The sequence below is a fragment of the Brassica napus genome, chromosome C3 (genome assembly GCF_020379485.1).
Source record: "Brassica napus cultivar Da-Ae chromosome C3, Da-Ae, whole genome shotgun sequence".
In the NCBI taxonomy this organism is placed as follows: Eukaryota; Viridiplantae; Streptophyta; class Magnoliopsida; order Brassicales; family Brassicaceae; genus Brassica; species Brassica napus.
The window spans coordinates 33,068,839-33,188,041 of NC_063446.1; the positions used below are offsets into that span (position 1 = coordinate 33,068,839).

Sequence of the window (119,203 nt, forward strand, 5' to 3'; positions counted from 1 at the left end):
ATATTTACTTATTATTTATTTTTTCTTATATGTATATTTACTTTGTAATAATGACACTTGTCATCGTTTAGAAGAATTATTTTTCGCTGATATAGACGTTCTATAAAATTTCATAAAGTCTATTTTATTAGCATAGATTAAAAACTATCATTTACCCTGTAAATTCAATAGAATCAAATACCACATAAAGCTCAATTTACAAAAAAAAATAATTATTTCATCTTTTACGTCGAAGAATCAAATCAAATGTTAGGGTCAGAATGAATTGTCAAACACAGCCCGGTTTTCTATGGTAGCATAGTGAGCCACTGACAGAAATCAAAACGTGAGACTTCTGTAATTTTTATACAAAGTAGGTGTATATGTATTAGCAAGTTCAATTTGTTTATTGTTCAGTATTTCACATTTCAGAGTTCTTATACAAGTTTGAAAATAATCAGTCTTGGTGCTATGCCTCTTCCAATCGTTACTATCTTACAAATTGTAGGAGAAAAAATATTAGTTATTACTGTATTATAGAGTCACGAGACTTGCACCCAAGCTTCTTTCTCAATTTTCATTGTATTGCTACAATTTTGTTTTTGCAGTTTAGTTGTCATGTTTTGTTGTTAATATTATCTTAAAGAAATGACCATGTGTTTTAAATTTCAGATTTAGCAGTTAATGAGAACGAAGAACCACAGTTAAGAAAATGTAGAAAAAGAAAAAGAAATTCTTAATCAGACGTGGATATACTTTTATATAACAATTGATATACCATGGATTTGACCCATTTTCATCCATGGTATATAAGTGTTTTACTATCTATATATTATATATTCTATCCTATTAGGTATGTTTTCAGGTTCAGGAATATCTTGGAGTAAAGTGATGATTATAGAGCATTTAGGAGCTTAAAAGAGATTTCATCCGAGCTGACCATTAGAGGTCGATATGCAGAAGAAGCAATCGATCGCTGCACACCCAGTGCCGTCGATCGATACAGAAGAGAAGCCTCGACAATTAAAGATTATGATCGATCGATGTACATCCTGTACCATCGATGGATGTCGAGACGCGGAACGCGCGACTTGGTTCCAGCCGACTTTAAACCCAAGGCTTCACCAAATTACAAGATTACCCCTGATGATTTTTTAACCTAATAGTTATATACTTGCCTAAGTGTTAGGAGGCAAAGAGAGTTTTTTACCATCATTGTATTATTACTTTCAGCAAGAGAGAGAGATAGAGTTTTAGGAGAGAAGATCATAGAGACATTTGTGATTGGAACTCCATTGATTCATCTATTCTATTCTATGCAGTTTTTATCTATATTTTGTGTCATGAATTGCTTATCTATGTCTGATTAGTTTACTTGTTAGATTCAGGGTTCAAATAGGTTAAAGGGATTAGCCCCAACTATAGAATTGCTTAGTTGTGATATTCATTGATTGATTGTTCTTAATGCTTGTTCTTAATGCTTGTTCTAGCCTTGCTAACTAGAATATTGAACCTAGGAATTTCCATATGTCAAGCATCCTTGATCATCATGTCCTGAATCTAATCTGTCATGCTAGGACTGCTAGAGAGAGCTAACCGCTGTTCTAGGAGACTAGTGAGCATTATCAACCTGCGCCTAGGGCTTAACTAGAAGCTATCGATCGATATTGTCATCTGACAATCGATCGATATTGCGAAAGGTGTATCGATCGATATTTCTATAGGATCATCGATCGACACTTTCTTGTGATCAAAAGACGACAGTTGAGATCCAAGATCTAGTTAGTTAACCAGTGAAACATTGTCATCGCTGATCACTGTGATTAAGGAGTTGAGCTCTAATATATCATGCATGCAGCTGTTAGGCATCTATAGGATTATAATCTCCAACACCTGAATAGAAACCCTGCATCTAATATCTTCAAATAAAGTTACACCCCCAATCATCTTGTTAGTCGAACAATAGCCTTTCTCAATTAGGATTGCTATTTACTTTAAAACCATAAAACAACAAACACTTAGAATTAATAACCTGACTAGATTTAATAGGTTTTCTAACTCCTTGTGGATTCGATCCCTAAGTACTGCAACTGAACCTCTTATTTGAGAGAGTAATTCACTCCTTAGGGTAATTTGAGTGGTATCAACAACCAATTACGGTTTTTTTTGTAGTTTAATGATGAAAATTATTATTAAAATATTTAAGAAAGATCTTACCAAATCTTACCAAATTCCCCTTTTAAATCTCCATCAAAATCTTTGAATTCAACAAAACTCTCTAAATTCCACTACATTTTAAAATCCTCAAAACCTTCTCAAACCCCAACCCCAATAAACCCCCCTAAATTTCTTGTAATCTTATTTTGCTTATGATGTTGGATTAAGCTTGAAACAGTAAGGCTATTGCAAAAACGTTTTCTCATCTTCTTATGTTGCTGTTCCTATGATACCCCGAACTTTATATATGGACTTTGAGCAAAATTTTCATTTTGATGGCCCATACAGTGTAATTGGTTGAATTTATCATCGGACACTTGATTGGAGAGGACTCTCCATCTTCCGAATTTGTCGTTACAAGTTCGTCTCACATTGCTTGGGTTTGTTGTTTAATACACGTCCTCATGGACTTAAACATTCATATCTCGAAGGATACCGTTCATTTCTCGAAGGATACCGTTCATTTCTCGAAGGGTATTTTGGTTTTCTTGCAGATTTCTCGTCAACCTAACTTTGATATTAATTGTTGGGATTTGCCGAGCCCATGTTCAATTCCTTATTATCCGATTAGTACGATATTGTACATTTTGGCCATAAGAGGCTGGCCCGCATGAATTTTCTTTTGGTTTCTTTTCCAAAAGGCTTCGTACTAATTAAAGTTTGACATCTCTTTATATATTAGACACTCTTTATATAAATTTCCAATGTGAGATTTTGCTTGATATCCGGATATGAATCTAAACATGGCAATGTGATGTTGGTTTGGCATTGCTTTCTTTCTCTTCTCTTTGTATTTACAACTATATATGAAGATCCTTTAAAGAGTTTAACAAAAGAAAATCTATATACATATCCACTTTTAAATGAAATATATCTTCAACAGTTTAAAATTCCATCCCTTTTAAATTAGTTATTAAAATTGTGAAATTTCACTCGAATTTAGAATCTACTTAATTATCTTTTTACTTAATTTAAGAAAGTTTCGGTTGGGTTTCTCGTAAAGCTAAGAACCTCACAATTACATACATATATATAATATATACATACACATATATGTGGATTCGATCCCTAAGTACTGCAACTGAACCTCTTATTTGAGAGAGTAATTCACTCCTTAGGGTAATTTGAGTGGTATCAACAACCAATTACGGTTTTTTTGTAGTTTAATGATGAAAATTATTATTAAAATATTTAAGAAAGATCTTACTAAATCTTACCAAATTCCCCTTTTAAATCTCCATCAAAATCTTTGAATTCAAAAAAACTCTCTAAATTCCACTACATTTTAAAATCCTCAAAACCTTCTCAAACCCCAACTCCAATAAGCCCCCCTAAATTTCTTGTAATCTTATTTTGCTTATGATGTTGGATTAAGCTTGAAACAGTAAGGCTATTGCAAAAACGTTTTCTCATCTTCTTCTGTTGCTGTTCCTATGATACCCCGAACTTTATATATGGACTTTGAGCAAAAATTTCATTTTGATGGCCCATACAGTGTAATTTGTTGAATTTATCATCGGCCACTTGATTGAAGAGGACTCTCCATCTTTCGAATTTGTCGTTACAAGTTCATCTCACATTGCTTGGGTTTGTTGTTTAATACACGTCCTCATGGACTTAAACGTTCATATCTCGAAGGATACCGTTCATATCTCAAAGGGTATCATTCATATTCCGAAGGGTATTTTGGTTTTCTTGCAGATTTCTTGTCAACCTAACTTTGATATTATTTGTTGGGATTTGTCGAGTCCATGTTCAATTCCTTATTATCCGATTAGTACGATATTGTATATTTTGGCCATAAGAGACTGGCCCGCATGAATTTTTTTTTGGTTTCATTTCCAAAAGGATTCGTACTGATTAAAGTTTGACATCTCTTAGCTACAGGCAAGAGTGGCGGCGGCGATTTTGGAACGATCAAAATTACCCTCTCTAGGGTTTTTACTGCTTGTGTCCAGTTTAATCCAATTTCTTTTTCAGATTAAATTTTTATATAACCAATAAACCATTTGGCCGGTTTAGAGCGTTTATTAACTAAAAAAGCAATAATAATTAAACTGTGCCATCATATTCACTTCTTAAAAGTCTTTCCATGTTTAAGCTAAAGAAATTTTTAAAAAATCAATATATAACTAAACGTATTTGGTTTGAACAAAAAAAAAAAACCTACACGTATTTAATCTTACCAACAATTGTAATTGATATGATGATATCTTACTAATAATTATTGTCAACACATAATTGATCCAAATGTTTAAAACATACAATATACTGTATATTGCAGTTTATACAAAATACATATCTGTTGCATTGAGCTTTGTTTTGAATTTAACGGGCTTGTATCATTCGGGTTGAAAACCTTTTACCAACCAACAAATTTTTGTTTTAGAGCAAACAGTTGCCTTGTTTTTCCTTTGAGCATTGTTTTATCGTTAAAGCTATCATGTTGATGTGAATGATGGAGAAGATCTTGGAGCAGAATCAAGAGGGCCAAATGAGAAATTCGAAGTTATCACCCGCAAGACTTTGACCAGAGTCAACCTTGCAAGAGGGGCTTCGATTATATCTTTGAATGTCTCAACGATGGAGTCTGCAATGTTCATTTTGGCACATGTGATGATGTGAATGTTTCTAATTATAAAAATAACTATATACTGTATATATAAATTTATGATGGGCAATAATTATTTTATTCCAAATAAATTTTTATAAATGTAATTAGAAATATGTTGTCTATACATACTATTATAAATATATTAAATAATTTAAACTATATATTAATTTAAATCTTATATAAATAATTATAAATTTGTACACTGTTTTGAACCAATTTTTATCCATTTTGACATTTCAAATATATATTTTAAACTATTTTATCCGTTTTATCCACTCTTGTATCCGTAGATACGCTAGATCCACACTTATTCTATTCTAGCCGTTTGGTTTACTAAATCTTCACCATCCGATCCGCTTTTTCTTTCCGGAGCAGTAGTCCACCAAATCTTAACTTCTCAGCTAATTGATTAGTTTTCATATATTTCAGTCAATGGCACCAAGAGTTTCCTCTTTATTTGACCTTTACACACGCATTTTTAAAATTCAAAATGCAAACTGTTTAACTGGAAATCATATATATATATATATGTGTCTGTGTCTTTTCTTAACTAGTAAATTCACAAAAAAGCCACCAGAAAGTAGATATGCTCCATTGCAACATCATTTGCTTTCATTTTTAGTTAAAAATAAACACTAATAGAAAATATAATATATTGTTTGAATTTTAACTAATCTAAACTATACTAAAAAGAAAATAAGCTGCACATAGAGAATGTCCACGTAACCAACCAATAAAAATGCTTTCTACCGCCATGTCATTTCATTTCCATCAGGCTTAAAATTCACAATTTCTCTATTGGACCCTACATCATCCGTGGCCCAGTCATTATCATCCGTGCTGATCACAGTGTAACCGTTTCATTCTCATACAAGTCTGCTCTGTCTGTTCTTGATGACAATACCCTCCCTATCGACGAAGACCGGTTCCGGTTCCATTCACACGACGATTTTGAAGCTAACTGTGACCTCAAAGGTGACCTTTACGGTAAGCCATCTAATATTTCATATCATATTATCTCTGAGTTGTATTGTTTTATGATCGGATGTAGTCTTTAGCTTTTGTTCCTGCATTCAAATAAAGTAATTAGTTCAATACAAAAATCTCGAATGAAAGCAACCGTCTCAAATTTCTTAAATAAAGTAATAAGTTCAACTTTAAAAGTTTGGGTTTCTTTTTATACTGAAAAGGAGCGACCTGTCGATGACTGAATAATGGGTTTGTGAAGTTTAGTATAACAATTTATTAACCTTCGACCTTGGCTTTTGTTGGTGATACAATATTATACTATTTAATTTTTGGCCATCTAACTTATACTTTTGTTGAACCATTTTGTAGATGTTGTTGGCCACATGAAGCTGGTCAATGGACAGACTCTAATTAAGCGTCCCATCCTTGACGAAACAGAAATATCAACCAGTGTTATGGTTCATCTGCAATCACACGAGTATGTGCTTCCTGCTATTAGAATCACAACCTTTCTTTACTGCACTTACCCCGTCAGTAATGATGTTTTAACAGAGGATCTGTTATGAAGCTGTACCTTTGGGACCAGGCTGCAACGGAATTTTTCAAAAAGTTCATGGCCTATGAAAACACTCCAACCGTGCTTTTAGTCACCACAGTGAACCCGAAACGTCTAGGAGGTAATCATCTCCATTTCTTTGGTCTTTAATGTTAAACTTATTTGACCATGGTCTCAAAAATGTCTCTGCTTCTGCTTATGACGTTATCTAGCCTAGGAGAGTTTTTGTATTTCTCTTATTTTCACTTTATAAAGCTCTGACTGCGATATATAGGTTGACTTTTCCATCTCTACATTGTAAATCATCTAACTATTCAAAATAGAGTGTTCTTAGAGCAGCCACTTGATCCACGCTTAATATGTTATGTTGATCGTCATATTGGGTTTGGTTACTCATCTTCGCTTCGTGGTGCTATTGGTAATGACTATACATGTGACAACAGGTACCCTTGCCCTCAGCTCAATGTCATCCTCACGGGGTTTCATGAACTATGATGTTCAACCAACCATTGATTACTTCAACTGGTTAGTCTGTGTTTTGTCAACGGTTATACGTTTGTCAGATTCAAATGATACTTAGACATAGCCTTTCTCCGGAGTGTCTCACAAAGTAAAGTTTTAAATTTTCGCAGGATGGGTTCTAAACCAGAGATTCAGGAGCTGGTTAATGCGGAGGTGGTAACTAAGGCTGAGACAATGACTATTGCGGAAATATACGCCTACATCAAGCATGAATCTGCGAAGGTAAAATCAAAGTTCTATATTTCTCAGACAATAAAAAATGCTACTCTATGTTTTTCAGTCAAAACAAAATGCTTAGTTATTTTGATCACTTGCTTTAACACAACTGCAGGTAGCTTTTTTTTGAGTGCATAGCCACCATTGATGATGTTGGACGTGACTCTGCTTGGTATTATATTGCCTGCAGTGGCTGCCATACTAAGGCCATCAAAGGTCCTACTTCTTTGATGTGTCCTAAATGTGGCAACGATAATGTAGCCGGTGTTCCACAGTATGAGCTCTATCCTCAATACTCACTTAAACCTTGGCTGGAATTAACGTTTTATTTCTCTTAATAACAGGTACCGTGCGAAGATCTCTGTGTACAACAATAACGAGCAGGCTGTTTTCGTCCTACTTGGTGATACTGGTCGTGAGTTAACTGGGAAACATGCAACAAAAGTAGTTGACAGCTACCACTACAGGAAATGTGGATATTAATAGCATCCGATTATAGTGTTTATGACAGTTCTCCTATTGTATATCAACACTTTTTTTTTAATAGTGTTTATCAATTTAAAATGATATATTTGTTATCGCGGGAAAATAAAGTTTTTTAGCCGCGTTAATTTGTTAAGTGTAGACGCAATAATAACATTGCAGATCAAAAATTAAATGCTATGGCAAAATGTAAATATCTTTAATTTTAATTAAAATATTTAAGTTTACACAAAATAGTTTAGTTTTTATTTGTTTCTTTTTTTCTTTCTTCTCCATAGGAAGAAAACCAGAGAAGTCTCAGATTCAACCAGCTTGGCTTCCTCAAATTCTCAGATTTGATCTCTTGCCACCGTCGACTGAAGCTTCACCACCACACTCCTTTTGACACCGTCGCTCTTTACCACCACCACCACCAGCTCGTCACCACCATCGCCATCTCTCTCTGATTAGGGTTCTCAAGGTCGCTCCTGCTCCTCATACGGTTTCTGGGTTGGAGATGGCAGCATTGATGAAGCGGCGGAGGAGGCTTCAGCGCAGAAGAAACGTGTTTCTCTTCAGAGACAAGCCGCCGTTACGGTTGAGGCTGCTGAGGATTACGCTCAGATATTTGAATCTGGTGTCAATGTGGTTAGCTTTCTTTACCAATTGCGTTGACTAGTGTTCATTGTTGATTATATAAAGAATCGGTTTTGTTTGTTTCTTTGTACAGCTTTCCTCTCTAACGATCAGGTTGGTGAGGAGTTGGCTCAGTCCGGCGTGAATGTAATGTGCAAAACGTGCTTCTTGGGAGAAAGCCAAGGAAGTGAGAGAGCAAGGAGGATGCTTTCTAGTAAAAGCTGTGGCAAGAAGTACAATAAGAATTGTGTAAAGTCTTGGGCTCAACATATAGGTGCTTTCATTTGATTCGTTGTTGTGTCCTACTTTCTCTTGCTTGGTAAGGCTTTTGAAGTCTATAAGTGCTGTAAATTGCAGATTTTTTTCATTGGAGTTCATGGAGTTGTCCCTCGTGCCGTGTTTGTGAGGTCAGTTGAGTTCGTTTCCTTCTGTTGCATTTGAATTTTTCTATGCACTGGCAATGTCTAGGAATGTTTGACTAGCTTACACAGAGTCGTCATATTCCTTAGGTCTGCCGTATAACAGGAGATCCTAACAAGTTTGTGTTCTGCAAGAGGTGTGATGCCGCTTACCATTGTCAATCTCTTAACATATACATTTTTTTTTTCAGATTCCAAATGGATTGCTGCAAGATTGCAAGAGTCAGCAAAATCTTTCTCTGCATAACAATCCCATTTCAATGGATGAGTTTCGGCTGGTAAGGAGTTTTATTCTGCAACCTCAAAGAACAAGCTTGTGATTGTGTTGTTGTGTGTAACATAGCAATGGTGTTAATGTATATAGATGGAAGGGCTGGACCTTGAAGACTGTCCTGAAAAAGAGCCTCTTGGTCATGGATTCTATGCAGACTTCACTATGGCAACAAGGATAACAATACCAGATTTCATCACCGAGTTTATCTGTTATATTTTAAAATGAGTTCATGTGTTTCATGTATTTGATTTTGTGTGTTTTGAATCATTTTGGAATCTAAATTTTTTTTAACCCCTAATCCCTAAATATATTTTAACCCCTAAACTCTATATATAATCCTAAAATCTAAATTTTAAACTTTTAAACTTTATTTAAAAAAACAATTCGATATAAATATACTAATTCAAACCGGACCCATCTAGTACTCTAAATCTAATACCCTAAAATTCAAAGTTAAATGATATTCTAAATACTAAATAAAATCTCTAAATAATTTTTTTCAGATTTTAAATCCAAAATTTAAACTTAAACTTTAAATCTAATTAAAAAAAAACTCCATTCAAAATCTTAAATGTAAACCTTAAATCTCCATCAAATTCTATACCCTAAATCCTAACTTCAAACATAAACACATACCACTAAATATAAACTTCCAATATAAATTTTAAAAATTTAACAAACTTCAAATTTAAATCTTAATCACAAACTTTTATATACAACTCTAACTCCTACACTTTCAAAACTTTCAATCCCTAAATCATAATAAATTGATCTTTAATCTACACTTTATATCTAATACCTAATACCCCAAACTTAAACTCTACATACAAATCATAAATACAATATTTACAAACTTATAATAGAAATTTTAAATTAAACTCTGAATATATTCTAAAATTCAAATCATATACTGAATCCTAAATCTTCACCCTAACTCCTAAACCACATATCTCATTTTAACATATATCATAAAACATCAAATCTTCTTTTTTAATAAATTATAATTCTGTAAATAAATTAAAATTTAAAATACAAAATCTAGACTTCAAATTTTCAATTATGATATCAAAGTATTTAAAGCTTAAATCATTTGTATAATAGCTATAAATAAATAAGAAGACAATTTGTATTGTTTTTTTTAACTATTGATTGATTTGAATCAAAGGCCCAAAATCACTCTTGTATCTATCCCCACACTTTCTTCCTATTGTTTTACTTGTTTATGACATGGATCACCATCTGCACCCTTGGATGATATTGAATCAACGCTTGAGATTAATTATTCTTTTTTTCTTTGTTTTTTTAATTATCTTTTCTGATCTACGAGAGAAGAGATGGAGTTCGTAGATGATAAAGGAGAAGTCGCCACGGCCGGTCGTCGCCACCACCACCATCGCTCGTTACCACCACCACCATCGCCATCTCTCCCATCCCCAATTGCTCGTTACCATCACCACAATCATCATCTCTCCCATCCCCAATCGCTCTTCACCACCACCATCGCTTCTCAGATTCGTCTTCACCACCGTCACGCTCGTCATAACCACCACTGTTCACTTCTCTGTCTCTCACTCTATGTCTCTGGTGGAGCATACAGGACCAAGAGGGATGACTCTGCCAAAACTATGTCTCAGCGTTTGCAAGGTATTATTTTAGCTTGTCTGATTTGTTTTCATCATTCTGTAATTTTCATGTGTTTGTTTGCTACATGCTCGTAAGAGACTCAGCTTGATCTTTGAAAGGTGCTCTGCTTGTTTCAATTTTAGTTAGAGACCAATTTGGTTCAATGAAAGACCAAGTTTACATATTCCTACTTCTTTCATCCAATGAAAGCTTATCAGTATTTTTTTTTGTTCCTGGTAAAGGTGGTGGTCGTGACTCGTGAGCAAGAGCTGATGTTCTGCAGAGGAGATGTCTCGAACTCGTCTCCGTCTAGACTCACACGAATGTTGCAGTCTCTCATTGGAATTGCCAAGTGCAGCCTTTGAAGGTATTGTGACAGTAAAGACTGAGACTTTCTTCTTCTCAGAGTTTTGCTTATGTCTGCTGATTCATTGCCTTTGAAGGATTATACAAATAAAACATTGCTCTACGGCAGACTTGAAGACAATATTGCTTAAGTATGGGTGTTGAGATAAGTTATCTTGTTCGTTAATCTTGTACTGATTGGTTCCCATCTTAAGCATAGGTGTATGTCCTCAAATCATTGTATTTAGCAACACTTGTTCTGTGTGCTTTTCAGATACTGGTGAAGCTTGAAGAAGGTGGAAGAGACAGATGAACCTCGAGGAAGGTTGAAGTGAAACAACGAGCTTGAGGAAGGCGGCGGCTTAGGTTTAGTTTTTGGGTTAATGTGTTTTAATTAGTTTTTGTTTTATATGTACTTGTTTAGTTTTGTAAAATTGATTGTATTTGTAAACTGATTTTAGTGAATAAATAAAATTTCATTTTTAATTATACCGATATTATTTGTACTTGACAAAAAGAAAAGAAACTGATATTAATTAATAAACAAATTGCTATATGTTAAATAAAATTAATGAGCTTCAATAACATTTATACCACATTATTATAAATATATTAATAATTGCATACAAACTAACGCTATCGTTTGTAGTTAACTATGACATACAACAGATCCGCTATCAAAAGGGTCGGACCTACGATAACGGGCGCTGTCAGAACGTTTTAAGGAACACTATTAAAACAAACTAATAGCGTTTAACGCCAGCTATTAATACCCACATTTCCCGTAGTGTACTTTGAGGTAACTTGCCATTGCACTATATATCACCCCAAGTTATTTAACCTCACATTCTTTACCCTCGAATGTTAGGCTAATCAAAACCTTGGAGCTGACCATCAGATACCTGTCCCTGAATCTTTAATCAACACTATTGGTCAAACACATAAATTCAGTGTCAAGGTATCGGACCACAACTTAACAGAGAAGACAGAGACTATAACTATCACAAAGATTCCCTCTCCAGTAGTTCTGCCAGCTGGAACAGCCTCAGTCGAAAACCATGTTGCTCTAACATCCGAAGCAGATGGAGATCATGCAAGCGAGCGGAATAAAAGTACCTGTCACAGTGAATAACCAAAGAAAGCAAAGCGTCCAAAACATAACAATTAGAGCTTCCACCACTCATCTCAGAGGTCTCAGGCCTTCGTTGCAGTTTCAGTTTCCCTTTTTCTTTTGAGCATAGACTTAGCTTCCCTTTTACTCACTATTTCAGTGTTTGGTTTTCCTGTGAGAGTAGAGCTTACACCAGTATACTCTGATCATGAACGCCTTTGTTGCAGTTTCAATCACCAGTTATCAGTTTAAACATTCACTAATGCTTCCCTTTCAGTGTTATTTTTAAATCTTTGCAAACAATTTTCTATTTATTTCACCTTTATAAAGGATACGTTTTTAATATCTATACTATTAAAGCAGAATCCTATTGTCTTTTTTACCTTAGCTTGCCATTTCTTTATTAACATTGCATGTTTCATTAAGGGCAATCAAGTAATATTAATAACACATCTATATTGGGCCATTATTTTCGGATCCAGCCCACTATCCACATCAGATCTCTCTTGGGCCATTTGGGCCGATTAAGAAATCAGATCCAATTCTCACATTTTTTTTCCTTTGGGCCATTGAGTCCAAGTTCAAATAATTTTTTTTTTCAACCATTCTTAATTAATTTTTTTTTCTTAATATAATTTAAGCATTCATAAAAAAAATTGATTTTTTCATTGAAAAGTATAAATCTTTATTAAAAGTATATAATTATTTTTATTAAATATATTAACCACATAATAAAATTAATTCATCAGAGTTATACCAACTTAATTCATTAAAAAAATAAAGTTTAATTTTTTAAACATAAATAGTCATTTAAAATGAAACACGATAAAGAAAGATAAAAAGTTTAAGTCTTTTATAAAATAAAACACAAATATATGAAATATGACGCTAAATATTTGTCAATTGAAAAAAAAAGAAAATAAATCCGTGCTTTGAAAGCGCGGATCAAAATCTAGTAAGCTATTATAACAATCATTTGCTCTATACGGAGATCATGATTCTTAGACATCACTCTCCTATATTAATTTGAAAATCCATATTTTAAGGATTAGAGTTCTATCGTAATAGTAGTCAATCTCCAGAAATTGATGATCAGATCCTTAGTCAAATTAACAATAATCAATTAGCTTCCAGCCAACGTGATATACAGCTAATTTTAGTAACGAATGAGTTTAATAGATTTAGATCAAACTAATTTTGACGACAAAATCAAATTCGTCAAACACTTCAAGGGAAGAATAAGACTTAGTAAAAATACATGATTCAAGGAAAACATTTCATCTACAACCAGAGTAAAATCAACTAAATACAATAAAAAAATTATTATTATACATTTGCATCCTGTTCATTGTTAATTTATTTCTAAGCCCTACATTTTATTAAATAAAAGTCTCCTACTCAATTTAATCCTCGATCTATTTATCTGCCTTTTTAGTTCATAAGTTTTTCTCAATGTAATTCATAAAATTTCCAATAATCTTATTAATGGAAGACCTTTTTTTTTTGTGTGAACACAAAACATTGATTAATCTTGAAACCCGTCTACCAAAACTAGGCAAAGGGGGTTGAGTTGCAGAGGTACACTGCTGATTTGGCTGGGCCATCAGCTAAAGAGTTCTGAGCTCTTGGGATAAAATTAAAGACAACATAAGTAAAAGTAGAAGATAGGTACTTGATGTCCCGAATGATTCCGTAGATATCCGCCGGTGATGACCTCGAGTGAATAGCACCAAGAAGTGCCTGTCAATCTGATTTGATACAGATTAATGGAAGACCTAAACACACTTTTAAAAGATTATTTCCAAATTCAAAACACCGTAATGCTGAACAATATTTCAATTACGAAGTAGTTTTACATACAGTAGAACCTCTATAAATTAATAATTTTGAGACTTTGAAATTTTATTAATTTATAGAGATATTAATTTACAAAAAATTTCTTATTTAGATTTCATATTTTAAGATATATTTATATTAAGATAAGGAAATATTTGATTTTAGTGTATAGACAATAATTGTGATTTTAAAAAAAAATTACATTTATATTTATATTAATGTTATTATATTATTTGATGTATATAATATATATTGTATAGAACTTAAATGTGGTTTTAGATATAATATTACTAAATCTCATCAAAAATAATAGGTTCTTATTTATATAAAACATGTTTACAGATAAATTATTAATTTATAATTTTAAAAGGACCATATATTTGCATAGAATTTTCTATAAAAAAATATTATCTTATTATTTTACTGATTTGTGTCAAATTTTAAACCGGCCTAAGTTGGAATCAGCAAAATTTAATAATTTATAGAGATTATTAATTTATCGAGTATTAATTTATAGATCTTTTACTGTTAATTTAATTTCCACTAGGTGTCTTCCTGCACCATGTGCAGTGCAGTAAAAAATTTAAAATATTATTTAACAGATAAATATAAATTATATTTTAAAATAAATTTTTGTTAATATTATAAATTTTCTTTTTTCGTATCAATATTAATTTGATTTAATTCAACATAAAAATTATATTTAAGAATATGCATGTATATATTTGAAATTATAATCTTTGATAGATTTTTCTATCTATTTATTTTAATTAAATATATTAAATAAATTTGTAAAAGTTGCATAATTACCAAAAATTAATATTAAACAATATTTATAAAATTTGTAGATATATAAGAAAATAATGATTTTACTTTTAAATTTGTATAATTTTCTAAAAAAATTGTATACATTTTTGAAAATTTTAGTAATAAAATTGTATAATTTAAAAACATATAATTAAATTATATTTCAAAATTTATAATGTCATATTTGAATATATTTATTTTAATGATGATTTATGAGTTATTCCCATATTCTAAAAAAATTTTCAAAAATATAAATTGACATTAAATGTAATATATGAGTTATTACCATATTTTAAAAATTTTACCAAAAATATAAATTAACATTAAATGCAATTGTCAATGTCATATTAAGCTATAAGACTTGTCATCAATTTCAGTAGCCATGTCATATTTGTTTTGTGAAATTGATTGTATAAATGACATGTGGCAAAATAACTTTACAAATATAGTCTTGGGGATTACTACGGAAAGCCACTATACACAACCAAAAACAGATCCCCTCTACTTTTACATCTTTATCGATTCACTTCCCACTTCATCTGCATAAAAAATGAACAATAAATCTTAAAATACTTAATTTCATATATTCCTTCTTATAATTACTTTAAATCTATTGCAACAACAACCATAAACAGCCACAACTATGGTCATACACAAATTTTAACTTCACACAATATCCGCCCGTAGCGTGGACACGGACCTAGTATTGAGTAATAATAGTAATACTTGATTTTATCTAAAATTCGTGTTTCTGAAAAAAATGAATTATCCAATTTGGTAACGTAATATTGATTCTGTAAATCTTGACCATTATCGATTCCAAGACCAGACTTGCCCGACACACACTATAAATGTATGGAATACATATGGCTAAATAGTATACGAAGCAATCGCAAACTTTGAAACTCTAAACCAACACGTGAAGATGAAGAACGTTTCTCTCAAGCTTCCACTCTTCAATTTCATTTTGGTCATCACATCTAGTAAGTATTCCTTTTGCTTTTTAGAACAGTAGCGTTTGTGTTTCTTTTCACATATATAAATAGAGAAAACAAAACTTTAACCGTTAAACCCCAATTTATTTATGTGAATGATGGAGAAGATTTTGGAGCAGAAGCAAGAGAGTTAACTGAAGTTGAAGTTATGGCCGGAAGTACAAGTGACGCTGCCATAGGCAAGACTCTGGATCCAGCACATCCACCTTGCAAGAGGGACGCCGATTGTAGCTTCGAATGTCCCAATGGAGGATTCTGCAACGATCCCTATGGGTTATGTGATTGTCTCTGATCACTATTCTAATCTAATTTCCATACAAAAAAATGTATCATCATCAATTCTTTAGACTTTAACACACTCATTTTGTATTTCAAGATTAATAATAGTAAATCATATGCTTAAAATTCAATATGCAAACTTGGTTCGATCCAAATAAAACAAAACAGTTATTTCAAGGTCGACCACACTGGAGGCCTCTCCTTGCCAATGACAATCTTGACTTCAAAGAGACTGTTGCTTCTTCCTCTTCTCCTCCACTTTCTTCACTGTCTAAAACAACAATGGATTCAGGCATTGATGCTTCTTCTAAGACCGACTTCTCAAACTCTTCACCCCAACTTTTCGGATCTTGATTCTCATTCATTTCAGTTTGCGCAAGTACCTCTGCTTTGCTAACTTCATTCAACTGTGACTCTCCAAGAGGTCTCAAGAACAGTTTTCCGCTTAGTCTATTGTTGTCACTCTTTGCAGCAGAAGATCGAACACCTGAACATGCCAAGTTATTATTAAGTGATGCTGCATTAACCAATGGCTTCTTTAATCCCAGAGATTGAGGAGGCAATGTGATAGACTTTAGTAGTTTGAAAGATTTGTAAAAGGAAACACTCGTTTATTAATGAAAGATATAGCTTCGAAAGTTCAGATTCAGATCATCATCTCATGACGATAATGATATTCCTTTACGATCTCATAGCGATCGCCTCTAGACTCATAGTGTCTACAATGAACATACAAAGCATAAAAGATTCTCTCTAACGGTCACTTCTTATTTATACTCAAGTCTTCCCTCAACCCTCCAACGGCAAACCCTCTGTTCGCTTTAGAGTCATAGCTTCCTCATCCAACGGCAAACCCTCTGTTTGCATCAGAGTCTCAGCTTTCTTCTCACCACTCGACTTAACCTCCACGTTAACATTCTTCATTGACTTCTTCCTGAAGTAAGCTCTTTGATACTTATCAATACTCACTCCTTTGAAATCAAGCTTGTCCTCAAGCTTGAAATAAGGATAATGCTCCACAAACTCTCCATAAGATACCCATGAATTCTCATGAGAAGGACAATGCACCCACTTCACCAACAACTCCAAATATTCCTCATCATTATATCGCTTCGCTAAGACATCCTCCGGAATCACAATACTGTCAACTTCACTCAGCTTCTCCAATGGTAATGGCTTCACTTCCACACAAGAACCTAAAGCCAACTTCAATTGCGAAACATGAAAGACCGGATGTATCTTTGATGATGCCAGCAATTGAAGCTTATAAGCAGTCTGTCCCACTCTGGCCATCACTTGAAAGGGACCGAAGAACTTCGCCGCTAACTTTTGACACACATGGCGTGCCACCGACTGTTGACGATATGGTTTCAACTTAAGATAAACCATGGCGCCAACTTCAAATTCAACATCTCGACGATGACCATCAGCACTCTTCTTCATTAGTTCTTGTGCACGCAACAAGTTAAACCTGATCTGCTCCAACATCCTATCTCGTTCCCGCAACGAAGCCTCCAACTCAAAGTTCTTAGTGGACCCTTCCTCAAAACGAAGCAACGTTGGTGGATCTCGCCCATAAACTACAGAGAAAGGAGAAGCCTTGAGCGAGGAATGAAAAGATGTATTATACCATAATTCAGCCAACGCCAAGAACTTAAACCAGGTCCGTGGATGAGATGAAGCAAAGCAACGCAAGTAGGTCTCCAAGCAACGGTTCAACACCTCCGTCTGACCATCAGTTTGAGGGTGGAAAGCGGTACTGAATTTGAGTTTTGTACCCGCCAGACGAAAAGCATCAGTCCAGAAAGCACTGAGAAAGATCCTGTCACGATCTGATACGATGCTTTTTGGAAATCCATGTAAACGCACAATCTCAGCTACAAACTTCTCCGCAACATCCAAGGTTGAAAACAGATGCTTCAATCCAATAAAGTGTCCATACTTACTCAATCGATCCACCACAACCAACACCACATTAAAGCCTTGAGAAGTAGGTAATCCTTCAATAAAATCCAACGAGATGTCCTCCCAAACTCTTGTAGGAACTGGCAAGGGTTGTAACAAGCCCGCAGGTGAGAGTGTTGAGTACTTATGAGTTTGACAAACTGTACACTCCGCCACATATATACTGTTGGACCCTCTTCGCAATGCCTTCCCAATAAAAACTCAACTGAATCCTCTTCAACGTTTTGAAAACACCAGAATGACCTCCCAACTTTCTGTCATGACACTTCGCTAGAATCAATGGAATGAAACGAGAAGTTTTAGATAGTACCAAACGCCGTTTATACCACACTCTGCCTTCAATGATCTGATAATGAGCATTCTTGATAGTACCATCCAATACTCTCTGCTTCAATCTTACCACATCCTCGGCTGACTCCAACTCCTTATAAATGTCTTGAATTTGTAAAACATTCAGAATTGTTACCGCCAAGCACAATGAACTCCCCGACCCTTCACTAGCTTCCATACAACGAGGCAACCCATCAGCGGCCTTATTCTCACAACCTGGTTTATAAAATATCTGAAAATCATAGCCAAGTAAGCGAGTTAACCACTTTTGATATTCCATATTGACTTCCTTCTGCTCGAGCAAGAATTTGAGACTGCATTGATCGGTATGAACAATAAACTTGCGTCCCAAAAGGTAATGCTTCCACTTCTGCACCGCCATTACTACTGCCATCAACTCCCTTTCATAAGCCGGTTTCAACTGTTCTCTTGGTGTTAGAGCATGGCTAAAATAAGCGATAGGATTCTTGTCTTGCATTAATACTGCACCGAGACCAAACCCTGATGCACCAGACTCAATGATGAATGGTTTAGAGAAATTCGGTAATGCCAACACTGGGGTAGAAACCATCGCATTCTTCAACTGATCAAATGCCTATCCTGCCTCCTTACTCCAATCAAACTTATCCTTCTGCAACAGAGTTGTCAAAGGTTTAGCCAACACTCCATAGTCTTTGACAAACCTCCTGTAATAGCCAGTTAAGCCCAAAAACCCTCTCAATTGTTTCACTGTCTTCGGAATAGGCCACTGCTTCATCGCTTCTGTCTTGGTCACCTCCGACCATTGCCACACCATTTTCTGATATAATGTGGCCAAGATACTCTACCTGGCTCAAGCCAAACACACATTTCTTCTTATTTGCGAACAATGTTTGCTCCTGAAACACTTGTAAAACCAACTTCAAATGATGGACATGTTCTTCGACTGAAGGGCTATACACTAATATGTCATCAAAGAAAACCAAGACAAACTTCCGCAAGAATGGCTTGAAAACTCGGTTCGTCAATGCCTGAAAAGTAGCTGGAGCATTGGTCAAACCAAAAGGCATGACCAAGAACTCATAATGACTCTCAACCGTGCGAAATGCTGTCTTTGCAATGTCCTTCTCCTCCATTCTTATTTGATGATAACCAGAACGAAAGTCTAACTTGGAGAATATCACTGCTCCATGTAACTCATCAAGCAACTGATCAATGATTGGTATAGGAAATTTGTTTGGCACTGTCACTCGGTTAAGCGCCCTATAATCCACACAAAAACGGTGACTATTGTCCTTCTTCTTGACCAAAAGCACTGGACTGGAGAAAGGGCTATTGCTGGGACGTATAATACCTGATTCCAGCATCTCATTCACCATTTTCTCCATCACAAGCTTCGTGTTATGCGGATGTCGGTATGGTTGAACCGACACTGAAGAAACTCCTGGTAACAGCTCAATAGAATGCTCTGTTCCTCTGAAAAGTGGTAGTTGTGTTGGTAGCTCAAAAACTGCTGCGAACTGCTCCAACAACTGAGAAACTGCCAACGGAATATCTGGTAAGGTTGTCGGTACTTCTGTACTAGCCCCAAGTGCTTCTCTTCCTTTGTAAACCAGTAGAGAAGAATGGATACAATGACTGAAACAAGGGAGGAGCACAATGTAAACTCGGGTCCCCAAACAATGTCACTCTCTTCCCTTGATAAGCAAATGAGATTTCATGTTTCTTCCAGTCAATCTCACATTTACCTAATGTCTCAAGCCATTGTATTCCTAATACCAAATCAACCGCTCCCAATTCCAAAGAGATGAAGTCAGATGTAAAAGTATTAGAGCCAAGGTGAAAAGGTAAAGATTTGCACACGCCTAACCCTTTCACAATCACTCCATTACCCAATAATACATCTAGGCTGCTGTCTGCAAAAACTTTCAATTGCAACCTCTTCACAACTTCAGGGGATATGAAGTTATGAGATGCTCCACTATCAAGCAAAACAATCATCTCTAAATTTCCAATCTTCCCTTGTAACTTCATTGTCTTCGGTGAACTGTATCCCAAGAAAGAGTTAAATGACAAAGTCTTTAACATTGGCATCTCCATTGGAGAGACCATAACTTCATCACCATCTTCATCAGTAACCACCTCGAGCTCAAGTCCATTTATCACTGTCATCACTCTAAGCTCCTTGTTTGGACAAACCGCTGCATGAGCCCTTGACCATTTCGCTCCCCATTTGAAACAAACTCCCTCGTGACGCATGTTATCCAACTCAGCATCACTATACTTCTGACGAGGCCGTTGTGCCAACTTGCTTCCACTTGCCACATCTTTATTCGGCTTAGTATCCAACAACAACTGTTTCTGCTTCTCCTGCGACTGATGATTCGAATGGAACGTAGTAGCAGAAGACTTATGAACCGGTTTAGCACTGTGACTGTGACCACTCGTAGCTGTACCCACCACCTTGCAGAAAGCACTAGATTCCATACGGAGAACCGCAGCAATGTAATTAGACAAGCCCTCTGGATCTTTCATCCTAATAACCTCCTTCATCTCCGGTGTCAAACCATAGTAAAATATCATCTCCAAGTGATGATCAGCTAGATCAGGAACTTGTGCCGATAGGTCCTCAAATTCTGAAACATAATCAGTCACTGAACCAGTTTGTCGAATCGCAAACAATCTCGTTTCAGGTTCATCATAAATTGACTCCGAGAATCGCACAATCATCCTTTGTTTAAAATCATTCCAGCTTCGAAAACCTCCTCTCCTCATCACCCAAGCACACCATTTCTTCACCAGCCCTTGTAAACAAAGAGGAACCATATCCATCTTTGCTTCTTTAGAATAACGTCCCAAATTGAAGAAATATTCCACATCCACAATCCATTCGTAAGATCTCAATCCGTCAAAAGAAGGCATCTCAACTCTGCGCACCATGATATCAAGATTCGCCAGATGAAGATCTTCGTGCCGATAATCTGCTGGATTATCTTCACGGAATCGATCACCACTCGAGTTTCGTACCTGTGATCGTGAAGACGAAAACTCTGAAGCTCAAATCGGAGTCTGCATCGGAGAATCCTCAATCACCGGTTGCTTCCCTAACGCCTTCAACACCGCGTCAAACTTTATGTCAAGCTTCGAATCCATTGAAGAAAGTTTCGTATCCAACGTGTCGACTCTCAACTCCAAAGAATCAAATCTCTTCTCCTTCACATCTGCATCCTTCGACAATCGCTCATACGCTCCCATCAGAAACTTCAATTGACCTTGTACCTTCGACGAAACTTTCGTCGACATCTCAGAATCGTCCGATTTCGCCGTCGTATACATCACCGTAACACCGCGTTTGATCCGATCTCAGTTTCACCGCACCAATGATAGACTTTAGTAGTTTGAAAGAATTGTAAAAGGAAACACTCGTTTATTAATGAAAGATATAGCTTCGAAAGTTCAGATTCAGATCATCATCTCATGACGATAATGATCTTCCTCTACGATCTCATAGCAATCGCCTCTAGACTCATAGCTCTACAATGAACATACAAAGCATAAAAGATTCTCTCTAACGGTCACTTCTTATTTATATTCAAGTCTTCCCTCAATCCTCCAACGGCAAACCCTCTGTTCGCTTTAGAGTCATAGCTTCCTCATCCAACGGAAAACCCTCTCTTTGCATCAGAGTCTCAGCTTTCTTCTCACCACTCGACTTAACATCCACGTTAACATTCTTCATTGACTTCTTCCTGAAGTAATCTCTTTGATACTTATCACAATGCAAGAGATAGCTTCTTCCTGCTCCAGTTGTTACCAGATGTGTTTGCCTCGCAGATACCAACCACTGCTTTTCTTTTCCCATTACCATCCATATGTTGATCAGTGTCACGACTCTCTTAATGTGTTATGCTAAAGGAAGATTCCACTGCTAAGTTCGGCTTAATCCCATCAGGATTTTCGTGATTTCGAGCTAAAACACGAATTCCACTTTCAGAAACCTTCTCATCTCCATGACTCTAACGAGACGAAAAGGAAGCAAAGTTGGAACTTATAGGAACACGCAAAATCAACATTTGCTCACTGAATAAACTAACTAAGCACCTTAACCTCGCCTGCGTTTGGTGTTTCCTGAATTTGGAGGCTGGTGCTGCTTCCATCACCAGCGTTAACCTTTACAGCATACTTCTGGGTCATCTCTCATGCCTTATAATCGAAAGCTTGGCTATTGTATTTGTCCTCCCTGCTCTGAGACAAACAAATCCAGCAAAAGAAATAGTTAAGAAAATTCTCAAAGAGAAAATGACTTTGTGGTAAAGCATTTTTGGCGCATGTATTAAGACTTACAACTTCACACATCAAGTCATCATCCGGATTAGGTTCACTAAGCAACAACCCGATACTCGTCAACACTGTAGAGATGTTCAATGATGGTTGCCAAGCACCCTGTGCTCACAACAAGAAATAAACTAATCACTCTTTATCTTTCTTTTCTAATGAAAAGGCACATTTGCTTCCTAATCACATTGGCACATCTGCTGTACCTTACTCTAGTGCAAATTCAGATCAAGAAAGCCAAGAAACTATTTTTCATTCCGGAACTTATATAAGAATGCATTTCATCACTTGCACTGAGTAGCTTTCATGTATGTATTCTAATACCAAAAACCACCAAAGACAAGATTGGATTCAACAAAAAACTACGGAGCTTCTATTCAACAATGGCTACAACATATCAATCAACAAAAGCGCCTCAAGGAAGAAGGAAGAAACAGAGTGTCACCTATGGCGCTGTTCCAACAGACTCAAGACCTTCAGTAATCTTCAGCTGCTTCAACAGAGTATTAATCCCTAATGTTACCAATCGATCATGCCTTTCCTTGTCAACCACAAAACTCCACTGCTCATTGCAAGGAGATATCCATACCCCCGAACTAATATAGATAAGAACTATGTTTGTGTGGATATAGAGAAGAGTTAGTGAGAAGGATGAAGCAGAATGGATAAACAAAGAAGGAAAGAGAGAAAGATAGCGGGAGAGAAAAAAAGTGGGAAATAAAATATTGTGCGAAATTTTATAAATTAACTTATTTTATAAATTAAAGATTTCCCCAATAATTCAAAATAGATATTAATTTAAATCTTATATAAATAATTATAAATTTATATAATGTTTTAAACCGTTTTTATCTACTTTTACAATTCAAAAATATATATTTTAGATCATTATATATTTTTCATCCACTTTTGTACTGATAGATAAGTTAGATCCACATTTATTATATTCGATCTATTTGGTTCACTAAATCCGCTCAAAAGAGTTTCCTCTTTCGTTGACCCTTAGACAAGCATATTTTAAATTCAAAATGCAAACTGTTTGACTGGAAACAGTTTGCATTTTGAATTTAAAATATGCTTTTCTAAAGGTATATATAGATGTATATACCGTCTGTGTGTATTTTCTTAACTAGTAAATAAATAAAAAAAGCCACCAGAAAGTAGATATGCTCCATTGAAACATCATTTGCTTTCATTTTTGGTTAAAAATAAATACTAATAGAAAATATAATATATTGTTTGAATTTTGACTAGTATTACGTAAAAATAGTAGTACTTGATTTTATCTAAAACTAGATTTTGATTTGTTTGGTTTATAACTTTATATAATTGTTATATACATTCGTTAAAAGTCAGAGATAATATTCATACTTAAACGTTTGCGTTTTGATGATTATACTTGGGAGTTTAGATATTTTACGTATCGTATTTCAGATTAATAAATTTTTATAATATGTTATTAATGTTTTAAAGCGAGATTATGATCCACGATTTAAAATTTACAACGTATTTTATTACAAATTGATAAATTTTATAATGCCGTATGTTTTGGTTTGTTTTTGAAAATTCTTATTTTCAGTTGCTATTTTTAATAAGTTAGCACTGTAATATAAATAAGTTTTAAAAACTAATAGAATTTTCTATATATTTTTGTTTTCTCAAAAATCAATTTAAAATACATCTCATATTTACTAATATAATTAAATTGGCCTTGAATAAAACAAATAAAGATAAATAATGTTTGGCCTTTGTTTACATCCAAAAATTTTAAAGATTGAGTTTTTAACATACAAAACTAAATCACTTTGGTTTTGTTTGGGTTTTGTTTTATTAATTTGAGGAATGACATGGCAATTTAATTATCTTCAAAAAGTAATGGAAGAATCATAAAAAGAGATTTTGTTTTAATAGTATAGATTTGTGTTTCTGAAAAAGGTGATTTATCCAATTTGGTAACGGAATATTGATTCTGTAAATCTTGACCAGTATCGCTACCAAGACCAGACTTGCCCCACACACACTATAAATGTATGGAATACATATGGCTAAATACTCTCGCAAACTTTGAAACTCTAAACCAACACGTGAAGATGAAGAACGTTTCTCTCAAGCTTCCACTCTTGATTTTCATTTTGTTCAACACATCTAGAAAGTATTTCTTTTGCTTTTTAGAACAGTAGCGTTTGTGTTTCTTTCCACAAATATAAATAGAGAAAACAAAACTTAACCGTTAAACCCCATTTATTTATGTGAATGATGGAGAAGATTTTGGAGTAGAAGCAAGAGAGTTAACTGAAGTTGAAGTTATGGCCGGAAGTACAAGTGACGCTGCCATAGGCAAGGCTCTGCATCCAGCACATCCACCTTGCCAGAGGGACGTCGATTGTAGGTTCGAATGTCCCAAGGGAGGATACTGCAACGATCGCTATGGGTTATGTGTTTGTCTCTGATCACTATTCTAATCTAATTTCCATATAAAAAAATGTATCATCATCAAACCTTTAGACTTTAACACCACTCATTTTGTATTTCAAGATTAATAATAATAAATCATATGCTTGAGATTCAATATGCAACCTTGGTTCGATCCAAATAAAACAAAACAGTTATTTCAAGGTCGACCACACTTGAGGCCTCTCCTTGCCAATGACAATCTTGACTTCAAAGAGACTGTTGATTCTTCCTCTTCTCTTCCACTTTCTTCACTCTTTAGAACAACAATGGATTCAGGCATTGATGCACTGGGCCCAATAATTCAAATAGATATTAATTTAATTTTATATAAATAATTATAAATTTATATAATGTTTTGAACCATTTTTATCTTTTTTTTACAATTCAAAAAATATATTTTAAATCATTATAAAAGTTTCATCTACTCTTATACTGATAGATACGTTAGATCCACATTTATTATATTCGATCTATTTGGTTCACTAAATCCGCACCGTTGATTTCGGTGAAAAGAGTTTCCTCTTTCGTTGACCTTTAGACAAGCATATTATAAATTCAAAATACAAACTGTTTGACTGGAAATCATATATATATATATATTCGTATATATTGTCCGTGTTTATTTTTTTAACTAGTAAATCACAAAAAAAAGCCACAGAATTGTAAAGGCTGTAGTTTTAATATTTTTACTATATAATTAATGCTGTAGAATTTTTGTTGTTGATGTAGATTTTTTTGCTACAGATTTTTTATTGTAATTTTTTTGCTGTAGTTTTTTTCCTTTTAAAGCATGATTGGTATAAAATAGCTGTAAATGTTATATACATATTCTAACTCTGATTAAATGAAAATCAAAATCAAATTGATAAATATTAATCCATGTCAAACTATTTTTTAAAGATTTTCACACATTAATAAAACATATTAAATTTTGATTATAAATACATCATTTTATGATTAATTATTTTCCAGAACTTTTCGCCAATAAAAATTTAATAAACACAATTATTGTTTTCAAAGTTTACAACTTATCATTATTATCTAATAAAAATATATTAAAATTTTAGAAATGTGTTTTTGAAACAGTTTCTTTTCTAAAACATGGATCATTTTAAAATAGAGGGAATAGTAATCAGTCACATTTTATGAACTGATTAATTATTATAGAAACATTGTATGTTTCTTTTTTGTAAATGAATATAATTGTTAAGTATCATATATAATCAACATATGTGAGATGTTATTTATACGTATGAAATTTATAGTATATATATTACGTGTATTTTAGAAAGAAAATAAAACGTTTGGTAGGAAAGAGAAAATTATTGTTCAAAGCACTTGACGAAGTGCTCTGGAGAACTTGATCTCTAAAGCCATAAACTGAAATAAAAGCTAGTTATGGCTGTGAGTTTTCAAATGTAAATTAATGTATGATTGCTTTGAATTTTTGGCTGTGGAGAAAATTTGGAACGTGGACAACACTCAGCTCTCACCAATCATCTTCTAGATATGCTCGATTGAAACATCATTTGCTTTCATTTTTGGTTAAAAATAAACACTAATAGAAAATATAATATATTTTTTGAATTTTGACTAGTATTGCATAAAAATAGTAGTACTTGATTTTATCTAAAATTCGTGTTTCTGAAAAAAAGTGATTTATCCAATTTGGTAACGGAATATTGATTCTGTAAATCTTGACCAGCATCGCTACCAAGACCAGACTTGCCCCATACACACTATAAATGTATGGAATACATATGGCTAAATGCCTAAATACTATCGCAAACTTTGAAACTCTAAACCAACACGTGAAGATGAAGAACGTTTCTCTCAAGCTTCCACTCTTGATTTTCATTTTGGTCATCACATCTAGTAAGTATTTCTTTTGCCTTTTAGAACAGTAGCGTTTGTGTTTCTTTTCACAAATATAAATAGAGAAAGCTTAACTGTTGAAACCCATTTTATTTATGTGACATGATGGAGAAGATTTTGGAGCGGAAGCAAGAGAGTTAACTGAAGTTGAACTTATGGCCGGAAGTTCAAGTGACGCTACCATAGCCAATACTCTGGATCCAGCACATCCACCTTGCCAGAGGGACATCGATTGTACCTTCAAATGTCCCAAGGGAGGATTCTGCAACGATCCCCTTGGATTATGTGATTGTTCGTGATCATTATTCTAAATCTATTTTTCACTTTTAAAAGGAAAACGTATTGCCATAAATTCTCTAGGCTTTTATTTTAACACTCACTAGGGTAAGATCTGCGCCTTGCGAGGCACATGGTAAATTTATATGAAAATTATTTAAGAAATATCGTATGAAAAAAATTTATATTATTGATCAAATTAATATATTTGGCTCTTAGACAAATTTTTAAAACTTTTTTGTTAATTACATAATTTGTTTACTAATGAACTGATCACATTTTTAAAAATATTTTAGGTCAAAAAATTATTTATCGCATAACAACCTAACGTTTAGGCCGAAAAATCTCATGCCTACTATTTGTTTACAATGAAACTATGTCAGCTCGGTTTTATATCATGATTTAGCAATTTAAAAGTTAATTATCGTTATGAGAAGTTTACGTTCACGTGCCAATCCTATCTATCTTCGATATTTTTCTCATTTTTGTGTCATTTTAGTTATTGTTCGATATAAATATTGATTTTTGAGTTTATTCTCATTTCTTTCTTTTATTTTGGGCTGACATTTAGAAAATGTTTAAGATTCAAAATTATTAAAGAGATACATACTTATGTTAAGATCTGCGCATTGTGCAGAATAAATAATTTTTTTATATTTTTCTGCATGTTATGAAATAATAAAATAATAATTATATATTAAATAACTAAGAAATCAGTTACTATTATGTAATAAATTGGCTTGCATATATAAATCAAATGACCGCTATTGTTTATTCGCAATCATTTTAGAATAAATAAATCAAAACAATCAATCTTATCTATCGTATATGATATATAATTAAATTTAAACGATATGAAGTATATATATATATATTAACATAAACACCTATTAAAATAGTGTTACAAAAAAAAAGTGTTACAAAAAAACACCTATTAAAATAAAATTATTTATTTATATGATTTTATTATCATTGTATCTTATTATAAAAAAAATTTAAACATTGATCACAAAAGTTTATGTGAGACTTTTAACAGTTTTAGTAATTTATACTCGTTTTGAAAAATTCAAAATACAACATATACAAAAAATTTAATATATGATTAATGTAATTTATTTTAATAGTAAAGAATTAAACAAAAATGATAGAAATCATACAGATTATTAGCAAATCTTCATTATTTAAAATCATTAATTACTTATATATCATAATCACATTAAGTAATTCCGTAGGTTTTATTTAAGGAAATAATATATAATAAATAGCTACATTTTGTACTTAACCCTGAGTTTTTCTCAATAATTACTACCTTATGCAATTGGTATTAAACACAACGTTTTGCTTCTTTACTAAAGCTACGTACGTTTGCCTTATTTGTTTTTTAACACTGTGAATCTTATTGAGCTACATGAACAAAAAATCCAGAGTATTACAAAAAATCAAAGCATAAAACCATACCAATAGGTATGTCAAGGAAACATAAACGCACTTCACACATACGAAGACAATAGTCTCATGATGGTGTGCGTTCGAATAGAAGGCTGCAGGAGAGGCTAGTGCTTCTGCAAAAATTAAGGATTGAAATTATTCACCCTCTCTACAATGGAAACTCATCAAGAGAGCATTGGACAATTTCCAAAATTGATGTCTTCTTGTTTGTTTCTAAACCATGAACTTGAATCCTTTAAACTGTTTGGCTCTTCTTTTATCCACATTAGCGGCTTGAAAAGAGCTTAGCTTATAAAGATTCATCTCAAAGAGGTTAATCCAACCAATTCGTTAACAAAAGAGAATGAAATTCCATAAACGCCAAAGACCACGAAAAACAATCTGATAGTAGACACACTGCTCCAGTAATACTGAAAAACCCAACACTTCCAACTTCAGGACCACCATGAATGGACTCAAACAGGCTGGAAACAGAGCCTTTGCATCATGTGAGATGCACCGTGGCTTAGGATCGAAACATCACCATCTGCTCGAGTAGAGGCCAGAGAAGAACACAGTCTTTAAACTCCATAAACATCCTCTGTTCCAAGCCCCAAGATCTAATTGATACCCGACATAAAACAACAAAAACACTGAGAGAAACAACACAAGCGAGCTCCGATGCAAATACGACACACCGAACACGGCCTAGAAACCAAGATATTGAAACAAGATCTATGATATCAAGTGGACAAGCGGGCTAGCTACTCCGTTGATCAAAAGATCCGGAACCTCCATCATCATATCAGAGAAGTTTATGACCAAGGTAAGAACATTCAACCAAATCGCTCTAATCGTGCCACTCCACAACAACCTTCATCAGACCAGAATAGATGAGACTGACGAGAGCCTCTCCTGGCGATGGCGAGGAGCGCCGACCGCCGGAGAAGCTAGGATCTCGCCAAGAATTTTAACGACGGCTGAAAGGTTTGGGAGAAAAAAAATTAGGTTTTCAGGAAATCAGATGGGTGAAATAACCAAAGCTTCTTAGTTATACTTTTTTTCAAAAGATTCATCGAGATCCTAACTCTATAACTTTTTCTAAAACCGATTAATAATGTTCACAAAATCTTGCAGATTGCAATATTCTTCAAATATTTAAATTTCTAGCTTAGATAAGGTAAACAATAAAATTACGAATCCTAAAATCTCGGTTTCCCTGGATATCTACCTAATATCACACTAGCTTTAAAATAAAAAACTTTTTCCTTTAATCACGTCTTACAAATTTTATTTCCTAAATCAAAAATACATTGAGATTTTAGTTAGCAAAAATATCGGTTGTATTAGCCATATAAGAAACACATCGACTCTTCACATATGCAATACCATCCGAAAATGACTTCGAACAAGAGCATCACATTACTCAAAGACGTTGAACCGTTCAAGAGTTGTTGGTGTGTCCAGGTTAAGTTTCTTCACTCATGGATGGCAACAAACCAGTTATGGTGGACCGTATTTATATTTGTTTATTTTGATATAGTTAACGGTTTTGACACTTTTTGTTGTTTAAGGTTTCAAAATCCACTGTTCATGCAAGAGGTTATGATTTATAGGAAAGAGAAACATAGATCAATGTTAGAGGAACTGGAAGCTCTCCCTAAATATATCCTAAACCGTATAAAGGCTTATAGATATTGGGTTTAGGAACTCTCTTCTGATCTGCTGCACTTGCTCAAGCAAAGAGACAGTAACAACATTTTGTACTTAATTGGAGAAATACATATATAGTGGGTTAAGGAGGAGCTGATTCAGGACTTTTAAAGGTAGCTTATAGTTTTTTATTTGAGTTTCAAAACCTTAGATGTTAATATGTTTTATCTGTTTAGATAGCTGTATAACAAAGAGGAAACATCCTAATTGTTAACAGGAGAGAGTCCATGGAGACCTCATGCAGACTTTTAAGTGAATGGTTGTGGAATGAACCCGCTTGTAGTTAAACTTTATAGTCTAATAAATTGTAAACAATAGCAACAAATCTCATTTTAACTTCTTTTTTTGAACAACTAAAGTCAGTTTATCTATCTACCAAAAATTGTTTAATTTTATATTTTGGTTAATAAATTACGATAAATTGGATTACTTGTCATAATATATTTTTATATTAGATAAGCAGCCAAATTAACTACTTTTACTATTTTTATACGCATTATAATACTTTATATACATACGTAGTTACCGTTAAATTATTATATACTGTACGAATTGTTTTACATGTAAACTAAATTTCTTTAGTCTGATCATTTTCAATTTATTTGACTACTCAGATACAATTTTCAAAATAAATTTATATACATCAAAGTAATTAAAAAATATATAATAAAAATATATTTATGTATAACTTTTACCAATAACAATAAATTTTATTATCTAGATTTTAAATCTGTAAAACAAATTAGTAAATTACCACAGGGTATATTGAAATCAACTTTTCAATATACATTTAGTTCCATAAATGGAATATTCTATATGGAATATACACATATTTTAAAAAATAGATGCTATTAAATAGGAATATCTAACATATAAAAAAGAATATCTAGCATACTTTAAAAATTAAAGCTATTATGTTTAAACTATAAGAATACAATAAATAAAATTTTAATTAAATAGTTTACTCAAGATAGACATAATAGTTGAATTTATTTGACATATAAAAAACCTAGAGACATATAAATACTTTTAAAAGATAACATATTACCCGACACAATATTATATTTTGAAAATATACATTTATTAATAAACACAATCATACTAATTGGTTTGATTTATTATATAAATAAAATAGAAAAAATTAATGTAATATATATTATTAATTGACAAGTATCTCATGTAACATATTATTTTGATAGTAAATGTAACTACTATACGAACAATCAATAAATATACGTACACAGATAAAAAACCGTCAATGAATCAGATAATATTATTTATTTTAAATTGAATAAACATCTGCCGCGGATCAAAGTCTAAAACAAAACTAAATCACTTTGGGTTTTGTTTTATTAATTTGAGGAATGACATGTCAATTTAATTATCTTCAAAAAGTAATGGAAGAATCATAAAAGAGATTTTGTTTTAATAGTATAGCTTCTTGTTTCTGATAAAAGTGATTTATCCAATTTGGTAACGGAATATTGATTCTGTAAGTATTGACCAGTATCGCTACCAAGACCAGACTTGCCCCACACACACTATAAATGTATGGAATACATATGGCTAAATACTATACGAAGCAATCGCAAACTTTGAAACTCTAAACCAACACGTGAAGATGAAGAACGTTTCTCTCAAGCTTCCACTCTTGATTTTCATTTTGGTCATCACATCTAGTAAGTATTTCTTTTGCCTTTTAGAACAGTAGCGTTTGTGTTTCTTTTCACAAATATAAATAGAGAAAACAAAACTTAACCGTTAAACCCCATTTATTTATGTGAATGATGGAGAAGATTTTGGAGTAGAAGCAAGAGAGTTAACTGAAGTTGAAGTTATGTCCGGAAGTACAAGTGACGCTGCCATAGGCAAGGCTCTGGGTCCAGCACATCCACCATGCCAGAGGGACGTCGATTGTAGGTTCGAATGTCCCAAGGGAGGATACTGCAACGATCGCTATGGGTTATGTGTTTGTCTCTGATCACTATTCTAATCTAATTTCCATATAAAAAAAATGTATCGTCATCAATTCTTTAGACTACACTCATTTTGTATTTCAAGGATAAATATAATAAATCCTATGCTTGATATTCAATATGCAATCTTGATTCGATCCAAATAAAACAAAACAGTTTTTTTCAAGGTTTACCACACTTGAGGCTTCCTCTCCTTGCCAGTAATAATCTTGACCTCGAAGCGACTGTTGCTTCTTCCTCTTCTCCTCCACTTTCTTCGCTGTCTAGAACAACAATGGATTCAGGCATTGATGCTTCTTCCAAGGCCGAATTCTCAAACTCTCCTCCCCAACTTGTCACATCTTGATTCTGATTCATTTCAGTTTGCGCAAGTACCTCTGCTTTGCTAACTTCATTCAACTGTGACTCTCTAAGAGGTCTCAAGGACAGTTTTCTGCTTAGTCTATTGTTGTCACTCTTTGCAGCAGAAGATCGAACACCTGAAGAGGCCAAGTTATTATTAAGTGATGCTGCATTAACCAATGGCTTCTTTAACCCCAGAGAAAGCTTTTTTCCAATAGAGTGTGGTTTCTTGTTTTCTTTACAGGCAGCTGAGACTTCATGTGTGAGTTCTTCACCAGACAAGTCTTTCTTTTGAGATCGAGGAGGCAAGGCAAGAGATAGTTTCTTCCTGCTCCCTCCGTTGTTACCGGATGTGTTTGCCTCGCAGAAACCAATCGCTGCTTTTCTTTTCCCATTACCATCCATTTGTTGATCAGTGTTACGACTCTCTTTATATGTCATGCTCAACGAAGATTCCACTGCTAAGTTCGGCTTAATCCCATCAGGCTTTTCGTGATTTCGAGCTAAAACACTAATTCCACTTTCAGAAACCTTGTCATTTCCATGACTCTAACGAAACAAAAAAGGAAGCAAAGTTATAATGAATATACGCAAAATCAACATTTTGCGTATACGAATAAACTAACCTCGGCTGCGATAGGTGTTTCCTGAATTTGGAGGCTGGTGCTGCTTCCATCAACACCAGACTTGTAAACCTTGACAGCATACTTCTCTGTCATCTCCCGGGCCTTATAATCGAAAGCTTGTCTATTGTATTTGTACTCCCTGCTCTGAGACAATCAAACAAGGCCAGCAAAAAAAAAAAAAAAATCAACAATCTCATAGAAAAATGAGTTTGTAACCATGTAAGACTTACAACTTCACACATCAAGCCATCATCAGGATTGGGTTCAGTAAGCAACAATCGAATGCTAGTCAGCACTGTAGAGATGTTCAATGATGGTTGCCAAGCACCCTGTGCTCATAATCAGAAACAAACTAACCATTACTATCAATCTTTTTTTTTCCTAATTAAAAAAAAATCATTTTTGCTTGTTAATCATTTCATTACTAGTGCTGCTGAATAGCTTCATGTATTATTCCTACAGAATCATTCAGAAGCTCCTAGATCAGATTTAAGTCTTACCAGCGAGATTGTCCACACCATGGATACAACAAAGTGCATCTGCTCAGCACATTCTTCAGAGACATTGAGCTGGCATATCAGATGGCTATGGACAAAGCTAGTGAAAGAAAATTCAACACTAGGAATCCATAAGAGGATGTGAGACTTACTGAGAACTTGGCGTCTAGCAATAGCACCAAGAACACTGACTTCAAGAGGAGAAGATCAACATCTGCCATTGGGAAGGAGCAGATGGACGATGTGAAAGCAAAGCTGGACAGTGTTCACAAGCTTCTCAGGAAGCATGTTAGCTTTCCAGAAGATGTAGAAGCTTGTAGATATAGACGACAACAACGAAGTAGAGGAAGATGTGAACTTCATCAGTGGCACTGGATTTCAGAATCAGAAGTCTGGGATTCCCAATATTTAAGTGAACCCTTATCCAAATGGAAGTGAACCTTGCTAATATTAAGCTATCTTCCCGGACGTTCACTGGTTTCAACGGCTCCTCCGAAAGGCTACTCGGCACCATTCGCCTCAACGCGGCAGCAAAAGGGGTCCCAAGAATCATCAAATTCTCGGTCATCGAGACCAACGCACCGTATAACGCAATTCTAAGCACACCATGGATACACTCCATGCAAGCCGCCGCGTCTACATATCACCGACAACTGGCACAACTCTTCAAACGTTTGCACGTCGAGGACAACACCCAATCCGGCAGCCTTGACCAGCAAAGCAACCATCAGCCGAACGGTCCCTCCCATCAACTGTAAGATCGACATATCTCTCCGGCGACGATAAGCGGTCACCAGTTTTGGAATGGGGAGCCACATCTTGGCCTCCTCCCCGAACCACGACTCATATACGCACGCAAAACCTTGGGGAGGCGACTAAGGCCGCATATCCTCCCGCGGGGGGATAAAGACAATCCCCGCCGGAGCGCAGGCATCTTCCAAAATCGAGGCCAGATCCGTCACGCCCGACCACGACGATTGAACGTTCGGCCAATTCTGGTCCTCGACGACAGTCGGATGTAAAAGATCATCCCCCAAAGGAGGCAACACCCTAAAAGCCCTGTCTTCTAGCATATCGAATGGTATGACCAGCTTCAGCGGTCCCGTGACCGGCCCCTTCGGACCCCAGTCCCCTCTTGAAGACTTCTTTTTACGCTTTGCCCCTCCCCTACAACTTTCTTCGGGGCAGCGTGATTAAGCGTTTAAGCACACACCAATTAACCTAATGTGCCAACAATACCACAATCGAATGGTATGTCATTGTATCATTTTAGAATCGAATCCACAAGGAACTTATGATCTATAACACCAAGAATACACAAGCTACTTTAATCTAAGCAAACAAGAATATGGATGATTTTGTAACAAGCTAATGTCCTAGGAATATAAACAATGTGATCTCAAATCCAATCAAGAAATAAGTACAAGAATTCAATCAAATGCTAAGGATGGATCCATGGGCAATGATAATTGATATAAGGTGATCAAGGTTCAATCTAGGATGTTCAAACAAAATAATCAACAAGTTTATAGGTCTAGATCTCATTCAATATAGATTAATCCACTGTCGTGGCAAAAAACCCTATGCTAATCATGAATTAAACATCAACTGTCGTTGGCAAACACAATCAAGCATGCATGAATCACAAGTCTACTAACCACTTAAACATCTCTGACATCAACTGTCGTTGGCCAAGTATGTAAAAGACAATACTAAGTACATTCAAGCATTTTAACAAACACCTTCCGGGTGTAAAATAACTTAGGGTCTAGATGAGAGTGATCAAGTCTAATCTAACATTAAAAACACGTAGCAAGCATAGAACAATGTTAATCAAGCAATAAACATCCTAAATATCCACCTAATCATCCTAATCTATCTAACCCATGAATCACAAGGTCACTACTCACTAATCTCCATGAGAAACCTTAAACCCATGTAAGGATCAAGGCTAACTGTGTTAATGAGCAAGAGAAACACAAATATAAGATGAAGTACTTCCTTAGATTATCAAAAGATTCAAGTTTTACAAGTTTAGACAAAGTCTTGAGAGAAAATGAGATAAGATCCAACTTTGGGAGCTACAAGGTATTTATATGATCCTTTAAAACCCTAATGAGCTCATAAACAAGTCTGAAAAGCCCATAAAAAATCATCAAAATCTCTCAGAAAAGGGTTTGGAGCGGGTAGGTTGACTGGGTCGTCCGGGCCGCTCCGCCCAGGTTCAGTTCATGCGCGCGGGTCAACCAACCCAGGCTGCCTAATCCGCGCTGGGTCAACCGCGGATCGACCAACCCAGGCTGGCCAACCCGCGCTGGGTCGACCGCGGGAAGGAAGGGTAGCTGCACGCGGGTGGTCGAACCCACTGTGATCTGGTCGCGCTGGGGTTGATATGCCTCTAGTAAATCGACCATAACTCCTCCAATACAGCTCCAAATGACTTGAAACCACTTCCATTGGAAAGCTAACTCAATTTACTATGTCTTCCCAAAATATTAGCAACAGAAGATATCTTTAAGACCTCCATCCATGTTCATTTTTCACCCTTTTGCACCACAAATGTCTCTAAATACCTCCAAGAACTCCATAGCACACTCCACCCTGTAATAAAGACTCATGTATGCAAAATGCAACCTAAAAATGACTAAAGTCTAATATATATGATTAAAATGTACAAAAATGAATGGCTAAAATTATGCAAATTCATAAGATATCACCGCGCGACCCAGACCTTCCGAACGAGGCTTCGCGACTAAAACCCCCTTATCGGGAGTTTGCCCTTCATGTCGCCCTGCCGAACGGGTCCCACTCGCCTTCAGAGTCGTCGAACCGCCCTCAATCGCATCCTCTTAACCAGAATTCGGCACGGAGACAGGCAAAACACCATCCCTTTCGCCACCCCCGCCGACGCGAGCACCGTCGGCCGCGGCAGCTACCCCTGAAGCCAATACGGCACCACCATACCTCATGTCCGGATCTTCAGAAGACTTCAGATGTTCTTCACGATGTTGATGCACTAGGGTTTTGCGACGATTCTGTCGGTGCAGCTTCGCCTCACTTTCAGGGTCCTCGACAATATCCTTGCCTTTATCTCGCCCGAATCATCAAGTAACCTTTTTCTTCTCCAAGACGATCGACATCGCTCTCAGCACACTTGCGATTTCGGCAAGAACTAAACCGTCCGCAAACGTCAACATCAAAGAAGCAAGAAAATAAGAAGAAGAACTAAATCGATGAGTCGGCCCATCACCTTTTATAGAGGGCTAACACGGTAAACGAAGTAACGCAATCATTACGCAGACAATTAATGCGGCAATGAACATCTTAAACAAGACGACAACTTGCTAACACGTGTAAAACAGTGTGACCCACGATGGAAACTAGCCTATCGCGAAGAAGAGCAAGCATAATCGCCTTCCTGTATTTATAGAAAAAAAAGTTAACTCATGCACACAAAAGGACCGTAACAACAACAACACCAGACTCGATCTCAAAATCTAATAAAGACCAAACAGCAAAACAACAACAGAGCTTACTGTCTGAGTATGAATCTAGAACTAAATCAACACGTGGGCTTATTGAAAGTCGAGATCTTTCAGGATAAATCAATCACCTAGCGATTCAACGTGGTCAGATCATGACGCTTCCAGAAGATATCAAGCAAGGTCTCAAAGCTACACTCTTCTGGATCGTACTGAACTGAAAATCTCGTACTTATCAACAACTTATTGAAAGATGAACTCACTGGATCCAGGGAAAGAGATATTCACCACCACCGTACTCATCGATATCTTCTATTAACTACATAATTTTCAGAAATCCACACAAAATTAGACTGAGTAGATTGAAACCCAAAGAACATAGATGTGGAAGCTGAAAGCTTTACCTTTGGATATGGAGAGCGTGATTAAGAAGACGAACATTGCGTCCTCTCTTCAGAGGCCGAACGTTCTTTCTGAAAAGCTCCCACTCGTATTCGGACTCTAGCTTCGAAGCAAAAAGAATATATGTTTCTCGCTAAGAGATCTAAACCCTCCCCACCGCCATAGTGTTTGTTTCTTTCTTCTTTGCTAGACTTTTGGGACAATTTTGAAACTGTAATTGTTTCGGAGCCATAGAAACTTAGTGGATGTCAGACCACACATATAGCGAGAGTTGGGTCTAAGAAGATATGAGATGTGGGGATGCTCTTTCTCGATCGATATATATATAGAATCAAAATAATAGAAAAGGTGGGGAAGATGAACCGAAGAACAAATAGTGGGAGGACTTGATTAGAAACCATAATTGAGAAGATTAGCCTCTTGGTCTGAATGTCTAAGGGTTTAGGGGTGTCAATTCGGGCTGGCCCGGCCCAGTCCGGCCCAAACCCGCTAAGTCCGTAAATATTTGGGCCCGGCCCGGCCCGGCCCGAAAATAATTTGGGCATAGAATTCAAAGCCCGGCCCGGCCCTTATAGGGCTACAGGGCTTTTCGGGCTTTTGTGGGCTTTTCGAAAAATAATTTGTCATTGTCACTTCCATCGTTTTAATACATGTGAATTTTCATTAAAAAAAGAGTTTCATTTTTAAAAAATAAAAAAGTATAAAGTGAGTTTAAAATTTTCTTGTCTATCACAAATTTTTTATTTTTTCGTATGTTTTAAAAACATTTTATACACAAACTAAATTTAATAAGATTTAAATAATCAGATATCAATTAAAACAAAAAAATATAAGAGAACAAAATTTATGATAAACATGGTCAAACGTTTTATACTTTATATTTTGAAAATAAAAACATGTTGTATATGAAAGAAGAATGTACTTTTGTAAAATTTAAAATGTAACACTTGTAATGATGAAACAATAAAGTGCATTAAAAACTTTTATATTTGCTTTATTAGAGTTTAGATAAAAATATTAAAATAATATATCAATACTAATAATAGTTTCGATTACAAGAAAGAAAGATAATATTTACGCTAAAATATAAATTTCGGGTTTTCGGGCCGGCCCTAGCCCAAACGGACTTAAGCCCAAAATACCCAAAGCCCAAATGGGCTTAGCCCGAAAGGCCCATTTTTTTGGGCTTATAAAGCTAAGCCCAAGCCCGGTAATTTTTAGGGCTGGGCGGGCTCGGACTACGGGCTTCGGCCCTAATTGACATGTCTAGGTAGCGTTGTAACGGTGGTTTGCACAGTCCGTGATAAATGAACAGACGACGACGACGATGGTGAGATGATGAGACGCAGCGTTTAGTTGAAGATTGACAGGTGTCGAACACGACATTGCCCGAATTGATGATGTGGAATCCTAGGTGGACACATTTGGGCAAAATGCACACAGGATTGGCTCTTTGGTACCTCAAGCAGGACAACCTCCTAAATTCAATCAACTCTACATTGTCGACACAGCCAATGAGGTTCAGAATAGAATTTCAACAGTGAAACGTACAGCCAAAGTTGGTGAGCTAGATCCAAATATTGTGAAAGCGCTGATAGAAACAATGGACACGCACAACTGTCTTACTAAGATTTTCAGAAAAGCTAGAGACATCCATGAAACTGATAGCTGCCAGGAATTTAGCATAAGATTGAAAGGCAAGTCAAAGCGTGATCGTCAATATGATATGCCTCAAACTGATGAAATTGCTGGTCTGATCGTTGGTGACTTTACAGAGGATATGGGCGAGAGAGACATTGTGGTCCGACACAAAGCATCCGGATTGCAACATATAAGTGATATGCACCCACTCTTTATGACCCTGCAATATCCAATACTCTTTCCGTACGGACAGATTGGCTTCAATGAAAACATACATGTCACCAATACGGATGGAAACACAAGGAGAAGGGAATACATCACAAAGAGAGAATACTTTGCCTACCAGATACAAACTCGCTTAGCAGAGGGCATGGTTATTGTGAGGTCCAAAAGGTTGTTTCACCAGTATATCGTGGACGCTTATACATCAATAGAAGAGGAGAGGTTGCGTTGGTTTCGCTTAAACCAGAAGGTCATTAGAGCAGACCTATACAACAGTGTACAAGATGCAGTCATGAAAGGTGACACGGATGCTAAATCAATAGGAAAGAGAGTCATATTACCTGCAAGTTATACAGGGAGCCCGCGGTATATGGCTGAAAGGTACCATGATGCGATGGCAATTTATCGATGGCATGGAAACCCAGACTTATTTATCACTATTACAACCAATCCTAAATGGGAAGAGATATCTGATCACCTCAAAATGTATGGCAACGATGATCCCAACGACCGTCCTGACCTGGAGTCTCGGGTGTTCAAAATGAAGCTTGATGAGTTGATGTCAGATTTCAACAAAGGCATCTTCTTCCCCCGTCCCAAAGCAGGTCTGCAAATAGGTTTTCAGACAAACCAAGCTTAAGATTTTAATATACAAATGATATTCCGTGTTTTTAACGGTTTTAAACTCGTTTTGGAGCAATTAAATGGTCGGTTTTAATTAATGTTTTGGTCTATTTGATGCGTTTTGGTGTTCTTAAGTGTAATATGCAGGTTACTAGATAGCTTGAAAGAAAAGAACGCATTCGGGATTTATTCAGAAGCAAGATGGACCGAACAATGGACCGAATGAAGTATTGATCGCACAGAGCCACAGATCGACCGATCCGGTCCATGTGGATCGACCGATCCACGGTTTCAGCCACAGATCGACCGATCCGGTCTATGTGGATCGACCGATCTCAGGCGCTACGGGCTCCACACGCACAAACGAGCTTTTCACTCCTTTTTACCCACTCCCCTCAATAATTCACAAAGGAACTCGACTTTGGAGACTCAGAAAAGACCAGGGGCGACCAAGGAGGAGATTTACAAGTTCTAGAGAGAAGATTTGAGTGTTTTGTACTTGTTTTGGTGTGATTTGTGAAGATTTGTAAAGGAGTTCATCTCAAAACCATTTGGAGAAGATCTTCTAAACCTTTACTCTGTTTTAATTCAATCTTATCATGTTTTCTTCATCAAAATCGTTTTGTTCTTGCTTAGTTATGTGTGAGTAGTCATCTAGTTGGGTTTAGGGGTTCTCATATGGGATTTCTTGATGTTTTGATCCATAAAACGTGTGTAGACTAAGGGATTACGTTTTGGTTCTTCATCTAATGGATTTCTTACTGCTTGAACTGAATTGATCACTTAGTTCATGATATTAGATTGTTTGATGCACCGAAAGTGATTGTTTGAACTTCCGAAAATACTTTAGATGAGCAAAGTGTCCTTAACCCTCGGAAGTTGATGTTATTGCGCTTTGTGAACATATTGAACCTGTTCTTAATGCTTGTTTAGAAATTGAAACTCAGCGGAAGTTAGTGTGGAGATTTCTATAACATAGAGAATTAGCGCTACGGAAGTAGGTTAATTCTAATATCGTGTTTGAGTTCTAGACGGTTCTTAATATATCCCTGTGTCTTCCATTAATTGTATCTTGATTAAAAAGAAATCCCTGAGAATTCCCAATGCCCAACGTTTGTTTTAAAATAGTTTTCAAATCGTTTAAATAATCTTTTTACATGCTTGTTTATGCTTTGTGACACCTAAGAAAATTAGATAAAAATCATCAAAAATATATCTTGATTCGCTGTAGCTATTAACTTGTCTGCAACTCTACGTGTGATCATCGGTCCCTGTGGATTCGATCCCGCATTACTACTGCGTACTTTACTGTGCACTTGCAGTTAGATAATCGGGTTAAAACTCGAGACATCAAGTTTTTGGCGCCGTTGCCGGGGACCATTTGGTCACCCTAGAGTTAATGATCAGTTTAAAACTATAGCATTTTCTTTATTTTGTCTAATGTTTCTGTCTTTCTCTTTCTGTTTGTGTTTTCAGGTGAATGAGCGGATTTCATACTAGAAGCAAAGGATCATCGAATTTAATACCTTTGGAGTTAGAGCTCGGACGCCTAGAGAGACAAGTGAAAAAGAAAAGACTTGAGTCCGCTGAAGAGGTTGAAATGGCTGAACACCAAGAAGACCAATTTCAGGACAACCCGCAAAATCCAATTCCTGTAAATGAACGAGAAGGCAACAATGCCGGTGATAATCAGCAGGCTGGTGTAGCTGCAAGACAACAAGCTGGAGACTATGGCATGCCTAGGATGACGCTTGCACATTATGATACACCAGATGCATTCTATGCCGATCGTTCTGGGATTCGCCCACCTCCCATTGAGAGAAGAGACTTTGAGATCAAGACTGGTCTCATTAATTTGGTGGAGAAAAATCCGTTTCATGGAAACCCGTCTGAGGACCCGATGTATCACTTGGAGCATTTTGAGCGAGTCTGTGACACCAGCAGACATAATGGAGTTCCTCAAGGCGCTTTGAAATGCAGGTTGTTCCCGTTTTCCTTAGCTGATAAAGCTATCAGATGGTTAAAGTCCATCCCTCCAGGATCTCTTACTACATGGGAAGAGACAAGAGCTGCTTTTCTACAGCATTTCTTCACCAAGTCAAGGTCCACATATCTGAGAAGCAGAATTGGAAGCTTTCAGCAACTTGATTCAGAAAGCTTTCATGAGGCTTGGGAGCGTTTCAAGGAGTACACACAGGACTGCCCTCACCATGGCTACACTGATGTGAGTTTGCTGAACATTTTCTATAATGGAGTTCATGAAGAGAGTCAAGATGCCATGGACACAGCAAGTAATGGTGATTTCATGACCAAGACTGTTGAAGAAGCTTACACCTTGTTGAACAACCTGTCATCCAGCAAAGCAAACCGCAAGTCAAGGTTTGATACCAGCCAGAAGGGTGTTGGTTATGAATCCAAGAAGATAGATGAGTTGAATGCCAAGATTGAGATGCTTCTCAAGAGAGATCAGAAATCTGTGAAATTTGTGGAGGAGCAAGGCTATCGTTCCTCGCAAGAAGCTGTTGGTGATGATTCAAGTGATATGCAGGCTGATGTGAACTACATTGGTGGTCAAGGAAACTACAACAGAGGCTACAATCAGAACCTTGGGTGGAATCAAAATCAGCAAAATAATCTGTCTTACCGGAGCAACAATGTGGAGAATCCACAACATCAGTCCTACCCTCAGGCAGGAAACAGGCAGAACCAGAATCAGAACCAGAGTGTGTTCAACCAAGGATTTCAGAACAGAAATCAATATCAGGGGAACAACTCGGGCAACTCAGGATTTCAGCAAAGGCAGCAGTACAACAACTATCAGAATCAAGGAAATGCCTCTTCGTCACAGCCTTCTCAGGATAACGAAATTAAGAAGATGCTGCAAATGGTGCTAGAAGGTCAGAAGAATAGCACTGCAGAGATAAACACCAAGGTGGATAACATGTATGGAGAGCTTAACGGGAAGTTCGAAGCTTTGAACACCCATTTGAAAGTTTTGGAAAAGCAAGTTGCTCAAACCGCCTCTAGCAGCAGAACAGCACCTGGATTTCTACCAGGGAAGTCAGAGACGAATCCAAAGGAGCTTGTGAATGCTATAACACTTAGGAGTGGAAAAACGATTGAGGAATCGAAAGAAAAAGAGATCGACCGATCTCAAGAACAGATCGACCGATCCAAGGGGAAGGAGATCGACCGATCCGGTCCATCAGGATCGACCGATCCCGTGTCGACGAAACCAAATTCCTCCGAACCTGAAGAGGTGTATGTGGCGCCTCCTGCTTATGTTCCTAAGGCTCCATACCCATCCAGACCAAGGCAGAAGATCAAAGAACGTGAGTACGAGAAGCTAAAGAACCTTGTTGGGGAGTTACATGTGAGATTGCCATTTGTTGAAGCGGTGAAGATGGTACCTTCTCTTAAAAGGTACATGAAGGAGATTCTTACCGATAAGATGAGCCTAGAGCGGGGTGTGTTGATGCTCAATGAGGAGTGTAGCGCAGTTCTACAAAATGTCATGCCTAAAAAGCGTGAAGATCCCGGAGCATTTGTTCTACCATGCCGCATTGGATCACTTACTTTTGAGAAGAGTCTCTGCGATCTGGGTTCAGGAGTGAGCCTAATGCCTTTCTCTGTCTCTGAGAGACTAGGCATGACGAACTACAAACCTACAAGGATCTCCTTGGTCCTTGCTGACCGATCAGTGCGAAGACCAGTCGGTGTACTAGAAAACATCCCTGTTGGTGTTGGAAAGGGATATGTGCTTACCGATTTTGTAGTTCTGGAGCTGGAAGAGGAACCTAAAGATCCTCTCATTTTGGGCAGACCATTTTTAGCTACTGCTGGAGCCATGATTGATGTACAGAATGGGCATATAGACTTACGTCTAGGAGACATGGCGATGAGATACAATGTGGAGAAGGTGCTGAAAAATCCGACTATTGATGGACAGACTTTCTGGGTTGATACATTGACTGAACTGGTGGAGGAAATGGATGAAGAGTTGCACACTGATGATCCTCTACAAGTCGCATTGACCCAAAGGGAGAGTGAGTTCGGGTTCATGAACCAAGAAGTGGTTGGATTTTCTGAGATTTTAGATTCAGCCCCACCGATTGAGAAGCATGTCGCCTATGTCAGCCTTGAAGACTCAGGCACCGATAAAACCGTCAAACCGTCATCCTCCCAACCAGATTGGAGTGAGGAGAATGCTCCAAAGGTGGAAAGGTCACGCACTTTTTAATGAATGTAAAGAGTTGATTACTTGAAACTGAGACTTGCAGGTCTGAAATATGGAAAGGTTTGCGCGGTCTTGGTGGGGATTTAGAATGAATGCCTTGACAGTCTCTGATTTAAGTGGTTAGCGAAATCACAAGATAATGTCTACTGAGGGTTAGTGAGCTCCTAAATTTTAATCCTCTTTACTTGAGGACAAGCAAAGATTCAAGTCTGGGGGAGTTGATATTCCGTGTTTTTAACGGTTTTAAACTCGTTTTGGAGCAATTAAATGGTCGGTTTTAATTAATGTTTTGGTCTATTTGATGCGTTTTGGTGTTCTTAAGTGTAATATGCAGGTTACTAGATAGCTTGAAAGAAAAGAACGCATTCGGGATTTATTCAGAAGCAAGATGGACCGAACAATGGACCGAATGAAGTATTGATCGCACAGAGCCACAGATCGACCGATCCGGTCCATGTGGATCGACCGATCCACGGTTTCAGCCACAGATCGACCGATCCGGTCTATGTGGATCGACCGATCTCAGGCGCTACGGGCTCCACACGCACAAACGAGCTTTTCACTCCTTTTTACCCACTCCCCTCAATAATTCACAAAGGAACTCGACTTTGGAGACTCAAAAAAGACCAGGGGCGACCAAGGAGGAGATTTACAAGTTCTAGAGAGAAGATTTGAGTGTTTTGTACTTGTTTTGGTGTGATTTGTGAAGATTTGTAAAGGAGTTCATCTCAAAACCATTTGGAGAAGATCTTCTGAACCTTTACTCTGTTTTAATTCAATCTTATCATGTTTTCTTCATCAAAATCGTTTTGTTCTTGCTTAGTTATGTGTGAGTAGTCATCTAGTTGGGTTTAGGGGTTCTCATATGGGATTTCTTGATGTTTTGATCCATAAAACGTGTGTAGACTAAGGGATTACGTTTTGGTTCTTCATCTAATGGATTTCTTACTGCTTGAACTGAATTGATCACTTAGTTCATGATATTAGATTGTTTGATGCACCGAAAGTGATTGTTTGAACTTCCGAAAATACTTTAGATGAGCAAAGTGTCCTTAACCCTCGGAAGTTGATGTTATTGCGCTTTGTGAACATATTGAACCTGTTCTTAATGCTTGTTTAGAAATTGAAACTCAGCGGAAGTTAGTGTGGAGATTTCTATAACATAGAGAATTAGCGCTACGGAAGTAGGTTAATTCTAATATCGTGTTTGAGTTCTAGACGGTTCTTAATATATCCCTGTGTCTTCCATTAATTGTATCTTGATTAAAAAGAAATCCCTGAGAATTCCCAATGCCCAACGTTTGTTTTAAAATAGTTTTCAAATCGTTTAAATAATCTTTTTACATGCTTGTTTATGCTTTGTGACACCTAAGAAAATTAGATAAAAATCATCAAAAATATATCTTGATTCGCTGTAGCTATTAACTTGTCTGCAACTCTACGTGTGATCATCGGTCCCTGTGGATTCGATCCCGCATTACTACTGCGTACTTTACTGTGCACTTGCAGTTAGATAATCGGGTTAAAACTCGAGACATCAACAAACCAAACGTGTCTGACCTATTGTTTACTACAAAACAGTTGTCTACACCATCGAGTTCCAGAAAAGAGGCTTACCACACGCTCATATACTTCTATGGCTTGAAGGGGACTTCAGAAATCCCACTGCTTTTGATATTGACAGAATCATTTCAGCAGAGCTCCCTGACAAAGAAAAAGATCTTGAGACCTTTGGTTTAGTGGAACAAGACATGATACACGGTCCCTGTGGGAAAGATAGCAAAACATCCCCCTGCATGGAGAATGGTGTCTGCACAAAGAAATTCCCACGCAGCTATGTTACACACACTCAGGTTAATGACTCGGGCTATATTTTATACAGGAGGCGTCAGACAGAACAGTTTGTTAACAAGGGAACCATCAAGCTTGATAATAAATTTGTTGTTCCCCACAATCTACAGATCCTGAAAAAATACAAAGCCCATGTCAATGTTGAATGGTGCAACAAATCAAGTGCCATCAAATACCTGTTCAAGTACATTACAAAGGGCGTTGATAGAGCATGCTTCAAGCTCCAGAAAACCGGGGATCAGTCTTCTCAGTCGGAGTCCACAAAAAAAGAAACGCCAAAGAATGAGATAAACGATTACGTCGAAGGTAGATACCTCTCAGCGTGTGAATCAATGTGGAGAATATTTATGTTTGATATCCACCACAACGTCCCAGCCGTCCAGAAGATGCCAGTCCACCTTCCTGGGGAACATCTAGCCGTGTTTGAAGAGGGTGAGGACCTTGAGAACGTAGAGAGTAGGTACCTACATGGAAGGACTATGTTAACAGAATGGTTTGAAATGAACACTATGAAGAAGTTAGGAGGCTGCGATACATTGAGATGCTAACTATGTTTGTCTGGGAGAATTCAAACAATATTTATACTAAACACAAGCAAAGAGGGACCATTGAAGGCTTGTAAACATTAACCCAGCAGCTGGTGATAAATATTACCTTCACATCTTGGTCAGCGTAGTACGAGGCGCAACAAGCTATGACTATTTAAAAACAGTGGGTGATATCAGATACGACACCTTTCAAGAAGCATGTTATGCAAGAGGGTTGCTCGGAACAGACAAGGACTGGCACGACTCAATGACGGAAGCAGCTCAATTCTCAACACCAAGCTCTCTTTGCTACATGTTTGTACTAATTCTCGTCTTCTGTCAAGTATCAGAACCACAGAAACTTTGGGATCATTCTTGGGAAGATATGGCAGAAGATGTCCTTAGGCAGCAGAGACGGTTACTCAAGTTCCCAGACCTCAAACTAACACCAAACGAACTCCAGCAGTACACACTTCTAGAAATAGAGAGAATGCTACATAACTTTGAGAAGTCTTTGACTGAGTTCACGGGAAAGCCACTGCCAGAAAAAGCTGTTATGGACGAGATGAAAACCAGAGCTATGGCGAGGCAGAACCAGTTTGACATAGCTGAGGAAACCATTATCCACCAGAACCTGTTTTCAACACTCAACAATCAACAGCTCGCAGTGTATGAGGCCGTTATGAAGTCCGTCAACGAGAAACAAGGCAAGCTCTTTTTTCTATATGGAGCAGGAGGTACAGGGAAAACCTTCATATACAGAGCAATCATTGCAGCATTAAGATCAAGCAGTAAAAGAGTAATTCCCGTTGCATCTTCTGCCATTGCCGCGCTTCTCTTGCCAGGTGGTCGCACAGCACATTCAAGGTTCAATATCCCTTTGAAGCTGTATGAAGACACTTTCTGTGAGGTCAAAGCTGGTACATTACTCGCCAACTTCCTCAGCGAAACAGATCTCATTATCTGGGATGAAGCTCCTAAGGCTCACCGTCATAGTCTTGAGGCAGTTGATCGAACTTTCAGAGATATTTTATCCGGAACAGATACAACAGCTTCAACAAAACCGTTTGGTGGAAAAACGGTCCTTTTAGGTGGTGATTTCCGTCAAATTTTGCCCGTCATTCAACAAGGAACAAGACAAGAGACAGTTAATGCAGCTCTGAATCGTTCCCAGCTCTGGAAACACTGCAAAATTTTCCTCCTCAGCCAAAATATGCGCGTCCAAGCGGAAGAGAAGGATTTTGCAGACTGGATTCTACAGGTCGGTGATGGCATAGCAGCAAAAGAACCTCAGATGCAGTCAACCTGTGACACACCAGAAGATCAAATATTCATAGACGACAGAATCCTTCTGCCCGTAACTTCCAATCCTTTAGAGACACTATGTTCTTCTGCGTTTCCTGATTTTGCAAATGACTACAAAGACTTCAGCAAACTGAGAGAGACAGCCATCTTAACCCCCAGAAATGTCACGGTCGATGAGATAAACAACTTCTTGGTCTCTAAAGTCCCTGGAGAAGAGAAGGAATACTTAAGTGCAGAAAGCTTTGCAGAAGATGAGAAAGATTCAGAGGAGTTAAATACAACATACCCAGTTGAATATCTGAACGCAATGGAATTCCCGGGTCTACCTGCTCATAAACTACGCCTGAAAGTGGGTGTTCCTGTCATGCTCATACGGAATCTGAACCAAAAGGCTATTACGAGATGGGGGAAAAGGTGATTAAAACCGAGATGCTTACATCAACAACCAAGAGGGATCCAATTCTGCTACCACGGATCATACTGTCACCACCAGAATCCAACCATCCATTCACCTTGAAGCGGCACCAGTTCCCGATTCGGGTATGTTATGCAATGACAATAAATAAAAGTCAAGGACAGACTTTGTCAAACGTCTCCCTATACTTGCCAAAACCAGTATTCAGTCATGGTCAGCTATACGTCGCACTGTCAAGAGTAACAACCCCCAAAGGCCTCAAGATTTTAGACATGAATATGAATGGAGAGGGGAGTAAAACAGTGGCAAATATCGTTTATAGAGAGGCTTACAATGGTCTCCCAACATCAACAGGTATGTTTACTCCCACCTCCAGCTATGCGTCTGAACAATTAGTTTAATACAAAACCAAGCAAATTAACAAACGAAACCTCATATGATAAAACATAAAAAACTGATTCAGTTTAATTTTAACCAATAAAAGTAGAAAACAACCCAATTAACAAATTGGATCTTCTCTGTTGCAGATTATGACGACGAGGAAGAATCCGAGGAGCATTGACAATGGAATGATGCGGACACGGCCTACACTGATGTAAGTTAACTCCTCTTCAATGACGCCCTAGAACAATCATCCTCCTCCAAACTCACAAAGCATAACTCTAATCAGGCCACGAATCGCAGAGACGTGAAGCTTTGCCGACGTCGGAGAAAACAAAGAAACGACTTTACCAGTATCAAAACAAATTTTAGAGTCAAGGCCCACCACAATTGAGCCAAACATTTAAAACCCTCTACTACTTTTTAATTGTTTTCAAACATTCAGACAAAACAGTTTAATTTTATGATTTTCTAGGTCGAATATTTTTTAGATTTAAAAAATGTTCTTATACATTCAAATATTTAAGAAACCTACAAAAAAATTTCCACAAGTCGAGTGGACCCATAAAATAAATAGCTAGAAGTAAAACTGTCTCAAAAAAAAAGGTCCAATTATCCTTTCTTTTATTTTTCACCAAAACTTAATTTTCAGAATAATTAAATTTTGGGAAAACAAATTTTGACCGTTCTATTTTTGTCAAAATAATATTTCTGCTACAAACATTATTTATATTAGAACATTTTAAGATATGAACTTATAAATGATAATCTCATGAACCGTTATATCCAATAGCAAAACTATATGGATTAAGCATAGTCCTCATAAACAGTAACATTCGAAAAAAAAAACAAAAAACAGTAAATTAATAACAAACCATCAATTTTAATATTTACCGGCCATAAGTAAATGAACCATAGAAACAAACGTAAAGGGTTAAGGAAAACAAACCACATATTATACATCTATAAAAACATATCTACCTCACCAAAAGCTTCGACAGAAAACACGACCATGAATACACGACCATGAATAACGAACCACTTCTTTCTCATCGACTATCACACCAAACAAGATCTTCAAAAGCACCTTCCACCACGACAGGATGTCAAACTCCATATCCGGTAAGAGTTTTGGGTTCTCAACTGCTTTCTTCAAGTAAATAACAACAATGTACCCGGCCCCGCGTGTGCGCGGGGACTATGAACCTAGTCTAACATAAGGAATAAGATTTTCCAAATCTTAAATTGCGCAATCTGTTAATGGAACCGTATTTAGTTTAAATAAATTTCTAATCGTCTTTTTTTTTTCCTTTTTTATTCCTTTTTTTTTGCTCTTCACCGTGACTCTTTTTTTTTTTAATTTCTAAACTTTTTTTCAATAAAATATATATTATTAACCGATTCGAAAACAAAAAATACATATCCAATTACAAACCCGATTCGAACAAAATCACCCTAATTAAATGTTTTGTAACTAGCTTCTATTGATCCATGTCATCGGCGCGTTCGGTTAGAACATATTCATAATCCTAGAGTATCAATGATTATCACAGAAAGAAGAGATTAACCTCATTTCCTCATATGTCGGGATCTTTCCATGTCGCCTCCTAAGTAGCTTGTAACCGAGCTGTCACCTTTATTGGAAAGTAAACATACAAAGAAAAGAGGTTCAAAGACACATAGCAAGTGAAAACCGCCTAACAACCGACAAGCTCGATTCTGCTGAGAAACCGAGTAAGGAAGAAGGACCCGAAGATCTACAACTCAACAACGGTAAAAAACCGCACATAGACAAAGAATCCCCTAGGGGTCAAAGCCATGTACGGGATGAATAAAATCGGGCCAGAAATGATCTCTGCCAGAAGAACCCGAGAAGCTCCTAGACCTGCAATTTACTAATCAGACAACATTAGAACTGTTTTTCAATCCTTGTTAAACCGTTTCATAGCACCGTTTTTCAATCCGATCATACGCTTTAAAAGCGAAATTAGAGTTAAGATTGTAGAAGCCAGAAAACCAGACTGACATAAACGATATAATAAAAGCGATGTTAAAGGAAAAGACGATTGTAAAACGAATACAAAAACGATAAGAAATCGTATTCGCAAACGGACATGGAGTCGAGATATAATATATTTCCTTAACTCTAAATATTCACTCCGTAGTGAGACGGGACTGTACGAATATGGAGTCCCAGAATACAACCATGGCAGACGATAACGCTTCACTCGTGAACGCCCTATCGAACTATAAACTCTACGAAACACTCCGGAACTTACGTTTGGAGATTTACTAGTTTTTTTTGTGTGTGAAAGCTTATCGAAATGAGAAGACTTGTATTTAAAGAGGTAGACGAGGAGAAACTTCCCGTAACTATTGCATAATGCAAGCGCGGGGGTTGGTGTGTTCTTTATCATCAATAATAGTGAGTGCGATCTTTTGGATATTATTGTTTTAGTATCATCTTGTCTATTTTGTTTATATATTTAGTCTCGTATTAAGATTACCTCCATTAATTGTCAATTTTATTTGTAAAATTATAACTATTTATTTTTTATTTTCGTTAATTTTTTTTATTTTCTCATTTCTTATCTGATATCATGGATTTTCATAATTGACGCCTCTCTCAAATGGAAAGTGTTGACGGTTGTCATTGTTAATTGTACATTTGTAATCAATCACTTGGTTACACTATCAATTGTCTTCAACGTGTAGGTGGTTTCTATTGCTCTTGTTTTTGAACGCCATCTTCATATTTGTTATTTATGCTTTCACCTCCGTTCTATTGTGACTTTACGTGCAGGAAGACCATATTATATACACGTATTAAACTTGTATTTTTAATGTTTTCCAGTATTTGTGATTCAGTGGGTTAAGTGACTGCTAGAAAAACATTATCGAGATAGTTTAATACCAATTGATTAGTAGTCTATCCTACCTGTCACTATGCTTGTGTTTTCCAGCATATTTCGTCAGTTGTTTGATCTTAACTCATACATGGTCTCAAACATCTCGAAAAATAAATATGTCTTTCATACTCACATTTTATGGAACCAGCTCTCGCCAATAGTAATGCGAGAAGGTTCAATCCGAACTTCCTAAACAAAAAACCTTATTTGCAAATCCAACATATAGCACATGATTCAGTTACTATGTTGAATAATTGAAAGAAATAACATGTAAAAATATTGTACTTTTATATTTGCTAGTCCACTGACCAATCATTTTGCTTCTACTACTACTTGTGTTTAACTGGTTAATCTCAAGCTACCATATATCAAATAAGCTATATAACTTTAAAGGAAACAGAAAAAATGTTTTACATTTTTTGTAGGATAAATGGTCATCCGTTTGATGCAGAAATGTTCTACTTGAGGCATGTATGCACAAAGTGACAGAAGAGTCAGCAAAACGTGGAGCCGTTTGGTCTGAAAAGTGGCCAGAGTAGAGATTGTTCATCAGTGGTTTGATTCTAAGGAAGACACATATGGAAATCAGCACAAGAGGATTTCACAGCAGACATGTACGTTGAAAAACTATTGTTTCAGAGTCATACCTCAAGGGTGTAGGAATTGATTGGTGGTATGTGAGAAACGTTATGGATTGAGAGCGAGAGCTGTATATGGAGGGTAAGTACTGAAAAAAAAATCTTTCACCAATACAAAATTGGCTCCATGTATCTGTTACTAAATGATATATCTCTCTTTCTGGCTTTCAGTTTTATTGCTGCATTGAAGGATCTGAGACTCTGTGTGATTAATGTACTTTCCTCAAACTTACGACCTTCATGATGATTCATCTATTCTCTGCACTGAAGAAGAGGTATGTATATATACATCACTCTCACATATATGCATCCCTATTGCCTTTTTTATATTTATGAATGCAAAATCTGATGCGTAAACAAAACCTTTAGGTGCAGCTTGGTGTCTGTAATGGCTGAAGTGGACCGAATTCTTATACCACAAGGAACATTTATAGTAAGTGATGACATGGAAAAGATAGGAGAAATTGAGAAGATGGTGGAATCACTGAAATGGAATGTAATAATGACACAGTCCAGATATGAAAAAGGAGTGATCTCTGTTCAGAAGTCATGGTGGTGGAGTCCTACAGAGGTCGAGACCATTACATCGGCGATAGCAAGTGAAAGAGAATTGGTTTAATATATATAGTTTTATGAGAATGTTTCTTTTATGATCACGTTGATTGTTTACATTGTATTAGGCTAATATGTGTATCCTTTTTTGCATTGACGAAGATTGTATACAGGACATTGTCCCTATAATGTAAGCTTTTATAAGTTTTTTATTCGGCTCTAAACAGCCGTGGAATATTTACTACTGCAGCAAACTTATATAGACTTTCTATTTGAACTATAGGTATGATGAGCTCATGTTAATTACATCACCAAAGAACTCTTAATAGAAAAATAAACTAGAGCAAAAAGAATTATTAAATTAAAAAAAATTGTAACAAATTTAAAATATAACTTATTAAATTCAATAACAAAATACAGTAAAATTGTTACTATAAGAAATAACTTATAAAATAAAGTCAATGTAAATTCTCATACCGAAAATTAATCAATAAATCTTATATTAAAAATTATAATTAGTTATTCAGATAACATGGTTTTGTTTGGTGTCCAAATATAATAGCATATACAAAATTCAAATAAATATCTATATTTTTAAGTAGTAACAATTGATATTAGGTTTTTATGCTATCGATGAATTACCTACTTTTCTTTTAGTTAATGTAAAAGAAAATAGGTAATTCTTGGCGGTTAAACTCAATTTCCATGTTATACTTATTATGTCTATATATATAAACATATTAGATATAGGCATGTTTTCATCGATAATCACAACTATTATATTAGAAAATTTAGTCACCTAACGAAACTAACTTTGTGTCTTTACAGTAAACGAGTTCAACAAAAAAGTGATAAAAATTTAAAAAGAAATTATAAAATAACATTCCATACATTAATTAGAATAAAATAATTTAAACTAAAAAAAATGTTAAGCAAAATATAATAGAGAAACTTCTCGCGCGTGGAATATGATGAGTCCATGTAAATATTACATAACCATTATAAAAATAGGAGATCTCCATTAAGAAATGTACTATTTGTATTGATAATTGATAGAATTAGAGAGATGGAGATGCTCTTAACACGAAACAATTTGGTTTTGGTTCGTACTCAATTATATGTTCGCTTCAGTTTCAAATGTATTTTGTTAAGAATTTGTACAATCAGTGATGTTCTTGCTTTAGTCGATAATGTTTGGCAATAACAATATTTAACTGATAACATGGAGATTCATTATATCGACACAAAATAATGAAAAAATAAATAATATATATAGTAGAAAGTCTATAAATTAATACTCGGCAAATGAATAGACACAATAATTAATAAATTTTACTGATCTTGAATTGGACATATGTAAAATATAACTTAATTCGATAAAATAGTAATAACATAACTTTTGTATAAACATAAACAAATCATCTTTTAAAAAATGAATTCATCTTTCTTTCTTTTTTTAAAATTTCACTACTCTGATGTTTTCATTGAACTACAAATAAAAGATATTTATATACTATCATCAAATTTAACACACATTATATATCAAATAACTTAATTAAGTAGATAAAATTTAACTAACATATAGTATCATAAAGTTAATTTTTTTTGGAAGACAGAAAAAACTATTGTAAACAAGCAAAATATAATTTATCACATATAAATCTCTCACCTAAAACTTTCTAAAAGACGGAAATCATTATCATACACATTTCTTGCAAATGAAAACCTAAAAAATAAATCACAAATTCATAAAAAAATAATAACCTAGATTACAAGTAAATCATATCCCGCCCGTAGGCTAAAATAAAACTCCATTTACACTTCTTTTGTTAATTAAATAATTTTTAGTATCATGTTCATCATCAAATACTCTCTTAAAAATATTATCAAATAATGTTTTTTTAATTCTCTTTTGGTTAGGACTTAAAAATATGATACAAATTTATTTTGTTTAGTTTTTTCCTATAAAAAAGGAAAACAACTATCAAATATTCTTTTACAGTTTTTTAGTATTTTAGAAAAGGAAATTAATATTACATAATCTTTTATAATTATAGTTTGTCATGTCTATTAGTGAGTAGACTAATCTTGGATTCATGGGCTAAGGTGATTAAGGGTGATTAGAGAAGATCTAGGGTGTTTAGTGTTAGATTTACTTGTTTCCTTGCTTGTTGAGGGTTCTCAATGCTATTTTAGTCATGTTCATACTAAAATAGATCTCTAGGCATTTCATGTCCACAAGGTGTATGATGAAATGCATGAACCAACTCTTCAATGCTTTTAGCTTGCTTTACCTAAGAGATTAGTTGCTAAAGGAGTTAAGATTGCTATTAGACTTGTTTTCCATGTTTGTTTTTGTAACATTCAACCTAAGAGATTAGATGCTTGAGTTACTTACTCCACTGACCACGTAAGCACCCTAGACCTTATACTATAAATAGGTTTAGTTGCAAGCAAAGTTAATGCAGTACAATAAGATGAGCCATAAATCATTATGAATAGTTAGGTAACTGTGCGGAAATTAGAAGAAGAACGTACTAGAAAGAAAGCTAAATGGTGTTCAAAAGCAACGAAAACGTATATCAACTTCATGAAATATTCATTACTTAATAGAACTAAAAACATTCCAACATGTTGGATAGCCAAACCATTTTAAAAATTGATAAAAATATATTATGAAGGAGCGGGATAACACTGGCTGCCACTACATTCAAATCAACATGATTTAAAAATAATACATCAAAACCAAAATTATTAATTAGCAACAAAATAGCAAACACAAAACAACAAGCAAAAGATTAACACATATCCTTTTTGGGTCATGTATCCGGAAAAAAATCCCTTTTTAAATTGCATAATTCTTAATACCAAATTTTATATTATTTCCCTTACACCATTTAACAAAAATATACTAACAACTCACTCATTTCACCCTGAACCATCCCATGACACCATCTTTTGAACATGGATATGCTAATAATACTAATTATAGATAAAATCGTTATAAAAAACTGTATCAACACATATGAATTCACCACTCATTCTTATATCAATCTAATGAAGTTGTGTAACATCGAATGTTCCGTTCATCACCACTAAGTTAAGCCAAAAATACAAATGTTTAAAAAACGAACAACAACATCCCCTACACCAAACTACACAATACATTAACCATTTACTCACCCGACAATATCCCCTACACCAAACTACTTAACACAATAACAATGCACTCGGCCCCGCGCTTGCTCTCGTACCAAAAATAGGTTATTACCACATCTAAATACCCAGTGAACCTGCAGGAGCTGAGTTCACAAAAAAGAGAATATTTTAATTTTTTTTTTTTGGGAAAAGTGTGAACCTCTGCATTGATGCTCTAATGGTCACTATCCCCTTTTATGCAAATTCTTTTACTGTGTTATCAAATAAAATGGTTCGAGCGATAAAGATCACATATTCTTTATAACATGCTAATTTTTTTATTGTTCATTAGATTTATAATATTAATTTTTGTAAATGGAGATACTAAATGAATTACTAAATGTAATTAGCCAATGAAAGATAAATCATACAAAAAAGCTTCAAACTAATATTTATATCAAACAAGCTAATTAACATCAATGTAAAAATAGTGAAACAAATCTATAACTTCATTTTCTACAGTATATTTGTGGTTAGTTAATGACAAGGGTGTTAACATTCTCTTATATGTATCAAAGTTAAATAATACATGTTATTTTAGTTATATATAATTAAAATTTTCTTTTATTTGAAATAAAAAACATTCACATGTTTTTACCAAAAAAAAAAATATATTCCCATGCATAGCATGGGCTTAATACTAGTCATTATTTAATAACCGAGACGTGGAAAACATATTTAAGTGATAAATGAATATTATTCTTTTTCCTTTTGAAATATGGATTTTGTCGGAAAATCAAAATTGTTGGTAAAGTAATGTGTTGAGGGCTGGAAAGTTTAGTTAAAATTAAAGATCATCCCAATTAAATATAGTTAAAATATTAAATACGTTATTTAAATAAAGAAAATCTATATATATAAATTTGTTTTATTTGAAATTGAAGATGTTGGTTATCACGGGTTTTCAGGCTTCGTAGCTTAGCTCTGTTGTGGCAGATCTGAGTCACGATCTATAAAGCAAAAGGAATGCAAGTTACTATCTCAGCTTTTGCGAGACGGATCTCAACATTTGGTTCCAAAAACTTTATATATGCACTTCACGTACTATCTATATAACACATGAATATTGATTTAGTAAAGGCATGGACAAAACCCACTATTCAAGTTGACGAATATATACACCTTCCCAAACAAACTTGGTTAGGAAAGATAAGCTTCTTCTCCAGCAAAATGAGAAACATCATCAACTGGAAAACATAACCTGAATAGATATCTCAAATCAGTACGCAGTGCCAAATCACAAAGCAAGATAGGTTCAGTTAAAGGTAATGCATTTATCTGATCGAATGATACTCACAATCTGGTCATCAAACTCGACTTTTTACGTTATGCTTTGGAGAAAATTGAGACCGTCACTTCTTCCTGTTTCTGGTAGAACTCGGGTCTGTTGATCTATCGAGTTTGAGATATATAGTGAGTGATAAACTAAAAGAAGAGAGGAAAAACACTTTGGATAACTAAACTACCTGAACATCAGTTTGGAAGGTGGTACAGGAGTTAGAGCAGGCGGACCACCAGCTGTGGTTATAGAGCTTGAAGCCAAAGTCGGTGGCATCTGTTGAACCACTTATTTCCAATCAAATTAAAATATATATCATCATCAAAGTATCATAAAATTTAATACATAGAGACGATGTCAATATCAATATTCAATCTTATCAGTAAGCAAAAGGAAGCAACAGTTTCCGGCTCTAACCTAATTTCGATTTGCAAAGAGATGTCTTTCCTTCAATCCAATCAACTGACTGCAATCAGCATTCTGAATCAACCTGATCAACTACAACGTTTCAATTTTGTTTTCCTTCAGAATAATCAAAGAGAAAATAGTTCGTTAAAGAAGAGAGGGATCCGATACCTTGATTCCACTTCCATTTACGACTAAGGAGTCTTATGAATCCAACTTTCTGCTAAAAGCTTTGAATCCCATGTGAATCATGACGATAGAGAAAGCTTGGAAGGCAGTAGATGTGAATTTAGGACATGTGATTGAAGGGAACGTTTCTATTGATGATTATTAAAGTTCATTATCAATCTGGAAACAGTAGGAGGTGAAACGCTTAGGATTTTAGAAAAGATGAAAGAAGATCTACGTCGCATTCTCTTATTTTAATGAAACGATGAGTTTCGACAAAACTCAACACGTGTCACCGCTGCAAAGAGTGACTTATCTATGTGACACACCTACGTGGCTGAAGGAGAAGAGATTAAACAGTCTTTTATATATAAAAATAAATAAATATATATATATATATATATATCTATATCTGTGTGTATTTTCTTAACTAGTAAATTCACAAAAAAAAAGCCACCATAAAGTAGATATGCTCCATTGCAACATCATTTGTTTTTATTAATAGTTAAAAATAAACACTAATAGAAAATATAATATATTGTTTGAATTTTGACTAGTATTGAGTAAAAATAGTAGTACTTGATTTTATCTAAACTTCGTGTTTCTGAGAAAAGTGAATTATCCAATTTGGTAACGTAATATTGATTCTGTGATTCTTGATGCAAATAGAGGAGGAAGTTGGATTTGGAAATCCCTTTGCGAGCTTAGGACTTTGGCTCGTCCCTTTGTATTCTGTGAAATAGGCCCAGGAACCTCTGGAAGTTTTTGGTTCGATAACTGGACATCTCTAGGTCCTTTGATTGAACTATTGAGTGTTAATGCTCCAAGAATCACAGGCTTAGCAGAGACAGCGACAGTTCGTGAAGCTCTTATGGGTAATCAGTGGTGGTTAAGTTCGTTGAGATCAAGAAACCCTATTATATCCTTCTTAAGGGACTCTTTGCCGGATCCGGTGGATATTTTAAACTCTGAAGTGGATGATCGCTATCTTTGGCAGATTGGAGGGAACGCTCCTAGAGATAGCTTTTCCTCTTCGGCATTGTGGAATTACTTGTATAATCAGTCTCCGCCAGTACCTTGGTATAGGTCAGTTTGGTTTGCAGGTATGATTCCTAAGCATGGTTTTATTATGTGGCTAGTAGCTCTTGATAGACTGTCAACTAGAGACAGAATGAGGCGTTGGGGGGTTTCTGTATCTCCTTTATGTCTTTTCTGTGGCAGCAGCGATGAGTGTAGGCAACATATCTTCTTTGATTGTCCTTATAGTGGGGAGGTCTGGTCTTTCTTCTACTCTAGACTACATCTTTCTCCTCCTCCATTGTTTGAGGAAGGACTCAGGTGGGTCAGAAGTCCCACTCAGGACAATAATATTAATCTTATTCTCCGGCTGTCGTTTCAAGCTTCAGTTTATATGATATGGAAGGAGAGGAACTCTAGAATTCACTCACAGATTTCACGGCCTCCTGCTTCTCTTATTGCTGAAATTCAGCGTCTGATCCGAGCCAAGTTAGACTCTTTGTCTAGGGCACAGCGAAATCTTCCCTCAACTACTTCCGTTCTCTCTACCTGGTTCTCTTTCTTTTAGTAACCAGCAATAGAATAGTGCTCTTATGTAATGTTTAAAACTAAAATAAATAAAGGTTGAAAAAAAAAAAAAAAGAATCTGTTTAGAGAAAAAAAAAAAAAATTGATTCTGTAAATATTGACCAGTATCGATACCAAGACCAGACTTGCCCCACACACACTATAAATGTACATAATACATATGGCTAAATACTATACGAAGCAATCGCAAACTTTGAAACTCTAATCAAACACGTGAAGATGAAGGACGTTTCTCTCAGGCTTCCACTCTTGATTTTCATTTTGGTCATCACATCTAGTAAGTATTTCTTTTGATTTTAGAACATTAGCGTTTTGTTTCTTTTCACAAATATAAATAGAGAAAACTTAACTGTTGAAACCCATTTTATTTATGTGAATGATGGAGAAGATTTTGGAGCGGAAGCAAGAGAGGTAACTGAAGTTGAAGTTATGGCCGGAAGTTCAAGTGACGCCACCATAGCCAATACTCTGGATCCAGCACATCCACCTTGCCAGAGGGACATCGATTGTACCTTCAAATGTCCCAAGGGAGGATTCTGCAACGATCCCCTTGGATTATGTGATTGTTCGTGATCATTATTCTAAATCTAATTTTCACTTTTAAAAGAAAAACGTATTGCCATAAATTCTCTAGGCTTTTATTTTAACACACTCATTTTGTATTTCAAGGATAAATATAATAAATCCTATGCTTGATATTCAATATGCAATCTTGATTCGATCCAAATAAAACAAAACAGTTTTTTTCAAGGTACACAATTGAGGCTTCCTCTCCTTGCCAGTAATAATCTTGACCTCGAAGCGACTGTTGCTTCTTCCTCTTCTCCTTCACTTTCTTCGCTGTCTAGAACAACAATGGATTCAGGCATTGAAGCTTCTTCCAAGGCCGACTTCTCAAACTCACCGCCCCAGCTTCTCGCATCTTGATTCTGATTCATTTCAGTTTGCGCAAGTACCTCTGCTTTGCTAAATTCATTCAACTGTGACTCTTCAAGAGGTCTCAAGGACAGTTTTCCGCTTAGTATATTGTTGTCACTCTTTGCAGCAGAAGATCGAACACCTGAAGAGGCCAAGTTATTATTAAGTGATGCTGCATTAACCAATGGCTTCTTTAACCCCAGAGAAAGCTTCTTTACAATTGAATGTGGCTTCTTGTTTTCTTTACAGACAGCTGAAACTTCATGTGTGAGTTCTTCACAGCACAAGTCTTTCTTTTGAGATTGAGAAGGCAATGTAAGAGATAGTTTCTTCCTGCTCCCTCCGTTGTTAACGGATGAGGTTGCCTCGCAGAAACCAATCACCGCTTTTCTTTTCCCATTACCATCTATGTGTTATGCTGAAAAAAGATTCCACTGCTAAGTTCGGCTTAATCCCAGGCTTTTCGTGATTACCAGAAACTTTCTCATCTCCATGACTCTCAAGAAACAAAAAGGAAGCAACATTGGAACTTATACGAATACACAAAATCAACATTTGCTCACTGAATAAACAAAGTATGCACCTTAACCTCGCCTGCGTTTGGTCTTTCCTGAAATTGGAGGCTGGTGCTGCTTCCATCACCAGTCTTAACCTTTACAGCATACTTCTGGGTCATCTCTCGTGCCTTATAATCCAAAGCTTGTCTATTGTATTTGTACTTCCTGCTCTGAGACAAACAAATCCAGCAAAAGAAATAGTTAAGAAAAATCTCAAAGAGAAAATGACTTTGTGGTAAAACCTTTTTGGCGCATGTATTAAGACTTACAACTTCACACATCAAGCCATCATCCGGATTAGGTTCACTAAGCAACAACCCAATGCTCGTCAACACTGTAGAGATGTTCAATGATGGTTGCCAAGCACCCTGTGCTCACAACAAGAAATAAACTAATAATCACTCTTTATCTTTCTTTTCTAATGAAAGGGCGCCTTTGCTTCCTAATCACATTGGCACATCTGCTGTACCTTACACTAGTGCAAATTCAGATCAAGAAAGTCAAGAAACTAAATTTGATTCCAAAACTTATATAAGAATGCATTTCATCACTTGTACTGAGTACCTTTCATGTATGTATTCTAATACCAAAAACCACCAAAGACAAAGATTGGATTCAACAAAAAACTATGGAGCTTCTATTCAGCAATGGCTACAACATATCAATCAACAGTAAGAAGGAAGAAACAGAGTGTCACCTATGGCGCTGTTCCAACAGACTCAAGACCCTCAGTAATCTTCAGCTGCTTGAACAGAGTATTAATCCCTAATGTTACCATTCGATCCTTGTCAACCACAAAACTCCACTGCTCATTGCAAGGAGATATCCATACACCCGAACTAACATAGATAAGAACCATGTTTGTGTGGATAGAGAGAAGAGATAGTGAGATGGATGAAGAAGAAAGATAAACAAAGAAGGAAAAAGAGAAAGATAATGGGAGAGAAAAAAAGTGGGAAAGAAAATATTGTGCGAGATTTTATAAATTAACTTATTTTATAAATTAAAGATTTCTCCAATAATTCAAAATAGATATTAATTTAAATCTTATATAAATAATTATAAATTTATATAATGTTTTAAACCGTTTTTCTCTATTTTTACAAAATTCAAAAATATATATTTTAAATCATTATATATGTTTCATTTACTCTTGTATTGATAGATACGTTAGATCCACATTTATTATATTCGATCCATTTGGTTCACTAGATCCGCTCAAAAGAGTTTCCTCTTTCGTTGAACTTTAGACAAGCATATTTTAAATTCCAAATGCAATCTGTTTGACTGAAAATCGTATCAAACAGTTTGCATTTGGAATTTAAAATATGTTTGTCTAAAGGTATATATACATATATATATATATACATATACCGTCTGTGTGTATTTTCTTAACTAGTAAATAAATAAATAAAAAGCCACCAGAAAGTAGATATGCTGAATTGAAACATCATTTGCTTTCATTTTTGGTTAAAAATAAATACTATTAGAAAATATAATATATTGTTTGAATTTTGACTAGTATTGCGTAAAAGTAGTAGTACTTGATTTTATCTAAAACTAGATTTTGATTTGTTTGATTTATAACTTTATATAATAATCATATACATTCGTTAAAAGTCTGAGATCATATTCATACTTAAACGTTTGCGTTTCGATGATTATACTTGAGAGTTTAGATATTTTAAGGATTGTATTTCAGATTAATAAATTTTTATAATATGTTATTAATGTTTTAAAGCGTGATTATGATCCACGATTTAAAATTTACAACGTATTCTATTACAAATTGATAAATTTTATAATGCCGTATGTTTTGGTTTGTTTTTGAAAATTCTTATTTTCAGTTGCTATTTTTAATAAAGTTAGCACTGTAATATAAATAAGTTTTAAAAACTAATAGAATTTTCTATATATTTTTGTTTTCTCAAAAATCAATTTAAAATACATATCATATTTACTAATATAATTAAATTGGCCTTGAATAAAACAAATAAAGATAAATAATGTTTGGCCTTTGTTTACATCCAAAAATTTTAAAGATTGAGTTTTTAACATCTAATCTTTAAAACAGGAGTACATTTTGTACTTAACCCTGAGTTTTTCTCAATAATTACTACCTTATGCAATTGGTATTAAACACAACGTTTTGCTTCTTTACTAAACCTACGTACGTTTGCCTTATTTTTTTTTTAACACTGTGAATCTTATTGAGCCACATGGACAAAAAATCCAGAGTATTACAAAAAATCAAAGCATAAAACCATACCAATAGGTATGTCAAGGAAACATAAACGCACTTCACACATACGAAGACAATAGTCTCATGATGGTGTGCGTTCGAATAGAAGGCTGCAGGAGAGGCTAGTGCTTCTGCAAAAATTAAGGATTGAAATTATTCACCCTCTCTACAATGGAAACTCATCAAGAGAGCATTGGACAATTTCCAAAATTGATGTCTTCTTGTTTGTTTCTAAACCATGAACTTGAATCCTTTAAACTGTTTGGCTCTTCTTTTATCCACATTAGCGGCTTGAAAAGAGCTTAGCTTATAAAGATTCATCTCAAAGAGGTTAATCCAACCAATTCGTTAACAAAAGAGAATGAAATTCCATAAACGCCAAAGACCACGAAAAACAATCTGATAGTAGACACACTGCTCCAGTAATACTGAAAAACCCCAACACTTCCAACTTCAGGACCACCATGAATGGACTCAAACAGGCTGGAAACAGAGCCTTTGCATCATGTGAGATGCACCGTGGCTTAGGATCGAAACATCACCATCTGCTCGAGTAGAGGCCAGAGAAGAACACAGTCTTTAAACTCCATAAACATCCTCTGTTCCAAGCCCCAAGATCTAATTGATACCCGACATAAAACAACAAAAACACTGAGAGAAACAACACAAGCGAGCTCCGATGCAAATACGACACACCGAACACGGCCTTGAAACCAAGATATTGAAACAAGATCTATGATATCAAGTGGACAAGCGGGCTAGCTACTCCGTTGATCAAAAGATCCGGAACCTCCATCATCATATCAGAGAAGTTTATGACCAAGGTAAGAACATTCAACCAAATCGCTCTAATCGTGCCACTCCACAACAACCTTCATCAGGCCAGAATAGATGAGACTGACGAGAGCCTCTCCTGGCGATGGCGAGGAACGCCGACCGCCGGAGAAGCTAGGATCTCGCCAAGAAGTTTAACGACGGCTGAAAGGTTTGGGAGAAAAAAAATTAGGTTTTCAGGAAATCAGATGGGTGAAATAACCAAAGCTTCTTAGCTATACTTTTTTTCAAAAGATTCATCGAGATCCTAACTCTATAACTTTTTCTAAAACCGATTATTAATGTTCACAAAATCTTGCAGATTGCAATATTCTTCAAATATTTAAATTTCTAGCTTAGATAAGGTAAACAATAAAATTACGAATCCTAAAATCTCGGTTTCCCTGGATATCTACCTAATATCACACTAGCTTTAAAATAAAGAACTTTTTCCTTTAATCACGTCATACAAATTTTATTTCCTAAATCAAAAATACATTGAGATTTTAGTTAGCAAAAATATCGGTTGTATTAGCCATATAAGAAACACATCGACTCTTCACATATGCAATACCATCCGAAAATGACTTCGAACAAGAGCATCACATTACTCAAAGACGTTGAACCGTTCAAGAGTTGTTGGTGTGTCCAGGTTAAGTTTCTTCACTCATGGATGGCAACAAACCAGTTATGGTTGACCGTATTTATATTTGTTTATTTTGATATAGTTAACGGTTTTGACACTTTTTGTTGTTTAAGGTTTCAAGATCCACTGTTCATGCAAGAGGTTATGATTTATAGGAAAGAGAAACATAGATCAATGTTAGAGGAACTGGAAGCTCTCCCTAAATATATCCTAAACCGTATAAAGGCTTATAGATATTGGGTTTAGGAACTCTCTTCTGATCTGCTGCACTTGCTCAAGCAAAGAGACAGTAACAACATTTTGTACTTAATTGGAGAAATACATATATAGTGGGTTAAGGAGGAGCTGATTCAGGACTTTTAAAGGTAGCTTATAGTTTTTTATTTGAGTTTCAAAACCTTAGATGTTAATATGTTTTATCTGTTTAGATAGCTGTATAACAAAGAGGAAACATCCTAATTGTTAACAGGAGAGAGTCCATGGAGACCTCATGCAGACTTTTAAGTGAATGGTTGTGGAATGAACCCGCTTGTAGTTAAACTTTATAGTCTAATAAATTGTAAACAATAGCAACAAATCTCATTTTAACTTCTTTTTTTTGAACAACTAAAGTCAGTTTATCTATCTACCAAAAATTGTTTAATTTTATATTTTGGTTAATAAATTACGATAAATTGGATTACTTGTCATAATATATTTTTATATTAGATAAGCAGCCAAATTAACTACTTTTACTATTTTTATACGCATTATAATACTTTATATACATACATAGTTGCCATTAAATTATTATATACTGTACGAATTGTTTTACATGTAAACTAAATTTCTTTAGTCTGATCATTTTCAATTTATTTGACTACTCAGATACAATTTTCAAAATAAATTTATATACATCAAAGTAATTAAAAAATATATAATAAAAATATATTTATGTATAACTTTTACCAATAACAATAAATTTTATTATCTAGATTTTAAATCTGTAAAACAAATTAGTAAATTACCACAGGGTATATTGAAATCAACTTTTCAATATACATTTAGTTCCATAAATGGAATATTCTATATGGAATATACACATATTTTAAAAAATAGATGCTATTAAATAGGAATATCTAACATATAAAAAAGAATATCTAGCATACTTTAAAAATTAAAGCTATTATGTTTAAACTATAAGAATACAATAAATAAAATTTTAATTAAATAGTTTACTCAAGATAGACATAATAGTTGAATTTATTTGACATATAAAAAACCTAGAGACATATAAATACTTTTAAAAGATAACATATTACCCGACACAATATTATATTTTGAAAATATACATTTATTAATAAACACAATCATACTAATTGGTTTGATTTATTATATAAATAAAATAGAAAAAAATTAATGTAATATATATTATTAATTGACAAGTATCTCATGTAACATATTATTTTGATAGTAAATGTAACTACTATACGAACAATCAATAAATATACGTACACAGATAAAAAACCGTCAATGAATCAGATAATATTATTTATTTTAAATTGAATAAACATTCGCGCGGGCGCGCGGATCAAAGTCTAGAACAAAACTAAATCACTTTGGGTTTTGTTTTATTAATTTGAGGAATGACATGTCAATTTAATTATCTTCAAAAAGTAATGGAAGAATCATAAAAGAGATTTTGTTTTAATAGTATAGCTTCTTGTTTCTGAAAAAAGTGATTTATCCAATTTGGTAACGGAATATTGATTCTGTAAGTATTGACCAGTATCGCTACCAAGACCAGACTTGCCCCACACACACTATAAATGTATGGAATACATATGGCTAAATACTATACGAAGCAATCGCAAACTTTGAAACTCTAAACCAACACGTGAAGATGAAGAACGTTTCTCTCAAGCTTCCACTCTTGATTTTCATTTTGGTCATCACATCTAGTAAGTATTTCTTTTGCCTTTTAGAACAGTAGCGTTTGTGTTTCTTTTCACAAATATAAATAGAGAAAACAAAACTTAACCGTTAAACCCCATTTATTTATGTGAATGATGGAGAAGATTTTGGAGTAGAAGCAAGAGAGTTAACTGAAGTTGAAGTTATGTCCGGAAGTACAAGTGACGCTGCCATAGGCAAGGCTCTGGGTCCAGCACATCCACCATGCCAGAGGGACGTCGATTGTAGGTTCGAATGTCCCAAGGGAGGATACTGCAACGATCGCTATGGGTTATGTGTTTGTCTCTGATCACTATTCTAATCTAATTTCCATATAAAAAAAATGTATCGTCATCAATTCTTTAGACTACACTCATTTTGTATTTCAAGGATAAATATAATAAATCCTATGCTTGATATTCAATATGCAATCTTGATTCGATCCAAATAAAACAAAACAGTTTTTTTCAAGGTTTACCACACTTGAGACTTCCTCTCCTTGCCAGTAATAATCTTGACCTCGAAGCGACTGTTGCTTCTTCCTCTTCTCCTCCACTTTCTTCGCTGTCTAGAACAACAATGGATTCAGGCATTGATGCTTCTTCCAAGGCCGAATTCTCAAACTCTCCTCCCCAACTTGTCACATCTTGATTCTGATTCATTTCAGTTTGCGCAAGTACCTCTGCTTTGCTAACTTCATTCAACTGTGACTCTCCAAGAGGTCTCAAGGACAGTTTTCTGCTTAGTCTATTGTTGTCACTCTTTGCAGCAGAAGATCGAACACCTGAAGAGGCCAAGTTATTATTAAGTGATGCTGCATTAACCAATGGCTTCTTTAGCCCCAGAGAAAGCTTTTTTCCAATAGAGCGTGGTTTCTTGTTTTCTTTACAGGCAGCTGAGACTTCATGTGTGAGTTCTTCACCAGACAAGTCTTTCTTTTGAGATCGAGGAGGCAAGGCAAGAGATAGTTTCTTCCTGCTCCCTCCGTTGTTACCGGATGTGTTTGCCTCGCAGAAACCAATAGCTGCTTTTCTTTTCCCATTACCATCCATTTGTTGATCAGTGCTACGACTCTCTTTATATGTCATGCTCAACGAAGATTCCACTGCTAAGTTCGGCTTAATCCCATCAGGCTTTTCGTGATTTCGAGCTAAAACACTAATTCCACTTTCAGAAACCTTGTCATTTCCATGACTCTAACGAAACAAAAAAGGAAGCAAAGTTATAATGAATATACGCAAAATGTTGATTTTGCGTATACGAATAAACTAACCTCGGCTGCGATAGGTGTTTCCTGAATTTGGAGGCTGGTGCTGCTTCCATCAACACCAGACTTGTAAACCTTGACAGCATACTTCTCTGTCATCTCCCGGGCCTTATAATCGAAAGCTTGTCTATTGTATTTGTACTCCCTGCTCTGAGACAATCAAACAAGGCCAGCAAAAAAAAAAAAAAAATCAACAATCTCATAGAAAAATGAGTTTGTAACCATGTAAGACTTACAACTTCACACATCAAGCCATCATCAGGATTGGGTTCAGTAAGCAACAATCGAATGCTAGTCAGCACTGTAGAGATGTTCAATGATGGTTGCCAAGCACCCTGTGCTCATAATCAGAAACAAACTAACCATTACTATCAATCTTTTTTTTTCCTAATTAAAAAAAAAAAATCATTTTTGCTTGTTAATCATTTCATTACTAGTGCTGCTGAATAGCTTCATGTATTCTAATAGCCAAGAGCCACCAAAGACAAAGATGGATTCAACAAAAACTCTATTCACTGCAACAAAAGGCAGTGAAGGAATAAAGAGAGTGACTGTCACCTAGTTACCTTGGGAGGGAGATTCAAGATGTCGAGGCAAATTCGGCCACTGTTATCGATGTTTGGATGGTAGATCTGTGTAGCAAAAGACACAATCGGAGGCTGAAACGGATATCTGATAGATCCAAAAACCTTATCATCATCAGACTCAAAACCAAAATCATAATCTGATAGTAAATACAAAGAGGTAGATCGTACTAACAACCTCTCTGGAATCTGAATCGTCACGTCGAAGATTCCATTAGCGTAAACAGTATCTTCAGGTCCTTCCATCTCTGTGGAAAGAAAACAAAAAGAGACAAGGGTTAAATCGATATTTGAAATAGAGAGAGACAAAAGGATATTGAGAAGAAGCAAACGAGCATCGATTGAGGAGAAAGATGAGAGATCGCCGGAGCCAGAAGCGGCGGAGGAGAGGTGTGGAAACGAAGCGCCGTGAGGTGGATCGGAGAGGAGGAGCTTCAGCTCTCTCTGCATCCTCATGCTTAATCTCGCTGCTTGAGCCATTGTGTTGAATGCTTTGCTTCGTTTCGCTTCCGATTTTGAGTATCTTAGGCAAAATGGGATTGGCACTGGCGTGGCTGGGAAGATTTTGGATTTTGGGGTTTTGATGAAAAAAGAGCTCTGATATGAACCGTTCTTTAGATGATAGATTCCCTTTCACACGATTCAACGGCTCGGATCAGTTATATATTTTGAAGAGAAAAACAAATAATGTTGACACCCACGCCCTTTCGGGCCAGAAACTTAATCTGGCGCGTTAGAGCATGTTTATTGCAAGTCTTTTAGATTAGAGTTTTTAGAGTAATATAAGATACAGTCTCTTGTTATAAATCAAGTGGTGATCGACCCATATCAGATCCAAACTGTTCGGTTCATCAGCTATCCATTCGACCCATTCGCTAATGACTTAAGCGAATGAGAGTTTACATTTATCTATACTTGATGTTTATCTTTTTCCATATGTATTTAGGATAAATATTATTTCCTATTTCTATTAGAAATATGATTTCCTTTTCTCCAATGACTGTCTAAATAAAACGGTCTAATACTTGTATAAATATAGACATCTGGTCATGAGTAATAATAAGCTTACACATTATCTCTTTTATAACATTTCTTAACTTTTAACTAAAAAAACTAAGAGACAGAAACCATATCTTATATTACGCTAAGAACCACAACCTAAGAAACCTCCAATAAATATGCTCTTACACCAACTCGGCCATATCAACTTTTGTTATTTGCATTTTCTCATTAGATATATAATTTGTTCCATATGTATAATATTATTTGATATGAATTTTTTGGGTGATCGATCTAAAAGTCCACCGAGAGTTTGTTTCATACATTGCCCAAAACACAGATATGTGGACTGCTTCGTCCTATGCCGGCCCTCAACTCTAGATCGATGACGGCTAACCCTAGGAAAAATTGATCTATTGGAAAGGCGATGACGGCTAACCCTAGGAGCGACGACGAAGGCGAAAACTCGGAGAATCCAAAAGGCGACGGAGATGGGAAATCGGCGGAGGATCTCTCGCAGGCAGTTCTAGAGACGATGATTGCTGAGGGTGACAAATCGGTGGACGGAAACTGTGCGGGAGAACATACGGGTGAGTCAGGCGGCCCGGAGGGTAATGCTGAGGCTGTCCCTCCACAGGTTGGTTCCGTACTGCAAGTGGGACAAGGCAAATCCAAGGGTAATGATGAGACTGTCTCTCCTCGGAGGAATGGTTCTCAGGAGAATCCTTCGGTAGGGTCTGTTGGATCAGGTTCAAAGAGTTCCTATTCGGAGGCAGTGAGAGAAACACTTCCGGAAACCGATCGGTTTCAACCTGATTTTGTAGTGAAGGACGGTGTTGCTGATATCAACATCCCTGAGGAGATTTTGGAGGATGCTGAGCCACTATGGAAATGTTTTGTGGTGGGATATTTTATGAATGATGCTCCACACATTGGTTCGATTCATGCGACGGTGAATAGAATTTGATCTTCACAAGGGAAAGGTCCTAAGATTGATGTGCAATTCATTGATAAGAATACAGTTCTGTTCCGCATTGAAGATGCTCAGGTGCGGAGTAGGATTCTAAGGAGGAAGTATTGGCATATAGCCGAGGTGCCCCTGGTTTTGAACGAATGGAGTCCGGAGTCAGCACGTGCTCCTCCTGACCTCTCGGCCATGCCTTTGTGGGTGGATTTTGTGAACTTGCCAGGATACTTGTATTCTAAGAAAGGAATTTGTTTTCTACCGCGAACAGCAGGGAAATTTGTCAAACTGCATCCTAACACTAAAAAGTGTATTCGGTTGGATGTAGCGAGAGCTTTGGTTGAAGTGGACTTGCAGAAACCACTACCATGCAAGATCTGTTTTAAAGATAGGGATGGCTCAGCGGGGACCATTGGATATCACCCAGCCTGTAGGGAGCTCAACCTCACCCACCTGAGCTTTGCAGATGATACTGTTGTGTTCACCAATGGGAAACCACAGTCTCTGACGGGTACCTTAGAGGTCTTCAATGAGTTTGCTACATTATCTGGTCTATGTATCAACGTGTCGAAGTCGACAGAGTTTACAGCTGGGAGAGGGAAGCAAGTACTTGAAGAAGAGGCTGCAGCAATAGGGTTATCGGTATCTGCTCTGCCAATAAAATATTTGGGGCTACCTCTCACTACGAAGATCATGTCAAGGTCGGACTATGAACCGTTGTTGGCTAAGATCCGGAACAGGATGCTAAGTTGGACAAGTAAGGCTCTATCTTTCGCGGGGCGTTTACAGTTGATTCAATCAGTTATAGCGAGTATAACAAATTTCTGGTGCTCAGCTTTCTCCTTGCCTCAAGGATGTATTGATGACATCGAGAGTATGTGTTCAGCTTTTTTTGTGGAGTGGATCTCCCAATATTACCCATAAAGCAAAGGTAGCTTGAGATGTTGTTTGCACAGCAAAGGCGGAGGGTGGTTTGGGGATCCGGAAAATAAAGGAGATGGATACTGTTTTCTCTCTAAAACTGATCTGGTGCATTTTTGCAAAGTCTGATTCGCTATGGGTAGCTTGGGTGAGACTATACTTAATAAGGGATGAGTCTTTTTGGGATGTCAAAGTCCGTTCAGGAGGATCGTAGGTTTGGAATAAATTGCTGCAGTTGAGGCCTCTTGCTCATTTGTTTCTGCGTATGGAGATACATGATGGGAATTCAGTTCGTTTTTGGTCAGACCTCTGGCATTCTTTGGGTAGATTGATCGAGATCATTGGCGAAGGGGGCATCATGAAACTTGGAATTCCTCGTAACGCCAGAATCAAGGATGTGATTCAAGGTGGAGAGTGGCGTGTGCGTTGCTGGGACCGAAATATTCGAGAGCTTGTGGAGGAGCTCAAGCAGTTTCCAGTGATACTAGAGCAACATGTGACTGACTCTGTTTTATGGATAGACGGATCGCATGACTATCGAAATAGTTTCTCTTCTAAGGCTACTTGGGAGATTATCACAACGCAAAGAGAAGTTACTGATTGGTGGAGAATGGTGTGGTTCCAGCAGGGTTTTCCCCGGTTCAGTTTTATCACTTGGCTTGCATTAAAGGATAGGCTCTCTACGGGGGTCCGTATGAGAGTATGGAGCCAGTCTCAAAGTTGCTTACTGTGTGGTGAACCTTAAGAAACCAGGAATCATCTTTTCTTCGCTTGTCCATACACTTTCACCCTCTGGTTAGAAGTCACGGGAAATTTGTTGCTATCAGACGCTAGCCCGGACTGGGATACTACGTTGGATCAACTCAGGAACAGGTCTCAGGACTTGCTCTCGTCTATACTCCTGCGTTTAGCGCTCCAGGTCTCAGTGTACTACATTTGGAGGGAGCGTAATGAGCGTAGACACAGCCACAAGTATAGGGCTGTTGGACAGTTAGTTCGAATTATTGATAAAACCGTACGGAATCGCATCATGTCTACAAGGTACTTTGAGAAGCCAAAGCTCTATGGCCTTATGAAGCGTTGGTTTGGATCGCGTATACTTCATACATAGGAGGATTTGTTTTACATATTTATTCTTGTAGCTTGTACATAAACTTAACTTTCTAAGATAATCAATAAATTTAACATTTCATCAAAAAAAAAAAACCTATATCGATATTCCCACGCGCTAAGCTGCGTCTTAGTTTTGGGATTGCAAATATGTTTCTAATACTCCTCTTAATTTTGTCTAATTTTAAACCTTCGTAATTTGACGTATAAAGCATATTCGTGATTATGCGTTGCTTGTATAATTGTATTCCTTTAGACATCATTCAATCGAGTTATTTAAGTTATAAATGAGTATTTAGGTCCCTATAAATTCATTAACCATGACATGAACACTCTACTATAAAAAACACTAGACATGTGTTCTTTTTTTTTGGCGTAAATGTTAAGATTCATACCAAAGCTTTTCAAGTTTTTTACAGAATTGTTACACAAGCAACTTATTTGAAGAAACAACAGAGAGGTTACAGGGAGAGAAGACAGAGATTAAAGGAAATTACTCAAGAGACAGCTGCTAGCTGTAGGGATCGATGAACCAGAAGTATAACTGAAGGAGTGAGCACGCTTGAGTTCGCGTTGCCGGACAGCTCAGTAAGCGGTCACGAATGGCTTGGTCCATAGACGCAAACAGAACATCCTTGGAACTGCACACTCCTTTGAAGATTTTAGCGTTTCTTTCCCTCCACAGAGTGTAGACAAAGACCTGCAACAGAAGCTTGAAAACAGTCGCGACATCTGGTGAGTGATCATCATGTAGCCAATGACAAAAGGCCAGTGAGGAAGAGAAATCCGCTATCGAAGATACATTGTGTCTCCTGGAGAAGAGAGCCCAGATGCGAGCAGAATAAGCACATTGGAAGAAAAGATGATCATGTGTTTCATCCCCAGCAGGACAAAATACACAGGTTCTAGGCACCGCCATGCCCCACGATGATAATCTGTCTCGGGTTGGTAGCCTAGCGAGAACTGCCATCCAAAGTACAAACGAGCATCGCGGTATATGCTGTTTAAACCAGACCAAACTACATTAAGGCACCACAGGAGCATGCTCGCTCACCATATTCCAAGTCACCTTTGGAGAGAATTTGGGAACAAAGTTGTCTGATGGACCACGCCATAAGAACTCATCAGCATCCATCGATGGAGAGGGAGGGTTCATAGTGGATAAAACAATGTGGAGCGTTTCCATTTCGTCTGATCTTGCTGAAGGAATAGACCAGTAACCTTGTGATGTCGCCTCTACCACAGTCGACGCAGAAGGTATCCTAAGATCTCGACTACCAGCATCTCCAAACATTACATGAAGAGGACCCAAGTCTGTCCAATAATCAAACCAAAACAGAGCTTTGTTCCCATTCCTAACCCGACACCGCATGAAGTCATCAAGCTTCGGTTTTAACTGAAGCATACTCCTAACAGAAGGAGAGAACCTTTGAGTATCCGGAATTAACCATATACTCCGATCATTGAAGATGTTGTGCTTAACCCATGCAACCCATAGTGACCCCAAGTTCGTGAACAAATTCCATAACCTTTTTAGTCTGAACACCATCTCAAACTCTTCAAGTTTCCGAATACCCAGACCACCTTTCATTTTCGGTTTGCATATAGCCTCCCACGCAACTCTTGCACCCGCGGCAGTATTAGTCTTATTGTTCCATAAGAAAGCCGCACATAAAGAGTCCACCTTTGCATAGAAACTCTTCGGGAGAACAAAAACGGAGCTCCAAAAATTCATCATACCGTAGACAACTGAGGTTATAAGAGTGACCTTGCCCGCAAAGGAGAGATATTTCGCTGTATAAGAGTGCAGCTTTGAAGTGATCCGTTCAAGGAAAGGCTGGAGAGTGACTAGACTAATCTTTTTTGGATTTAAAGGTAAGCCAAGGTATCTGGTCGGAAAGGTGCCACACATGAAACCAGAGAGATCACAAATGACCGCAGCTTGAATCTCATTAAACCCTCCAAAGAAGATTTCGGTCTTGTTCTCATTCATGTCCAACCCGCACCAGGACTTGAAGATGGTCATTGTCTCCTTAATATCTGTTATAGAATGCCTTGATCCATAAGAGAAAACCAGTAAATCATCTGCAAACAGCAAATGCGTGATCTTCGGAGTTACACATTGCGGATGTAGTCTGATGGAGCCAACATCAGCTTTAAGCTCTAGCAGTCTTGAGAGAACCTCCATGACCATGATAAACAAGTAAGAGGAGATCAAGTCGCCCTGGCGTAGACCTTTTCTTCCCGCAAAGAACCCCGCTAGTTCCCCGTTGATAACTACCGAGAACCTTGGTGAGCAAATACACTCTCTGATCCATGTAATAAACAGAGGTGAAAACTCTTGAGCCTCCAAAATCTTAAGGACAAAGTCCCAACATACGGTGTCAAAAGGCCTTCCGAATATCCACTTTGAGCATGCAACTCTTCGAGCAATCCGACTTATTATAATTTCGGATCAGATCCGAGCTAAAAGTATATTCTCACCGAGGCTTCGCCCCTGGTGTAGACATGTGTTCTTCATTAAATTTATACGTGTTATGGTTTTTTATTTACAATTTTTGTTTCTACTAGTAGACGAACGTCCCTCAGTTGATTTCCCCCTAGCATATATGATATATATTAATATCAACATATTATTGAGATTTTATGGCCATTTGAACTGTAAATTAATGCTAATAATAGTAAGCAAAAACAATATCTTGCCGTCCGAGAAGATAGTGTAGGATATTGGAGTAAGTAGAGTAATTGAAGAAAAATGCAAGAAAAAGAAGGGTTATTCTTGGGTTCACAGAGTGAGGTTCACCAACCAGTAGGATTTCATTATTTCAAATTCGATATTTTAAAAAATAAAAAATAAAAATATTGTCAAGTTATATTATATTTTTAAAATAAAAAAGTAAAAAAAAAGAGTAGTTACAAAAAAAAATAAAAAAAAAATAAAAAAAAAATTTTTTTAACGTCGTCAGCAAAACACTAAATCTTAAATCCTAATCCCTAAACCCTAAACCTTAGGGTAAATCCTAAACCCTTGGGTAAACCCTAAACCCTTGGGTAAACTCTAAACCCTTGGATAAATCCTAAACTCTAAATAAAAACACTAAACCCTAAACCCTTGGGTGTTTTAGTGGTTAGTGATTTTGATTTAGAGTTTAAGATTTATCATAGAGTTTAGGGTTTACCCAAGGGTTTAGGGTTTAAGATTTAGAGTTTAGGATTTAGGGTTTAGGGATTAGGATTTAGGGTTTAATGTTTTGCTAACGACGTTAAAAATATTTTTTTTGTAATTACTACTATTTTTTATTTTTTTATTTTACCTTTTAATTTTAAAAAGATAATATAATTTGACAATATTTTGTTTCTTTTTTTAAAAGATATGGAATATGAAATAATACAATCATATTGATTGGTGAACCAATATGAACCTAGAGGTTCACTGTATGGAGTGAATTCAAGAATAAGTCGAAAAAGAATATATGTAGTTTTTTTGTCAAACAAAGAATATATGTAGTTATATTAAAAAACTTATGTATTACTCAGTAAGTCTTTCAAATTGGAAAGAATGAAAGTATTGCTATAAAACAAAAATTACTTTCTTCAGAGAAATGAAATTATTTTTTCATTTTTTAGATGCAGATAAATTAGAAAGAATTGCAATTACTCCACGGTCCACACACTTATATTCCGAAAGAGTCAATCAGTCAAACCCATATGTATATGGAGAAAAGAATAACCAGATGGAGAAACGTTTTATAAATTAAATATTTTGCCTCTCTCTATGGCGAGTTTTCTCCTTGTGACATATGAAATGATGTATAAACCGCCTAGAAAACTATTTGTTTCGTACTCAGTCACTTTCTTATATATAAAATAATATTCTGCTTATATTACTTGAATTAAACAACGTAATGACTTAATTATCCCAAGAACACAGGAGTAGTAACATACTCGTCCTTCCGCTAATTAACCAGTGCTTGTCAGTATGTTGCGCATATGTCAGAAAATATATATATCTATTCAAAAATGAACAATATCTCCATATAAAGATGATCCTATATCTGACAAGGTAGACATGAAGGCTGGGAAAGATGGGTCAGATCGTGCCGCCAGTTACAAGAAAAAGATGAAAAAAAACCTTCTGCTCAAGCTGCTGCCATCATCAAGAAATTAGTTCAGATGAGTCTTCATCTTATAGCTCTTGTTGCGAGTCTTTTCGAAGACAAGAACATGAAAGCGTGCCACATTATGCTGGAGTTTGCTTTAAGGGACAATGACGTGGACTTGATGACTAGTTTGTTAGAGGTAATTGGCTTCTTGGATTATGTGAAGAGTTGTTGTTTATCACTATACATACCCATATTAGTTGTCTCATCAAGATAACTTCATGGTTTGAGTTTGAGACTGTTAGCTCCCAAAATATCATAGACGTCTACATTGACCATTTAGTTTATTTTAGCTTTGTTGGAGTATCGCAGCCAAGATGTAAGAAATAACACTACTTGTTGATGATATGAATTCCCTCTGAGTAATGAGGATGGTAGAAAAAAATGCACAATAGCTAGACCAATAATTTGCCAACTATTGAAAGCAATTACCTAAAGTTTCTAATGATGATGCATACATAAAAATACAAATCAAATAGACAATGCAGATTAAGTGAAATAAATGGATCAAATTTTATAAAAATAAATGTAGAATAAACTAATTTAACCTAGTATCGGGAATGTTGAAAAAATTATTGAAGAATTTAATTTAACATTCTCTTTTTTTTTTAATTTATTGAAATACTAGATGAAGAACACACTTTGATTTTCTAATTCTTTTTAATAGATGAAAGCAATACTTCCAAACGGGATACATATGCATGGAACTATACGAAGTCGGGCGTGTACTCGGTAAAATCAGGATATAAATGGTTACAAAGGACAGAAAGTGTGTGACGCTGAAGTTCAGATTGTATAACCAAGTATCACTGGTTTTACAGAACCATGTGTGGAGTATCCTTGCTCTTGGAAAGATGAGACACTTTGTTTTCTGATTCTTGAGGATAACATACACCAAGCTATTGACGATAGAGTGGTCAACCAGATGACTAGTCAACCTAATAAAGGTTTGTGGCATAGTCTCTTCATCCCAACGCCAAATAACTATTTTAAAAATTCAACCAGTGCTATGAGCTCCACACTTCTGGAAACTAGAATCTGCTAAACCGAGTCACGTTCGATGCTGAAACCTTATTTTCAGTTAGATATATCAGTCTGTTTTGGCTGAGGATCAGAGCAGTGAAGCTAGTGGCTGTGAGACTATCTCGGTATACGCCAATAGTGCTGCTATTATTGGGACTAATATCTCGGTAAAGATTTATAGCATTGGTGTCAGTTTTTTTTAATTGTGTTAGTAATTGTTTTCATGTGTTGAGGTCGAATTTAAGTGATCTAAGAAATGATTTACTTCGAGTCATGGAGTTAATTCATTTTCATTATGGTTGAAAATTACAATGATGTTCGGTTAGATATTATATTACTGAACAACGCTAATGTCAAGTTGATTGAAGGTCGTGGAAAGGTAGGCTCTCAAGCTCAAAGTTTTATATATAGTTCTTTTTTTTTAAATGGATTTTGAGTTTGATTTTCTCTTCAGGTTATAGACCCGCACACCATTGATGTAGACGGGAAAATCTACACTTCGAGGAATATTCTGATTGCAGTCGGTGGACATCCCTTCATACCCGACATTCCAGGAAGAGAGTATGCAATTGATTTTCCTTCCAACGCTAAGAAGATTGCTATCGTCGGTGGTGGATACATCGCCCTGGAGTTTGCGGGCATATTTAACGGTCTTAACATTGAAGTTCATGTTTTTATAAGGCAAAAGAAGGTGATGAGGGAACCAGTGGCGGTGGCCTAGTGGAGCTTGAGGGAATTAAAAACCCAATACGACGAATTCGGGTTCAAACCCCACTGGTCACATGGATATGGGTTATTGCTTTCGGCTCATTTGAATGTCCAGGAGAAGGTCTATTTGTGGGCTGTACCTCTACCCGGGGATTAAGTATGTGTCTTTAATAGATCCGAGTTTAACCCTTTTAACCAGTGGCGATGGCCTAGTGGAGCTTGAGGGAATTAAAAACCCAATACGGTGAACCCGGGTTCAAACCCCACTGGCCACACGGATATGGGATATTGCTTTCGGTTCATTTGAATTCACAGGAAAAGGTCTATCCGTGGACTGTACCTCCACCCGGGATTAGATCTGTGTCTTTAATAAACTCGAGTTTAACCCTTTCAGTTTACAAAAAAAAAAAAATAGGTGCTGAGAGGGTTTGATGAAGACGTGAGTAACTTTTCAGAATGACTTTTGGCTTTTTTATTTATTTTTAATTGTTGTTTCGTTATTTTTCATAGTTCAGGGATTTTGTTGGCGAGCAGATGTCTTTGAGAGGCATTGAGTTCCACACGGAGGAATCACCTGAAGCCATCATCAAAGCTGGAGATGGTTCGTTGTCTCTGAAGACCAGCAAGGGGACTGTTGATGGGTTTTAGCATGTTATGTTTGCAACTGGTCGCAAGCCTAATACAAAGGTATAACTTTTAGAAAAAGTTCATTGCTTTTATACATCCTGGAACGAACTAAACACTTCAGCCCCTTGTTTTTGACTTCAATTGTAAGCTACTACAATGATCGTAGAGTATGATTTTGACCATTGGTGTAATGTTTGGTGTTATAAACATAACTTAGGGTTGGAGAATGTTGGCGTAAAATTGGCAAAAACTGGAGCAATAGAGGTATGATCTAATGGTTAAATTCTCAATTTCATGCTTGGTTATCTGATATGTATATGTTCTCCTTGTTTAGAGATTAGGGTTTAAGAGAAAATGAGATAAAGGGGAAGATGTGGTAGAAGGGATATGATGTTATAGGTAAGGGACTTTGGGGTTTAAGGATTTGATTTTCAGGGATTCAGATATAGTTCTAGTAAATTCGTCGTAACGTAAAACATGGGTCTGGTAAATTTTTCGTAATACACATGTCCTTGTAAATTTGTCGTAATGCTTTCCTTGTAAATTTGTTGCAAAGATTTATTTGTAAATTCGTTATAATGCTTCCTTATAAATTCGTTGTAACTTTAAAAACGCGGACCTGGTAGATTCCTCGTAATACATGTGTTATTGTCAATTCGTTGTAATGTCTTCCTTGTAAATTTGTTATAACTCTAAAAACACGGGCCTGGTTGATTCCTCGTAACACTAAAAACGCGAGGCTGGTATTCCTCGTAAAATTACAACGACTTTACGAGGAATGTTGTTTCCTTATATAAACTCGAAACATGAATGTGGAAAGCCTCCTTCATTCCTCTTAAACGACTCCTCCCCTCCTCCGCTCAAGGTATTGCTAGTTTAGGTTTTAGGCGGTTAGCTTAGGTAATTAGCTTAGGTGGTTAGTTTATGTGACAAAACTATATTCAAATATAAGGTTGCGGTATTTAAACAACATTAATTTTTTTAAAAATTTAAAATATATTTTATCATCTAGGAACTTTTATATAATTAATTAAATTAATATTTTTCTTTTTCAAGGTTACTCCTAAAAAGAAGAGACTGATTGTAGGAGTAGGATCTGTCAACGAAGTCGCAAGGGCGACTTCGTTCTACTCTTCAAGACGGAACCCACATATGAAGTACAAGTGTCTCCGAGAAAGAATGCCCCAAACAATTACTTTGATGGTGTCCTCCCTTAGTTTTTTCTGTTTTTGTATTATGAAATTAAAATATTAGTTTATGACATTTATATTTTTAGAACAATATTTTAATATTTTTCATATTATGTTTATAATTTAAATATTTTAAATATGTCGTAATATTATAATAATACGGTAATGATATGTAAATTTCTTTTAAACATTACAAGGAAGTACTTGTAAAATCCTCGTAAGTTTTACAAAAAAATTTACAAAGAAATACTTGTAAATTCCTTGTAAAATGTACAAGCACTTAAAGACGACTTTGTAAGGAAACTGTATGAATCTTTTACAATGAAGCGTAACTACGAAATTACGATGAAATTCTCTCCTACGCTTTTGTGACGAATTTGTTTCGTCGTAAACGTTACGAGAAAGTTACGATAAATTTTCCATTACGATAGGCATTCTACAACGAAACGATTTTCCTTATCAATTTGTTAATTCTCATATTACAACTAATTAACAAGGAATATGACCCTTATAATTAATATGTTTCTTGTAGTGAATGTGTTACTACTTTATCCGAACCGAACCAAACTTTTGACTTCCCAGAAAACTCAAATCAAAATTGACCCCAAACTGAAACCGATTAGACAACCGAACACCCATACTTAGATTAAATTATTTTAAGGAAAAAACATGAAAATCTGTCTGTAAAAAAATGCAAAAATAAAGGATAATTGCATAATGTATCCAAAAAATATTATAATTATATCAATGTAGATAACAATTAAAATGGAGCTTTAAGACACTCTTATCCCTACTGAGATGTGATATACCATGGATTTTACTCATTTTTACCCATGATTTATAAGTATTTTATGATATAATTATATTTTTTTTGGAATCTATTTAGCGCATTTACAGGTTTAGGAGTGATTTGTAGGAAAGTGATGATTTTGGTGCATTTTGGAGCACTTTGGAGATTGCACCCGAGCTGACCATCGAACTAGACCAGAGGTCGACATTTAGAGACAATAATCAATCGACACATACTCTGTGTTGTCGATCGACAGTGAAGCGCACAAAGAGGCCTGATTTGGTCCAGTCGACTTGAAGCCCAAGACATCACCTTATTATGAGATTGACCCTGACGAGTTTTAACCAAATATTTATGTGCTCTGCCATTGTTCTAGGTAACACACGCTTTCGAAATACTTTCATTACTTTTCTCTTTGCACAGCAATAGTTCTAAGGTTTTTAGTAGTTTCGGAGAGAAGATACCAACTCTTTCAGGGATTGTTATCGGAACTCCATTATTTATCTTTCTATCTATCTATCTATCTATCTATCTATCTATGCAATTTTCAATATTGATTGTTATGATTTGCTTAGCTATGTCTAAGTAATCTACTTGTTAGATTTATGGTTCAGATAGGATATGAAGGATTAGCCCAAAATATAGAATTTCTAAGTTGTGATATTCATTGAATAGGTTGTTCTTACTGCTTGTTCTAGATTAGCTACCTAGAACTTGATCTTAGAATCATTAGGTTCAAGCTATTGCTTGACTTATTCTCTGAACCAAACCTATCTGAGCTAGGATTGCTAGAAACAAACAAAAGTTGCTTTAGAAACCCTAGCGAATAATCGATCGACACTTTCTTGTGATCAGTAAACGATAGTTGAGATCCAAGATCTAGATATTAGAGTATCTATACAACGAAGGTTGTTAGATATGTACTCCCAGTGGAGTTCTAATATATCTAGCAGCTTAGTAATCTATATAGCTATAATCCTGATTTCCTGAATGGAAACCCTAGGCCTAGCATTTTTCTTATTATTGCATTCAAACCAAACTCCAGTTACTCGAACAACTACCTTGTTCACCCCTGTTTGCTTTAATCATAACTGTTCAACCTAGCTTAATCACTGCTGATTAGGATATAGTGTGTGCCCTAGCTCTTTGTGGATACGATCCCTAAATACTACAACTGAACCTCTTATTTGAGAGAGTAAAAGTCACTCCTTAGGGTAATTAGGGTGATATCAAATTTGGCGCCGTTGTCGGGGAGCTTTGATCGCCATTAGATCTTATCTAGCTCGTTTGAGTCTAGGTTATTTTGATGTGTTACTAATTAAATCTTTTTCTTATCTTTTAGGTGCATGCCTAGCAGTACCAGAAGCAACAAGGAAAAAAAACTGCTATTCTCAGACCCTGCTCGCTTAGAACGCTCGATCCGCAAAGAGATACGCACCGCATCAATCGACATCAATGCTTGTTCATTGACCGATACTCGCATTCCAGCGTCGACCGAGAATCTTCAACCGTCGACCGACACTCTTCACCCGACATCAATCGACACTTCATCTAGAACATCGATTGATACTCAACCGCGAGACATGGTTGCGACTTTTATTCTAACCCAATATGAGAATGGAGACATGTATGACCTGGAAGGTCATCTGCGTAATGCAGCAGGTCAAGAGATAGATGATCAGGGGGCTGAATCCCTGATCCTGAAGCTGAGGCTGCTACAACTGCTGCTCAAGCTGTACAGGAAGCTGCTCGCATCAGAACGTTGACTGATTACAACCGTCCAGATTAATACTATGCCAATAGATCTTCCATTCGTCCTCCAGCTACTGAGAGGAATGGTTTCGAGCTGAAGCCTCAGTACACTCGTGGGACAGACACCTTACTGTGAGTCATCCCATGAGCATCCTATGGACCATCTGGAACGGTTTGAGGATCTAGTTTCTGCCATTAAAGCTAATGGAGTCCCTGCTGACTACCTTTTCTGCAAGCTCTTCAATTACTCACTTGCTAGGGAAGCTTCACAGTGGCTTAAACAATTACCACCAAGATCTCTTACATCCTGGGACGCCATCAAGAACGCATTCCTGCGAAACTTCTTTGATGATCCATGCGTAGAAGACTTGAGGAGAAAGATTGCTACATTCGCGCATGAGCCTACAGAATCATTCAGAATCATTCAGAAGCTCCTTGATCAGATTTAAGTCTTACCAGCGAGATTGTCCACACCATGGATACAACCAAGTGCATCTGCTCAGCACATTCTTCAGAGACATTGAGCTGGCAAATCAGATGGCTCTGGACAAAGCTAATGAAAGAAACTTCAACACTAGGAATCCATAAGAGGCTGTGAGACTTACTAAGAACTTGGCGTCTAGCAATAGCACCAAGAACACTGACTTCGAGAGGAGAAGATCAACATCTGCCCTTGGAAAGGAGCAGATAGACGATGTGAAAGCAAAGCTGGACAGTGTTCACAAGCTTCTCAGGAAGCATGTTAGCTTTGCAAAAGATGTAGAAGCTTGTAGATATAGACGACAACAACGAAGTAGAGGAAGATGTGAACTTCATCAGTGGCACTGGATTTCAGAATCAGAAGTCTGAGATTCCCAATATTTAAGTGAACCCTTATCCAAATGGAAACGGACCTCGCTAACATTAAGTTATCTTCCTGGACGCTCACTGGTTTCAACAGCTCCTCCGAAAGGCTACTTGGCACCATTTGCCTCAACGTGGCAGCGAAAGGGGTCCCAAGAATCGTCAAATTCTCGGTCATCGAGACCAACGCACCGTATAACGCGATTCTCAGCACACCATGGATACACTCCATGCAAGCCATCGCGTCTACATATCACCGACAACTGGCACAACTCTTCAAACGTTTGCTGTCGAGGACAACACCCAATTTGGGAGCCTTGACCAGCAAAGCAACCATCAGCCAAACGGTCCCTCCCATCAACTGTAAGATTGGCATATCTCTCCAGCGACGATAAGCGGTCACCAGTTTTGGAATGGGGAGCCACATCTTGGCCTCCTCCCCAAACCACGACTCATATATGCACGCAAAACCTTGGGGAGGCGACTAAGGCCGCATATCCTCCTGCGGGGGGATAAAGACAAGCCCCGCAGGAGCGCAGGCATCTGCCAAAACCGAGGAAAAATCCGTCACACCCGACCACGACGATTGAACGTTCGGCCAATTCTGGTCCTAGACGACAGCCAGACGTAAAAAATCATCCCTCAAAGGAGGCAACACCCTAAAAGCCTCGTCTTCTAGCATCTCGAACGGTATGACCGGCTTCAGCGGTCCCGTGACCGGCCCCGTGACCGGCCCCTTCGGACCCCAGTCCCCTCCTGAAGACTTCTTTTTACGCTTCGCCCTCGCCTGTAACTCTTTTCGGGGCAGCGTGATTAAGCATTTAAGCACACACCAATTAACCTAATGTGCCAACAATACCACAATCTAATGGTATGTCATTGTAGCATTTTAGGATCAAATCCACAAGGAACTAATGATCTATAACACCAATAATACATAAGCTTTCTTAATCTAAGCAAACAAGAATATGGATGATTTTGTAACAAGCTAATGTCCTAGGAATATAAACAAGGTGATCTCAAATCCAATCAAGAAATAAGTGCAAGAATTCAATCAAATGCTAAGGATGGATCCATGGGCAATGATAATTGATATAAGGTGATCAAGGTTCAATCTAGGATGTTCAAACAAAACAATCAACAAGTCTATAGGTCTAGATCTCATTCAATATAGATTAATCCACTGTCGTGGCAAAAACTCCTATGCTAATCATGAATTAAACATCAACTGTCGTTGGCTAACGCAATCAAGCATGCATGAATCACAAGTCTACTAACCACCTAAACATCTCGGACATCAACTGTCGTTGGCCAAGTATGTAAAAGATAATACTAAGTTCATTCAAGCATTTTAACAAACACCTTCCGGGCGTAAAATAACTTAAGGTCTAGATGAGAGTGATCAAGTCTAATCTAGCATTAAGAACATGTAGCAAGCATAGAACAATGTTAATCAAGCAATAAACATCCTAAATATCCACCTAATCACCCTAATCTATCTAACCCATGAATCACAAGGTCACTACTCACTAATCTCCATGAGAAACCTTAAACCCATGTGTTGGACCATTAAACCGCCACCAAGTTTCCTGCGATCATTAAACGCCAAAAGATCAAGTCAAAAGAATTAGTCATTAGTCTTCTATTATATCGGCAACTTGCGAGCTAAAGAAGAAGTCAAAGCTGAGAAAAATGAGGCATGTGTAACAACTAAACAACAGATAAAGAGTTCTATAAAAGGACAAGAGAGCTATCTTCTCAAGGGGGGGGGGAGGGACCTCTCGAGGGAAAGAACAAGAAATAGAACCATGTTCCATTATTCCATTGTATAGAAAAGACAAGATTTATCACCACTTGAGAGAAGAGCCAAAAGAAGACAAAATGCTTTCTCTACGCTTACTTCATAAAGCAACTACAACCTCGTATCGGTTGAAATCCATAATCATTTACACAGCAAAAGCGACCCTTGACCATGTTAGTGTCCCGAGCTCGTATTCATATACGATGCCATTCACAAAGGTCCGACTTTTAGAGCTTATGAGGGCTTACGACCAGGAATACAATTATTCATTACCTTCATAGCGCTTAAAGAGGATTGTGTGCTTATTTGTTGATAAAAGATCAACCATCGAAGACCACATCATTATTCACTACCAGATCGATTACGGCTCCGCCGCCACAAATCCTTAACGACTTCCCGAACTCAAAACGACATCTCGTCCGAGATGGTAAGAGATAACCCGATGTCTTTCTCAAGACCGACAACCCGACGTCTTGCTCGATAACGACAACCCAACGTCTGGCTCATAATGATAACCCAACGTCTGGCTCATAATGATAACCCGACGTCTTGCTCGATATCGACAACCCAACGTCTTGCTCAAGACCGATGAACATGACATTTTGATCAAGACTTGATCCCGAGATGATTATAATCGAACTACGTTTAGACTTGATCCCTTGACGGGTACGTAGGCAGCTCGATCGTGAGTCCAGTCACGATCCTTCCCTCCCTGATATCTCCTTGATATTCGACCTCCGAATATAGTCATTTTTTGTCGACTCATACCTGACTACATCGTTGTGTTATAAGGATATCGTTGCCCACATCCTTTTTCTTCCCTAGTTTTTACATTCAAACACTATCAAATACTTAGTGTAGATTTTTGGATCTACACCATGTAAGGATCAAGGCTAATCATGTTAATGAGCAAGAGAAACACAAATATAAGATGAAGTACTTCCTTAGATTATCAAAAGATTCAAACTTTTACAAGTTTAGACAAAGTCTTGAAAGAAAATGAGATAAGATCCAACTTTAGGAGTTACAAAGTATTTATATGACCCTTAAAAACCCTAATGGGCTCATAAACAATTCTGAAAAGCCCATAAAAATCATCAAAATCGCCCAGAAAAGGGTTTGGAGCGGGTATGTTGACTGGATCGTCCGGGCCGCTCCACCCAGGTTCAGTTCATGCGCGTGGGTCGACCAACCCGGGCTGCCTAACCTGTACTGGGTCGACCGCGGCCGCGGGAAGGAAGGGTAGCTGCGTGCGGGTGGTCGAACCCGCTGTGGTCTGGTCGCGCTGGGGTTGATATGTCTCTAGTAAATCGACCATAACTCCTCCAATACAGTTCCAAATGACTTGAAATCACTTCCATTGGAAAGGTAACTCAATTTACTATGCCTTCCCAAAATCTTAGCAACAGAAGGTATCTTTAAGACCTCCATCCATGTTCATCTTTCACCCTTTTGCACCACAAATGTCTCTAAACACCTCCAAGAACTCCATAGCACACTCCACCCCCTAATAAAGACTCATATATGCAAAATACAACCTAAAAATGACTAAATCATAATATATATGATCAAAATGTACAAGAATGAATGGCTAAAATCATGCAAATTCATAAGATATCACCGCGCGACCCAGGCCCTCCGAACGAGGCTTCGCGACAAAAACCCCTTTATCGGGAGTTTGCCCTTCATGCCGCCTTGCCGAACGGGTCCCACTCACCTTCAGAGTCGTCGAACCGCCCTCAATCGCATCCTATTAACCAGAATTCGGCACGAAGACGGGCAAAACACCATCCCTTTCGCCACCCCCGCCGACGCGAGCACCGTCGGCCGCGACAGCTACCCCTGAAGCCAATACGGCACCACCGTACCTACTGCCCGGATCTTCAGAAGACTTCAGATGTTCTTCATGATGCTGATGCGCTAGGGTTTTGCGACGATTCTGTCGGTGCAGCTTCACCTCACTTTCGGGGTCCTCGGCAATATCCTTGCCTTTATCTCGCCTGAATCATCAAGTAACCTTTTTCTTCTCCAAGACGATCGACATCGCTCTCAGCACACTTGCGATTTCGGCAAGAACTAAACCGTCCGCAAACGTCAACAGCAAAGAAAAAGCAAGAAAATAAGAAGAAGAACTAAATCGATGAGTTGGTCCATTACTTTTTATAGAGGGCTAACATGGTAAACGAAGCAACACAATCACTACACAGATAATTAATGCGGCAATGAACATCTTAAACAAGATGACAACTCGCTAACACGTGTAAAACAGCGTGACCCACGATAGAAACGAGCCTATCACGAACTAGTCGAATATGAAGTCCGCACAAAAGTTACTGGCGAAAAACCACATTCGCAACGGACTGGGGGGGAATTACTGTTGGAGGACAAGTTGCACTCTCCAACCAAAGCCTACCAATGTTAAAGGACTGGGGGAGCTTACTGTTGAAGAACGGCGACATCTAGGGTTTATCGTAGACCGGTCAACGTTTAGCCTTTTTACCGTTCTTTAAGTCTAAACTCTTGTAAACTCTCATCAACCGATCGAATAAAGCGTCTTCTTAGAAACCCTAAACTAAATCTTGATGTGTTAATCCGACCATATCGTTTTAGGATCAAACAGTTGTCTACCTCCCCTTGTTTTTTTATCAGATTTTTTGTAAATATAAATTGAGATCGTGACGTGCTTTAATGATTGCGAAGGTGAGAGAGATAAAAGGAGGACGCAAGTCTTGTATTATTCAGATTTAGGCACATGACACGTTGTGTTCAAAAAAAAAAAAAAAAAAAAGCACATGACACGTATCCCATCCGAGAATTTATTGATATGATTTTAAATTTTTAAATCGGATAATCTATACTATTATTTATGAAGTGATTTAATTTATTTATCATAATTTTCATAATTTTAGATAATTTTTCTTATTTGTTATGTTTTATTAAGTTTAAGTTGAATCATTAATTTATTAATAATTTTTAGTTGAATCCATAATTTATTAACTTAAATAATATAACTATAAAATATGTAATTAGATATATAATTATTTTGATTTTGCTTATTTTTCATGTTTTCCATGATTTTAGTCAAATTTGCTTATTTTTCATGTTTTTATTAGGTTTTAGCTTAATCATTTATTTATTAATATTTTTTAGCTGAATCACTAATTTATTATTTTAAAAAATATCTTTAATGAATTTATATATAATTAAAAACGAATTTTTAGAATTTAATATAACATATAAATTTAATATTATTAAAATAAAATTCGTGACTTATTATATAGAATTTATTACGAGTTTTGTGAAAATTAATAATACTCAGTTAAAAACTAATAATAAATCAATAACTTATATAAAAGCTTAAAAGTTTAATAAAAAAATAAGAATTTTAATATAACATATATATTTAAATATTATTAAATAAAAATTTGTTTTTAATTATATATACATTCATTACGGATATTTTTTAAAATAAATAAATTAGTGATTCAGCTAAAAATTATTAATAAATGACTAAGCTAAAATCTAATAAAAACATGACAAATAAGTAAAATTGACTAAAATCATGGAAAACATAAAAAATAAAAAAAATCAAAATAATTATATATCTAATTACATATTTTACAGTTATATTATTTAAGTTAATAAATTATGGATTTAACTAAAAATTATTAATAAATTAATTATTCAGTTTAAACCTAATAAATAAGTAAAATTATTTAAAATCATTAAAATTTTGACAAATAAGCTAAATCACGTATAGATTATCTATTATCCAATTTAAAAATTTAAAATCATATCAATAAATTCTCGGAGGGGATACGTGTCATGTGCCTAAATCTGAATAACACAAGACTTGCGTCCTCCTTTTATCTCTCTCACCTTCGCAATCATTAATCATATCAATAAATTCTCGGATGGGATACGTGTCATGTGCCTAAATCTGAATAACACAAGACTTGCGTCCTCCTTTTATCTCTCTCACCTTCACAATCATTAAAGCACATCACGATCTCAATTTATATTTCAAAAAAATCTGATAAAAAAAAACAAGGGGAGGTAGACAACTGTTTAATCCTAAATCGATATGGTCGGATTAACACATCAAGATTTAGTTTAGGGTTTCTAAGAAGAAGCTTTATTCGATCGGTTGATTTTTAGCTGAATTAGTAATTTATTAATTTTAAAAAATATTCATAATGAATTTATATATAATTAAAAACGAATTTTTATTTAATAATATTTAAATCTATATGTTATATTAAAATTTTTATTTTCTTATTAGGTTTTAAATTTTTATATAGGTCATTGATTTACTATTAATTTTTAACTCAGTATTATTAATTTTCACAAAAATCGTAATGAATTCTATATATAATAAGTCAAGAATTTTATTTTAATAATATTAAATTTATATGTTATATTAAATAATTAATTATAAATTAATATAATAAAATTGTGAAAATATATTTAAAATTAAGAGAATTCTTATATATATTGTGTTGCTATCTAAAAACAATATTTTTTATTATAAAGTTAAAAATTAAGATATAAAACAATTTATAATTAAATATTAGTCAAACAAAAATATTTATATAAAGATATTTTCTAAACTATTTTTAATAGCTTCAGTTGGTAACCACTAGAAAAATAGAAAAAATGAACGAAATAAAAAATAAAATTTCATTTGAGGAATATAAAAAATAAAAAAAAATATGAATTTTTGTTCAATTTGGTCCTTATCAAAATTGCATAAAAAAAATTTTCTTATAAATTTATTCTTCCATGGGGAATTTACAAGAAAAAAGTGGGATCTACCTTTCAATAATTTGACTAAAATTTTAACATAACTGGTATAAATTTTGAGGAACAAAGAATTCACCATAATTTTTTTTTTCAACATGTTCACCAATTAGAGTTTTATTATACCGATTTTTGGATTAATAATACATAAATTAATAAGTATTTATAAGATGATTATGTCTGTATGTGTGGACAAAATACCTAGTTGTAAAGTATAATTATATGCCAATTTGGATAAAGTTGCCTGAATTTCTGTTATTTTAGCTATTTTAATTTGACTTTAACTAAACCCGTCCATAGCTTCGGTACACAGTTCAATATGAACTTCGCGCCTGTATCAAGACTACTCAGCTAGAAACATTCAACAGGAACTTAAAACATGTACACACAAACTATCATCGTACTTTCCACAATAATCTAAGACACCAACCAGATTGATAAACTAGCATCCTCAGTTTCTGATACAACATTTAAAAAAGTTTCACACGTTCTACAGCGTCAGATCTTACAAAGCTTCTATCACGCATGAAACCCCCCCCCAGTTTATAATGCTTACCTAAACTCCTAGGTGAGGGTTGCTGAACCAATTACGACTCTGCGTAGTTCCCAAGGTCAAAAGTCATAGTACTCGAGCAACTGCAGCAAATGAATCATGAACGAGTTGTCAGATATCGGCTTAAATTTTTGGTAACTACACATGGACAAGTAGATACAAGTTAAAAAAAAAAAAAAAAAAGATGTGATCACCTCTTATCGACGTCTCTGTAAACTCCAACCAGAGCTTCGGCCTTGTCATAGAAGCTGTCCTTGAGAGATATTACAATGCTCTGGAAGCCATGCCCATCCTCTGCATCCTGATTTTCACGTGCGGCTTGGCAGGATTTGCTACGAATAAACTGAGCGACTTTTGCAACGTTTAAATTATCCAGCGCAGCATCCACTTCATCCAGTATGAAAAAGGGCGAAGGTCTATAGCTGAAAAGATGGAAAACAAAAACCTGATCATGACCATTTTCAACGTTTTGGGTAAATAACAAAGTTAGTATGACAACATCAAAGACTTTAACAAAAAAAAAAAAAAAAAAGATTGGAGATAAATCCAAGGCTACACACTACAAAATTACTTTAATATTTTGAAAATTATGGGTATAACTAGGTCGGTGGGGATACCTATGGATGGAGAAGAGAAATGCCAAAGCGGCAACTGTTTTCTCTCCTCCAGAGAGCTGTTCCATGTCACGGAAACGCTTTGTTGGGGGCATTGTTGTGTACTTTATACCCTGTAGAAACGGATCATCCTCATTCTCTAGGTTTAGATAAGCAGTCCCACCCAATGGATGAGTATTACTCTTGGTTAGCTGCTTGTAGATCTTGTCAATGATGCTAGAAATGTGGTTGAACGCTTCTATAAATAGCTCATACCTGCACAACAGTTTGTAGTCAGCAGCGAAAACTCTAATCGAATGTATGAATCAAGAAAAACTGAGATACACTTGTGTGTGCATTCTATCCAGACAGGTATCTCTATCAGGTAATTTCCATAGAACTAGAATTTTCAGAATGTTACTTGTCCAGTTTTGGTTGCACCATAAAGTCGCTGCTATATGCTAGCAAATATTCTTCAAAGTTCGAAAGATCATTTCACAAGAGAAATTTTGAGTTACCTCTTCTGCTTAACAGTATTGTAGGCATCCGCTACTTGTTTCTCCTCCTTCCTGGCAGCTTCAAACTCTTGGCTAACTTGTTTTTCTTTCTCTTGTATAGCCTTATACTGGTCAAGAGCTCTCAAGTTTGGAGCCGTCCTTTCAATCTCGGATGATTTAGATTCTATTTTCTGCCTGTATTCCGCATCCATTCTGTCACGAGCAGATGGTCTCATCCGTTCTTGGAGATGAGCTCTATCCAACTCACTAAAGTCATACTGTGGCCCATCTGAGTCCTCTTCCTCCGCAGCATCTGATAAAACAGGAAGGGCAATACGTTCAAGCTCACACTGCTCAGCTATTTCCTGCTTTTGCGAGATCAGCTGCTCAATTTGCGTTTCCTGATAGCAAAAGGTAGCTTTAGTGCACCTATACTCAGACATACAAATCTTTGGGTAAGGATTTGATGAGTCTCCATTGTACCTTAGAATTTATCTGACGATTGAGTTTGGTTATGCTTGTTGTCGCTTGAGAAGCCTGCTTTTTCCAATCCAAGATTTCTTTTTCATACTCTTCTGATTTTTGTTTGCACTCTGCAAGCAAGAGTATTAGATATTCGCACCTTTATGAAAGAAAATAACACTGCAGATTTGTGCTACGCAAAGAACATTAGACAGGGATGGTGATATTAAAGTATATGGTCGTGTAAGTTATGGTTATACCAGCAAAGGTAAAGAGGATAACAGGGGAAGAGTATCTACAATACTGAATCTTCGTATTAACCATTTGTCAGCCCACTAGCATTTTAGCATCTTCCTTTAAGATGTACTGTAACCATACAATTAAGGCAAGAGCTCGAGCAGATAATGTACATATAAAATTTGTTCAAACCCAACTCGGACCAATCTACAAACGTCAATTATCAGGTAATGAAACAATAAATTGGTTAAGGGGTGACGAAAGATCCATAAAATTAAACAACCCCAAAGAAAGCATACGAAATTTTCATATTTCAATGCCTTACTCCAGGGTTCCAACATAAGGTAATCAATATGAAGCAAACTCATATACGGACGATGTTGATGTGCGCTAGGAATGAAATCATTAAACTGACAATTCATAATGGCATTTATTATTGAAAAAAGCATAGAACTGAGGCCATCCCATCAGATTTATGTAGAGGTAGAACTAAAATACCTCCCATTTCCTTTTTCCAATTGTTGATATCATTAGTAGCTTTTTCTGTTAGCTCCTTAAGTTCAGACTTCCTCTTCTGTATTTTCTCCAAATCAGATTCCAACGAACTGATAGAAGATTCTAGCTTTCGAATTCGTGAACCCACATCTCGGTTTTGCTCATATTCCACCCTGAAATCAATAAGAAAGTTATTTTAATAGACCAATAAGAAAAGTTTCGGTTTACTATGATTGTACAACTTGAGCTCCTAGAAAGCAGTACGTCAACTCAGTCAATTAGTTAGCGTATTGAGAGTTTGTAACCACCTAGGTTTTTACAGGCTACATATACTGACCCCAACAAACTTGCCAATATAGACAACAGCTGCCTACTAATCATATAAATCTCACAGAGCTGTAGTGCCTTCTTTTTATGAGCCACGTGATAGTCAAAATGCAAGAACAGTATGCACAACAAAATGTTTCATTTTTAACCGGATATGGAAAAAGATCAGCTGAAACGTTGACGTGGGAATCAGGGATATCTATTAGCACAGAAATGATGCAACAGAAATCGATAGACAGTAAAACTGTATATGGGAAGTTAGAATAAATCTTATATGTAACAAGAAAAACAGAGCAAAGGAACATACTGGTATTTTAACTTAGCAAGCTGGTTACTCAGATTCAGCCTTTCTTCAGCCACTTCTTGAGCCTCCTTGAGCTGTTTTTCTTCATATTCACGTATATTAGTATTAGTAAGACCAACAGACTGGCTAAAACCCGTATAGATATGGTCCACAATCTCATTGATACTTTTCTCCAACTTCCTGATTTCTGTATTTCTCTTATCAACCTCAGCTCTTGACTACAATACCAACGGGATTCAGTCATATTATTGTCATCACGTTTTAACTTTACTAGATATCAGAAAAAAATATTAAATTACCTTAGAAAGTTCAACATTTATGCGCCTACTTTCTTCAGTTATATTCCGCTTCGCTTGCTCAAGATTTGGAAGTTTGTCTTTGATGCTTTTCTATAAAACGAAGCCACCAATTAGTAATTCCTGACAGTGTGAAGTAAGTTAGATATACGATTGGTTGTTACCTTCTCAATTTCAGCATACTGAATGTTTTTTTCAAGTCCACTTATTTTACCCGATATTTCAGACTCCTTTATCTGCATATCTCGAATAGATCCAACCTTTTCCAATTCCAGTTCATATTCTTCTTTCTTTTTCATCAGTCCTGCACAACCGAAATGTTGACTCTAAGACAAATTGAAAGGGAAGACGCTTTAAAGCAGTTGGTGACAAGCCAACCTTCAATTTTCTTGTCATCCCATTTGTTAGACTTTGCTTCCATTCCACCACTGGTACCACCAGTCATTGTTCCCGCCTTTGTGAGTAATATGCCATCAACAGTAACAACTGGAAATAATAGAAACCAGGGTATGTAGAAATCAAAGCCCAACGTCAGTGCACGCATATGAGTATGTTACATCTAAACAAGGAAACATGAACATAACCTTTAAATCTCTCTCCGGTCCAGCTAAGACGTTTGGCTTCATCAAGGTCGTCACAGACAAGAGTATTTCCAACAGCAAAGAGTATTGCCTTCTCTAACTCAGGATCGAACGTGAACTAGTTAAGGTCCAAATACATCAACTGGAAACCTGCTCACATCAACCTTTCTATGTTTGTCAATCGTTATTTAATACATCGAAACATTCTCATGCTACCCACAACTATGCACGCAATGAAGCCAAAGAACGAAAAATTTAAACAGGCAATCTTGAGTAAGCCAAAAGGAAAATCATTCATTTATTTGCAAAGGATATTGGATAACATCAAACGCCAGCTTTGCTGTGCCGTCCAAATTTCTCAAACTTTCAAGAACTGGCTTGACACGTACTGACTGAAGAGGAATAAATGTCATAGGAGGAAGCCTTTGCTCTTTCAAGTACTGCATGAACAAAGAAACTCATTTAATCCCATACCTGGAGTAGTGGCACAAAATGCTCTTCCACATGTACATCATATAACTTAGAAGCAAGGTAGAAAAAGATCCGCGAAGTTAAATTGGAATCCAAGTAACACAGAATAGGGATTAGTTGCACGAAGATTGCATCATATATATGTTACATACTCGTTGATAGCACATGTCCCTTATTTGGTAAATAATATGAACTGAAATCATCATATAAAGAGGTCGTAGAGTTTAAAGCATCATTTATTTGTTGGCATAGGCCAGAGGTGTATTACGGTAATGCCTTTCTTAGTCAACTGTTAACGAAACTGTAACTATCAGCAGAGACGAGATAAAAAACAATGAAAAAATATTAACAACTTGCATGGGGTTAGAACAACACAACAAGCATAACAGAAATACCTTGATGCAGTCCTTTCCTGTGTTTTCATCTTCTACAACAACTGCATCCATAAATCTCCCCATGGCAACAGTAACTGCAAGGTTGTACTTCTTCCGATTTGGTCGACACAGATCAGTCATTCGACCATGAACTCCTTGAAATAGACGCTTGAGAGACTCGACAGCCTGCGTTAGCCTGCTATCTCTCTCGTTTTCATATCTTTCAGCCGTTTGATCACTTAACTGGTCTTCTAATTCTGTGATTCTAGTCTTCAATTTCTCAGATGCATTCCTGTGCACGTAGAAATGGGATAGAAACTATCAGATTAAAATAAAAGGACGGAGTATGAGGGTATGCAGAATGCATTCCGCCTAGGTCAAGAAGGGATTTTTAGTCAAAATAGGAAATTTTAGAAAGACATATTTTTGATAAGTGAATAACCAATCTCTCAGGCCATATTTCAAAAGATGAAGCAACTAAAAAGAATCTAGTGAATAAGGACCATACTAACCTGGCATCTCGGTGCTTTTCTTGCAGTGTTCGCAACTGCTTTTTTAGATTAGTTGTTTCGTTCTTATATTCGGAAGATGAATCTTCAATCTCTTTTTGCCTGGACTTCATTCGCTCAATTTGTTCATCGAGATCATTCTCCCTATTTATCAGTTGCTGGTAATTTTCTTCCAGATTTCTCAATGCTTCGAGATCAGTATGATATTGCCTATCTAACACCTCTTTCTCATCTCTGAGCTTAATGGTTTTCATCCAAGCATCTTGTTTTCTGAGATTGATAAACATGAAGGAAAATCAATAAGAAAACAAAGCAGTTTATAAGAACTCAAAAAGATGGAAGAATATGCATGTAGATGGCGAATCCAGAAGAATAATACAAAAATCACAAGGACATCACCAAGAATAGACTGTAAACAACTATACACACGTCAGTCTGTAATAAAACGCTTAACTATTTGCCTGCTTACCATTATTCCAAGCAGAGGAATGTACTTATCTAACTGTACCAAAAAATTCTTTCATTGAACTTAAAGAACCAGAGTGTAAAGCAACAAGTGAACACATGTCGCCACAAAAACTCAAGCAAGAAGATCATAAATAGGAAATATGGAGAATGCAAGTTGGTGAATATTGAAAACCTCAGGAACGTTGGAAAATAGCAAAGACTAGAAGAGAGGGAAAGATCCTTGTTTTTCAACTTACATTCGAAAGTACTCTTGCAGTTGACTGTCAGGCATTGGGAGTTTTCTGCTGCTGCTATCTTGTCTCCTCTCGTTTAATTCGTTCATCTTCTCATTCAGATCCTTAATGCTTTTCTGCATCTGTTCAATCTCTTCGGAATGCTTCCCTTTTTCTTTCTTCCTCTTATCCACCTCCTTTCGACTGCTCTCGATTTTTGATTTTATGCGAGCTATCTCCTCCTTCAATCTCAGAAGCTCAGGTTGCTACAGACAGGAGGAACAAAATTTATAAGTTACTCAAGTAGAAAGAAAAAAACTGTTAATTAAAGACGACTTCAAGGTAGTGCACTCACGTATTTTCCAAGCTTGGAGCTTCTCTCAGCAATCTTCTTTTCACGTTGAGCAATTTCTTTCAAATACTTTGCTTGTTCTATCTTTCTCTTACCAGCTTCATGCTCAAACATCTCCAGCTTTGCCATGACATCTTTACGATTGTTCTTTTCAGCATCAACATCTTCATTTGCCTTGTCGATACCATTCTCAATGTTATATAATTGCCACAGGAAGTGTTCTCTCTTCAGAGCTTTCTGCAAGGCATGAAAAAAGAAGGCAAGGAGAGTAGAGTTTCAGAAACAAGAGCAAATATCGACACCATTACCAGTTCGTCTTGCAGCTTCAAATGCTTGTCAGCTTCTTCCTTGTGTGCTTTCTTCAGCTTCTTCTCAGCAGCAATCGCTTTCTTCTTCTGATATATAAGAGCTGCTTTCTCTTGAGGGCTGGCCTTCTTCTCTTCTAACTCCTCGTACTCTTTCTTAAGGTCATCAGAGCCAGAAATCTGCTCGAGAAGTCCAGTGAGTTCTTTCGAATTCTTCGAAGCAACAGACTCGACATCGCCCTACACGAAATCAACATCAAAACCACATAAATCAATTTCAATCATAGAAATTCTCATCAAATCAGGAAGAATCAAGCACCTGAAACACTAAGAAGTTACGAGCCTTAACAAGCATCCCTATAGATCGGAGCTTCCCATTGTACTCTTCCCAATCCACAACCCTATTGTCGATACGATACTCACTCCCACCAGAACTGGTAATAGTACGAGTGAAACGAAGCTCCACCCCTCCTTCGTCAAGGAGATACACAAGGCGAACAAACGCTTTCCTCCCTCCTCTCTGCTCCTTCTCTCGGTCATCGAAGGAGTAGATCAGATCCTTAAGCTGAGATCCACGAAGTTGACCAGTGCGGACTCCGAGGACGAAGCTTATCGCGTCCATTAGGTTGGATTTGCCGGCACCGTTGGGGCCGATATTGGCCGTGAAGTCCTTGAACGGACCTACTAACTGGTGGCCCTTGTAAGACTTGAAATTCTCCATCTCCAGATGGAGGATCCTTCCCGGAGGGGTTTGGATGGAAGGCATCGTTTGATCTCGGAGAAGTGAGTGGAAGAGTGAAATTAGGGCTTCTTGAAGGTTAGGGTTATTTCTCGGAGGAAAATGGCGGGGATCGACAATTTTTAGACGCCTAAAATTCTCTATATATAGATTATTTTAAAAACGTTTTAAATGCATTAATTGGTGTTAAGGTTCTAGGAGAAATATTATTTCGTGGTATATTCTAAATTTCTGGAAAAAAAAATCGTATACAATATATATATATATTAAGATACTTGGGTAGCTTGTTAGATTATTTTGTACAGCAGTATCAAAAGATTTATATTTTTGAATTTACATTTGCTAAAACAATACTCTATACGTCATGCTAACTATGTAAACATTAATTTTTGCTTCGCAATCTGTTTTCCTAAGTTTGCAGGATATATTGAATATCATTGCTTTGATTGAATGATTGTAAATTTGTAATGTGGGAGTGTTGACAGCTGACAATTTTATTAATCATCAATTGTCGTTTTTTTAATAATGTGTTGGATGTTTACCCGTATATTAATTAATTATAGATCTTTTAAATAGTTATAACCTTAACTTTGTACTAATTAAAAAGAGATTTATTTTATGTAGCAGTTTATTAAGCTATCTAAAATCTGACGTGGCACATTTATGACGAGATTCATCTTATATGGGTTCGATACTCGGTAGTCATTCCCTATTTATGTTTTTTTTGTTCACATATCCACTGTACTTTTTGACATGTTACTTTGAAATTAAAATTTTTGTATGCTTTTCAAGATGATTGGTACGCAATAAACGTTAATAACATATCAGAGTACATATTTTTAATTAAATTATCTTAGTAGTCATTGATCAGTCTAAGAAATTAGAGTAGTTATAACCAGTGATAAACTAAGACATGGTGGAACCTGAGCTAAGATTGTAAGGAAGAGTCAATGTTCTAATTCCATGAGTGTGACTTCTTCGAATTATTATGGTTGAAGGCTGTTTATAACATATATATATATATATATATATATATATAATACTACTAATCATCTAAAGGGCTTTAGCAATAAAATTTTGATTTCTTCGTTTGTGATTCGAGATATTTAAACACAAACAGCCAAAAAATAATGGGAAATTTTCTAAAAAATAACAACTAATCTTAGCTATTGTTCCCTTAGAACAAAATCAATTTTCGTCACTTTTGGACATTGATTACCTTTAGATTTTATAAAAATTCATATCAATATATTGGAAAACCAAAAAAATAAGAAAAAATACAAAACATAATATTTTTATGCATTTGCAGTTGAGAAAAATAATTTTATGGTGAAATTATTTTGGGAAGAGCCATTTTAAAATTAATCTAAATGCATCAGTAAACCAAATCTACCATCTACGATGATTTAGAATTTGAAATCCACCAAAAACACAACAATCTACTGGACTTAGAATACGCAATATAACAATCTACTACCGTAGAATACTCAATCTGCATATCTTTCTATCTTCTAAAATATAGAAAGATCAAATCATCTAAACATTAACCATATGTCTATCATTTTAGAATAGGCATTCTTCCTTATTCTCTTTCATCTAATACCCGTAGTATATAATATCTATGCTTTCATTTATTTTCTAAGTAAGAATAATGTGTTTTCTACCAGATTTTTAACTAATATCCGTAAATTTAGCTAAAAACGCTTACAAAATATTTTGAAAATCTTTTAAATCTTTTTAGTTTCCTTTTTAAACCTTCTACCAAAAATAAACAATCTTCTTCTTCTTTCCTCTACGTTTTTCCTCGTTTCTTTTTTTTTCTTTACTTTATGTTGTGAAGCATAGGAGGAACTGCTACCATCATTACTATCTCTCAAACCTATAATATCGTAGCCGTAAAGGTGGAGATTTTCGGATATGGAAGATCAATGGCATTATGTCAAATATAAACACAGTATTAGAAATTTGTACTCTATTCATGTTCGACTCTGTTCTTGACCATGTTTTCAATGGTTACTTGTGAGCTAAGAAACAAACTATGTGGCGTTCCCATCGACACTTGTTTCTTTGAGTCTTTATTACTATTTGTGAGAAAGACCCTTGAAGAGATAATCAATAAAACAAGTATTCTTAAGAGTGAGATATAGCCCCAATGGTTGTAGTAAAACTTGTGATGGACGTATGATCCGAGAAATGCAGTAACAAGCAACTTTTCCCCACACGTGTGACCTGTGTACACACATTTATAAGCACAAATCCTAATTCAGATTGCAAAAACAGGCACTAGAGAAGATTCTCAGTTTAAAAAGTCGAACACTTCGTGAGTAATTTATTATGACTTCATATAAAGGAGGAGACTTACCGCTATCACTGATGAGATAATCGTAATGACTCCATGGTAATCATAATCTTAACGAGCTCCTGCCGGCGCAACCGCCAGTGGAGAAGATAATCGTAATGACTCCATGGTAAAAATAAAACTTAAAATTTGTTTTAAATTAATTTGTTTTAGAAAATTTATAATTACATAATTAGAGGTTTAGAATGGAATTAACATTAAGATTTATTCTAAGTGGACAAAAACTAATAAACTGGTTCTAAGGGGATGATCATACATAAGTTTTTTTGTTCATTTTTGGCAAAATTCCCAAAAATAATCAAGGTGTTAACTGATTGTGTTTCAAAAAAAAAAAAATCAAGGTGTTAACTGATGATAGGAGTTTCAAGGCTCCTAATCAAATGTTGTATAATAAAAGATGTCAAACCAGTTCTAAGTGATTCTAAAGCAAATGGAATGCAAGACCATGCTTAATCTAAGTGCTATCAATTGGTGAGATGATTTTTGAATTAGAATGCTACTGAAAAGCAATAAAAGACAAAGCTTTCTTTCTTATGAGATAAGAGAACTCATGGACTAAAGAAATTGACCTTGGGTGATCAAGTTTCAATCTAAAAGTGTTAACTTTCAACCAATCTATCTACCTTAGACCTAGACACCATCCTAAACAAACTCTATCTCTAGATGAATGCTCATTTACTAAGATAACTCAAGCATCAAATCTCTTTGGTTGAATGTTATCTAAGTAATCATTAATCTCAAGTCTACTAGCCATCTTAACACCTTTAACAACAAATCTCTTTGGTAAATAATGTTAAAAGCTTAGGAGAGTTGGTTCAGGCATTTCATCAAACACATTTCAGGTGTGAAATGCCTAGAGCTCAACTTTAGAGAGGCCAACTCTAAAATTGCATTAAAAGCACTCTACTAGCAAGGAACACGATGAATATATACTAAAACACCTTAGATCTAGCTTAATCACCCTTAGTCTCCCTCACCCATGAATCCAAAGATGACTACTCACTACTCTCCACGATGAGCCCAAGAATCAATGATGATTTGGTGCTAATCATGATTAGTGATCAAATTATTCAAGCAAATCACAAGAGAAAATGATCAAGATAAGATCTTTCACCTAAAAGTTCTTTGTTGTTAGATAGAAAACAAGATAAGATCCTAACTTTAGGATTATAAGAGTATTTATATGTCTTTGGAAAATCTAATGGTTTCCATTAAAAAGTCTTAAAAGCCCTTAAAACATTAAAATTTCGACTAAGATAACGCGTCGACGCGGGTTGAGACGATCGGCACCAACCCGTGTCATCCTCCCCGCGTTGGACCTTCGACGATACTCCTTCTTCGTGCGAGCGGGTGAGTGATCCCGCGCTGCTTCACCCGCGTGACTCCTCGAACAAAGTCTTCGGCAATGCGGGTAGGGGAAGATGAGGATCACCCGCGTCGCCTTCCCCGCGTCAGACCTCGATGATTCTTCTAGCTCGTGCGAGCGGGTAGTCGACCCCGCGTGATCCTTCCCGCGTGGCCCCTCCGAGTTGGTCTTTCGGTGACGCGGGTAAGTGGACTCGGGGTGCTGCAACCCGCGTGGCTCGCCTTATGATTGATCAATCTCCATTCTTCATCTCTTTTTGGATCACAATGCTTCTAAACACCTCTGATTACTCCATAGGATACTCCATTACCTGATTAAGACATATGAATGCAAAATGGATCCTAAAGATGTTAAACTCCTAATCTATGTATCATTATGTACAAAATGGAAGCTTAAAACAATGCAAATATGCAAGATATCAACTCCCCCAAACTTGTTCTTTACTTGTCCTCAAGTGACTTTGCAAGAACTCATAAAGGAAAGAGGTTTGAAGGTGGGAACTCATAGCCAAAAGTAACACTTCCTAGTACTCAACTTAACATCCTAAAGAAACATAGCAAATAGCATGAGCAACTCTCTTATTATACTCTAGCTTCTCTAGGCCTATCAATACTCCTTGTGCCTCTACACAAGTTGCAATACTCATCAACCAACAAGTTCTTTAAACCAGCTCTCACATTGATTCACACACACACACACATGGTGAGTTCTCACAAATGGGCACATGATCTCAATCATTTGGCTAGCTAAGTATGGTCTAATATGAATGAAGAGAAAGGTTCAAATGTCATCATTTCAAGGTGGCTATCACTCAAAAACAAGGAGCTTGATCATTATGCAAAATTTATCTAAGATTAGGAGCAACTCATGCATACATAGATTCATTCTCATCATTCTACCCCTTTTTGTTATGAGTAATCTCAAGTTCTGCCCTCTTTATCATCATCTCAAAATCAAAATAAACTCCTCACATCACTCACCCAATGAACAACTCTCTTTTTCTTTTGACTCAATCACTAGGGATTTTAACTAACTATTTACAAGCTCTAACCCTTTTTCATTCCCTTCTCCAACTTCTCTTTGATTCTTTTTCTTTTCTTTTCTTTCTCTTTCTCTTTTTTTTTTATTATAGGGGAAAGTTCTTTGTTGCATAATCAAGAGCTTCATATTTTCTTTTTATCCCTAGAGTTTTCTTTTCTATTTATACTCTTTTGCTCATCTCTCTCATCTTTCTCACTCCCCAAACCCAAGATATTGAAGTTTAGAACACACAAACCCCTCTCACCATTCCCAGATGCTAACTCATTGTGCTAGCAAGAGATGAGAATAAACCTATGTCGCCTCCAATACTCTCAAGATTTTGCACATGACAAATTATCAAAAGAGACCTCACTCATGCAATTAAATGTTTGGTCTCAAAGAATGGCTAGGGTTGTAGGGTATGGAGTGCCATTTGGGTTAACAAAGATTGATATATAAAGGAATAAGATAACCCAAATGTGTATGAGATCCATGATCAAGTATGCAAATGCCCATATGCAAGAGAGATTAAGTTCATTCAAGCCAAGTTCGGGTTGGAGCTGATCTCAAGAACAATGTCAACATCAAGCAAGCAAACAAGTTTCAAGAAGAGTTTTCAAGGCTCGAAGCGTGCAAGGTTTTCAAGAGATGCTTAAGCTACTTGATATGTTTAACTAGGATGTCATTTTGAGTTATAGACAAGGGTTCTTTGCAAGGCATTTTAAATCATTATTCCCAATGCAAGTGAATGCAACCTATATGCTCTAGACTCAATCCTAAAAGCGCAAGTGATGCAACTACATGTTTCTTTTTGTGTTTTTCAAAATTTTTAATTTTTTTTTGGTTTTTTCTATGCATATATGTATGTACAATGCAATGCATGAGATTCAATTCATCAAAGAAAACATGATCAAATACTTGATACCTCCCCCAAACTTAGTTCACATAGTCTCTGTGTTAGGAAGTTGAAGGAGATATCGAAAAGAGAGATAAATGCGAAGAAAAACTGGTATATACAATGGGAGGAGGTGGAGTACCTCTCTATGAAGCGTGGGAAGAGGCCGATGCCTCATCCTCGGTGTCAACTTCCTCATCTGTAGAGGCAAGGGATGGAGATTTGTTTCCTGAATTGGATGGTTGAGCTGGTGGGTTTCTCTTCTTGCGGAGCAGCTCTTTCTTGGTGGCAGGAAGTCTGAGTGCTAAAGGACCAATTGAAGACTGAGGCTGGGGAGTAAGGAAGTCAAAGTCTGATGATGAACATCCCACTATAGCTCCCCTAGTCAGTATATCAGCTACCTTCTTCATGAACTGAGCTGAAGCTTCCGCTTGCCTCTTCACGGTCTTACTCAACGCCTTACACTTGTCTTTGAGCTTGAAGATTATTCTGTCCTGAGCTTTGTTCCATCGTTGGAGGTTGTGGATATGCTCATGAGCTTGGCGAAGGGGTCCATGGGGAAGAGCTCCCGGATGCTGCTCAAAGTGGTAACGAGGAGGACCATAGAGGAGCTCGGAGTTTAGACCGGAAGCGTCTTCTTGGAACACACCACATTTATCTGCTGTCTTTTTCCTCTTAAGAGATCTCATGGGGCCTAGAGGACCATGGGGTCCAAGGAAGTGCTCGCTCCCAATATCAAAGCTAATAGCTCCAGGCCTAATCAAGCTTGTTAGGGCGGTGTTTGGGAGAAGCACTTCAACCTCCCGTGTAGACTATATGTAAGAGTATACGCAAGTTCCATAGAACCTTCCACTGAAGTACTGAGTGTGGGAACCGAAATTCGCACTGTTGATTTCCGTTTAAATAAGGAAACTAGGAAAACCCTAATTTCCCAGAGGTCCCAGATATCTGCTAATACCACACGCCAAGCAATCAGAACACAAGAATAACAACAATAAAGTATAAGAAATCGAAAAGAGAGCAAAGTAGATCTTATTCCGAATTCGCGTTTGGGCGTTACAACAAGGTAAGAGCCTGGGCTACGAGAGCTGTCGGCGAGATTCCTAGTTCTAAAATCCTAAGACGGTAATAACCTAGTTGAGTCGTAGCTCGAATAACAAAAACGGAAATATGCCTAATTGCTCTAAGTGCTAAGTTTGCTCTGAGAAAGTCCTCCTATGCTTCTCGCCTAGGACTCCTTGTATACTGGCTCCTAGGTCGGTTTGCGCTTTTCCTCTTCTACCCTTAAGCCGTCATAGCGTAAAAATGTAGATATTCCATTTTTTCTGATCTTCGTAATTATCTTCAAAATTTCGTATTTATCCGCGGAAACTTGACATTTATCTTTCCTTGCGAACCAAGCGTAAACCGTCATGCGGCTTACGGGCGGTTGGTTAAGAAATCGTAAGTTGGGCCTCGAGTCATGTCTTAGGTCCCTTTGGGCCGTCTTCTGACTCGAGGCATTTATTATGGCTTCTTTCGATAAAGAACAAACTTTCCGCGGTTTTTACGGAAAGTTTGATCGATGACTTAGAATGGCGGGAAACGTGAAATGGGTTCGCTATGGTCTTCGGGAGATAGCATCGAAGGGTAGACGAGAATGCATGGACTAATGTTGTATCGACGTTTCGGAAGAGCTCGGTCGCTGCGTAGCGATCGAGCGGAATGGATGCTCGGTCGCTACGTAGCGACCGAGCGGGACGGACGCTCGGTTGCTACGTAGCGACCGGACAGCATGCATGTGTGGTAGTAGCGTAATGACCGAGCTTGGTTCGTCTGTGTTCCGATCGTCATACTCGGACCTATCCGTAACTGGTCTGGGTATGTTTCCGATGGCTTATGTTTGATCTAGACAGAATTCGAACAAAATTTTACCTCGGGAACATACGTTGCGACGTTCTCTTGATCGAAAATGATTTGTTGCGAAAAGACATACTTGTATTTTGCGGGAATTTGGACGTTAACTTCGTCGTAACCGTTTTCGACCCCAACAGTTAGCCTCCCAGCTCGTTAGGATCGTGGATTTCTAGTGAGATTCCAACGTGCGGTATGGCGAGTTCAGACGAAATTGGTGTATTTGGGCGAAGTTCGTGTCCGAAAATCTGCAAGTAAATAGTAATTTCTCATGCCTATAAGAAGGGAGGTAATTTTTTCACAACCTTTACACTTACTCATTCTCATAGAGAGGTTTCTTGAAAAATTCCTTCTTTTTTTTCTTTCTCTCTATCATTTCCTTCTTGATTAAAAAAGAAAAAACGAGATGTCGAGTAAGAAGAGGAGTTCGAAAAAAGGGTCCTTGCCCGCAAACGTTTCTGAAGAGCTCCGTGTGCCAAAGATAGAATTTGTTCCTCATTCGGTAGACCCGGCCAAGAACGAGACACGGTGGGTGGCGTGTTATGGTTCGATCACGCCTCCCAAAGAGAAATAGTTCCCGGTCATGAACCGTCGCCCGGTCGAGGAAGGTGCACCAAGTAGGAGTACTAGCGAATTCCTCGAGGTCATGCAGTCGTTCTACCATATTTCGGATGCGGTAGAGTTCAGGGTTCCTCGTCAAGGAGAGCGCACTAGTAGTTCCCCGGAGGGTTACTTTACTTGTTATGAAGCATTCGTAGTGCGCTGTCGTTTGTGGTTCCCGATTCCCGAAATTATCGTCCGTGTGTTGGATCGTTTCGGGGTGACGATAAGCCAACTGAATCCCCTTGGCATCCAGCACCTCATTGGAGTCCTGATCCTGAGCTATGAGCATAGTCTCTCTCTTACTGTCGATCATTTCGAAGCGCTTCTTAGGTTACAGATCATCAAGGATACAGACAAGTATAGGCTGGTCCCTCGGAACTTCTTGTCAGTGGTTAAGGGGTTTACTTCTAACTTCAACTCGTGGAAGAAGTTTTTCTTCTTCGTTCGCGTGGACGCTGCGTCTGTCGAAAAGAGTTGTATCCCATTGTTCCGGAGGTTGCCGAACGATCGTCCCTTCATCAATCCCCTTGCTCTGTTTCCTGAGGACATTATCGCGGTGAGGGATCTGCTCAGGAACAGTCCTCTCTTCTGGACTTCCTTTATGCCGAAGAGAGTTCGAAAGGCGTTGAGGATCTGCTCAGGAACGGTCCTCTCTGCTGACCAAGGTCTCGACGCTGCTCCCACGGTTGCGACGGGGCTGAATTCTTCAAAGGGGAAAGATATTGACCTCGGTGACTTGGAGTTTTCAGTGGACGATTGCATGCTTCATAGATGGGATCCGGACCTTGCTTTCGGCGATGGAAGCTGTACGAGCGAGGTCCCTATTCCGGACTTTGATGATTTCTTTGCTGGTCTTCCCTCGGGCTTCGATGCTCCTCCGTCTGCGAACGAGTCGGGGAGGCCGAAAGTCATCGCGGAAGGATCTCGTATCATCAACGGGGTATAGGCTTTAAGAATTTTGACGATCGTCTCAAGTGTATATATATATATATATTTATTTTTTTTTGCTTATAACGTGTCAATCGGTTTTACAGGGCTTGAACTTGCTTGGATCGACAATTGAGGCGAGCCATAGAGAAGCCATGATCTATCGCTTTAAAGCGGAGAAGGTGGAAAAGGATCTTGCTCGCATGCGAGACGAGATGTTGGCGCGAGATGCTCAACTCGCTCGTGATCATGCAAGGGCTGTTCGTAGGGCGGAATGGAAGGGCAAGAGGGAGATTGTCGAGGTGATGAAGACTCGCGCCTCTCAATTCCAGGTCGAGTACGGGAACCTCAAGGATGCTTTCAACACGCTGGGCGACTTCCGTGAGTGTCGCGGTTCAGTTGGGAGCCTTTGGAAGACGCGGACGGATGACTACGTTTTCGAGAGGGAGATGGAGTTAATGAAGGGCGGCATGAAGGATCATGCTCACGCTGAGACGCTCATTTCTCTGATCGACGGGATGATTCAGGGATTCAGGGATCCCATCCCGGTTTCTCCTGATACCGTAGAGACCACGACCGACTTTGCTGGTGACGATGAGGAAGTGAACTATCCCGCGGATGCATTCGAAGCTTCCTTGTCCGGGAATTTTAACTTTGATCTGTGAGAAGTGAGTGTTTGACGGGAAGAAGGTTTTCCCTTATCTAGTATTATGCGGCCAAGTGTGGCCTTCGTTCATATATGTCCGGCCGAGTGTGGCCTTCGAACTTTGTATGGGCCTGTTTTGGCCGCTTTTATTTTTATCGGGACTGGCCGTTGGTGGCTTTGAACCCCTACCGCTATGCGGTTTATATATATAATGGATGTTTGTTTGAGTTACTTTGTTTCGAGTGGGTTTGAAGTAAACATGAGTTGTCTTCTCATATTTAACTTCGTTGAGGCATTCAATCTGTTGGTTTGTTCGAGACGTGAGTTTTCGTAAAAATTATTTATTCTTACGAACTTTCGGAAACGTTGAGATATGAATGGAGAGACATGTTTTAGGATCTCGTATCGTTTAGATATCATGTCTTTGAGATGTCTGAGACCAATGCGATGGATTTAGGGCAAGACCTAGGTTTACTCTAGGTTTTAAGGTTTGTGCGGTGACTAGCCGGCTATCGATTTTCCTGTTGCGATTTCTACCTGATTTGTACCGATTTAAAGCCCGCGATAGGTTCTCGGCTTGTATGACTTGTATGGTACGAATCGAGCATCTTTCCAGAGACAGTTTTTAAGCCAACTGGAAGTGCTAGACCAAAATTTTGGATTTTGTTTTGTAGCGCGCTTTCGTTCTTGTGTTGGACGTTCGAAGATCAAAAGAGTGATCAAGTTGCGTTTGTTTAAGACGGCTGATGTGTTCGTCGGAGCCAATCGACGAACAGAGTGTAAGGTTTTTGTGGTCGCGTTCGGATAATTTGTTCGCATCATCTCGACTTTTAACTTGGCGACGTCTCGCAGTTATTTCGAAGACTATACATATATTTTCACCGCTGAAGAGGGATTATTTTACGATTTTGGGCCGTATGAGGCTGCTGACAAGAGTCTTAACGTTTGTATATTTTCTAAGCGTGGTCTGAGACTTTTGCATTAATTGAAGCGCAAGTGTCTTAAAAAGAAGCGACGCATATTGTAGTAAAATTTTTCGAAATCTCTAAAAATCTCGATTACAATAACGCATATTTTCCTATGTGGGAGTATACGAGTATACGCACCCACTCCCCCCCCCCTTTTTAGAGAGAGGAATAGCTGAACTCGTCTTTCGATGAGCTGCCTACGTACCTCTTTCGAGGATCAAGCCATCACGTAGTTCTATTTTATGCCGTGAGCGTTTTTACTCGGCGATTGTCGCCGTGCTGACCGCCTTGATCGTGATGACAGTGGCCGGGTCAGTGTTCTCTTCTGGATGTTCCGGTTGAGTCGTAGTGTCGGTATCAGACTCGTGTTGAGTTCCGACACCCGAAGCGTTTGCGTCAGCAGACGATGTTAAATCGTCTTTTTTGAAACATTTTTGGCCAAAGATTTATCTATCTTCGTGCGCTTGCGATTTTCCGTTGCAGAGGTCGTCATCTGCCTTACCTTGTGCTCTGCGAGGAAGCATAGTCGCGACTGTTTCTGACATCCTCAGATAGCTGCGACTTCGTTTGGGGTCGGGAATTTGACACCCATGTGGTACGTTGATGGAACGGCTTACATGGAGTTGAGCCATGGGGTTCCCATGATCACGTTGTAGATGGCAGGATGATCGACCCCCGCGAATTCGACGACTTTCGTGATCTCTTTGGCCATGACTCGCAGCTGAATTGACCCGAGGGTCATCGATACTTCGCCTGAAAAACCCGTGAACTGTTTCGGCGTTGGAGTTACTTCTCCCAGTTCGATGCTCATCCGATTGAGAGTGTGGCGGAGATTACATTGACTGTGCTTCCCGTGTTAATGAGTACTCTGTCGACTTCCAGATCTCGTATGACGAGATCTATGACGAGCGGTCGCTACGTAGCGACCGAGCTTCGGCTCGAGCTCGGTCCAGAACGAACGCTCGGTCGCTACGTACTTTGGCTCGTGCTCGGTCGCTACGTAGCGACCGGACAGCATGCATGTACGGTAGTAGCGTAATGACCGAGCTTGGTTCGTCCGTGTTCGGATCGTCATACTCGGACCTATCCGTAACTGGTCTGGGTGTTTCCGATGGCTTATGTTTGATCTAAACAGAATTCGAACGAAATTTTATCTCGGGAACATACGTTGCGACGTTCTCTTGATCGAACATGATTTGTTGCGTAAAGACATAATTGTATTTTGCCGGGATTTGGACGTTAACTTCGTTGTAACCGTTTTCGACCCCAACACTGAGCTTTCTTCAAGTAGCTTGCGTCTAAGAAGGCGAGACCAGTTGGATCATCTTCTAAGGGTATATCCTTGAACTGAAGCAATGAGGTTATCAAACCACCAATGCCAACGTGAGGCTCTGAGTCACTTGTTGTCCAAGCCCATTCCTTGTAGTGGACGAGGCGCTTCACAAAGAATCCCACCATTCCAAAGTTCTTGTAGAAATCAGTATCGAGAAATGGCAACTGAGAAGGATGAGCATAATGCTGAACGGTTTGGTGAAGAAGTTGTAGCTCCTCTTCATTAACAGTGCCTGGTTCCTTCTTGGAAAGATGGTGTGGACAATTAACCGGTGGAGATAGCACACTGAAGGGTGGCGAATGGAAGCATTCTTGTCACGGCTTGGTTTGCGAGTCTTCCCCGCCAACACCTTCCAAACCATTCTAGCAATGCTCTCTTCCCTAGGGGCATCATATAGGATAGGGATGGATGATTCATCCAAATCCTGAAGACCAAGCGCTTGTCCAATCTCCTTGAAGGTCATGTTGTAAACCTTCCCATGGACCTTGAACTTGATCTTTCCCCATCCTTGCCTCACATGTTTTGTGGTGTGAAAAGTAGCCACCAATGATGACAAGAACTGACAAGACTCATCTTCATAGGTAGGATAGGCCATAGTGAAGAAGCTATGCATGTTCATGTGCTCCAACATTTGCTTGATATCGTCACCTATCTCCAACTCTTCCATGATCTTGATATCTGCAAATCACCATTCTTCAAATGTCCATATAGCTCATCTTCAGTTGGTGTCTTTGTTCTATCCCTCTCAGTGTCGACCTTCTTCCCCTTTGACACTTTGGCTCTCTTGTGCGGAGCTTGGTCTTCTTCAGTGATGTCTTCATTCTCCTCCTCTTTGGGAAGAACTACCCCCTTGCCTTTTGGTTCCTTTGACCTTTTGGAATGAGCTGACCTTCTACCACTAGCATCCACACTCTCAACAGTGGCAACTTGCTTGCCTTCTATCTTCTTCGCTGTCAAGATTTGCTGCCTAGAAGTTCCTCCCGTTGTAGAAACGGAGGTTAGAGGTTTTCCATGTCTAGTAGTCTCTTGCCTTGCAAGCTCTTGTTTCTCAGCTTCCATTTTTTGTTGGTCATGTCTCCCCATTTGTACCTGAAAATTTCAAACCTTGGAAAAAATAAGCAAATGAAAGAAAGCAACTTAATCACTTAGCTAAAGCTAATTATCACAACGCACACAAGTTATTTATAGAAATCTACAAGAGATGATCATAAGCAAAGAATAAGACTTTTAAGCAAATTTAAACATCAAATGAGTTCTTCAAGTGGATAGTTATCTAGTTAAGTTCTCAAACACTCTAACTAACTAAACCTAGCCAAAATCACATAGGATTATACCAATTCCGAAAAATCCCCAATTCTCATGAACCCTAATTTTCAAAGTTCAATTTCAACTCAATTTCACCATGTAATTACCAACCCAACATGATATATAAGCTTTCCCTAGTCTATTTCACAAGAATCTAGCAAGAAAAAAATCAAATTTCGAGTTCAAATTTCTAGGGTTCATAAGACCTACGAAATTGAACTTATTGATACAATACCTTGCTTTGGATGAAAGGAAATGAAGAGATGAAACAAGAAAATAGACTACAGGGGCGAAATCTTGGATTTAGGAAGAAGAATGAGTTGATTTGGTGAAGAATCGAGTGAGTTATGATATGATTTGGCTAGGGAGGTTTTGATGTTTTGTGAAAGAGGAATGAGGGAAACGGGGGAGAGAGACGCGGGGTAGGTGTTTTTAGGGTGTAACCGGGTCGGGTCGTACGGGTTGGGGCGTTTTGGAGCGGTTTGGTGCGTCGACACGGGTTGAAGGAAACAGATCGATCCCACGTTGCTCCTCCCGTGTCAGATCTTCGAGAAAGATCAAATCCGTGCGAGCGGGTGAGGGATCCCGCGTCGTTCCAACCCGCGCTGAGCCATTGAGGAAGCTACGCGGGTAAGGTAACCCGCGTGGGTCAACCCGCGTGGGATCTCCATATCCGACCAAGTTCGTGTGAGCGGGTAGAGGAACCCACGTGACCTCAACCCGGGTGAGATTCAACCCCTTTTTTTTAATATGTACAAGGATAGACATGGGACTTCCTCCCAAACGAGCTTGTTTTAAGTCACTAACTTGATTGTGTTTCCTTTGGCTAGGCGGTGACGGGGTCGGAGAGTGAAACCGAGATTCTTTTCTCCTCTATTGTGCTTCCCATGTAGAGCTTAACTCTTTGTCCATTGACTGTGAAGTCTCTACCATTCCTGTCCCATAGCACAACTGCCCCATATGGCCTAACTTCCTTGATCTTGAAAGGACCGGACCATCTTGACTTTAGCTTCCCGGGAAACAACCTCAGTCTAGAGTTGTAGAGAAGCACTTGATCTCCAGCACTGAACTATCTCTTCAAGATCTTCTTGTCATGAAAAGCTTTGGTTTTCTCCTTGTAAATCTTTGAGTTCTCAAAAGCATCCAGTCTAATCTCATCAAGCTCATTGAGTTTGAGAAGTCTCTTCTCCTTGGCACTCTTGATGTCAAAGTTCAGTAACTTAACAGCCCATAATGCCTTGTATTCAAGCTCAACTGGTAGGTGACAAGCCTTTCCATACACAAGGTTGAAAGGTGTGGTTCCTAAAGGGGTCTTGTAAGCTGTCCTATAAGCCCAAAGTGCATCTTCTAGCTTGATAGACCAGTCTTTCCTTGTAGTCCCCACAGTTTTCTCCAAAATAGACTTGATTTCTCTGTTGGAGATCTCAACTTGACCACTTGTCTGAGGATGGTAGGGAGTTGCAACCTTATGCTTCACACCATTCTTCTTGAGAAGACTTTCAAACAGTTTGTTGATGAAGTGGGAGCCTCCATCACTGATGACAACTCTTGGAACTCCAAACCTTGGAAAGATGGTGCTTTTGAACATCTTGATCACCACTCTAGAATCATTGGTAGGACTTGCTACAACTTCCACCCACTTGGAGACATAGTCAACAGCTACAAGGATGTATTTGTTGCCAAAAGATGATGGGAATGGTCCCATGAAATCAATAACCCACACATCAAACACCTCCACTTCTAGAATTGGGTTTTGAGGCATCTCATTCCTTTTGGTGATGTTCCCTCTTCTTTGGCATGAATCACACCTAGAGACAAAGTATTGAGTGTCCTTGAACATACGAGGCCACCAAAACCCAGCTTGTAACACCTTTGAGACAGTCATGAAAGTAGCGAAATGACCTCCATAAGATGATCCATGACAGTGTGTGAGAATCCCTTCAACTTTTTCTTCAGCTACTACTCTTCTATAGAGTTGATCTCTACAAAGGATGTAGAGGTAAGGCTCATCCCAATAGTATCTCTTCACATCTTTGTATAACTTCTTCTTGGCATATCCGTCAAGACCCATTGGCTCTCTTCCACAAGCTAAGTAGTTCACCAAATCAGCATACCAAGGACCTTTCTCTTCAGTTGCCTTCACCTCTTCAAGCTTCTTTCCAGTTTCACAAACTGCTACCACTGCTCCAATTGCCATGATCTGTTCCTCTGGAAGCCCTTCATCAATAGGGATCCCACTATCAATCTTCATTCTAGACAAATGATCAGCTACACCATTCTCGACTCCTGGCTTGTCTCTGATCTCAAGGTCAAACACTTCTTGGCCATGAGATGTCTCAATGCAGCATGATCAGTGTAGACTATGACTTTTGACCCAACCAAGTAGCTTCTGAACTTCTCAAAGGCATAGACAATGGCTAGCAGCTCCTTCTCAGTTGTAGCATACTTCATTTGGGCTTCATCAAGAGTTTTACTCGCATAGTAGATCACATGAGTCTTCTTGTTCTTCTTTTGACCAAGAACAGCTCCCACAGCATAGTCACTAGCATCACACATGATCTCAAAGGGGAGATTCCAATCTGGTGGCTGCACAATGGGGGCTCTAACCAGCTTGTCTTTCAACTTCTTGAATGCTTCCAGACATTCCCAATCAAAGTTGAATGCAACTTCCATGCATAAAAGCTTAGTCATTGGCCTTGCTATCATTGAGAAGTCTTGGATGAATCTTCTATAGAATCCAGCATGACCAAGGAAGCTTCTAATGTCTTTAACCGTCTTTGGTGGAGATAATCCAATCATCACTTCGATCTTGGCCTTGTCTACCTCAATCCCCCTCTCTGAAATCTTGTGTCCAAGCACAATCCCTTCCTTAACCATGAAGTGACTCTTCTTCCAGTTCAGCACAAGGTTTGTCTCTTCACATCTCTTGAGGACCCTGCTAAGATTGGACAAACAAGCAGAAAAAGAAGATCCGTAGACAGAGAAGTCATCCATAAATACCTCCACTACATCCTCTATAAGATCAGAGAAAATAGACATCATGCATTTTTGGAAAGTGGCTGGAGCATTACATAGCCCAAATGGCATCCTTCGATAAGCAAAGGTACCATAAGAACATGTGAAAGTCATTTTCTCTTGATCATTTGGATGTATGGGGATTTGGAAGAACCCTAAATACCCATCAAGAAAACAATAATATGGATGATTTGCAAGTCTCTCTAGCATTTGATCAATGAATGGCAATGGAAAATGATCTTTTCTAGATGCTGAGTTAAGTTTTCGATAATCTATGCACATCCTATGTCATGTTATTGTTCTTGTTGGTATTAGTTCATCCTTATCATTTTTTACCACAGTAATTCCTCCCTTCTTTGGGACAACATGCACAGGAGACACCCATTTGCTATCCGAAATAGGATATATTACTCCTGCATCTAAGAGTTTTAGAATCTCTTTCTTAACAACATCTTTCAAGTTGGAATTCAACCTTCTTTGATGTTCTATAGAAGTCATAGATTCATCCTCTAGATGTATCCTATGCATGCATAAAGAAGGTGATATCCCTTTAATATCATCTAGTGAGTAGCCTATTGCCTTTCTATACTTTTTAAGTTCATTCAAAAGTTTAGACAATTCATCATCACTAAGCTCACTACTCACTATGACAGGATAAGTTTCATTAGGGCCAAGGAAAGTATACCTTACACCATGGAGAAGAGGTTTAAGCTCCACTTTTGGTGCTTTGAGTTCACTCCAATCATCCTCTTGGAGGTTCTCTTGTTGAGTAGCTGAGGAGGCGTGGTGAATCTCATATGAAAGCTCCTCATTCTGTTCTTCACCAATAATCCCCTTGTGATAGTCCAACATCCTCACATAGGTATCACTTTCCTTGTTCTCTATCACTTTGACTTCTCTCTCAATTGTTAAGGCATGCTGTAGAGAGTCTTCAAGTGCCAACTCCTCTAGAAGCTCATCAGCTAGAGCATCCATTTCATCAATGTAGAAAACTTGGTTCTGGATGGTTGGCTTCTTCATCACTTCATTGATGTCAAAGTGGAGGATGTTACCTTGTCCAAGATGTAGATCAATCTTTCCTTTTCTAACATACACAATAGCTCCTGCTGTGGCTAAGAATGGTCTTCCAAGGATCAAAGGGTCTTGGGCTTCCTTCCCCATCTCCAACACAACAAAATCAGTAGGGATCTCAAAGTTACCAACCATCAAGGGAAGGTCTTCTAAGATACCAACAGGAATCTTCACTGATCTATCAGCCAATACCAAAGAGAGTTTACACTTCTTGTACTGAGTAAATCCAAGCTTCTTTGCAATAGAAAAATGCATCAAGCTAACACTAGCTCCAAGATCGCACATACACCGCTCAAACACCATGGGTCCTAGAGCACAAGGTAAGGTGAAACATCTTGGATCCACTAGCTTCCTTGGAACATCTAACCTCTGGATAATGGCATTGCACTCGTGGGTAAGGATCATCATGCCCTCCATCTCTTTCTTCTTTGCAGCTACAGCATCTTTCAAGAATTTGTTGTACTGAGGGACCAACATAAAAGCATCAATGATGGGCATTGTGACCTAAACTTCACTCATTTGTTTCTCAAAGAGTGCCTTGTACTTCTCCAATACATGTCTTTTGAATCTCCCAGGGAATGATAGCTTTGGCTCATAGGGAGGAGGAATAAAAGAGGATTCCTTTGTTGGAGTAGCAGTTTCACAATGTTTCACTGTCCTCTTCTCTTCTCCAACCTTTCCTTTACCCTTAGCTTCAACAATCTTTTCTAGAATTTCTTCATCAACCTTCTCATCTACAATCACCACTTCATCATCAATGTTGATAGCCACCTCCCCACCTTGCTTTTCACCATCTTTGGTGAGAATTCTTGGAGGTAACTCTCTACCACTCCGTAGGGTGATTGCTTTCATTGTTTCATTGGGATTTTACTTTGGCTTTCCAGGTAATGCCCCTTGTTGGTGACTTGGCTGAGAATTCATTGAAGCAAACTGGTTCTCCAAATGTCGGATCTTGTTGTTGAGCTCATTGTAGCTTCCATCAATCTTGGAGTGAATGTTCTTGAACTCATAACCCATTGTCTTCTCATTCTTTGCCTGAAAATTCAAAAGTTTCTTGAACATTGCATCCACACTTGTATCTGAAGCTGGAGCTTGGGAAGAACTTCCTTGAGCTTGAGTAGACTGATTGTTGTTATTGTTGAAACCAGGAGGGGTGTTTTGCCTAGGCTGATAGCTCCCCTGCTGAGTGTTTTGCTTCTGCTGGTATCCTCCTTGCTGGTTGTTAGAGCAGAACCTTTGCTGGTAGTTGTTGTACTGAAAGTTAGGCTCCTTCCTGTACCAAGAACCATTGTTGTTGATGAAGCACAGCTCTTCTTGGCCTTCCAAACCATCAACATCATTGATCTTGGGAGGAACCTCTTGAATAGGACCACCCATAAAGTTCATCTGCTCTTGCTTAGCTTGGTTGGAAAGAAGCAAGTCCATCTTCTCTTGCAAGAACTTGATCTCTTTCTTTGTCTGCTGATCATCACTTCTGTTGACCCTATCATGCTCCTCACTGTAGACCGAGTCACTCTTAGCCATGTTCTCTACCAGTTCCTCTGCCTCTTCCTAGGTTCTCCCCAAGAAGAAACCATTGCTGGCAGTGTCAAGCATGTTTCTGCACTGTGGTAAAGCTCTTCTGTAGAAGGTGCTAAGCAAACTCTCCTTGCTGAAACCATGATGAGGGCATTGAGACCAATAGCCCTTGAACCTCTCCCACGCTTCACTGAAGCTTTCTAGACCTTTCTGATGAAACTCAGAGATTTCGTTCCTGATCTTAGCTGTCCTTGAAGTAGAGAAGAACTTGTCTAGGAAAGCTCTCTTACATTCTTCCCAAGTAGTGACAGTGTCACTTGGTAGAGTCTTCTCCCATTGGTGTGTCTTGTCTCCCAAAGAGAAAGGGAACAGCTTCAACTTGAAAGCATCTTCAGAAACACCATTTGTCTTGGACAAGCCACAATACTTATCAAACTGGTACAAGTGATAAAAAGGGTCTTCAGCAGCAAACCATGATACTTGTTGTTCTCTATTGTGTTGAGCAGTCCTGACTTGATCTAAAAGTTGTTGTTCTCCACTGGTGGTGCTCTGATTCCCAACCTATGACCATTAATGTTGAACATAGGCTCCAATGGCACGAGCTTGGCGCGGTGGATGTTGTGGCTGGCGCTGTGGTCGAAGGTGATCAGCTTTTGGATCAATGCCTCCTTGGGCATCACCATCTTGAGGCAGATTCTCCATATCCAAACCCTAACCTTTGTAAGTGAGCTTGTTGCTCTACTTATCTACTCTGTCTTGCAATCTCCCTCTCAAGTGCTCTAATGTCTTCAACACTTGGAACTAGGTTTGTTGGACCTCTGCTCCTTGTGTTCATACACCTGAAATGCAAAGGGAGAAAAAGAAAGAAAAGCAATAACACAATCAAACAAAAATTGACTTAGTCTCAAGCAAATGACTAAATCCCAATGTCACAATCAACTTAGAATTTGGCAACGGCGCCAATTTGATGATAGGAGTTTCAAGGCTCCTAATCAAATGTTGTAGAATAAAAGATGTCAAACCAGTTCTAAGTGATTCTAAAGCAAATGGAATGCAAGACCATGCTTAATCTAAGTGCTATCAATTGGTGAGATGATTTTTGAATTAGAATGCTACTGAAAAGCAATAAAGGACAAAGTTTTCTTTCTTATGAGATAAGAGAACTCATGGACTAAAGGAATTGACCTTGGGTGATCAAGTTTCAATCTAAAGGTGTTAACTTTCAACCAATCTATCTACCTTAGACCTAGACACCATCCTAAACAAACTCTATCTCTAGATGAATGCTCATTTACTAAGATAACTCAAGCATCAAATCTCTTTGGTTGAATGTTATCTAAGTAATCATTAATCTCAAGTCTACTAGCCATCTTAACACCTTTAACAACAAATCTCTTTGGTAAATAATGTTAAAAGCTTAGGAGAGTTGGTTCAGGCATTTCATCAAACACCTTTCAGGTGTGAAATGCCTAGAGCTCAACTTTAGAGAGGTCAACTCTAAAATTGCATTAAAAGCACTCTACTAGCAACGAACAAGATGGATCTATACTAAAACACCTTAGATCTAGCTTAATCACCCTTAGTCTCCCTCACCCATGAATCCAAAGATGACTACTCACTACTCTTCATGATGATCCCAAGAATCAATGATGATTTGGTGCTAATCATGATTAGTGATCAAATTATTCAAGCAAATCACAAGAGAAAATGATCAAGATAAGATCTTTCACCTAAAAGTTCTTTGTTGTTAGATAGAAAACAAGATAAGATCCTAACTTTAGGATTACAAGAGTATTTATATGTCTTTGGAAAACCTAATGGTTTCTATTAAAAATTCTTAAAAGCCCTTAAAAACATTAAAATTTCGACTAAGATAACGCGTCGACGTGGGTTGAGACGATCGACACCAACCCGCGTCATCCTCCCCGCGTTGGACCTTCGACGATACTCCTTCTTCGTGCGAGTGGGTGAGTGATCCCACGCTGCTTCACCCGCGTGACTCCTCGAACAAAGTCTTCGACAACACGGGTAGGGGAAGATGGGGATCACCCGCGTCGCCTTCCCCGCTTCGCCTTCCCCGCGTCGAACCTCGATGATTCTTCTAGCTCGTGCGAGCGGGTAGTCGACCCCGCGTGATCCTTCCCGCGTGGCTCCTCCGAGTTGGTCTTTCGGTGACGCGGGTAAGTGGACTCGGGGTGCTGCAACCCGCGTGGCTCGCCTTATGATTGATCAATCTCCATTCTTCATCTCTTTTTGGATCACAATGCTTCTAAACACCTCTGATTACTCCATAAGATACTCCATTACCTGATTAAGACATATGAATGCAAAATGGATCCTAAAGATGCTAAACTCCTAATCTATA

General features: G+C 37.1%; 11 protein-coding genes, 1 long non-coding RNA gene, 2 other non-coding genes and 1 pseudogene across 24 annotated transcripts; 8 read left to right on the forward strand and 7 right to left on the reverse strand.

Moving 5' to 3' along the window:
• Positions 1-5,524: 5,524 nt before the first annotated feature.
• LOC111203708 lies at positions 5,525-7,556 on the forward strand. Its single transcript, XM_022697700.2, has 8 exons — positions 5,525-5,532; positions 5,586-5,797; positions 6,149-6,309; positions 6,366-6,456; positions 6,779-6,860; positions 6,968-7,079; positions 7,193-7,347; positions 7,418-7,556. Exons 1-8 carry the CDS (start codon positions 5,525-5,527, stop codon positions 7,554-7,556), a joined length of 960 nt encoding a protein of 319 aa, XP_022553421.2.
• A 231-nt stretch (positions 7,557-7,787) lies between these two features.
• On the forward strand, positions 7,788-11,321 carry LOC106448378. 5 transcript variants are annotated; one of them, XR_007320732.1, is made up of 7 exons: positions 7,788-8,183; positions 8,266-8,578; positions 8,782-8,868; positions 8,955-10,508; positions 10,730-10,854; positions 10,931-11,010; positions 11,107-11,321. XR_007320732.1 is itself a non-coding variant. In XM_022699662.2 (3 exons), the coding sequence occupies exons 1-2, from the start codon at positions 10,212-10,214 to the stop codon at positions 10,850-10,852; spliced, it is 420 nt and encodes a 139-aa protein (XP_022555383.1). In that variant the 5' UTR covers positions 10,148-10,211; the 3' UTR covers positions 10,853-10,854; positions 11,107-11,321. The 5 variants fall into 5 exon arrangements, 1 of the variants encoding a protein (XP_022555383.1); XR_007320730.1 differs by having other exon boundaries at positions 7,789-8,183; positions 10,931-10,984; XR_007320731.1 differs by having other exon boundaries at positions 7,789-8,183; positions 8,266-8,445; positions 8,529-8,578; positions 10,931-11,321.
• A 14,185-nt stretch (positions 11,322-25,506) lies between these two features.
• On the forward strand, positions 25,507-27,350 carry LOC111204581 (putative defensin-like protein 257). Its single transcript, XM_048751084.1, has 2 exons — positions 25,507-26,798; positions 26,913-27,350. Exons 1-2 carry the CDS (start codon positions 26,669-26,671, stop codon positions 27,095-27,097), a joined length of 315 nt encoding a protein of 104 aa, XP_048607041.1. The 5' UTR covers positions 25,507-26,668; the 3' UTR covers positions 27,098-27,350.
• Positions 27,351-31,768: 4,418 nt separating this feature from the next.
• On the forward strand, positions 31,769-32,357 carry LOC111204582 (putative defensin-like protein 257). Its single transcript, XM_022699664.2, has 2 exons — positions 31,769-31,894; positions 32,012-32,357. The coding sequence occupies exons 1-2, from the start codon at positions 31,837-31,839 to the stop codon at positions 32,194-32,196; spliced, it is 243 nt and encodes an 80-aa protein (XP_022555385.1). The 5' UTR covers positions 31,769-31,836; the 3' UTR covers positions 32,197-32,357.
• LOC111204578 (probable ubiquitin-conjugating enzyme E2 37) lies at positions 32,201-33,560 on the reverse strand. 2 transcript variants are annotated; one of them, XM_022699659.2, is made up of 3 exons: positions 33,390-33,560; positions 33,160-33,303; positions 32,201-33,082 (listed from the first exon to the last, which is right to left on the reverse strand). In XM_022699659.2, exons 1-3 carry the CDS (start codon positions 33,399-33,401, stop codon positions 32,354-32,356), a joined length of 885 nt encoding a protein of 294 aa, XP_022555380.1. In that variant the 5' UTR covers positions 33,402-33,560; the 3' UTR covers positions 32,201-32,353. The 2 variants fall into 2 exon arrangements, with proteins under 2 accessions (XP_022555380.1, XP_048607042.1); XM_048751085.1 differs by having other exon boundaries at positions 33,160-33,298; positions 33,390-33,504.
• Positions 33,561-42,137: 8,577 nt separating this feature from the next.
• Positions 42,138-42,244, reverse strand: LOC125584771. Its single transcript, XR_007321680.1, has one exon. It is a non-coding gene; the product is annotated as a small nucleolar RNA R71 (small nucleolar RNA).
• A 3,332-nt stretch (positions 42,245-45,576) lies between these two features.
• On the reverse strand, positions 45,577-49,124 carry LOC111206706. Of its 3 annotated transcripts, XR_007320734.1 has the most exons (7): positions 48,838-49,122; positions 48,695-48,746; positions 48,385-48,592; positions 48,234-48,306; positions 46,770-48,153; positions 46,292-46,579; positions 45,774-46,228 (listed from the first exon to the last, which is right to left on the reverse strand). It is a non-coding gene; the product is annotated as an uncharacterized LOC111206706 (long non-coding RNA). The 3 variants fall into 3 exon arrangements; XR_007320735.1 differs by adding an exon at positions 45,577-45,759 and having other exon boundaries at positions 45,882-46,228; positions 48,234-48,592; positions 48,695-49,123; XR_007320736.1 differs by adding an exon at positions 45,716-45,766 and having other exon boundaries at positions 45,882-46,228; positions 48,234-48,592; positions 48,695-49,124.
• Positions 48,350-49,226, forward strand: LOC111206705 (ATP-dependent DNA helicase PIF1-like). 2 transcript variants are annotated; one of them, XR_007320733.1, is made up of 3 exons: positions 48,474-48,716; positions 48,890-48,957; positions 49,033-49,226. XR_007320733.1 is itself a non-coding variant. In XM_022703942.2 (2 exons), exons 1-2 carry the CDS (start codon positions 48,350-48,352, stop codon positions 48,922-48,924), a joined length of 402 nt encoding a protein of 133 aa, XP_022559663.2. In that variant the 3' UTR covers positions 48,925-49,226. The 2 variants fall into 2 exon arrangements, 1 of the variants encoding a protein (XP_022559663.2); XM_022703942.2 differs by having other exon boundaries at positions 48,350-48,716; positions 48,890-49,226.
• A 10,946-nt stretch (positions 49,227-60,172) lies between these two features.
• Positions 60,173-61,913, reverse strand: LOC111204583 (annotated as a pseudogene).
• A 2,390-nt stretch (positions 61,914-64,303) lies between these two features.
• LOC125583688 (putative defensin-like protein 257) lies at positions 64,304-67,076 on the forward strand. The gene is made up of 2 exons (XM_048751089.1): positions 64,304-66,613; positions 66,731-67,076. The coding sequence occupies exons 1-2, from the start codon at positions 66,556-66,558 to the stop codon at positions 66,913-66,915; spliced, it is 243 nt and encodes an 80-aa protein (XP_048607046.1). The 5' UTR covers positions 64,304-66,555; the 3' UTR covers positions 66,916-67,076.
• LOC125583687 (probable ubiquitin-conjugating enzyme E2 37) lies at positions 66,920-69,098 on the reverse strand. 2 transcript variants are annotated; one of them, XM_048751087.1, is made up of 6 exons: positions 68,789-69,098; positions 68,635-68,704; positions 68,439-68,544; positions 68,109-68,207; positions 67,879-68,022; positions 66,920-67,801 (listed from the first exon to the last, which is right to left on the reverse strand). In XM_048751087.1, exons 1-6 carry the CDS (start codon positions 68,934-68,936, stop codon positions 67,073-67,075), a joined length of 1,296 nt encoding a protein of 431 aa, XP_048607044.1. In that variant the 5' UTR covers positions 68,937-69,098; the 3' UTR covers positions 66,920-67,072. The 2 variants fall into 2 exon arrangements, with proteins under 2 accessions (XP_048607044.1, XP_048607043.1); XM_048751086.1 differs by having other exon boundaries at positions 68,635-69,092.
• Positions 69,099-72,961: 3,863 nt separating this feature from the next.
• LOC125583027 lies at positions 72,962-73,420 on the reverse strand. Its single transcript, XM_048749556.1, has one exon. The coding sequence runs from the start codon at positions 73,418-73,420 to the stop codon at positions 72,962-72,964; it is 459 nt and encodes a 152-aa protein (XP_048605513.1).
• A 3,203-nt stretch (positions 73,421-76,623) lies between these two features.
• On the forward strand, positions 76,624-82,714 carry LOC125583028 (glutathione reductase, chloroplastic/mitochondrial-like). Its single transcript, XM_048749557.1, has 4 exons — positions 76,624-76,749; positions 78,088-78,324; positions 78,852-78,982; positions 82,291-82,714. Exons 1-4 carry the CDS (start codon positions 76,624-76,626, stop codon positions 82,712-82,714), a joined length of 918 nt encoding a protein of 305 aa, XP_048605514.1.
• Positions 82,715-90,479: 7,765 nt separating this feature from the next.
• On the reverse strand, positions 90,480-98,036 carry LOC111204572 (structural maintenance of chromosomes protein 1-like). 2 transcript variants are annotated; one of them, XM_048751090.1, is made up of 18 exons: positions 97,500-98,036; positions 97,184-97,420; positions 96,879-97,112; positions 96,548-96,789; positions 95,847-96,113; positions 95,356-95,626; positions 94,805-94,929; positions 94,493-94,602; positions 94,287-94,394; positions 94,073-94,212; positions 93,912-94,001; positions 93,616-93,830; positions 92,985-93,154; positions 92,271-92,380; positions 91,809-92,188; positions 91,315-91,566; positions 90,892-91,113; positions 90,480-90,780 (listed from the first exon to the last, which is right to left on the reverse strand). In XM_048751090.1, exons 1-18 carry the CDS (start codon positions 97,944-97,946, stop codon positions 90,732-90,734), a joined length of 3,669 nt encoding a protein of 1,222 aa, XP_048607047.1. In that variant the 5' UTR covers positions 97,947-98,036; the 3' UTR covers positions 90,480-90,731. The 2 variants fall into 2 exon arrangements, with proteins under 2 accessions (XP_048607047.1, XP_022555369.1); XM_022699648.2 differs by having other exon boundaries at positions 90,892-91,119; positions 97,500-98,035.
• Positions 98,037-116,974: 18,938 nt separating this feature from the next.
• On the forward strand, positions 116,975-117,081 carry LOC125584587. The gene has a single exon (XR_007321500.1). It is a non-coding gene; the product is annotated as a small nucleolar RNA R71 (small nucleolar RNA).
• Positions 117,082-119,203: the final 2,122 nt, after the last annotated feature.

Excerpts from the sequence above, each read along its gene's own strand:
- LOC111204582 (XM_022699664.2), top strand. The coding sequence starts at position 31,837 with ATGAAGAACGTTTCTCTCAAGCTTCCACTCTTGATTTTCATTTTGGTC. Across the intron at positions 31,895-32,011 it reads CATTTTGGTCATCACATCTA|ATTTTGGAGTAGAAGCAAGA; the intron begins GTAAGTATTTCT and ends ATGATGGAGAAG.
- LOC125583688 (XM_048751089.1), top strand. The coding sequence starts at position 66,556 with ATGAAGAACGTTTCTCTCAAGCTTCCACTCTTGATTTTCATTTTGGTC. Across the intron at positions 66,614-66,730 it reads CATTTTGGTCATCACATCTA|ATTTTGGAGTAGAAGCAAGA; the intron begins GTAAGTATTTCT and ends ATGATGGAGAAG.
- LOC111203708 (XM_022697700.2), top strand. Across the intron at positions 7,080-7,192 it reads TCAAGCATGAATCTGCGAAG|CTTTTTTTTGAGTGCATAGC; the intron begins GTAAAATCAAAG and ends AACTGCAGGTAG. Across the intron at positions 7,348-7,417 it reads AATGTAGCCGGTGTTCCACA|GTACCGTGCGAAGATCTCTG; the intron begins GTATGAGCTCTA and ends TCTTAATAACAG.
- LOC125583028 (XM_048749557.1), top strand. The coding sequence starts at position 76,624 with ATGAGTCTTCATCTTATAGCTCTTGTTGCGAGTCTTTTCGAAGACAAG. Across the intron at positions 76,750-78,087 it reads TGATGACTAGTTTGTTAGAG|GTTATAGACCCGCACACCAT; the intron begins GTAATTGGCTTC and ends TTTTCTCTTCAG. Across the intron at positions 78,325-78,851 it reads TTTTTATAAGGCAAAAGAAG|TTCAGGGATTTTGTTGGCGA; the intron begins GTGATGAGGGAA and ends TATTTTTCATAG.
- LOC125583687 (XM_048751086.1), bottom strand. The coding sequence starts at position 68,936 with ATGGCTCAAGCAGCGAGATTAAGCATGAGGATGCAGAGAGAGCTGAAG. Across the intron at positions 68,545-68,634 it reads ACGATTCAGATTCCAGAGAG|ATATCCGTTTCAGCCTCCGA; the intron begins GTTGTTAGTACG and ends TGGATCTATCAG. Across the intron at positions 67,802-67,878 it reads AAACACCTATCGCAGCCGAG|AGTCATGGAAATGACAAGGT; the intron begins GTTAGTTTATTC and ends TTGTTTCGTTAG.
- LOC111204581 (XM_048751084.1), top strand. The coding sequence starts at position 26,669 with ATGTATGGAATACATATGGCTAAATGCCTAAATACTATCGCAAACTTT. Across the intron at positions 26,799-26,912 it reads CATTTTGGTCATCACATCTA|ATTTTGGAGCGGAAGCAAGA; the intron begins GTAAGTATTTCT and ends ATGATGGAGAAG.
- LOC125583027 (XM_048749556.1), bottom strand. The coding sequence starts at position 73,420 with ATGGCAGTTCTCGCTAGGCTACCAACCCGAGACAGATTATCATCGTGG.
- LOC111206705 (XM_022703942.2), top strand. The coding sequence starts at position 48,350 with ATGGGGGAAAAGGTGATTAAAACCGAGATGCTTACATCAACAACCAAG. Across the intron at positions 48,717-48,889 it reads TGGTCTCCCAACATCAACAG|ATTATGACGACGAGGAAGAA; the intron begins GTATGTTTACTC and ends TCTCTGTTGCAG.
- LOC106448378 (XM_022699662.2), top strand. The coding sequence starts at position 10,212 with ATGATAAAGGAGAAGTCGCCACGGCCGGTCGTCGCCACCACCACCATC. Across the intron at positions 10,509-10,729 it reads TATGTCTCAGCGTTTGCAAG|GTGGTGGTCGTGACTCGTGA; the intron begins GTATTATTTTAG and ends TTCCTGGTAAAG.
- LOC111204572 (XM_022699648.2), bottom strand. The coding sequence starts at position 97,946 with ATGCCTTCCATCCAAACCCCTCCGGGAAGGATCCTCCATCTGGAGATG. Across the intron at positions 95,627-95,846 it reads GAAAAGCACCGAGATGCCAG|GAATGCATCTGAGAAATTGA; the intron begins GTTAGTATGGTC and ends CTACGTGCACAG. Across the intron at positions 94,213-94,286 it reads GGATGACAAGAAAATTGAAG|GACTGATGAAAAAGAAAGAA; the intron begins GTTGGCTTGTCA and ends TCGGTTGTGCAG.
- LOC111204578 (XM_022699659.2), bottom strand. Across the intron at positions 33,083-33,159 it reads AAACACCTATCGCAGCCGAG|AGTCATGGAAATGACAAGGT; the intron begins GTTAGTTTATTC and ends TTGTTTCGTTAG.